General features: G+C 42.4%; 1 protein-coding gene across 1 annotated transcript; it reads right to left on the bottom strand.

Moving 5' to 3' along the window:
* Positions 1-43,384: 43,384 nt before the first annotated feature.
* On the bottom strand, positions 43,385-96,925 carry LOC124594474 (trypsin-1-like). The gene is made up of 7 exons (XM_047132850.1): positions 96,862-96,925; positions 75,535-75,620; positions 73,274-73,386; positions 65,057-65,207; positions 59,865-59,978; positions 54,219-54,383; positions 43,385-43,570 (listed from the first exon to the last, which is right to left on the bottom strand). Exons 1-7 carry the CDS (start codon positions 96,923-96,925, stop codon positions 43,385-43,387), a joined length of 879 nt encoding a protein of 292 aa, XP_046988806.1.
* Positions 96,926-120,301: the final 23,376 nt, after the last annotated feature.

Raw genomic sequence — 120,301 nt, 5'->3', positions numbered from 1 at the left:
TATGACCCATCTCACACTCCTAGTGACATTCACAGGTTCGGGTGCCGATATGCACGGTAAGGCAATGATAGAATTAACCTCATGGGGTACGAATATTCACTTCAAACATTTAAGTGTTGTTAAATCAAAAGTTCTGTGCTATGATTTATCAATTCAACAGATAGATTGTGTACTATAAATTTGTCCAAAATTTGCGCACAACAGTGTAAATATGCAAGTCTAGCAATGCATCTATGCCTGTATTATTCATGTACCACAGTGCTAAGTGTTGGCCTATAACTATAAAATCAGTGGAGGATGAATTTATTGAAGGAATGCCCATGTATGTCCTTGTGACTATAGGGCTGAACACGAGTCAGGCCGAATTCAAAGTAAATAGTAAATAATTATTTGGACAGTATTTTAAAACTTAGTGATATATATATATATATATATATATATATATATATATATATATATATATATATATATAAACAGTAACAATACTTTTTTTAAATAGATTACTTATAGGCAGAATGATTTTACACTCCTGGAAATGGAAAAAAGAACACATTGACACCGGTGTGTCAGACCCACCATACTTGCTCCGGACACTGCGAGAGGGCTGTACAAGCAATGATCACACGCACGGCACAGCGGACACACCAGGAACCGCGGTGTTGGCCGTCGAATGGCGCTAGCTGCGCAGCATTTGTGCACCGCCGCCGTCAGTGTCAGCCAGTTTGCCGTGGCATACGGAGCTCCATCGCAGTCTTTAACACTGGTACCATGCCGCGACAGCGTGGACGTGAACCGTATGTGCAGTTGACGGACTTTGAGCGAGGGCGTATAGTGGGCATGCGGGAGGCCGGGTGGACGTACCGCCGAATAGCTCAACACGTGGGACGTGAGGTCTCCACAGTACATCGATGTTGTCGCCAGTGGTCGGCGGAAGGTGCACGTGCCCGTCGACCTGGGACCGGACCGCAGCGACGCATGGATGCACGGCAAGACCGTAGCATCCTACGCAGTGCCGTAGGGGACCGCACCGCCACTTCCCAGCAAATTAGGGACACTGTTGCTCCTGGGGTATCGGCGAGGACCATTCGCAACCGTCTCCATGAAGCTGGGCTACGGTCCCGCACACCGTTAGGCCGTCTTCCGCTCACGCCCCAACATCGTGCAGCCCGCCTCCAGTGGTGTCGCGACAGGCGTGAATGGAGGGACGAATGGAGACGTGTCGTCTTCAGCGATGAGAGTCGCTTCTGCCTTGGTGCCAATGATGGTCGTATGCGTGTTTGGCGCCGTGCAGGTGAGCGCCACAATCAGGACTGCATACGACCGAGGCACACAGGGCCAACACCCGGCATCATGGTGTGGGGAGCGATCTCCTACACTGGCCGTACACCACTGGTGATCGTCGAGGGGACACTGAATAGTGCACGGTACTTCCAAACCGTCATCGAACCCATCGTTCTACCATTCCTAGACCGGCAAGGGAACTTGCTGTTCCAACAGGACAATGCACGTCCGCATGTATCCCGTGCCACCCAACGTGCTCTAGAAGGTGTAAGTCAACTACCCTGGCCAGCAAGATCTCCGGATCTGTCCCCCATTGAGCATGTTTGGGACTGGATGAAGCGTCGTCTCACGCGGTCTGCACGTCCAGCACGAACGGTGGTCCAACTGAGGCGCCAGGTGGAAATGGCATGGCAAGCCGTTCCACAGGACTACATCCAGCATCTCTACGATCGTCTCCATGGGAGAATAGCAGCCTGCATTGCTGCGAAAGGTGGATATACACTGTACTAGTGCCGACATTGTGCATGCTCTGTTGCCTGTGTCTATGTGCCTGTGGTTCCGTCAGTGTGATCATGTGATGTATCTGACCCCAGGAATGTGTCAATAAAGTTTCCCCTTCCTGGGACAATGAATTCACGGTGTTCTTATTTCAATTTCCAGGAGTGTATATACATAACAGCAACTGACCAACTACTACTACGGAATTTTTTATACACAATGTTTATAGCATCACTCATTATAATGATTAGTAGACATACGTCGTACTAAGAGATGAGGAGAATGATTTTTATTCACACAACAGCAGCTGATCGACTACTAAGGGTTATACAGTATTTACAGTGCACAGGGACTAACAGCAACAGGCGAAGAACTGCACATATAGACACGTATGTACAAGCACACATGATGTACAAGGAAAAACGTGTGCACAGTGCACATGATAATGTAGAATAGTGTACAGTCGTACACAAACATACACACGACACTCCATCTGTGGTCCTGACCCCATCCGTACGGATAAAACGACTGTCTTCATCATACGACAGACAGGTTTTCAGTTGCACTGCAGTATGCACCTCAAGGTCGCACGACAAAAAAACTACTTGCTGTACCATACGAGGAACTTCATCATCACCTATTTTGGCACTCATTGCCTTCGATCATGAGAGCCTGTGAGGCCGCACAATGCCCAACCCTAGCCCTTCTCTGTCCAAATAGTTCAAATGGCTCTAAGCACTAGGGGACTTAACATCTGACGTCGTCAGTCCCCTAGAACTTAGAACTACATAAACCTAACTAACCTAAGGACATCACACACATCCATGCCCGAAGCAGGATTCGAACCTGGGACAGTAGCAGCAGTGCGGTTCCAAACTGAAGCGCCTAGAACCGCTCGGTCACAGCGGCCGGCCCCTTCTCTGTGTGGCACAGGTATCTGTGTGGTATATATACATCTTGGAACTGAGAACTACAGACCCCACAATCTGCGAGCCATTTGCCTCGTCTTACATAACCGCGCCACTAATCTTCTTGTTTTGAGGTTTTACGCGAAAGGATTATCGGCCGCTTATCCAGATGTGTCGAGTACTCAGGTTTTTACCTAACTAAACATAAAAAAAAAGAAATCCGCGAAGCAGTTATCCGAATGGGACGGAAATCGGTAGATGTGATGTATTGAATTAATTATTCAAGAGAACGCGCTTCACTGACTGAACAAGTCAATAACGCATTGGTCCATCTCTGGCCCTTACGCAAGAAGTTACTCGGCTTGGCACTGGATGTCATATTGGGGGATATCGTGCCGAATTCTGTTCGACTGGTGCGTCAGACTGTCAAAATCACGAACTGGTTAGAGGGCCCTGTCCAACATGGTCCAAAAATTCTCGATTTAGAAGAGATCTGGCGATCTTGCTGGGCAAGATAGCGTTTGGCAGTACGGAGGCAAGCAGTAGAAACTCTCGCCGTTCGCAGGCAGGCACTAAGTTACTGAAATGTAAGGAGTTTGTACTGTTTTTCTTTGTGCTGCAAAAATGCAATGGACTATTGTGTGGCATGTACGCATCTTACTATGCGACTGATGGTGGTTTCAGATGCCCACTCAGCCAGAAGTTTAAGAAATTATCACTCATAGCGGTGATAGATTGTTTAAAGTAGCATGGGGCGGTGAAGACTAGAGATACGGAGTACATACTGAATTCGAATCATCGCAGGACTTCCCTGCAAGCACTACAGCAGACGCTTTATTCTGCATGAGCGTCTCATAAACTAGTCATCACTAACATGAATTGTACAGCGTGTAGCATAAATGTAGAAGTATTACACAAGTATTACATTAAAGTGATTTTTCAAAGTCCGAAGATCATCGCAGACACACAACGGTTATGCAGTGTAATGAGTGTGGACAATATGTGTTTAAAGACAATTTTGACTATGCAAACCACGGGGACTATTATGCAATGACATGTGTAGATGTGATGTCTTCGCTATAAACGTTTGATCATAGAGACACCATAATTTACATCAAAGATCGTGAGAAGATCTCCTGGTTTCAAGAAATTCATAGAAGTATGTCTATTCAGAATCGGTAAACACAAAGATTTCCTACCCTCAAGCAGCTGAAGAAGATATATGGACAATGTGAGTTCATGGCCACCTCATAAAATGTTAGCTACCAGTAAATTGGTTTACCAATAAACAAACAGTTTCGTTTAAAAAGCTATGTACGGTACTTATTTATTCACTTACTGTTTTCTGCCTCCTCTCTTACAGTCTTCAGATAACATATGCTATCTCCGCTTCTCTAAAAGAACAGGAGAAATAATTTTCGAGACATTGCCTATACGACAGTGGAAGCGTCAGCTATCGATTTCTACTTTTAAGCAGTTTTCTCTTGCGAGCCTCTCTGTATGTGGTAAAATACCAGTCGTCCAATAAAAAGATGGTTCAGAGTGTGAACTCTCTTTATGGAATCCATGTCTGAGCAGATGCAGTGTAACCTTGGTAGGTAACCAGTAGACCTTGCAGACCAACCCGTTCTCAGATTGCTCCAGCAGCCGCGTTGTCACTGATAACCGAAGGAAACTTGCAGACTCTTCTGTTCTCAGGTTCCACTGCAGCCTTGCCATGTTGTCTCAATTTGTGTTTTACAATGCAGGTGACCACACTTCTGTAAAAGAAATGGATGGCTTATTTGCGGAATTAATGGAACATGAGAATACTGAACGAAAACAGCGGTTATTTTATGTCCTTGTGTCTAATTTTTTTTCTAGGTAGTTACCGGCTGTTATACCGTTTCTTAGATTTCATTGATAACATTTCGATGAGTTAGGGATCAGATGTCATTGATCCTGAACCCATCGCTCTTAATCCACCAACATAATTCTCAGAGTCATAGGGATGGCGTGTATATATATATAAGTGTGTGTGTGTGTGTGTAATTTCACATGGTATATGTGTGTTTCAGAATTACATGAGCACATGGTGTAGCCACTTTGCGAGATGTGTCCTTCGGCGGGTTAGCTGCCCTGGCCCATAACCGTCTTCTCATATAATTTTAGCGCGTATGATGTTCACTTTCTTGTTGGGAATGGGGGATTTTAGGCTCATGAATGATAAGATCAGTATCATACCTGACAATATAAAAAAATAAATTTTATTCTCCATGCAAATCACGCCAAATACAGTGCTCCTCTACCTGGATTCCTTACGACTCATACAGACATCTCTTCATAAACTTGCGGAGACAGTGCTTCGGGAGGGTATACGTATCACTCGAGCTGCATTTCCTGATGATGCAAAGTTTTAGCTTGTAACCTTGTAAAGAACATGGGGGGTCTACCTATATGAATATTTGTATTAGACGGAGAGACTCAACGAAACCACATTGCCCAAAATAATTGCATGCATCAGCAAATTCACAGACACTGTCATAACAGATGCGGAGTATAGACAAGTGGTATGTGTGTGACAGGAGTTTAGCATCTCTGATAGAATTGCATTCACCAGCAAATTCACAGACACTGTCACAACAGATGGCGGAGTATAGACTAGTGGTATGTGTGTGGCAGGAGTTCAGCATCTCTGATTTAGAGGGATATGCATAAAGCCTACATGGAGATAGATGCACGCTTATCTGCAGACAATTGTGTATGCGTGGGCATATGCAATCTGGATCCTGCCTTACACGACGCCAAGGCTTTCGTGGGTTCGGTATTAAAAAAGACACGTTTCAACGTCGACCTGTTGACTGATGTTGATATGTTCCTTTTTCGAACGCAGAATTGACGGGGGACTTTGTCTGTAAGGCCACAGATACGCCAAGGCAAATAAACCACGACCGAGTGAGGAGGAGTACAGATAACCTGATGATTTGAGTTACGTCCTTTTATTGGATGTAAACAATCTGTATAGGCATGAATTGCAACACACAACGACTTTCCGCTGTGTCCGGAGCGCCTACTCCTGCAAAATTGTTCTGTCCCCAAGATGATGGCTATGCTGGGGAATAAGGAAAGATACATTATTCACTATAGAAACCTCCAGCGTCTCTCAGGTTGAGGATGTAACTTCTTACGATCACCTGCGGCATCTCTTTCGACTAGCGTACCTGGTTGAATGAGTACATTGATGTTAATACTGAAAAGAGTTCTGTCGCGATGTGTGAGTTTGAAAAAGATGTTTACAAATTAATGAATAATTTAACTTTCGGCAAAAACAGGAAGAATGTTGCAAAACGTCTCGAAAGTCGTTTATTCTACCGTTGGAATGGACATCATGGCCAAGAAATTATGTTGCCAGGACAAATTTGAAGCGGTCCACAATCTTCTGTGCAGGATTATTCGCATAGATGGCTGAGTTTTCATTGGAGTTCACGAATCCTGTATATATCGGTAGGTGTGTTGTGGGTCTCTCCAAACTCCACAAGTGCTGATTTACAAAAGCAGACTCCGCTGATTTTACTTTATATGAATGGAATGCAGATAGTTTCATCTACTGGGTGAAAGGCTGCTGTCGATATGAAGTAAACTCTAAGAAAAAGAAGAAAAAGACACACCACGAAGCAATTATCTGAATGGCACGGAAATCTGTAGATGCGATTTACTTGTACAGACAAGCAAATGATTACAATTTCCGAAAAATTGAATTATTTATTCAAGAGAAAGAGTTTCACAAATTGAGTAAGCCTTCATCTGATAGAGTAATAGTATTTATCCACTACAGTTGTATGTTCTTCTATGTCTTATAGAATGTTCAAATGGTTCAAATGGCTCTGAGCACTATGTGACTTAACATCTGAGGTCAACAGTCCCCTAGAACTTGTTGTTGTTGTTGTGGTCTTCAGTCCTGAGACTGGTTTGATGCAGCTCTCCATGCTACTCTATCCTGTGCAAGCTTCTTCATCTCCCAGTACCTACTGCAGCCTACACCCTTCTGAATCTGCTTAGTGTATTCATCTCTTGGTCTCCCTCTACGATTTTTACCCTCCACGCTGCCCTCCAATACTAAATTGGTGATCCCTCGATGTCTCAGAACATGTCCTACCAACCGATCCCTTCTTCTAGTCAAGTTGTGCCACAAGCGCCTCTTCTCCCCAATTCTATTCAATATCTCCTCATTAGTTATGTGATCTACCCATCTAATCTTCAGCATTCTTCTGTAGCACCACATTTCGAAAGCTTCTATTCTCTTCTTGTCTAAACTATTTATCGCCCACGTTTCACTTCCATGCATGGCTACACTTCATACAAATACTTTCAGAAACGACTTCCTGACACTTAAATCTACACTCGATGTTAACAAATTTTTCTTCTTCAGAAACGCTTTCCTTGCCATTGCCAGTCTACATTTTATATCCTCTCTACTTCGACCATCATCAGTTATTTTGCTCCTCAAATAGCAAAACTCCTTTACTACTTTAAGTGTCTCATTTCCTAATCTAATTCCCTCAGCATCACCCGACTTAATTAGACTACATTCCATTATCCTCGTTTTGCTTTTGTTGATGTTCGTCTTATACCCTCCTTTCAAGACACTGTCCATTCCGTTCAACTGCTCTTCCAAGTCCTTTGCCGTCTCTGACAGAATTACAATGTCATCAGCGAACCTCAAAGTTTTTATTTCTTCTCCATGCATTTTAATTCCTACTCCGAACTTTTCTTTTGTTTCCTTTATTGCTTGCTCAATATACAGATTGAATAACATCGGGGATAGGCTACAACCCTGTCTCGCTCCCTTCCCAACCACTGCTTCCGTTTCATACCCCTCGACTCTTATAACTGCCATCTGCTTTCTGTACAAATTGTAAATAGCCTTTCGCTCCCTGTATTTTATCCCCGCCACCTTCAGAATTTGAAAGAGAGTATTCCAATCAACATTGTCAAAAGCTTTCTCTAAGTCTACAAATGTTAGAAACGTAGGTTTGCCTTTCCTTAATCTTTCTTCTAAGATAAGTCGTAGGGTCAGTATTGCCTCACGTGTTCCAACATTTCTACGGAATCCAAACTGATATTCCCCGAGGTCGGCTTCTATCAGTTTTTCCATTCGTCTGTAAAGAATTCGTGTTAGTATCTTGCAGCTGTGACTTATTAAACTGATAGTTCGGTAATTTTCACATCTGTCAACACCTGCTTTCTTTGGAATTGGAATTATTATATTCTTCTTGAAGTGTGAGGGTATTTCGCCTGTCTCGTACATCTTGCTCACCAGATGGTAGAGTTTTGTCAGGACTGGCTCTCCCAAGGCTGTCAGTAGTTCTACTGGAATGTTGTCTACTCCGGGGGCCGTGTTTCGACTCAGGTCTTTCAGTGCTCTGTCAAACTCTTCACGCAGTATCATATCTCCCATTTCACCTTCATCTGCATCCTCTTCCATTTCCATAATATTGTCCACAAGTACATCGCCCTTGTATAATCCCTCTATATACTCCTTCCACCTTTCTGCCTTCCCTTCTTTGCTTAGAACTGGCTTTCCATCTGAGCTCTTGATATTCATACAAGTGGTTCTCTTTTCTCCAAAGGTCTCTTTGATTTTCCTGTAGGCAGTATCTATCTTACCCCTAGTGAGATAAGCCTCTACATCCTTACATTTGTTCTTTAGCCATCCCTGCTTAGCCATTTTGCACTTCCTGTCGATCTCATTTTTGAGACGTTTGTATTCCTTTTTGCCTGCTTCATTTACTGCATTTTTATATTTTCTCCTTTCATCAATTAAATTCAATATTTCTTCTGTTACCCAAGGATTTCTACTAGCCCTCGTTTTTTTACCTATTTGATCCTGTGCTGCCTTCACTATTTTATCCCTCAAAGTTACCCAGTCTTCTTCTACTGTACTTCTTTCCCCCATTCCTGTCAGTTGTTCCCTTATGCTCTCCCTGAAACTCTGTACAACCTCTGGTTCTTTCAGTTTATCCAGGTCCCATCTCCTTAAATTCCCACCTTTTTGCAGTTTCTTCAGTTTCAATCTACAGTTCATAACCAATAGATTGTGGTCAGAGTCCACATCTGCCCCTGGAAATGTCTTGCAATTTAAAACCTGGTTCCTAAATCTCTGTCTTACTATTATATAATCTATCTGATACCTTTTAGTATCTCCAGGGTTCTTCCATGTAGACAGCCTTCTTTCATGATTCTTAGAACTACATAAACCTAACTAACCTAAGGACATCAGACACATCCATGCTCGAGGCAGGATTCGAACCTGCGACCGTAGCAGTCCCGCGGTTCAGGACTGAAGCGCCTAGAACCGCTCGGCCACCACGGCCGCCCTTATAGGAGTGTACTAGTTATCATCAGTAACACTTCTAAGTAGAATCAGCCCATGTTTAGCATTCGTAATAACACGTTTATTGTCTTCAGAGAAGCCTATTATCATTTTGAGCTGGGTACCCACTAAAGGAGTTAACTATCTACATGTCCATGAACCATCCAGCGTTTTGTAGCTCATTCAGACCCGATGTAGATACAGAGACGTATGTTTTGGGAGTCGGTGTGGTTTCTGGTGCAGGCGATTTCAGTGCCATTAAGTTAGTATCTTATTTCTTGAAATAGAAAGGCGAATGCATTATGGATAAGGTGCGATGTCATCACTGCTGCTGTTGCTACGGCTGCTGCTGCTGAAGTCCTCTTAGGAAGCTCTTGCTTGGAATTGTCAGACCATCTTGATGTTGAATAGTAGTTTGTATCTCATTATTATTATTAAAAGTTGCTGTGGCAAACGATTTGTAGAAAAAAACATTTTTTGAATAATGATATGCTCGTCATATTGAGCTGGAGCTGTTATATCGAGTGATTTCATTGTGAGGTTTCAGTCTATGGATTTAAGAAACTCGTAATTCTCACGTGTTGTCACATTCTGCTTTCACAAAAATGTGGTCTTCAAATCGCTGTGTGGGGCGGTATTTATACTTTATGCATATAATGCAGCTTCAAATGAAATTGTACAGTAATTTCCTCACTGCGAAAATCGGAGTGATTCGTGTTCTAACCTATGATATTCAGCTCGAGATGGTATTATGTCGGAACAGTCACTGTGAGATATGGCGCATTGCTGGCAACCTCTGCTAATTTCTTACCTAGACTCACTGTAGGAAAAAATCTGTGTATATTATGGATTAACCTGTTACTAAAGTACTAATTCATCATGATATCACACTCGGCATTTACTGTACTGACAAGCAGTATATCCACTTGGTGATCTGACTTGTAAATTTTATCAGTATTATTCTCCAGTTCTTAGACCTGGAGAAACCAAGTATCGATCGTATTAAAACCTTGTGGCTGAAGAACACCGCGTCTTCTATTGCTTTTATCTGTGTTTTTAATCTGTTAACGTACGCCCGTAACTAAAATCGATTTATATACCAATTATATCGTCGATGATGTAGGAGTCACGAGCTGCTGCCATAACTACCGCGTGTGCTAATGCTATTTATTGTATGTGTTGGTGACATAGCATGTTTGTAGGCCAGTCAGTGCAATATCCTACACCCCCTTGCTTAGACCTATGGAGGTAAGTAGTTCACTTTTAATGTAAACGACCGTTCCTTCAGAGTTAATGCGTTTGACATCATACCTGCATATCAACTAAAGCCCAGAAGTACATATAGTTTGTTTTTATGCCATTTCAGGAAAAACTTTAGACATAGGTGACCGCAGAGATATGAAGTGAAGTTTTGTCAACGTCTATAGTTGTGGAACACCTGGTTCGGTGAAGTGACGACACAATATTTTTGGTGCTCTTTCAAAGTACTCACACGTTTTGTGCTGGGACAAAGGTAAAAGAGCGCACTGCATGTGTAGTGAATAAATTCCTTGACTCTCTGTTTAGTTTTATCTGTGGTTGACTTGCTGGTCACTCTGTTGTACAGCGTTGGACATTCTTATTTGAGGCATAGTAGCGAGCAGTTGAGTTCTTCCGAGAAAGAGGTTTGTATTCGTAAATCTGGGGGAAACTATCTGGAATATTTTATTTCAGAGTGGAATACAGATACTTAATATGTTCTTGTTCATGGTATCGATGAAGATTTTGGAGAAATTGTAAAGGCAAGTTTGTAATTTTTATAATGAGAGAATTTTGTAATTGTTGGAGGCTTTTTATGTTGTGCTGCATTTTTCTCTATAACCAGAGATTGATTTCTTAAAAAGAGTTTTCTTTATAGTAAAACCTACCTCCGTGATTCATACTAAAGTTTTGAATTTTTATCGTGTGTGCATTGCACCTTGTGCCACACGAAGCAGCAGAGTGTTTTGACAAAAGAAATTTATGGAGATATTTATCTTTAGCTGTTGCATCTGCTGATCTGTATTTGCCTTCGAGAACATCAGTACTCTAGACACGAAACACCACGCTGAGCAAGAGGTAAGTGACTTCCGCGTCAGGGCGGGTCTCATCTTGCATTCACGTACGAACAGTGTGTACTCACGATTGTCAGGTGCCGCACTAGCAGGTACACAACTTTTCAGTGAACAGTTTTGATAATTTGAAACAGTTATTTTCTTCCGAGTAGAGAGTAATCTATTTTTGTGGATTTTTTAATCTAACATAGCACTTCATATTAAGCATTGTTCATAATGTGTTTCTGTACTGAGTTTTAATTATATAGTTTTCATTCAGCACACAACTGGTTTCTTTCGGAACTTAATTAGGTTCATTTTCTTTATTTCAAAATTTTGCATGTCTTGAAGTTGTAAGTTTTGTTTCACGACACTGCACAACACAGGGCCAATCAACACTCAGTTTTGCTCAGCAATTGAATACGTTATCTAAAGTACTTGTTTCATGAGTTTTCAAAATCGATGTATTCAGTTTCTCACGTACAGACGAAATTTGATAGAAAGCTTACACACGTCAACCGTTTTCGCCTAGGATAGTCCTCTGGTTTTTTCTGTGATTACACAGACTGCAATACAGGTTTTTGAAAGCCAATCAGTGCTATACGTGTATGTGCTAAGATTCGTATTTTTTCTTTCAGCTATTGTAATTTCATTGTCATATTTGTACGTGGTTTTATGTGACTTTTTCTTTTCTCCTTTTGCGAAAATTGAGAGTTAAGGTCTTTGTTGCATAGGCAGGCAAGGGTATAAAACGTGTGAAACATTCTAGTGTTACGTGGATTTTTCACAGATACTTCAGTTTCGTAAAAGAAATTATTACGTTCTGTTATTTAATGACAAACAGAAATTTTGTCTGGTATTTCCCATTATGGCTAGCAACCCTATTTCGCCGCTGTACTAGATCGCAATCACTTCACGCAGTAGTGGTGAAGCTATTAATGATACAGAAGAAGCACAACAGTCATTACACATAAATAATTTATTTGTGATTTCGGAGAATGCAAATAAGTGTTCAATATAGTTAAGTTCTTTATTAGATAATGCAACAGAACAGATTTCCAATAGAAATCAAGAAATTTCAGAAGACGAATCGGCAGGCTGCAATTCGCCTGAGATACACGAAATTTCGCAACAGCCACTTACTGAGAGAATCGGTTCGGGTTTGTTTCATTGCTTTTAATCAAACAGTACACAAGGCAATATCAGTTATAGACAATACACACTTAGTCGTCGCAAATCCAGTAAACAAGCATGCAGAAAGTAAAAATCCAACTTTGTTAGAGTTGCTACTGAAAATAGACAAAACGCTGGAACAAAACACAGAACAGTTTCAGAAAATAACATAAAGCACTTGAAAAAAAACGCGGAACAAAATGCAGAATCACAAGATATATTCGACAAGAGATTAGAAACGACTTGCAACCTATTATTACGAAGCTAGAGGCCAGGCAGCTTTGAAACTGAACAAAATAACTCAAAAACTACACAACAGAACGACAAAGAAAAATTTCTCGTAAAAATAAATACCACTGTAATGAGCGTAGTAGTCTAGCAGCTTACAAGATCTCATGACTACCTTATTATCACTATTGAAAGGAATTAAACTTTGATGAACAAAAAGAATAAATTTTCACGTTAACAAAGAGCACATTAGCCTATACGAGGTCGAACAGTGAAACAAATCCACGAAGTGACAAAGTAGGAAAAACTATCTAAAGAAAAGAATGTAATATCCTGTGTCATTATAACTCATGGAGAACAAGAAATCGAACATCTGGCTATCCCATCCTCTGAAGAACTCGAACAAACAGCCATCATTTCAAGTATCATATGCCAAAACTTAGATAACATTTCACTAGTTTGTTCTTCACGTATAAACAAACACGAAGTCTTGAAACAGTACACAGGCGGTCATATAAGAATAATGGAACAACAGCTTACACATAGTGAAAGATAATGCAAGTGCAATGATCTTGGTCATTAATACGTATTTTGGCATTTTTGGTATCTGTATGTATTCATGGCATTTAGGTAAGTTTTCGCGAGAACACAGTTTTTCTCACAGTCGAAACTGTGAACAGCCTTGGCGGCATACCAGCGAAGTTTTATTGATACATATACCTTGCAGTTACGACTACAAACATTTTCATACTGTCAACTTGGCGATTATTTTCTTGTACGAAAACGCGCTTACACACAAGACAGTGAACAGTCCATGCGCTATTGTACTGAGCTTTGGTGCAAAATAATTACTAAAAGAAATGACAGTCTGAATTCCATGTATTTTATTACGTTCAAATGTAGATAGGGGATCCATTATACTGTTTAGGTGACATAAATTGGCGTACGATGCCTGCCTGAGCTGGATATAAACCATTTTTCAGTTTCTTGGTACATTCGCCTTCTCTTACTATTCTTTTCAGTCGAAAAGTACTATCCTGATGTAAATATGTTGAAAGTAATTTTAGTGACGAAAAAGTACATTCCGATTTCCGATACAGTCAAAATGAAATCTGGGTACAAGCATTTTATGACAGTAACAAAATTTGACCCGGTTAAAGATATTTAAATGAGAAATTACTCGATTTCATAACTATTTGATCCCGTCAGCAATATATGTAGAGAAAAACAAGCTGCATTCTCATTGAAGTTCGACTGCGGCATATACATATCAATGCGCGACAGGAAAGTACTACGGAACGGCGATTTGCCAATTCCGGCAGTAAATAATGAGTCACATCACACAAAATATACTGCTGCTGCAGCACTAAACTTTGTTCACTGATAGAAATATCTGGGATATCTTACTCATCGTCCCAGACGCGACGTCGGACTGCCAACAATAAGAAAAGAAAGGAACTGGAATTGTGCTCTCAATAAACATTTTCCAATAAGAAATTTTAGGACGTGAAACACAGATTGGCGAAACGAAGTAAACAACTGAGTTTTGAACACCATGACGACAGTAGCAGTCGTGACTTATAAAATGGATGATTTAGTACCAATTGTGGTGAAACATACAGATTGTTGAAATCGTAGTTATATTGTCCAAATGGAAATTCGATTTTGCAAATAGTGTTGGTACCGATGAATTGCAAGCATATGAATGATTTTATACCAGTTCAAGGAATAATTACAGGTTGTGAAAGGTAAGACTGTGTTGTCTGAAGGAAATATTAAGTGTCTGAGGTAATACGCATTTTTGTGGAGATTTTCTTTTCATGATCAGTTGTGCAGTAATGAAGGTTTGTTTGCTCAATAGTGTTATTTATGAAGTGTGACTGTGGAGTATTTCTCGTGTAAGGATTGATCAATGAAACAGAGCAGGGAGTATTGACTGTTGATTATTTTCGAGATATGAGGATATTGTGAGGTTATTATGATGATGATACAGCAGAGATAAATATGTTGGAGGTATTAGTGATTATTGATGATGATGATGATTATGAGGATAATATGATAGAAAAAAGTTGTGGTTAGGAATATGTATTATGAGGAATGATAAGGTAATGGTTAGGGCATATGTTAGGGACCCTTTTTTTATTTTTTTGAAGTTCATTTCTCTTTGCATGGGTATATTTCGTTAGCTTGTATGTAGTAAAGGGAAGGTGATGAACAGTAATATAGTGAGTAGTACAACAGAGATCTGAAATGGTAAGTAACACCAGTGTGGTGAAAGGCAACACACTTACTTTTTTATGTGAAGGTTTTTGGGTCATGGGGTACAACTGGTATGGCATACGTTTCTGACATGTTCTTGATCTCTGTTTTCTGACCCCTTCTTATTGTATTTTGCTGCATATGACATACGAGAGCATTATCCTGTTGAAGTATGTACTTTTTTCTTTTGTGACTAATTAAGCACCTTTTTGTATTCAAGTCAGATTATGACAGATGTGTTGATATACATGTATACTGAAACGAATTTGGCTACTATGCATATATTCCAGATGTATAAAACACAACTGCACATTAGGTGAACTGTTAAATAAAAAGATTTTATGATGTCACTAGGCAGAGATGCAAAACATGAGATGCATTTTGTGGCAAACTGTATATTTTTACGGTACTAATCTGTCATGATGTTTCTTCCTTTTTGCATTTTGGCACTTATTAATTAATTTTATTGCCATGGCCTAGGTTAGCGTTATGAAAAGTGTATGCTTTTGTTGCATATTATGACTATTGGTTAACATAGTTTGTACCTCTTGTGAGCTCAACCATTACGCAGTCTCGGACGTGTGCCACGCTTCAGTTAGTGTGCGTATTCTGACGCTTAGAACGCCACTTGTTCGTTAAATTATAGTTAAATTTTTTTTCTTCCATGACAATTCCACTGTTCAAATTTGACGTCATTCTGAGAAGTGGTTCTCTTTCTACAGCGTTTTAAAACTGGAACTTTAACAATAAACATCCTGTATGTACACACATCAAAAAAAGCTTTGCATCACCCCAGTTCCCAGACTGTGGATATTGTATCACATACACAGTCCCTTGGACTGTTCAGAGATGTCACTAAATCCGCCCAAAGGAGTAAACAACGAAGCATGAGCAGCGCCTATTAGCCGGAGGGGGTGCGACAGCCGATCAGTCATTCCACCAGGAAAGAAAAAAAAATGGCTCTGAGCACTATGGGACTTAACATCTATGGTCATCAGTCCCCTAGAACCTAGAACTACTTAAACCTAACTAACCTAAGGACACCACACACATCCATGCCCGAGGCAGGATTCGAACCTGCGACCGCAGCAGTCGCGCGGTTCCGACTTAGCGCCTAGAACCGCGAGACCACCGCGGCCGGCACCAGCAAAGAGGTACACGGCTCATGTTGTCTTTAGTTCAACCATGCTTAGACGCTGAATGCCGCTGTTCGATCGCGTCTGCATTGTTACTTTGTGCCAGGGAGGCTCTCAGCAAGGAAAGTGTCCAGCCATCTCGGAGTGAACCAATGCAATGTTGTTCGGACATGGAGGAGACACAGAGAGACAGGAACTGTCGATGACATGCCTCATTCAGGCCGCCCAAGAGCTACTACTACAGTGGATGACCACTACTTAAGAATTATGGCTCAGAGGAACCCTGACGGCAACGCCAAAACATGTTGAATAATGCTTTTCGTGCAACAATAGGACGTCGTATTACGACTAAAACTGTGCGCGATAGACTGCATGATGCGCAACTTCACTCGCGACTTCCATGGCGATGTCCATCTTTGCAACAACGACACCATGCAGCGCGGTACAGATGGGCCCAAGAACATGCCGAATGGACCGCTCAGGATTGGCATCACGTTCTTTTCACCGATGAGTGTTGCATATGCCTTCAAGCAATCGTCGAGTTTGGAGGAAACCCGGTCAGGCTGAACGCCGTAGACTTACTGTCCAGCGAGTGCAGCAAGGTGGAGGTTCCCTGATGTTTTGGGTTGGCATTATGTGGGGCCGACGTACGCCACTGGTGGTCATGGCTGGGGCCGTAACGGCTATGCGATACGTGACTGCCGTCCTCCGACTGATAGTGCAACCATATTGGCGAGGCATTCGTGTTCATGGATGGAAATTCACGCCCCCATTATGCTCATCTTGTGAATGACTTCCTTAAGACTAACGACATCGCTCGAATAGAGTGACCAGCATGTTCTCCCGACATTAACCCTATCGAACATTCCTGGGCTGTTTATGGACGACGTGACCCACCAACCACTCTGAGGGATCTACGCCCAATCGCCGTTGAGGGGTGGGACAATCTGGACCAACAGTGCCTTGATGAACTTGCGGATAGTAGGCCACGACAAATACAGGCATGCATCAATGCAAGAGGACGTGCTACTCGGTATTAGAGGTAGCGATGTGTACAGCTATTTGGACCACCACCCTCGAAGGTCTCGCTGTATGGTGGTACAACATGCAATGTGTGGTTTTCATGAGCAATAAAAAGTGCGGAAAAATGTTTATGTCAATCTCTTCCAATTTTCTGTACAGGTTCCGGAACTCTCGAAACCGAGGTGACGCAAAACTTTTTTTGATGTGTGTATTTGGCAGCTCTCTCGGATGGAAACATATAACATACCTGAAGAAAACTGTGATCCTTTCAGAAATGAGACCGTTATCAATGCTATAGTTGATGTTACACGGTATTAGCGTGACGTCTTACGGTGAAAACTTATTTTTTGTCTGGTGCGCTATTTGTTTTTCTCTTTCTCATGGTATCTCACCTCCCACATCAGCTCACCTGCTTCCACCTCGCCACACACACCAAACCCTTGCTACTGCTCCCTGTTATGATGACGACGAACGAATCGTCGCCAATGTTGAATGACTCGTGGCCAATGCTGAATAGAAACATACAAATCTCTTCTTTGCGTATACAGCAGATTTGTCAGTGAAGTCGATAAGGAACTGGCTACATGGTTTGGGTCTGCAACGACTAAAGTAATTAGAAATCGTTGGTAAAAAATAACATATTGTACTTAACTCGTGGTACAGGAGTCTTCATAGTCAGGCTGAATATAATTACAAACAGAGAGCTATAGGGGCATCATACAGGCCACACTTTAACTAAGGGCCTTGTTAGAGATTGCTTCCTATCAACTAAAGGTTATACTATTTTCCTACTCGACGTCCCGAGCAAGAGTGGACGGGCGTTCGCTAGAGACTTGTTACAAGTTACGGAGCGGCGCTAATCGTGACTCGCGTGTGCAACGATACTAGTACGGACGGCGGTCGATAACTGCAACTCCTAACAAGTGTGGTATCGAACGGTGATAGCACACTCCCCTCTCCCCCCACCACAACCTACCACTGTGTTCCTCTAGTACAGTTGGTACCCCCATGTTTCACAATCACTTTGCAGACAGGGCTAAATATTATAATGGAAAAGAGAGGAAAAATAAGTGAAGTGCACAGACGTCTGCATTAGAATATTCAACGTAATTCTTAGCAAATGTTCAAATGTGTGTTAATTTCTGAGTGACCAAACTGCTTAGGTCATCGGTCCCTAGACTTACACACTACTTAAACTAACTTAAGCTAAGACCAACGCACCCTCCCATGCCAGAGGGATGACTCAAACCTCCGGCAGGAGGGGCAGCGCAGTCCGTGATAAGACGCCCGCGAGGCCACTCCGCGCGGGCCATTCTTAGCACCTAACAAGGAAAATGAAATAAAAAAATAATAAAACAAAATAAAAATATTTGTCACAAGCAGTCCCAATCATTGCGGTTGTAGGCTACGTAACAGCGTACAAACACAATGTTTGGGAGAACTTGTGAAAAATATCTGAAGGAAAGAGGTTAAGTTCTATAATTATGCACTACAGCGTTTAATATCTTTTGCTCTGCGTCAGAATAACGAAGCCGGTCCGTTATTATGTCTTCCTTTTAGCTGTAATATCAGTCGTCGTGAGGATCACTCAGTAGAGACGTATCGCGCTTTTATCATATCGCTCTTGATAATCGCTCCGGCCTTCTCGTGCAGCAGAGCATACTGTAGATGGATGTTGTTGTTAGGGACAGATCGGAGACGATGTAATTATAAATGTCAGCTAACTACTTTGTTGTGTAGAAAACGCTGCAGAGTTCTGAGCTATAAAGAAAAATGCAAAAAAATTTCAATTGTGTGTGAATTCCTAAGGGACCAAACTGTTGAGGTCATCGGTCCCTAGACTTACACACTACTTAAACTTACTTATACTAAGAACAACACACATTCACCCATGCCCGAGGCAGGACTCGAACCAGCGGTGGTAGGTGCCGCGCAATCCATGACATGGCCCCTCAAACCGCGCGGCCATTCCATGCGGCCAAATGCAAATGAGATTTGGACAAGGGTGGGGGAAAGAAATCTACCATGGTGGCCTTTGCTTGTAACAGGTCGACATTAACCAAGAATGCTTTACAGGGGAAAAAGAAACGTAATCAGATATCAGATGTGCTCTTCCAGAATACCAGTTTCTTCATTAGTCTCGACTGTTTAGAAAGCCTGCCAAATACATTATTTGATGTGTTAAACTCTCGCTAACCTTGAAATAACAGTCATAAGAGTATTTTTTGTCAGACGCATAAATGTATTTAGACGCTGTCATCAACGTTAAATTTTATTTTTGCTTCATTCTGAACTTCGTTGTAAACACAATATATATATATATTGTGTTTACAATGAAATTCAGAATATACACTCCTGGAAATTGAAATAAGAACACCGTGAATTCATTGTCCCAGGAAGGGGAAACTTTATTGACACATTCCTGGGGTCAGATGCATCACATGATCACACTGACAGAACCACAGGCACATAGACACAGGCAACAGAGCATGCACAATGTCGGCACTAGTACAGTGTATATCCACCTTTCGCAGCAATGCAGGCTGCTATTCTCCCATGGAGAAGATCGTAGAGATGCTGGATGTAGTCCTGTGGAACGGCTTGCCATGCCATTTCCACCTGGCGCCTCAGTTGGACCAGCGTTCGTGCTGGACGTGCAGACCGCGTGAGACGACGCTTCATCCAGTACCAAACATGCTCAATGGGGGACAGATCCGGAGATCTTGCTGGCCAGGGTAGTTGACTTACACCTTCTAGAGCACGTAGGGTGGCACGGGATACATGCGGACGTGCATTGTCCTGTTGGAACAGCAAGTTCCCTTGCCGGTCTAGGAATGGTAGAACGATGGGTTCGATGACGGTTTGGATGTACCGTGCACTATTCAGTGTCCCCTCGACGATCACCAGTGGTGTACGGCCAGTGTAGGAGATCGCTCCCCACACCATGATGCCGGGTGTTGGCCCTGTGTGCCTCGGTCGTATGCAGTCCTGATTGTGGCGCTCACCTGCACGGCGCCAAACACGCATACGACCATCATTGGCACCAAGGCAGAAGCGACTCTCATCGCTGAAGACGACACGTCTCCATTCGTCCCTCCATTCACGCCTGTCGCGACACCACTGGAGGCGGGCTGCACGATGTTGGGGCGTGAGCGGAGGACGGCCTAACGGTGTGCGGGACCGTAGCCCAGCTTCATGGAGACGGTTGCGAATGGTCCTCGCCGATACCCCAGGAGCAACAGTGTCCCTAATTTGCTGGGAAGTGGCGGTGCCGTCCCCTACGGCACTGCGTAGGATCCTACGGTCTTGGCGTGCATCCGTGCGTCGCTGCGGTCCGGTCCCAGGTCGACGGGCACGTGCACCTTCCGCCGACCACTGGCAACAACATCGATGTACTGTGGAGACCTCACGCCCCACGTGTTGAGCTATTCGGCGGTACGTCCACCCGGCCTCCCGCATGCCCACTATACGCCCTCGCTCAAAGTCCGTCAACTGCACATACGGTTCACGTCCACGCTGTCGCGGCATGCTACCAGTGTTAAAGACTGCGATGGAGCTCCGTATGCCACGGCAAACTGGCTGACACTGACGGCGGCGGTGCACAAATGCTGCGCAGCTAGCGCCATTCGACGGCCAACACCGCGGTTCCTGGTGTATCCGCTGTGCCGTGCGTGTGATCATTGCTTGTACAGCCCTCACGCAGTGTCCGGAGCAAGTATGGTGGGTCTGACACACCGGTGTCAATGTGTTCTTTTTTCCATTTCCAGGAGTGTATATATTATGACCATAGTTCTGCAATATTTTGGAAAGGAAAGTATGTTCTTCCTAATGCAAGATACATTATTCACCAGTCGCGAAGTGGACAACTGTCGTCGACTTTTCGTAACTCTGGTTTTTCTCGTATTGTCAAAACAGTCAAGCACTGAAAGAGATTTTCATGTCAAAGACAAAATTACATCAACCCTTCACAACGCTGCTTTGCACTTCTACAAAGCAGATGTTGAATTGGATTTTCTGCTCTGTCAGAGTTTAAAACTGGTGAGTGCTTTACTTACTAAAATTGAAATAGATCTAAGCGGATATTGGTAAATGTGACCACGTTCATACAGTGTCATAGATATGGAATGTTACAAACAGAATTAACTTTCAGAACATGAATGTGAACTTTTTTAAAAATATTTCTACTTAACTCCTTGAGCAACCGTGCACCCGAAAATGGTTATTAATGATAATTCATAAAATGTACGGAATGAAGGGTTAAGCCATGGCACGTTATCGACATTCGATATGATCTCGGAGTTCTCTCGAAAGCCCGCAAACAATGATTTGTCGTCTGCCCAAAAGCGATGATATATCCACTAAACTCTGGAAGTGCGACTGTACTGTAATGAATTTATTCAACTGATATGCGTCAAGCTACATGAGATTAAAAAGCCATTAACTGGTGATAAAGCACCTACAATGGCACATAATTTCACTGGAGATATCATAAAATGATCACACCGATGCAGATGTTGATTCGGAGTATTTTCCGTCCTCACTCATGAGAAGTGGTGAAAATCGAATACGAGGTTGAGAGAAATCGACATTTTTGTATCAAATTTTGTAAGAGTGGGCCACTGGTACTCACTAGCATCTACCACGTAGAAGTGTGTGGTCGATCAGACATGTTAAACATATCTAAGAAGTTAAGTTCAGAAAAGAGACACGGTAACTATTCTACAAGATAGGTTTTTCCAGTTATTCGTTACGACTCTAGAAGAGAAGTGAGAGGATTTGTTAATGTTACTCTCGTAACATAAAAGTCACTGGGATTCTCGTGAAGCCGGCCGAAGTGGCCAAGCGGTTGTAGGCGCTACAGTCTGGAACCGCGCGACCGCTACGGTCGCAGGTTCGAATCCTGCCTCGGGCATGGATGTGTGTGATGTCCTTAGGTTAGTTAGGTATAAGTAGTTCTAAGTTCTAGGGGACTGATGACCGCAGATGTTAAGTCGCATAGTGCTCAGAGCCATTCTCGTGAAATAGATAAAATAAGACGTTAAATATCTCTTGGTACGTAACACGCTACGCTAAAATGGTATCATCTAACACCACTTTTAATGATTTTAGGCTAGTATTCATTTCAGTAATAAACAGAGTGGGACACCAGTATAAGAGAATAAACACTGCAACCGCTCTGGCTCGATGCAGGCACTGATTTATTTGGGAAAAGTGTCATAAAAGCCGTTGAATCCTTCCTCAAACTTTCGAACACGGTTCATAGAGATATGTGCCATGCGAGGACAAGCGTTGTCCTGAAACTTCCTGGCAGATTAAAACTGTATGCCGGACTGAGACTCGAACTCGGGACCTTTCGCGGGCAAGTGATCTACCAACCGAACTACCCAAGCACGACTCACGCCCCATCCTCACAACTTTACCTGTGCCAGTATCTCGTCTCCTACCTTCCCAACTTTACAGAAGCTCTCAGATATTTCTCCGTTTGCACTACTGGTTCTTGTTACGTAGCTGCAAAGGCAGATTGACAAATTAACTTATCCTTCAGATCTCAAAATTTTGCAGGCAAAAATTCTAAAACTTTCTGGAATCAGGAAAATATCAGGAAATTCCACTTGGGGAGACTTGTGGCACCCCCGAAAACGTGATTCATCTGCTAAGGTGACCTGTCGCCGCTCACTGGACTTCTGCTTCTGGTACTAACGTGCAAATTCCAGCCTTTGTCGTCAATGAACAGCAGTCCCATGGGTGCATCAATCAGGCGCCTGCTGTGGAGGCCCATACGCAGCCGCGTTCGTTGAACGATCGTTGAGGAGATACGCGTGGTAGGAATTTCGTTCACATGGGGTCAGCTACTCACCAGTTGCGCGTTATTCGCCCATACACACGACCGCATTTGTCTTTCACCCCCGTCATCTATGGCCCAAGGTGCACCACAGCTACCTCGGCGGCGGTTATGGATGACCCCATTCCACCACACGCGGTATGCTGTGACCACGGCGACACCCAGGCAGTTTACAAATCTAGCCGTTTCGGAAATGCTTCCACCCTTGGCCCGAAACGTAATGATCGTACACGTTTGGACGGCAAATAAATTTCTCTGTTTCCGCGTTACGACACCGACTGCGCTGTTTTCCGCATCCTCCCGATACGTTTCATAAAACCTACACTACTATAGCGCACGAGTAACTAAGGAAGTGACAAGACACGCGGCTGGCTTTTGGCAGAAATAGGAAATTGATGACGTGACCTCCCTCACTCGCTACTTTTGAGTAGAGTGTTTGGGTTGTTTCCATGTTATAACTTGTGTGTTACGTATGACAGTATGACATTTCAAGATAACGATGCGTTGAAGATTTATCACGTACACCTCAATATAGGTACCATTTGTTATAATTAAATATCCGTTAATGACGCATTGGCTGTTAAAGCCCTACAGGGATATCAAGATGAACAGTAGTAATGTTCAAAATTGTATCTATTCGTGTGGTTATGTGGTTGTAAGTTCAAATCCTGGTATACGGTAACATTTATTTGCATTGGGGAAACATCTTGGGTTTTCTTATTCACCTAACGGAAATATGTTGTGCTGTGTTCGATGTAATGTACGTACAAGATCATGCTCTCTCAGTAATGAGTTTCTTTGATTTCGTGACTTCAGCCTGATTAAATAACGAAAGATGAAACTGCTGTGAGTGAAGCAACCAGCATTAACATTTATATTGTTTCTTGTAAAAAAAATTCGACCTTTCTCCGAATATGTCGCGATTTCCGATGATATGCTTAGTCAAGAACCTAAGCGTACAGTCTAAATTCCTGCGATTGAAACGAGCAGGAGTCGTATTTATAGGCTTGCTTGTCACCAGTGTTCAGCTGCGATCGAGTCCTTAACAACGCATTTGTAAATCTCGCTGTCAAGACAAAGATCGCAGCTGCGCGGAGTGGCCTTGCGGTTTGAGGCGCTATGTCATGGATTGCGCGGCCTCTCCCGCCGGAGGTTCGAGTCCTCCCTCGGGCATAGGTGTGTGTGTTGTTCTTAGCATAAGTTAGGAACCGATGACCTCAGCGGTTTGGTCCCTTAGGAATTCACACACATTTGAACAACAACAAAGCTCGCACCACGCAGCGCGTGAGATATGTCGCGTGACGAATTTCCGATTTTAGCCGAGCGCCAGTCACATGGTATGGTACTTCCCGGTTTTAGTAACTCTTGTGTAGCACATACTATGCTGACGATACGGCACCCTATAGTTTTGCTGAAAATATGCTCTCAGTTTTGAGTGACGACTCGATAAATGCCAAATAACTTTCACATTTCTGTGTGAAAAGTCCTATCTCACATCTCAACCGTTTAGAACGATATTTCATTTTCTCTTCAGAAGGCCTGGCATGCATTTCTCTAGCATATTTTGGGTAAACATCTTAGACGTTTCATTAATTCATAATTATTAACATCCCTCTTATTGTTGTATTTTAGTGTCACTTAAACGTTAATTTTATAAATGGGCGCAAATAACCATGATATTTTGCACCCTAACCCAAATCATAAACGAAAAGTTTTCATACTGATACCCTGGAGGTGAGGCAATCGCCTGGATTTATAGATGAACAGCGGAAGGCGATTAAGTCTGCCAGTACGTTTGGATATGGAAATAGTCTGAATAGGTAGGTAAAGGTAATTCATTCACTCTGTGCAAAAGTTATCTATCAGCAGATAGCGTTTACATAACTGCGAGTACGTGTCTTAAATATCATATAGCACTTATGTTCCGTGCCCGAAAGTCGAATTATCGACAGCGATGTGGCAATAATTTCAGTTTGCATCATGTGGCCACTTCAAGTGGTTTAATCGTGAATCGATAAGATGGTGCTATGGACAGAAATTAAATTACTTACTTCATAAGTAAGGGGGGGGGGGGGGGGGGACATTTATTGCGAAGGAATGGGAAAAATTTTTTACGAACTAAAACTCGAAATTATAGTAAAACTATGTTTATTAACCAATAAACTTACCGTACTGATATTATTAATACCTCAGCAGGTAATATTCAGATATATATGACTACGCCCATATTCACATTTTCTGTTGTTTTTTATTGACGTAACACGATAAAAAAAATTCTGGAATCCACAGCTACGGCATTTTCAGAAGAAGAGAGAATGGTGGTAAAACGAAACATTTTCCAGATTTCTCGACAAATGGCTCATGATACACTTGCTGCTAACCAGAGTGCATTACACGTTCTGATTTTCTTGAAACTGACACTAAACAGTTACATTTGCCTATGTGTGGGAAGGGTAGTAGATAGAGCGTGAGTCTGATTCGCTAGAATAACTTCTTTCTTTTTTTCAAGGAGAGGGGGCCAACGGCTTTCCACTGATGTCCGCTGGGTACTCTCTTGAAAACAAGTATGTTGGAGCATGCTTTGCGCAAATGTGTATTAAATCAGTTTACGGACTTAAAAAAAACAGTAAATACACAACCGGTAGAAAGAATAAAGCCAAAAACGGAAATTAAAAAAATACCATAGCTAATAAGAGCTCACTGTAAAGGTGGTTCAGTAGAGAGAGAGAGAGAGAGAGAGAGAGAGAGAGAGATAAGCAAACAGAAATAAAAGTTATAACAGGAAATTCATTCTGTTTTTGTAATTTTTACTCGTAAGAGTTTTGGATGCAGCTTTTCATACTAGCCTTTCCTCTGTAAGTCTCTTCCCTATACGTAAGGACAAGATCCCGCTGAAAAGTAATTTTCTTTAATTTTTCCAAGTCGCATTTATTTTCCTGAAGTATTCCATTCGTCAACGGCTTTGCATTTTTCCTTTAGGCGGTCTTGCCTTGCCACTTTGTACTTTCGGTCAGTTGTCATAAATTCTCATTACATGAATAATAATCAATGAAAAGACCATTGGTAGGTGTTATGCCGGAGCCAACGTAGTCCCTGAGGGCCGACAACCCATATTACATCACAGAGGACGAGGTTGTCTATGTCCAAGGCGTACCAAAAGTACCATGGTAAACACCGGCTATTTACATAAAAAATAATGGAAACAGACATTCCGAGCACTACTTCTTGCAGGGGGGGGGGGGGGGGGGGGGGCTCGAGCCATGGCCTGCAGGAAGTATCACTAGCCAAATCCTGATTGGCTGGAGGCAGCTATTTAGGGGCTAGAACCAGCCCCGAAGTCAGTTCATTCTGGATGCCGACCTGATGTACTTCGACCGCTGAAGATTACGTCTTCTTCTCTGAATCGGACTCTTACTAGTGTGTGTGTGTTACCACGAACCTTTGTGGAAAATTAGAAGTGAACTTTTGCTTGCCTCAATTAGGAGAGTGTAACTGGCATCGTTATTGTTACGTTTCGTTTGTTGTTCAGTCATCAACATTGTGAACTTACATCAATAAAAGTTGTGTTTGTGAAAAATTGCGAATTGTCAGTCGCAACAACAGGCACATCAGAAAATCACGCCCGTGTTGCGTACCCTTGTTTGCACTGACATCATCACTTCACACTAGGGGATGCAGCACCTGCTGCAGTGTTGTCTACTTGAAGGTACAGTGAGGTGAGAAAAGTCGTGGGGTACCTCCTTTTCCCCGACGTAGTGCAGCCCGTTGGATGTCATCTGCAAAAACATTGAGCAGTCAATAGTAGATCCATCCCCTTCACAAAAAGGTAGATGTTACTGATTTGAACAACTACCGTGGAATATCTCTTCTCCTGGTAACATACAAGATCCTCTCTAAGGCATTATTAACAAGGGCAGAAGATCAACTGGACAGTCAACTGTGAGAATATTGGTGAGGCTTCAGGAAGACCTGATCCTGTGCCTAACAGATCCTAAACCTTAAAACTGTACTGGCACACTCCAAGATGAGAAACGGCGAAGTGGTTGTCACCTTTGTTGATTTCAAGAAAGCCTACAACACTGTTGATAGAGAAACGCTTTACAAAATACTCCAGGAATTAGAATTAAACAACAAAACCCTCAGACTCAATCTAGAAACCTTGACAAACACCCATTCGAAGGTCAAATTTAGAGGTGAGATCTCAAAAAGCTTCGAGATAAAAACTAGAGTGAGACAAGGGGATGGACTCTCCCCTCTTCTCATCAACGGTGTCCTCGAAACGGTTGTGAGAGAATGGCGCAAAGAACTGACCAATTTTGGTGTCCAGAGTGGTGTCTACCTGGGCCGTAAGAACGAAGGACTGTTTGTAGATTGCCTGACTTTTGCAGACGACATGGCACTGATTGCTGATTCTCTTGAAATGGCAACAATGCAGGTAAACTGCCTCAGAAAACAGGCAGCCAAAGTGGGTCTCCAAGTGTCGCTGTACAAAACAGAGTTCTTCACCAACATGAAAGAAGCTAACAAAGAGATGTTACTAGACCAGGGAAAGATCAAAAGGACTGAGAAATTTAAGTATCTCGGCGATTGGATTGAACCCAACTTATCAGAATAAACGTCAGTATTCTTGAGAGTCAACAAGTTGGAACTAGCCTATCGACTGACCATGAACACCTACAAAAAGAAATGCCTGTCACGCTACCTGAAACTTAAGCACTACACACATCAGTCATACGACCAGAAGCCCTGTATGCCATGGAATGTCTTTCTATGAACCGGAGAGGTCTGATGGAGAAATTGGAAGTCAGAGGAGAATACTAAGGAAGATCCTAGACCCGGTAGAAGAAGCAGGGGAATTCAGAAGGCGGCATAACTCGGAGCTCTACGAACATATCGAGAGGCTCTCCGACTGTGCAAGAAAAAGAAGGATAGCTTTCTATAGCCATGTTGCAAGATTGCCTCCAAACAGATTGACCAACCGTCTGTTCACCTTCTGGCAAAACAAGAAGGTTTGAACCATTTGACTGACATAAACCGAGAAGGACATTACAGAACTAGGTATAACTGACCTCTCTGAAGGAAGTCCGAGGATTTGAGGAAAAGCCCCGAAGAAAAGGTACCCCCTGGACAGAAAGAAAGGAAGGAGTTACACCGACAGAGCATATAACAGTATTGGGCAAAGATCAAAGCCCAACAGTTGAGCAAGCGTGGTCCAAAGTAGGCCCATTCCAAACAAGAAGAAGAAGAAGAGGAAGAAGAAGAAGAAAAAGAAAAAGAGAAAGTGTTGCCAGTGTAGGATTTTGTGCACAAACTGACCTCTCAGTTAAGTCCCATAGATGTTCGATGGCATTCAAATTAGGCGATCTGGGTAGCCATATCATTTAGTCGAACTGTCGAGAATCTTCATCAAACCAGTCGCGAACAGCTGTGAACTGGTTACGTCGTGCACTGTCATGCATAAAAATTCCATCGTTGTTTGGGAACATGAAGTCCATGAATGGCTGTAAATGGTCTCCAAATAGCCGAACATCACCGTTTCCAGTCAATGATCGGTTCAGTTGGACCAGAGGACCCAGTCCATTCCATGTAAACACAGCCCACACCATTATGGAGCCACCACTAGCTTGCATAGCGTTTTGTTGACAACATGGGTCCATGGCTTCGTGGGGTCTCCGCCACACTCGAACTCTACCATTAACTCTTACCAACTGAAATCGGAACTTGTGTGAACAAGCCACGGTTTCCAGTCGTTTAGGGTCCAACCGATATGGTCATGAGCCCAGGAGAGGTGCTGTAGTTGATGTCGTGCTTTTAGGAAAGACACTCACGTCGGTCGTCTGCTGCCATGGCCCGTTAACACCAAAACTCGCCTCACTGTCCTAACGGATACTTTCGTCGTACGCCCCACATTGATTTCTGCGATTATTTCACGCAGTATTGCTTGTTTGTTAGGACTGACAACTATCCTCAAAAGCCGCCACTCTCGGTCGTTAAGTGAAGGCTATCAGCCTCTGCGTTGTCCATCGTGAGATGTAATGTCTCAAATCTGGTATTTTCAGCACACCCTTGACACTGTGGATCTCGGAATATTCAATTCCCTAACGATTTCCGAAATGGAATGTCTCATGTGTCTAGCTATAACTACCATTTTTTCAGTTATATGCTGGGTGCGTTCCAATCTCTGTCTTCCTCTTTTTACCCTCTATCGCTCCCTCTAGTATTATGGAAGTTATTCCCTGACGTATTAACGGGTATCTCATCATCCTCTCCTTTCCACTTTTCAGCGTTTTCAATACGTTCTTTCCTCACCGATTCTGCGAAGAACCTCTTCTTCTGTAAGACCACATCTCAAATACTTCCATTCTCTTCTGTTTCGGCTTCCTTGCAGTTCATGTCTCACAACCATATAATGTTGTGCTCCAAACGTACAACCTCAGGAATTTCTTTCTCAAATTAAGATCTATGTTTGATACTAGCAGACTTCTCTTGGCAAGGAATGCCCTTTTTGCCAGTGCTAGTCTGCTTTTATGTCCTCCTTGCTCCATCCGACACGAATTATTTGCTGCCCCGGTAGCAGAATTCCTTAACTTCATCTACTTCGTGATCTCCAATTCTGATGTTTAGTTTCTCGCTGCTCTGATTTGTGCTACTTCTTATTACTTTCTCTTTCTTCGATTTACTCTCAGTCCATTTTCTGTACTCATTGGACAGTTCATTACATCCTGTTATTCTACTTCACTTTCACTCAGGACAACAATGTCACCAGCGAATCTTATCACTGATATCTTTTCACACTGAATTTTAATCCCACTCTTGTACCTTTCTTTTATTTCCGTCTTTGCTTCTTCGATGAATAGATTGAACAGCAGGGGCGAAAGACTACATCCCTGTCTTACACTTTTTTTCATCCTAGCGCTTCGTTTTTGGTCTTCTAGTCTTATTTTTCCGTCTTGGCTGCTGTACGTATTTCCCTCTAGCCTACCCCTATCTTTCCCGTAATTTTGATGTTGCACCATTTTACGTCGTCGAATCTTTTTTCAGATCTACAAATCCAATGAACGTGTCTTGATTTTTCTTGTGTCTTGCTTCTGTTACCGACCGCACGCTCAGAACTGCCTCTCTGGTGCCTTTATCTTTCCTAAAGACAAACCGATTTTCATCTAATACGTTCTCAGTTTTTTTTCATTCTTCTGTTTATTATTCTTATCAGTAACATAAGCTATTAAGCTGCTTGGCCGATAATTCTCGCACTTGTCCGTTCTTACTATCTTCAGGATTTTAAGTCTTCCAAAACTCTTTTAAGTTCTTATTTTAATAGTGGATTCCTTATCTTATCTGCACCGACTCCTGCTCCTTCTTCTATCACATCATCGGACAAATCTCCCCCCTTATAGAGGTCTTGAGTGTACTCTTTTCATCCCTCCACTCTCTCCTCTGCTTTTAACAGTGGAATTCCCATCGCACTCTTAATGTTAATACCCTTACTTTTAATTTCACCGAATGTTTTCTCACTTTTCTATGTGCTGAGTCAGTTCTTCCTACAATCATTTCTTTTTCATCACATTTTCCATGCAGCCATTTGGCCTTGCTTTCCCTGAATTTTCTATTTATTTCATTCCTAAGTGACTTGTATTTCTCTATTCCTGAATTTACCTGCAACTTTTGTACTTCTTTCTTTCGTTGATCAACTAAAGTGTTTCCTCTGTTATCCATGGCTTCTTCTCAATTAAATCCTTTGTACTCGTACCTACGGCTTTCTTTCCAACTTTTGTGATTGCTCGTTTGAGAGATGTCCAGTCCTCTTCAGCTGAACTGTCTAATGAGCTCTTCCTTATCACATTATCCTTAGCCTCAGAAAACTTCAAGCGTGTCTCTTCATTCCCTAGCACTCCGACTTCTTTGCGCACTGTTTCTTCCTGACTAATCTCTTAAACTTCAGCTTACTCTTCATCATTACTAAATTGTGATCTGAGTGTATATCTCCTCATGGGTACGCCTTACAATTCAATATCTCATTTCGGAATCTCTTCCTGACCATGATGTAATGTAACTAAAATATTTCTGTATGTCCGGGCCTTTCCCAAATATCCACCCTCTTCTTGTGATACCTGAATACAGTATTCGGTATTCCTAATTGATATTTATTGCAGAACTTAATTACTCTTTCTCTTCTCTCGTTCCTATTAACAAGGTTAGTCCTGTTCTCCCGTAACCCTTTCTTCTACTGCCTCACCTACAACCGCAATCCAGTCCAACATGACTATTAGGCTTTCATCTCCCTTTACATGCTAAATTACCCGTTGAATATCTCATATACTTTCTCTGTCTCTTCATCCTCTGCTTGCGAAGTCGAGATGTATAGTTGAAGTATTGCTGCCGGTGTTGGTTTGCTATCGGTTCTGATGAGAACAATCCTATCACTGAACTGTTCACAGGAACTCACTCTCTGCCCTACCTTCCTATTCATAACGCATTCTACTCCTGTTATAGCATTTCCTGCTGCTGTTGGTATTACCCTCTACTCATCTGACCAGAAATCCTTGTATCTCATTCCATTTCATTTCATTTCAATGATCCCCACTACATCTAGATTGAGCCTCAGCATTTCCCTTTTCAGATTTCTAACTTCCCCATCACATTCAAACTTATGACATCCTAAACGCAGAAACGTAGAACGTTATCCTGTCGTTGATTATGCAATCTTTTTCTCATGGTCAAAGTCCTCTATTGGAGATCCGAATGGGGGACCATTGCGGAATCTCATGCTAATGGAGAGATTATCACGACATTTTCCTTTGGGCTGGTTCCTTGGAAAAGGCAAGGTCGAATTCCTTCCCCGTCCTTCTCTAATCCGATGATGTCGATGAGCTGGCTGTTTTGTGTCCTCCACCGAATCAACCAACCAATTATAGGCCACATGCCCTGTGGATACACATTATGTGTCTTTAATGTAGTGGTTTCCATTGCTGCTGCATGCTCATGTCGCTGACCGTTGCTGATTCTTCCGCCTTTAGAGGCAGTTTACCACCTCAAGGTTAAGAGTGTGGCTAGTACCCCTGTCGGCTGTTTCACCCTCTTTGACAAGGCCACTTGCAGAACGAGGGTGCTTTCTTGAGCCGGAAGTCATCGGTCACCATTGTTGGTGATTGATGTTCATAATTTAAGCAGTGGCGAGATTCGAACTCGAGACCGAGGACGTTTTGTTTACTAGTCAAAGTCGTTACCCAGAGATTCAGAAAAAATTGCTGCTTTTGGTGAGATTTAAAAAAAAATTATTTTTAATCTAAGCAGAATTAAATAAAAAAAGAAAAAGAGAAAGAGAAACTTGTTTCGCCAAGTGGACTCGAATCAACGACTATTTTTTCTTAAGGTGTGAAACTAATTACAGTTTTTCAAGACAAAGTGGGCAGGGAACAAACCCCACAATTCTTCCTCCCATCCATGCCTGAGCTGCACCATCACATGGTTCAGTGTTTGCTCTTTGCTCATATATACATTGAGAAAAGAAATTAAAACTAGTCATGCTACTCTTTGACGATTTTCAACAGATTGTATCAGTTTCATGATGTTATTTGATATTGGGTAATGTACTGTACTGTAACCCCAAATATAACGTTATCTCTCATGTTGTGTCCACCTTCCCCCCCCGTCTTCACCCCTTTCCTTTTTACAGAGGTTAGTCATCACCCGAGATTCCATAGGTTTTGTTAACATTTGTCGTTTAGACAACATTACGATGTCTTCAGCACTTTTCATGTTGATGATATTAGTATCATGACTTTGGTTTAATGGTTTCACATATTAACGGTTTATTTATTATTAGTGCTTTCTAACTCGGGAATTTGGTTACACGTGCTCAATCTGATGTGGATGCACTTTTGTCTGAATTCCGCCCCCCCCCCCCCTTGTTTAGTTCATCCACTGTTAAGCATTCATTCACATAAGGTGTTTCTATACCATGACTTCTGTCGATGGCTTATGTGACCGTTTTGTTTCTTTTAAGATTCATCTACTTGAAGCACTCGGGTTTGGTTTCCCAAGTATGATTGTAGACTAATGTAAACAGATTGCAAGTTTCAAATTTATGATCATTTTGTCCATTGATAATTGAAGCGGGGTTCTACTTTACATTTGCATTTGCCTGTATATTAGAACACATTAAGATAGTTTCCTGGTTATGACTCAATACTGACTGAAACGCTTTCATGTGTACTGTATATATGTGATACCACTCTGTGAGGGATACAAATTGTAGATTGTGATTGTCGCGCTTCTCGCTAACAATTTCGTGCAGTGGAAGTGTAGCTAAACTCGATATTGTTTTATTGGTATTCAACATGTACAGGAATTTTTCTTTACACGTATTTCTTACTTAGTTGGTAACATCATTTTTCTAAGCAGCACTATAATCCTGCAGTACCTATTCTGGAGACAGCATAGATGTTGTTAGTTTTTTGTATCTTTCTAGTTTTTTCGTAAGTCCTATATGGCGTAAGTTAACGTTACCCTGACCTACTTACTTGCTTACCTTCATTCTTCGACATGTAATCACGGTGGTTGGTGCGCTACATTTGTTGGCATTATGGTGTTAGTGTAGCGAGTTCTTCTCTCTTGTCATTGTTTTCATGGTACATGACGGGTGTTCGTTTTCAGGGGACTACAACTTTTATGAGTTGATAGGGGATTTTGTTCAGATTGCACAGCTGTACTTCTAATACTTTGATAATAGCCGGCACAGTGTTCTGGTATATTCCTTGACGTCGATAGTCTCAATTAACCATTTAAGGTACCAGTTGACATACTACACATTGTATAGTGTATCCTGACACATGTTTTCTGGTGGTTTTTCTGTGGTAGGTCATACCATCATTTGTATTCCGCTGCTGAAGAGCTACATGACATGTAGAGGTACATGTATTTGGTTGTTCTGATTGAAATGAGTGTCTTCCTGACATACTGCGTATTTATTGCGGTACTCTTCTTTGGACCTACTTCATAGGTTATGGTTTGGTATTTCACCCAGCCGCACGTGTGCTTATCTTTTTACATATATTTCAATACTTACTGCTTAGTAGGAAATCGTTACGGTATACTACGTTAGATTCATAGTTTGGTTCGTTAAAATGTTTTATTAAATAAGTGGCAACTTATGAATCTGTGATAGACTGCATTAATATAACTTTATATTCTTGTTTCATTAGTTATTATTAGTATATGGAACATGATGATAAAGATGGTTGTGGGATTGACCTCCATTAAGTGGTTTATGTTTCACTAGTATATGACAGTATGTAATGAAATGTTTTGCCTTCAATTTGTACTCATCAGTGTATGACTATAATTGTTTTGCTCAAGTTGTTTCACGGGTACTGATACTAGCATTAAACTGATATCCAAGTATAACATGCAATATGATGATATGACATATATATTTTGTTCCCTGGTTTATATCAATATAGCGTGCAACTCTCTCTCATATTATTCCTTAATTTATCTGTAACTTTGATGTTGCTCCCTGTACAGCTTGGTATTGTTATATGTTACCACAAATTACTACTTTTGCTATGTATTTCGTAGTGTTACCATTGTTGTCTGTACGCAGTGGCCTGAAAATAGTGTAATATATCGCCGAAACTGGTAGCCCAATGAAATAACACTCTGGAAATTTAGACGCTGAAAGGTGTTTAATTTGACGTTCTGAAATTAAAACCATTTGGAACCCTGAAAACCCCGCAAGGCGATAAAGCATGACCGGCAGACCGAGTCCAAGGAGTAGGCGTGCCAACTTAGTGGGGGCGTGGTAAAAACGCTGTTAAGACAGTTTGCAAAATACGTCCGACTATGGAAACAGTGCGCAATCTCCGTATGTCCAGTCTGCAAGTACTGCCCAAAATTGAGATCTTTAAGAAATTACAATTAAGCCTTATACTAACAGTTAAGAAACACTTACTGTTAATAGAACTACAACTTTATAACCTTCACTTTAGCAGCTGAAGATAACAAACACGAATAACGACCTGTCAATGTGAAAGTTCTGAATCACGTATAGAAACTAACCGGTCATGTCACGTGCTAGATCTACTCACGGGCAGACTTTGTTTACGTCACAAACAAGATGGCTTTCAGTATCGAGGCCCAGTATCTCTAGTCCGCCATGGGTTTGTGCAGGACGTGGTCGTTGTGTGGACACAACAGCCTGGAGGAGCAGTTTGTATCTTTCCCGGTGGAACAGACAGTGATGCTAGTGGAGGAGGAGTAAGGGGCATTTGACTGTCCAGAGGAACACTACCCACGGGTTTTTGCAGCCGTCGTTTGCGCACTGGTGGCTATACGATTGATACAGTGCTTTGTGTGGTATACGAGTGATGTATTCGGTGTATGTGCGAGCGATAACATTCTGCACTCACGTCTTTAGTGTCGGAGTGAGAGGTTGTGGTTGCTTATTGATGGAACACCGGAATCTGCGTATGTACACTGTGGGCAAGACAGCTCTACTTGCTGGCTACATGTTGTGAGTGTGATTAAATGCGTTAATCCTAAAGTGTTAGTTTAAACTATGCTGTGAGTTGACTTCTGAGAATTCATCTTTTTACTTACCCTATGTGAACAATCAATTGTTTTCATAATTGTATAAGAATTTAGTAACATATATACGCAGGTAATTTGATGGAGAGCTGCATGCGGCTTGTTTACGTAGCTAAGAGGTGACAGTAATAATAGTAGAGGAATGCGTAACTGTGTGGCCCTTGTTAAGTCTAAAAGTTGTTTTGCCATTTTGTGTTTCCCAAGCATTGTAAATTGTTAATGTTGTTGTCCAGTTATGCACATTACAGTCAAATTCTGGATTTTAATTCTTTCACTTAATGGAAGGCAGTTTTGTATTGATTTTGTGGAGCCCTGCTTAAGGATATTTATAAGCTACAGGAATATCTTATTTAATTGGAAGTGTATCTCTAGTATGTTATCAGAAGTATTTTGATGTTTAATAAAAAGAACTGTTAAACTGAGTCTCACGTCTTCATACCCCTAGCCCAACCCCTTTCCACCTAAATTCTAAGCTATCACAGAGAGAAAAAGGAGGAAATACATTTTCAATTTCACTTGTGATGTCGTTATTATAAAAAATGTGTTGCACACCATGAAACCACATATGTTGAGAGAGGCTGTACTTAGTTATTACGCAGAATCGGACTCTTTGGATTTTGATTGAGCCGTAAATAAATTCTCCCGCCCACCCCCTCCCCACACTGAGACCACCCCCTTCCATTTTGGTCAAATCACTCTGCTACCTCCAGGATAATCGGTACTCACCTGTACCACTGATTCCCAGCTGATGTTCCTGTCGCACTTGTCGAAGAGATGTATTTTCGGTCAAGAAGTAGACAATGGTTTGATCAGAAAAAGGTCTAAGCTGCGAATCAAAATAACTAAACTAGTCTTGTTAAGTCATGTATATGATCAACTATCGTCGACTGTTAAGAACTGATGACCTTCAGTTGCTTGACATTGCCCCACTAGTTGCACACAAAATACAAAGGCTAGTCTTATGTATGTAAAAGTTTCGTTGCTACTGAAGCATAATGTGTGCACTAACACTTCCCATCCATTGTATGGCGTTACTTTTCACGGTGGCGAACATTTCAAATACACATTGAGGTGGCAAGTCATGGGATACTCCCTAATATCTTTGTCGGACGTCCTTTTTCCTTGCCTAGTGCAGCAACTCGGTTGGCATGATCTCAAGAGATTGTTGGAAGTTCCCAACAGAAATACTGAGCTACGCTGCCTCTACAGGGTGTTACAAAAAGGTACGGCCAAACTTTCAGGAAACATTCCTCACACACAAAGAAAGAAAATATGTTATGTGGACATGTGTCTGGAAACGCTTATTTTCCATGTTAGAGCTCATTTTATTACTTCTCTTCAAGCCACGTTAATCATGGAATGGAAACACACAGCAACAGAACGTACCAATGTGACTTCAAACACTTTGTTACAAGAAATGTTCAAAATGTCCTCCGTTAGCGAGGATACATGCATCCACCCTCCGTCGCGTGGAATCCCTGATGCGCTGATGCAGCCCTGGAGAATGGCGTATTGTATCACAGCCGTCCACAATACGAGCACGAAGAGTCTCTACATTTGGTACCGGGGTTGCGTAGACAAGAGCTTTCAAATGCCCCAGAAATGAAAGTCAAGAGGGCTGAGGTCAGGAGAGCGTGGAGGCCATGGTATTGGTCCGCCTCTACCAATCCATCGGTCACCGAATCTGTTGTTGAGAAGCGTACGAACACTTCGACTGAAATGTGCAGGAGCTCCATCGTGCATGAACCACACGTTGAGTCGTACTTGTAAAGGCACATGTTCTAGCAGCACAGGTAGAGTATCCCGTAGGAAATCATGATAACGTGCTCCATTGAGTGTAGGTGGAAGAACATGGGGCCCAATCAAGACATCACCAACAATGCCTGCCCAAAGGTTCACAGAAAATTTGTATTGAGACGTGATTGCACAATTGCGTGCGGATTCTCGTCAGCCCACACATGTTGATTGTGAAAATTTACAATTTGATCGCTTTGGAATGAAGCCTCATCCGTAAAGAGAACGCACTGAAATCAGGATTGACACATTGTTGGATAACCATTCGCAGAAGTGTACCCGTGGAGGCCAATCAGCTGCTGATAGTGCCTGCACACGCTGTACATGGTACGGAAACAACTGGTTCTCCCGTAGCACTCTCCATACAGTGACGTGGTCAACGTTACCTTGTACAGCAGCAACTTTGTCTGACGCTGACATTAGGGTTATCGTCAACTGCACGAAGAATTGCCTCGTCCATTGCAGGTGTCCTCGTCGTTCTAGGTCTTCCCCAGTCGCGAGTTATAGGCTGGAATGTTCGTGCTCCCTAAGACGCAGATGAATTGCTTCGAGCGTCTTCCTGTCGGGACACCTTTGTTCTGGAAATCTGTCCCGATACAAACGTACCGCGCCACGGCTATTGCCCCGTGCTAATCCATACATCAAATGGGCATCTGCCAACTCCGCATTGTGGCCGAGCGGTTCTAGGCGCTTCAGTCTGGAACCGCGCGACCGCTACGGTCGCAGGTTCGAATCCTGCCTCGGGCATGGATGTGTGTGATGTCCTTAGGTTAGTTAGGTTTAAGTAGTTCTAAGTTCTAGGGGACTGATGACCTCAGAAGTTAAGTCCCATAGTGCTCCGAGCCATTTGAACCAACCAACTCCGCATTTGCAAACATTGCACTGACTGCAAAACCACGTTCGTGATGAACACTAACCTGTTGATGCTACGTACTGATGTGCTTGATGCTAGTACTGTAGAGCGATGAGTCGCATGGCAACACAAGCACCGAAGTCAACATTACCTTCCTTCAATTGGGCCAACTGGCGGTGAATCGAGGAAGTACAGTACATACTGACGAAACTAAAATGAGCTCTAACATGGAAATTAAGCGTTTCCGGACACATGTCCACATAACATCTTTTCTGTATATGTGTGTGAGGAATGTTTCCTGAAAGTTTGGCCGTACCTTTTTGTAACACCCTGTATAGACTTCCATAATTGCGAAAGTGTTGCCGGTGCAGGATTTTGTGCACGAAATGACGTCTAGATTATGTCCCATGAATGTTCAATGGGACCCATGTCGGACGATTCGGGTGGCAAAATCATTCGCTCGAATTATCCAGAATGTTCTTCAAACCAATCACAAACAATTGTGGCCCAGTGACCTGGCACATTGTCATCCATAAAAATTCCGTTGTTAGTTGGGAACGCGAAGTCCATGAAGGGCTGCAAATGGTCTCCAAGCAGTCGAACACAACCAGTCTTCTACGGTGCGACCGATATGGTCACGAGTTCAGGAAAGGCGCTGCAGGCAGTGTCGTGCTGCTGGGAAAGGCACTCACGTCGGTCTGCTGCCATAGCCTGTTAGCGACAAAATTCGCCGCACTGTCCTAACTGGTACGTTCGTCGTACGTCCCACATTGATTTCTGCGATTATTTCACGCAGTATTGCTTGTCTGTTAGCAGTGACAGCTCTTCCCAGAAGCCGCTGCTCTCGGTCGTTAAGTGAAGACCGTCGGACACTGCGTTGTCCCTGGTAAGAAGTAATGCCTTAAATTTGGCAGTCTCAGCGCTCTCCTGACACTGTGGATTTTTGAGTGTTGAATTCTGTGACGATGTCGGAAATGGAACTTCCCATGCATTTAGCTCCTACTACCATTCCGCGTTCAAAGTCCGTTAGTTCCCGTCGTGCTGCCATAATGACGTCTGGAACCTTTTCACATGGATCTCTTGAGTATAAACGATAGCTCTACCAATGAACTGCACTTTTATACCTTGTGTATATGATACCACAACCATCTGTATATTTGCATATCGCTATCCCATGACTTTTGTCATTTCACTGTACATCTTGCAGCATGAAGACGTGTAATTTAAGTCAACGTCAGGAGTGCAGAGTTATATGTATCCCTTCGTGGAAAGTAATTCAATCATTTCGTTTTGTTCACTTGTCACTATACACCTGCGAAACAAAAAAAAAAAAAAAATGCTATACCTTAACCGTTTAAGTTAACATATTCTGCGAGTACGGGGAGTCTTACATCGGACAAAAACTGCGCACTGTATAACAACACGAGAAGCAGCAGGAGAAGTTCTGTCAGCTCCGTTACGATGAAAAATCTGCTTCCGCTGGGCATGCTCTACAAAAGGATCACCGGGTCAACTATGAGGACGCCTCTGTCGTAGCTCTCACTAACGACTTCTAGGACAGTGTAATTAAAGAAGCCATTGAAATAAAAATCATTGAGAATATTCTTCATAAAGATGGCGGCTTACAGCTGAGTCTGGCATGGGATCTAGAGATCGCGAGGTTGAAGCGAGCGCACACAACAGGAAGATGATATATGCTCATATATGTCAGTACTGCGGGTACTAGTGACGTCACAGACGCCGTTTATAGTATTTAAGGGTGAACGAGCAACGCATTAGCCATCTTGCTACTTGAAAATGACAAATGAGTACTTGGTCGAAGTGTCGTGCCACTTTAACCAAACATTTCATTAAATGGTCTTGTGTTGAAACTCCTCATGTTAAAATAAATAACGCTGTAAGCGGCAAATTATACTCGAAGTGGCTGTTTGATGAATATAAACAAAGAAAAAGAGCCATATAGTGAACAAAAGCAGAAGCTGAACGATTATGAAATCTGTACCTGCCATTAGAGCATTAAGACCAATGGGAAACTAAATTCGATCACGATGCCAGGATGACATCAACCAATGAAAATCGAGTCAAATATAAATAAAACAACGCTGTGGTACAGGAAGAATACTCGAGGAGATTAAATGGATGTACACTCGTACGAAAAACTTAAGGACCAAACTAACTTTCGCATCATCTTTCACTGGCAAGTAACGTAGCTCGATGATACTTGGACCAAACATAGGAAGAACTACTGCAGTATAGTACAGTACAGAAGGAAACTGGAAGAAATACTCGGAGAGATGAACAGATATAATCACACTGAAGCCACCGCGATTGATGATGTGCCCTAGACATTACAAAAGGTGGGATATGGTTCTTCATAAAGTGTGTGATCACCACGGACGGTATTACATGCTCGGCAACGTGCTCCCATGCTGGCCACAAGTTTGATAAGTTCTTTTGGTAGGACGTTGCATTCCGCTACCAACACGATTGACTACTGACTGGTCGTCGGTGGATGCGGACGTCCTCCAATACGTCTTCCCAACGAATTCCATGAGACAGCGCGAGTTGTGATGTCCCTTGGACATTACATGAGCTCCTCCACCTGTGCTGTTCGATGCGGTCGCACATTGTGAAGAATGAAAATGAAGTCAGGGCCTAAGGCGTCACTGAAAAGATGGACATGAGGAAGGAGTACAGTATCAGAGTAACGTTATCGGTCAATGTACCGTGTTGAAAGATTTGGAGGTCAGAACGCCCATGAAACATTGTGCACCACACCATAACATCTGGACCACCAAAACGATCATATTCGACAATATCCCTGGTTGCATTAAGTGTTCCCACTTGTCACTTCATGAATTTACGTCCAGAATCACTACTCATACTGAATCTGCTCTCATCCAAGAAGAGCACGCGATGCCACTCCTCATTGGTCAGTCGCTATGCACTTGGTACCATCTAACATCATTGTGCTCTGTACACTCACAGGTCAAGATCATTATGACACTGCACTCCTCTCACATGTGCATCTTTTCAGTGGTGCAGTCGGCCCTGACGTCATTTTTATGGCTGACAATGCGCAACCACATCGACCAGCGCAGGTGGAGGAGCTGTTGGAATGGGAGGATATTCGGCAAAAGAGCTGGTCTGCCCATCGAGCACTTGTGGCGTGCACTGGGGAGACGTATAGCAGGACGTTCATATGCACCAACGACCATCGACCAGTTGTCAACCACGCTAGTGGAGAAGAACTCCTTACCAACCTTGGTACTAACATGGGAGCACGTTGAAGAGCACGCATTGCCATCAGTGGCGATCACACACCCTATTAAGAACTGTGTCACGTCTTTTGTAATGTCCAGGCGATAGTCATAAACCGCGGTAGTATAGAGTCCATAAATAAAAGTCTGCAATATACGTCTCCAAAGATGTTACTAAATTGGGCTATAGACCCATAAAATTGAACCCTAATGCATCCATGGATATGACATGGGATTTTTCTATCAATGATCGTAGCACATGCTACAGAAAAATTTTATAAAACCTTTGAAAGACATCATGTTTACACCAGTGACTGTTAAACTATTTATTTCCACTATTGCAATTTCGGCCTTAGGCCATTATCAAGTGCAGACATTTTGGCTTTAAGTCATGTCAACTTTATCCACGCTGACACATTTATATGTCATTGTCATTTGCTGTTATATAATTCGTAACGCTGCTAAGTAGTGCGGGCACATATATTGTAAAGACCGTATACCGTAAAGTTGACATGGCTTAAAGCCAAAACATCCGCACTTGATAATGGACTAAGGCCGAAATTGCAATAGTGGAAATAAATAGTTTTTGGGTTTGAGGTACGCCAGTTATGCAAAACACCGTTTTTCTCAGTACTCGAACATGTTTCGGCACCACTGCGCCATCATCAGTGGGTTTTCGTTTTTATTTATTCTGCAATGTGAACATTTTTGTTACATGATTATAAAATTATGTGCACTTTTAGTTCAATCAACAGATCGTTTCTTTTTGTAAATACCTTTACATTTGGTGAGCATTAATTTTCTGGACCACTTTTGTGTTAATTATTACAGGTAGCTTGTCATCTGCAACCAAACGATTTGATGAGAAAGCTACCTGTAATAATTAACACAAAAGTGGTCCAGAAAATTCATGCTCACCAAATGTAAAGGTATTTACAAAAAGAAACGATCTGTTGTTTGAACTAAAAATGCACATAATTTTATAATCATGTAACAAAAATATTCACGTTGCAGAATAAATAAAAACGAAAACCCACTGATGATGCACAGTGGTACCGAAACATGTTTGAGTACTGAGAAAAACGGTGTTTTGTGTAACTGGTGGACCTCAAATACAAAAAGTTTTAACTGCAAACACGGCCTACGAGGAGCTTCAAATCAAAAAGATGGATATGGAAATAAATAGTTTAACAGCCACTGGCGTAAACATGATGTCTTAAAAAAAATTACATGACTGTGAATCCCAGTTACGAAAAATTAAATATAATATCTTTGTTGGATTCTCTTGTCATGTCTAGTGTATTTGGTTTTTCGTTCTTATTAGTTTTTATTAGCGTTATTATTAAGAGAGATATCTTTAGGCTGTTCATGAGACCCTACTCATTATTCTTTGAACAGTATTATTTTCTCATTTCAATTTTCAAAAATGGTTCAAATGGCTCTGAGCACTATGGGACTTAACAGCTGTGGTCATCAGTCCCCTAGAACTTAGAACTACTTAAACCTAACTAACCTAAGGACAGCACACAACACCCATCCGTCACGAGGCAGAGAAAATCCCTGACCCCGCCGGGAATTCAATTTTCAGATAATCTTCTTGATTACCTACCGCAAATATTATTTTTTGAATTGTACTGCTCCTGTTGTTTTACGGAATATCAATGTAGTCTTTTGGATATGGTGATGTAGGCCTGTAAAGTCTATAAACAAACTGTCAATCATTTTTAAACTGTAAAAAATGTTTCTGGTGGATCCAAGACTTGAAAACTGAAATAGTTACAGTAGAAGATGTAAAACGAAATAAAACTATTTCTAGAAGTTTTAGTTAAAATATCAGTGATTTCCAGGAGAAGGAAAAAGAGAAAATATGCGGAAAGAACGAATGCGAGGAAGGAAGTGGAGGAAAAACAGTAAGGTGAGATTTGGGCTTTTTAGACGGCCCCATGTGGATAAAATGATAAGAAACAGAAAACAGACATTTAAACAATAAAAACTGGATTCATGTATATTTCATTAACAGTACTTTATTATGGATGGACAATTTGAATATTGTAAAGTTATAAGGTTAGCAAGAAAATTGGAGCTTAGAATGAGATGTGAATGGTGAATGCTGTAGGCAGCTACGGTTGCAGCCTCTTGAGAGATAATTCGGCGTAGCTGGCAGCGAGCGTGTCGGCGATCCAGTCAGCGTAGTAGGGGACACTGGTGTAGACCCCAGGGTAGCCGGGGATGCCACATATGTCGTGACCCCAGGACACCAGACCCGTCAGTATACCGCCACAAGCCATCGGCCCTCCGCTGTCTCCCTGCAGCAGAGTACACCAGTTCGCCACTTGCAACACAGTTTCTCTATTCCTCACTGATCATCTTAGCACTAGGAGTTCACCTGTTCCATACCTAACAGTACATCCACATGTACATTCAGTTAATATTTGTTATTAATTTAGGCGCTTCAGTCTGGAACCGCGTGACCGCGACGGTCGCAGGTTCGAATCCTGCCTCGGGCATGGATGGTGTGTGATGTCCTTAGGTTAGTTAGGTTTAAGTAGTTCTAAGTTCTAGGCGACTGATGACCACAGCTGTTAAGTCCCATAGTGCTCAGAGGCATTTGAACCATTTGTTATTAGTTTACAGTGACGAAAGTGGACAATATTATATCGTGAAGCACCACCCCAATATTTATCAAACTGCGAGCGGAGTTCAATAAGTAATGCCACACATTTGTTCTCGGTCAGTTTCGCTTGAAAAAGATCGGAAGTTACTGTGGGACATCGTGGAATATTCCCGCTTCAGCCCCTACAATTCCACGAAGTTTCGATTGGTGGCGGTCTGCTCGTAACCTTCAAAGATATTCATAGGCGCTTTCAGAATGACTACGGACACCTGGCAGTGAACAAAAGCACGGTGAGTTGTTGGGAGAGGTGTCTTTCATCGTCTCAACGCGGTCACGCAAACCTGCCCAATGTCCTGCGTGCAGACCTGCCGCGCACTGCAGTGACTCCTGCAATGTTGGAACTAGTGGACACTCATTCGAGGCGATCCACGGCTCCCAATCAAACACCTCGCTGCTCAGCTGGACATCTCTCTTGGTAGTGCTGACACACTCATCCACCTGCCGGAGTACTCTTAATGTTTGTGCCCGCTGGGTTCCACACCGCCCAACAGAAGACCATAAAGCAACGAAGGGCCTTTGTACGGAAGTGCTTGCCTGTTGCGCAGCTGATCGTGACAATTTATTCTCGAACATCGCCTCAGATACATGGCTTCATCATTTCGAACCGGAAACAAAACGGCAATTCATGAAGTGGCACCACACCACCTCTCCTCCGTAGGAAAAGTTCAAATCCGCACCCTTAGTCGATATAGTCATAGCGGCTTTGTTCTAGGCCTCTGAGAGGGTTATTCTGTTTGATGTCCTCCACTATGGCGCAATGATCAGATGTGAAGTGTGTTGTGCTATCCTCAGGAAACTGAAGAAACGATTATAACGTGTTCTTCGCCACAAAAACGCAAACGAACTTCTCCTTCTCCATGGCAAAATGCCTCACACAGTTGTGCGCACCCAAGAGAAGCTGCCGGCCCGAGTGACCGAGCGGTTCTAGGCGCTACAGTTCGGAACCGCGCGACCGCTGCGGTCGCAGGTTCGAATCCTGCCTCGGGCATGGATGTGTGTGATGTCCTTAGGTTAGTTAGGTTTAAGTACTTCTAAGTTCTATGGGACTGATGACCTCAGAAGTTAAGGAGCTCACGAAACTTCAATTGATTGTTCTTCCTCATCCACCCTACAGGCCGGATCTCGCACCTTCCGACTTCCATATATTTGGTCTCATGAAGGATGCACTCTGCGGGAAGCAGTACGTGGATGATGAGGAGGTTATTGATGCAGCAAGACGGTCGCTGCGACATCGACCCTTTGAATGGTACCATGCGTGCGTACAGGTCTTCCAAGTTAGGCGGCGTAAAGACATCGCATTGAACCGAAATTTTAGTGAAAAACAGGGTTTTGTAGCCTAAAGAATTGAAATAATATAGTGTACTGGAATCCCGAATAAAACCAACCTGCTTTCAGAAAAAAAAAATGTTGCATTACTTATTGAACAACCCGCGTGTGTGAAGATGTTCATCTCGTAACGGGAATTATGTGATCAGACATTCCGACCATTTGTAGCTGCTGCCTATCCTCAACATGAGCATGAGATGTGACCCTGACTGCCACAAATGTTCTTGTATTCGTTTGAATAAAAATCATCAGCAATGTTGGCCGAAGACTTCCAGGTTAAAAATTCACCATTATTCTGCCAATGGCCGTGTTGAAAGAGGGCGGACGTATGGAGAAAGGTTCAGGACACTCTCTTGCCCTTGTGGTGGAAAACTGCCCTTAAAGGCGGAAGAACCAACAATTGTCAACGGTATGAGGATGCAGAAGGCAATGGAAACCACTGCATTAAAGGCACATAACATGTGTCATCAGCACATGTGGCCTGTAATTGAAAAAGTGTCGTGATGATTGATCTCTCCACTGCCAGAAGCTTCCGGACTAATCCCCCATTCGGATCGAAAAAAACAAGGATTTCTAGTCAATTGTGTTTAGGGTAATATCAACAGCAGAAGAAAATCGTAAAACGGGAGTAGGTTTCGTTATGAGTAGGAAGGTAGGGAAGAAAGTAAGTTACTGTGAACAGTTCAGACATATGGTTGTTCTCATCAGAATCGACATGAAGCCAACACCGAGAACGATAGTTCAGTTATACATGCCGACGTCGCATGAAGATATAGAGAAAATATATGAGGATATTGAAAGGATAATTCAGTACGTACAGGAAGATGAAAATCTAATAGTCATGGGGGACTGGAATGCGGTTGTAGAGGGAGGAATAGGAAAATGGATTATGGGAGAATATGTACTTGGGACAAGGAATGAGAGAGAAGACAGACTACTTGAGTTCTGCAGTAAATTTCAGCTAGTAAAAACGAATACTATGTTCAAGAACCGCAATAGGACGTAGTATACTTGAAAAAGGCCAGGATATATGGGAAGATTTCAGTTATATTACATCATGGTCAGGCAGAGATTCGGAAATCAGATACTGGATTGTAAGGCGTTGGCAGGAGGAGATATAAACTCAGATCACAATTTAGTAGTGATGAAGGGAAGCCTGAAGCTTAAGAGACTAGTCAGGAAAAATGAATGCCCATAGAAGTGGAATACAGAGGTGCTAAGGAATGAGGAGATACGCTTGAAGTTCTTTGAATCTGTAGACACTGCCATAACGAATTGCTCAGTTGAAAAGGAATGGACATCTGTAAAAAGGGGAATCACATATGTCGGAAAGAAAAACATAGGTACAAAGAAGGTAAGTCTAAATAAACTGTGGATAACGCAAGAAATACTTCAGTTGATCGATGAGACAAGGAAGTAAAAAAATGCTTAGGGAAATTCTGGAATACAGGAACACGAGTTATTTAAGAATGAAATAAATAGGAAATGCAGAGAAGCTAAGGCGAAATGGCTTATGGAAAATTGTGAAGAAATCGAAAGACAATTGATCGTCGGAACGACATATTCAGTTTATAGAAAAGTCAAAATAACCTTCGGTGAAGGTAGAAATAAAGGTGGTAACACTAAGAGCGCAATGGGAATTCCACTGTTCAGTGCAGAGGAGAGAGGGAGGGAGAGAGTGGGAGAGCAGATAGGTGGAACGAGTAGACTGAAGGCCTCTATGAGGGGAAGACTTGTCTAATGACGTGATAAGAAAAGAAACAGGGGTTAATATACATAAAATAGGGGATCGAGTATTGAAATCAGAATTGAAAAGAGCTTTGGAAAACTTACGATCAAATAAGGCAGAAGGGACTGGTAACATTCCATCAGAATTTATAAAGCCATTGGGGGAAATGGCAGCAAAACGACTTTTCATGTTGGTGTGTAGAATGTATAAGTCTGGCAATATACCATAGACTTTCGGAGAAAAACATTATCCACACATGTCTGAAGAGTTGCAAGAGCCGACAAGTGCGAGAATTACCGCACAATAAGCTTAACAGTTTATGCATCCAAGTTGCTGACAGGAATAACAGACAGAAGAATGGAAAAGAACATTGAGGACGTGTTAGATGACGATCAGTTCGGTTTCAGGAAAGGTAAAGGCATCAGAGAGGCAATTCTGATGTGCAAAATGGATCTGTGATGTTTCGCCAACACCGAAAAAGGTGCGAATGTAACACATGAGTACAACAGTTGAAAGAACGATTTTTATAACAGCTTAATGTGGTTGTACGAGCGTTTCGTGCGTCATGAGAGGGAGACGATTAAAAGCACCATATTAACTTTTCTCCACTTTTAATTAATCCAGTCTCGAAACTTTTTGGACTGACAGCTTACTTCTTACCATCGAATCCTTGAAATGCTCTGCGGATGGCAAGCCAGGGGAATGGGTGGGTCAGTCAAGGATCTGTACCTACCTGGATGTTTTTGTAGCTAGATAATGTATTACCATCATAACAGGAGAAGATGTGAATAGTACAAGTTTCCTAAAGAGATTGAAACTATTTACTTCAGCTGAAATTGTATTATACGAATTTACGTAAATTAAATACAGTTCCTGAAATTTTCCCGTTTTAAATGATATCTCACTGGCTACAGCCAGATGACATCGACTTCTTGCCACTAAATTTCTTCTGATAACCATTCGGCCGTCTGCAAGTGAACGATTTGTAAAAAAAGAACCCCATTAAGATATTAACTGTTAATGTAATACCTAGAGCTGAAGTTGTGTTATGAAAATGTAAGACGCCGTTTGTTCATTTAGAAGAGATGCAGCTGTATTCGAAAATATTTCCATCATATGTTGACCTTAAATATGGCAGAGCTGTAATTTTAGTGTAAAAATGAAACATATACTGTTTACAAATGTAGAACAGACGCAGCTTTTGTACTGTGAGGAGAAAGTAAAAGTCTCCACAATCCATTGAGTGGAACAAAGCTGAATTTGTGTTGTGACAATGTAACATGCTGGTTGTACATTTGGCAGAAATGCAGTTGTATTGCAGTAACATTATCAGCTATATCTCTCAGTTTATATGTCTCTTGATTTCTCAAAGATCGGCCTATGCCTGCCAATATATGGAGAGTGAGAGAGAGAGGGAGAGAGAGAGAGAGTGTGAGTGAAGGATCTTGAGAATAACCCCCCCCCCCCTCTACCAACACACACACACACACACACACACACACACACACACACAGGCGTTGACACCCACGCGCGCCCGTGAACACTTTTCCTGTTCAAACCTGCATGCCAAGTAGTTTTTCGAAAAGAAATCAATCTATACGAACACATGCACACAAGTTAAAAGCATTACGAAGTTGTGTAGCAGGAGTTCTTTCCCTGGGTGACAGTGTGTGACACGGTGTTTAAGGACTCGGCTGTGCTTAAATACAAGTGAATGAACGGGAATTTTTTTTTCTCTCTTCCAACTTAGGTACGAAAAAATTCCTAGAAAATAATCAGTTCATAAGAATACGAGTAGGCAAAGAGAATATTTCATCTGATTCACGGCTGTGCACAGAGTTATTTACCGCGTAGGCCGTAAGTCAGTTGTCACTCGTAATCCTTAGACTTTATTTTGCCTAGCATTGTGGTTAGTCTGTTGTGTCTTTGGTTAGTGTGTAGTACCCATACGTCAGTTGAATACTAGCAGTTTGAGGTTATGTTGTTTGTTGCTGTTTGAGAAACAATGAATTGAAAGTTAACTACAGAACTGCGTGTATTTGTTTTGCAGACATTATGGAAACATGACTGTAATTACGGTGATGTTCGTGACTTATTTGTGGAACGTTTTGCAAACATCCAACTTCCATCTCGAAAAGGTAATCGAAAGTTAAATCTACGATTTGAAGAGACTGGAAGGGTAATGGAGCTACCCCATTTGGGAAGGCCAAAGTATGTTACTAAAGGAGAGAATGTTGACCTTGTTACGTAATGTTTTGTGCAATCACCGACTGAAATTCAAAAGAAAGTGTTCAAGGAATAGAGCATAGCAAGAACAAGCATACGAAGGCTCCAGAAAAAGCTGAAATAAGGACTACTTTTTTACTTCATGCCAAACCGGCATAAGGAATTCTGCGAGTTATACGCAGTCGGACAAACATCTGACCCAAGTCTTACATAAGCAGTCTTTGGAGCGATGAAGCGACTTTTAAAGTGAATGGCAGAGTGAACAGAAACAACTGTGGCTGAAAAACTATGTCTCTCTTTATGTGCAGTATGTACGCTTCAGTGTTGCTCTTTACCTACTATAATTTTATTTGTTTGGGGAAGCCAAAATGGCTATTGATTATGACTGAAACATCACATTTAATGGTGTGATATGTACAATACAATACGTTTCTACTCAGGTCTGAAGATGGTCATTACTGCCCAAAATTAATAACGTGATTACAAATAAACATTGTATCCTAGACTGGAGTTACAATAAAAAATGGTTCAAATGGCTCTGAGCACTAAGGGACTCAACTGCTGAGGTCATTAGTCCCCTAGAACTTAGAACTAGTTAAACCTAACTAACCTAAGGACATCACAAACATCCATGCCCGAGGCAGGATTCGAACCTGCGACCGTAGCGGTCTTGCGGTTCCAAACTGCAGCGCCTTTAACCGCACGGCCACTTCGGCCGGCTGGAGTTACAATAAAAGAAAGAGTTAAAATCACCTTGTTTGAGCGTTTAAGCAGGGTTTTTCCACAGTGCACTAATCGGGCCTTATTTTTATAACAGTACTCTAAATTATCTAGTTATGAATCAAGAAGTGTAGTTAAAATTGGAAAGTAACAATTAATGTGGGCATATTGGTTAAACACTTTGAACGTTGTGTAAGCTTTGTATTCATTACTTTGAATCGTATCACGTAACACATATTAACCAACAAAAGCATTTTAATAGATATGATAAAAATCAAAAGTCAAAGAGTAAACAGATTTTTCAGAGAATAAACGTTTCTTTCATAATTCACGTAATACTCTTCTAATCAATAAATATCCTGTATTACACACTTTCTAAACTAGCCTATTTTCTTCCTCAGGTTTCAAGCTATCTCCGTACAAAATTTAATAGAAATTGGTTGAGTGGGATAGTCGTGAAGATTTAATAGACAGTAAATTTCACATTTATAATATTAGTACGGGTATTTTGAGGAGTGGATTAGTGGAGGAGGTATTATTGAATGGTCATCACGATCATTAGATATAACACCCATGCAATTTTCTATCTGAGGTATACTACAAATTAACATTTATTCCATCAAATTTGGTGGTATTGAGCATTTGAAAGAACAGAATTTGAGAACATGCAGTCTTGGAAGATTTGTGACAAAATTTGTAAATGCTGTTGAAAAGATGCAATGTTTGCTTAGAACAGTACGTAAACCAGCTTGAGCATCTTTTGGAGTTTCACTGAACTCTTCATGTAATTCTGTGTTTACAACAAATTTATGTTTTCATTTGTTTAGTATTACTGCATCGAACGCATTTTTGACAGCTGACTTATGGCCCATCCTGTATATTACACAGCTGTTAGAGTACCATGCGTGCTGTGTTGTCGCGCACATCCCTGGGCGTCGCTGTACACACAGGAACGAATACGAGGTATGCACTTGACCAAATCGGCATGCCAAACAATTTGGGAAGTAATCAATCCATACGTACACCATTAACACTGGATGGGCATGTTTCTTGTGATTGTAGCTGTTCAGAATCAGTTTAAGAAGCTAATTCTATTATGTAAGTAACCTACAATATATCGGAATACACGTCACCGAACAATCTATTGATACCGGTAAAATTTTTTCAACAAGGTGTCGAAACTAAGAGCATGGTGAACTATAAATGAACGAATATTAAACACATTTCTTTTTTTTTTCTGTGTTATGATAATCCTGTTTCACCGTGGACAGAACGTATGTAACAAACATCTCGGTACCAAAGTCATTCTGGCTCTACCACCGTACATAGGAATAGCAATACAGGAAGCGTCTTTGTTACATTTTCTCTTAATGGATCTGATATCAGATATATTAAACGGAATGGTAACGACCGACGTAACGATGAGTTAGGTGAAATTCACGTACGTTTTGCAGTAACTTGGCAAAATGATTTAATTGTTACTGTTTAAGTGATTGGTATAAACTGTGGAGTAGGTCAGCATGAAAATGTGATTACAATTAAAACAGAATAAGAACACTACGCACGCTAAAAGTACAGTCTGTGCACACTTCGTTGGGTCTTTTGTGTCACTAGTCCTCAATTGGTAAAATAAAGACGACTTGGAGCAAACTAACACATCTGTGTCAACAGCTGCAAACCTTTGCAATCGGGTAACGCTTTCGGAAATGAGCAGTCACGGCGACAATGTAAAACATTCCTACTTTTAAATTCGGACTTTTGTGGAGACGGATATTTCTATTGTAACAATATCTTCCATTAAGCGTGTCATTTACTTATGAAGCAAATTCTGTTTCGTCCATACGAAAGATGTAACCCTTACTTTCCTATACATGCCACATGTTTTGCTGATAACGCTACACACCGGTGAGCCAAAACATTGTGACCACTTGTTTAATAGCGTGTCGTTCCACTTTTCAAACAGTACAACAGTACAACAGAGACTCTGCTTGGCATGAATTCCAGAAGTATATGGCACCAGATGTCTACCCACAGATCAAGCAATTCCTGTAAATTACGGGATGTTGGTTTACGGGCATGCAGCCGGCGCCCAATATGTGTCCGAATGGGTACAGATCAGGCACATTTTCTGACTAAAACATCAATGTGAGTTCACTATAATGCTCCTCAAATCGCTGTAGCACGATTCTGAATTTGCAACACAGATAGTTATCCTTGAAGGATGATGTCATCGCTGTAAGGGTAGACTTCAGGCATGAAGCGATACAGGTGATCAGCAATAATGTTCAAGTAGTTCATTGCTGTCATGATGCTTCGAATACCACCACAGATCCCATGGAAGCCCAATTCATGTACCCCACAGCATGATTCTGCCCTCACCGGCCTGCATCTGTGGCGCGGTGCATGTTTCTTGCAGCCATTCGTCAGGGTGACGGCGTGTAAGGGACCCAGCCATCTCTATTTCACCATCCTTCAACTACTTTCCACGGGTGCTCACAACAGTAGTACGCCAACAGGCGACCAGATTCGCAGTTGTAGAGATTCTCGTTTCAGCCGTAGTGCCACAACAGCGTCCCCTTTGTCAGACTGCTTATATCACCGGATCTCCGCATCTGAGGCCCGCGTCTTCGTTATAGTGGTTGCACGTTCGTCTCTCTTCCGCTAACATTCTTTCCTTACTGCGTCACCTGCCCGCAACACCCTATTCAGCCTCGTGGTGGGCAGTGCTCATTATGTTTTGGCTCAGCGGTGTATGATTAGCAAGGCAAAGTTGTCACAGCTCCCTGCGAAACACTAAAATTGATCATTAAAATGTACGTACACTGTGGATCGATTCAGTATGTGTGCAGTGAGGGTGAACGTATCCTACACAACTATGAGTTTGCAATCTATAGGGAACGTTATGCAAGCATGGTATGTTGTGTGCTGTATTTAGCAGCAGAAGTGTTACGACATTTTGGAAAAAACGACGTTTTGTCTACGGAGTGCGTGATTGATTATATTGAAAAATTTTTTTTTGTTTATTTATAGACGCAATCACATGTTTATGATACAGTCATAACCGGTTTCGGCCATACAGTGACCATCTTCAGATTCTAAAATAATGGAAAAGAAAATTTATATTAAAACCAGGCTTATTAGTAATCTAACTGAATTTATGCGAAATACATATAATTCATACCTAAAGGCGGGATACACTCAAGACAGGTTCATGCGTTGTCAAACACCGGTCTTATATAGATATAAAAATTTGTTAGATTTTGTTCTCCCTCTTTGCGCTAGATGCGAGCGTCCTCTAAAAGATAGTCTTAATTTTTCAAAATCCTAAAATATACAAATTTACCATTACTATTTAGGCCAAATGTACATAACATTTAAGATTACAGGACAGATCGTTAAATCAGTAAAATAACATTTCAGAACAAGGAGAAAACATTGCTGTAGATAAAAAAGTAGTAGCACTTGTAGAGAGTATTTCTGACGTCCAATGGCGCTGTATTTCGGGCTACTGCCTGTTTATGGCGTTGTCCCTTAGTACGGCAGGGACGACACGGGCAAGACGACGAGTGTAGCGCTCTGCTGCAGGTGGATGGCACGCTCCTCCGCCTTAGAGGTTGTGGACATCTGCTGCGGCCCTCAATAGACAGTGCAATACTCGACCGCCGGAAGGCTCCATCCTCAGCTGAAACACGCACGTAGTAAAAACGATTCGCTCAGATGAACAGATCGTCGTAAATGTTGAAGTATACGTCTGTTGCAAATTCATTCTGTTCATTGAGGAGTTTGTCAGGGTCTCTGCGTTTCGTAACATAAACCTCCAGTTGTTCTAAACTGTCTGATCGTTTACTTTTTGCAACTTCATGTAGAATTTGAAGCTGTTCGTCGATGTTACCAATACTACGACCCTCCTCTTGCATATGTAAGGCTAGCGCTGTCTTATTACTGGGATACGTGTGCTCTTTAATAAGTGTCATAAAGATGTGATTGCGTCTATAAATAAACAAAAACATTTTTACAGTGTTACGACATGTTTCTCAAATTATTCAGTGGTCCTGTCTAGTCTATACAGCTTGAGATTCTAGATTATGTCCGTTCTTTATAATGACGAGCCTTAATCATTTATGATTCCGAACCAGAACTCTTGGTTGTCTCATTCATCAGCGTCCATCATCCATCCGTACCTGAAATCTGAGTCACAGTGCGTGCGCTTATATCCGAGAAACCGTACGCTATTGACACAGTCCGATAAGCTTGTCACATATTCTGTCCGGCTACTCACGTTGCAGGAGTCCTTCCCTCCTTCCTCTAGTCCAGCGCAGATGTTGTCCTCTCGTACTTCGTTGTCTGGGTTATCGTAATCGACGTACATTTCAGCGCACTCCTTCGTCAGAATGAGCGGCAGATCTACGGCTTGTAGGATTGCGGGCAACACATGATACTCGTCCTGAAACACACAAAGAGCGATGAAGGATAAGTCGCCGTGAGTAGTGCGTCAGGAAAACAAATACGAGGGTTGGAACTTAAATAATAGAAACTATTTATTCACAACCGATACAAAAGAGTTACATGTTTGCACCTGTTACTGTCCTTCAAAGTAGTCGCCAGCGTTGTGTAGAACCCGTTGCCAGCGATGTGGAAGGCGTAGTATACCGTTAGCAGAGCCTGTTCTGTTGATGGTGCGAATGGAGCGGTGTACTGCCTGTCGAATCACTGGAACAGTTCCGAAGCGAACGCCACGAAGTGGTTCCTGCATCTTTGGAATCAAATCAAAGTCACAAGGACTTAAGTCCGGGGAGTATGATGGATGGTACAGTACTTCCAAGTCCCATCGACCGAATAGAGCAGCCACAGCTTGGGCTGTATGCTCCCTCGCATTGTCGTGTAAAATGATGGGTGTGTTGCGCAGAAAGTGTCGCCGCTTGTTTCGCAAAGCCGATCGCAGGTGATGCTCCAAAAACGAACAGTAATACTGTGCATTGACGGTCTGCCGTGGAGGAACGTAATGCGTTAGGATAACACCATCACAGTCTACACGAGGATTACCGGCATCATAACTTTCACCATACTGGCGCTCTGACGCATTTTCGACATTCGCGGTAGCCCATAACGACGCCTTTCATTGGATTGGCGTTTCAATTTTGGCTTCGTGGCATTCGCTTCAGGATTGTTCCAGAGATTCGACAGGCAGTAGATTGCTACATTCGCATCATCAACAGAACAGGCTCTGCTAACGCTATACTACAACTTCCACGTCGCTGGCAACGGATTCTACACCACGCTGGTGACTACATTGAAGGACAGGAACAGGTGCAAACATGTAACTCTTTTGTATCGGTTGTGAATAACTACTTGCCACTATTTAAGTTCCAAACCTCGTATATTGGCGTTGACGACGGTTGTCGTGCTGGAGAGATAACACGTTCATTGCCTCGATAAAAAGAATATTCTACAGGAGCAATAATTACAGTTCCAGTTTCAAACGGCTGTTGAAAGAGAACCATTGTTCAGAATGGCGTAAAATTTGAACAGTACATTATTTACGCAGAGAGGAACGTCACGGGAAAAAGCGGCGATTCCACAGTTTGCGTCCGGGATGCCGAACATGACTGTGTCCACGAAGAATCGCTCGGTGCTGGTGAAGCTCTTTTACAAGAATGACGACTCCGAGAGTGGCTTTGCAGTAGTTTCGGACGCTCAAGGGTAGGGTAGGTGGTGCGATGTCTGCTAAAGATCAGAAGAAAGTGATAATAGAATTCAAAAAGATACGTTCTTTTGAAGTGCATTTCGGCAGAGGGAGGTGAGCATGTGATCCGACGTCTGTCGAAGATGTGGCCACAGCACTTTCAGGAGGGATCGGGCGGTGGTGTTCAAACATGCAGTGCGCGGAGAATCGCCCGAACGTTTCACACGAGTTGTGGCACAGTGCATAAAATCCTACGAAGCATACTGAATTGTTATCTACACAAAATTGCCTATGTTCAGTAGTTGCTTCGTGCTAATCTTCCAGAAAGGCGAATGTTCGCTCTGCAATTTCTTGCTTGCTTATAAGAGGACAGTGAATGGCCACGGGACATTCTGTGGACCGACGAAGCCCTTTGCATTTCCAAGGACATGTGAGTACGGAGAATTCCAGAATATGGCCAACGGAAAATCGGAACTCGTATCAACCGGCACCACTTCATTCTTCAAAGGTGACGGTGTGGTGCGGGTTGAGCGTATCGTTCATCGTAGAAAAGTATTTTTTCGAGGAAGTGAGTCCTGTGATCCGGTTACCTGCACCGTCACCGGTAAACGCTACGAGAGCCCTTTGCGCACCGTCATTCCAACCCTTCAGCAGCGTGGATGTGTGGATAGGATCATTTTTATGCAAGATGGCGCTCCTCTGCACACTGCTTAGCCGGAGAAACGGCTTCTGTAGAGCTATTTCGGAAATGCTAGAATTATTTGTCACTCAGTCACCTTTTCCCTACAACATGGCCACCCAGCTCACCTGATACTAATCCGTGTGACTTAGGGCTGTGCAGTTATCTGAAAGATGTATTCAATGGTACAATTACGAACATAGCCGATCTGCAGGAGTGCATTGCGTAACGCATCCTCAACATGACCCCCGAGACACTCCGATCTGTTGTGGAACATACTGTTTTTCTATTCCATCTTCTGGCACAAAACTGCGGACAGCGTATAGAACTGGTCTTGCGTCAGACTCATGACAATTAGAAACCGATATCATTTTGCTTTTTATGTGATTTTTGCCTCCAGGACAACTAAAAACTAATTTCTACCATCCGATGTGGTACGAGCTTGCCGTCATGAATGGGGTTAGCTAACTAAGCAGAGGCACAACTGTTCACTGCCGAACTTGTGCAGTTGTGGACATTGAACAGTACTTTTGGTTTAATGTGCAATTCAAACCATAGCTGTCGTATTGCGATTCATATGTCATTTGTAGACGATCCCATTTACGTATCTAAGACGCTTAAAACGCCGTGTGTTAGTAAGATTTTCCTTAAATGTTTTTGTTCAATGACGCTTCCCCCTCCGTCAATAATGTGTTGCTCAAATTTGACGTCATTCTGAGCAATGATTCTCGTTTTGAAACTGTAACTTTACTTATGTACACCCTGTACATATACTACATACTGTGCAAACTACCTTGAACTTGTAAATTCCCTCTCATTTCTAGAAATATTAAATTTCATTGAATTAGAAGAAATTACATCTTTCGAAGGAAGAGAATGACACATTGTGCCTGCTGCCTTCAGGATTCCTGTAATTGTCTGCCGCACAAGACTGATAACTAGCGATGACAAGATGATGATGATGTTTGGTTTCTGGCGCGCTCAACTGCGCGATCATCAGGCCCCGTACAAAGTCCCAATTTTTAACAGTCCAATTTTTTCACAATCCAAACTATCCACTGTCACAAATGATGATGATGAAATGATGAGGACAACTCAAACATCCAGTCCCCAGGCAGAGAAAATCACAAGCCAGCCGGGAATCGAACCCAGGATCCCATGTCCAGAGGCAGCAACACTAGTCACTAGACCACGAGCTGTGGACTAGGTTTGACAAGAAACCTCTCCAATATGTAGATATAATTTGTAAGTACTCAAACAACGGAACAATCATCCATATCAATTTGCAATACCTGATCAAAAATATCTGGGCACCTACTTGTGGGCATTAATGTGGAGTGTATCCACCCTTCACCGTTATGACTGTGTGAACTCTGCTGGAGACACTTTCAATGAGGTTTCTGAATGTGTGTGGGGAATGGCAGCCCATCTTCATCAAGAACCGAATCCAGCTTCTGTAGTGATATTGGACGCTTGGATCTGGAGTGAATTCGACGTGCTACCTCATTCCCAAGATGTTGCATTGGTTCCAGGTCGGGACTCTGGACAGGCCACTTCTTTTCAGGAATGTTCACAAACCATTGCCTCACAGATAAAAACAGCCATCGTCTCCAAACTTTTTTCTCTACTGCACGCATTACACAATGCTATACAATCTGTTCATATCTAACCTTTAAGCGCAATTTTGGGACCTCCCCTTAACCACGGAAAACTCCTCCATATCTAACACCACCATATCTGTGCTTCAGGATGGCACTACGTTGGTGAGCTATGGGGTAAAATACTTTTCGGGTGTCAAGAAAGACTACACGTAGTTGACTGCCTCGATCGATGACTTTCATGACGCCAGTTGATAAGAGACCGAATTGGGTTTCGCATGACGGTTCTTTCAGGAATTCCTACTGGTTGGTATTGAGTAGGTTTTTTTGTTCAGAATATCACATTATGTGTCACCCCAGAACAGATAGACGCCAATGAATTTGTATGGCAGTTTTCTGGATCACGTTTGCTACCTCTCTTACAGAAGAATGTTCTGTAAAATTAGAAGCTGTGATCTGGTGAGACCTGTAATTGAGTGGCGTAATAAAATCCAACGCACGCTGGATAAGAAACGAAATATCTATACATCCGATAACAGACAGATCTTTGCGGATGCAGACTTTGGACACATTCACGTTCGAAGTGGTGCACACAATGGATTTGTCACAGATCACATTGACACGTGTTGAACACCGAGAGTGTTTAACACGATGGTTTCTTCTCTGAACCGCGCCGCTGTTCCTACTGGGCAGATATTCTCGTATAATGAGTGCATGGGAAGAATTTTGTATAGATTCGCTAGATGAGGTACTTATATGACCTCATTTACATGAAACGTATGTCTTACATTTTACTTTGGATGTACCCTGAGGTGACAAAAGTCATGGGATTCCTCCTAATATCGTGTCGGATCTCCTTTTGCCCAACATAGTGCAGCAGCTCGAATGGCAGGGACACCACAAGTAGTTGGAAATCCCTTGCAGAAATACTGACCCATGTTGCCTGTATAGCTGTCCATAATTGCGAAAGTGTTGTCGGTGCAGGAGTTTGTGCACAAACTGACCGCTCGGTTATGTCCCATATCGGACGATCTGGGTGGCCAAGTCATTCTCTCGAATTGTCCAGAATGTTATTCGAATTAATCGCGAAAAATTGTGGCTGCATGACGTGGCACATTATCATAAATAAAAATTCCATTTTTGTTTGATAACATGAAATCCACGAATGGCTGCAAAAGGTCTCCAGGTAGCCTAACATAACCACATGTAGTTCATGATCAGTTCAGTTGGACTCGAGAACCCAGTCAACTCCATGTCAACATAGATCACACCATTACGGAGCCATCAGCAGCTTTCACAGTGCCTTGGTGACAACTTGGATCCATGACGTCATAGGGTCTGCGCTCTTCCAACTGAAATCGGGTCACATCTGATCAGCCCAAAATTTTACGGTGGTCTAAGTTCCAACTGATATGGTCACAAGCCCAGGAGAGGCGCTTTAGCCGATGTCATGCTGTAACAAAGGCACTCGTGTCGGTGGTCTGCTGCCATAGCCCATTAACGCCAAATTTCGCCGCATGTCGTAACGGATACATTCGTCGTACGTCCTACATTGATTTCTGTGGTTATTTCGCACAGTGTTGCCTGTCTGTTAGCACTGACTACTCTACACAAAAGCGCTGCTATCGGTCGGTAAGTGAAGGTCCTCTGACACTGCGGCGCCCGAAATTTGGTATTCTCGGCACACTCTTGATGCTGTAGATCTCGGAGTATTGAATTTCCTAATGATTTCCAAGATGGAGTGTCACCTTCGGTCACCTTCTCACACGAATCATCTGAGTACAGATGACCACTGTGCCAATGCACTGCCCTTTTATACGTCGTATACGCGATCTACCGCCATTTCTATCCCATGACTTTTGTCACATCAGTGAGTAATTTCTATTACGTATCAACTGATTACAACAGATGAGAGTACATTTTTCATTCATAGTAAGTAGTATAGCTTCGCACAGCTGTACTCACCTGTTCGACGTACCCCCACCCGGTGATAGTGCAGATGCTGCCCGCAGGAGGCGTGTCATTCTGCAAGGCGATTGGCGCCACATACGTCCCGTCCAGGCTGAAGCTCCCCGCCACCTGTTCAACACATCACGATTCTTCTTTTATTAACGAAAAACGTGCATGACGTACGAATGGATGGTTTCACGGCGATATATAAGAACTAAATCTTCTCGGGCTTCCAGTAGAGTCAAGTAGTTAAATGTTGTCCTAGAGCCATTCACCGAATGAATTTTTATCCAATGAAATTTTATACACCTCTAGAGCTAATTATTTTCTCTACATTTTAAAACATATTTATGATAAACCGTTAACACGAACGTTTAATAAAACTGGTGCTGGTAGTTATTGTCTTTGGGTGTGTTGTGTGTGAGCTTTAAACGCCTATTAGCGCAGTAAGACTCACCGCTTCCCCAACGTCCCTCCCGTTCTCCTCTTACTCTTTGCTCTAAAAACAGACGCATCGCATCGCTCATGAGTCGCGGTACAACTGTCAATTCCCGTCACGTGGGTTGAATTATACCATTTTTGTCTCCTGCTACTGAAAGTGATAACATCTATTTGATCAAATTTCGCATTAAGGTATTTGGTATAGGAGTACTTCGTTTTGCCACGACTTCGTTCATCTGGAAAACAAAGAAATATTTGAACAACTAATAATCCAGTTTGAGAAATGCAGATTTATTTTATAAAGAAATATACTTTAGTCGGAATGTATTGTTCCATTTCAGATTAAACAACAAGCTGTGCTATAAACAAAGATCTGGAGGTTTGAAAAGAAAGCTGCAAAAAGACAAACTTTTTGAAATGTTATGAAACAATAGTTACAGGGCGCTCAGCCTCACGATATGTCAGAATCTACAACAGCCCCAGACAGCCGGCCTTCCTACTCTGTTGCTCAGCCAGTTCCAAACCAAAAAGATATAAAACGAATAACAAAAGAACAAGCTAATTGAAACAGAGGAAACAAAAAAAACGACTTTAATTCTCTTACTGTACGTCAAGAAAGTAATGAAAAACGTTCTAATCTAGCTTTTAGTATGGTTCCTGATTGTATTTTGGACGATCCTGGTACTTGGCTTCCAGTGATCAGTGATAAACTGCGACAGGAAAAGCACCATCTTACGCTAGGTTCTCAGCTTTTCAGAATAGATAAAAGCCTTTTTTCAATCGACCTTTCAGAATACGTTTCAGTGAGCCTACGTTGTGCATGAGAACAGCCAATACCAGAACGAGTAAACAATTTCGACGTAAATGGTTAATGTGGAGCAAGTCGTAAAACAGTATTCATGGCTTACCTTGCAGCATTTTAAAATGAAACCAGAGTTAACTTGCAGAAGAAGGGTTTACTCTACAAAAAGTACACTACAGAATACTTTATAGTTCGTTACCGATGCTTGAAAAAAGCTCTGAGCATCGAAAACACTATTTAGAATGGAAAACTCTTCAGACGTCATTGAAGGGACATGGTATCTGGACACAACTTTCTTCTTAAGCAGTTGATGTTTAGCTTTCCAAGAGGAAAATGCTGAGATTGGTGATCTTCACAACGGAAATTTTTAGGGAATTTTGGAACTGATTGGAAAATATGCCGAAGTATCTCAGAACATCTAGCCAAAGTGAAAGACAACCAACTGATGAACAAATGGATAATACGTCAAGCTCACTACCTATCATGGTACTCATTATGTCTACAGCGGACCTCCAACGACTTGATGAGTCCATGTCACGTCAAGTTTCTAAATTACGCCGGGAAAAAGAAAGTCCGACACGATATTGGGAGGTATGCGATGACTTTTGTCACCTGAGTGTGTATTTAACAACTTCTATGCATCACTTCCCTACTTTAAATGTTCAAGAATATAAAATTGTGCACTATCAATGAATTACAGTTACAAGCAGTCAGTTCTTACTAATTCCTGTGTGTAGTAATTTTGGAGGGGGAGGGGGGCAGGGGCTAGAAACGAAATGTTGATATGGACTCTGTAGTATGTAGAGTAGGGAGCAGGGGTGGTTAATTGGTAGGGTACAGGGAAAATTCAGTCTACTACAGAAGAGATCCGTTACAAAATGTTCGACAACGCATCCTAGAATATTGCTCAAGTGTCAAGTGTGTGGGGCCCCTACGAAATATAGCTAACCGGGCGTAATGAATGTATGTAAACAAAGAACGATAGCACGCGTGGTCACAGGACATGTTTCAGCCATGGGAGAGCGCCGAGCGATTGCTGAAAACCTACACTGGCAGACGCTTCAAAGTAAGCGCCAACTATCTCTTGAAAACCTATTACAGAGCATCCAGAACAAGTATTAAGTGAGATATGCAGGAATATACCACAGCCCACTAAGTATGGCAGAAGTGCGGACGCTGAAAACAAGATTACTCTAATTACAGCGGCCGATAGGCATTTAAACAACCACCCTCCTCACGCTACAGACGTAAATGGGACGGAAACAAGCCCTAATAACTGGTACAATAGGACACATTCTCTACTATGAACTTCAAAGTAGTTTGCAGAAAATGGATGTAGACGCAGAATAAAAAATCGATGCGCTCTTTCTGGATGTTACAGCTTTCACAGACATTAGTGTAGTCAAACTTCAAGATACATTGCCACATTCTTGAATGCGTTGCGAATACGATACCAAGATGTCACAAGCGCCAGATGTCTCCCATTGCAGAGGATGGCATTGATGGCCGGGAGTCCCCACCTGCGAAGGTTCGGCTGCCGAGTTGCAAGTCTTTTCAGCTGGGCCCACACTGGGCGATATGCGAGTCGATGATTATAAAATAATTATGAGACCAACACAACACACAGTCTCGGAGCGGAGAAAATCTCCGACCCGGGCCCACTCCATGTCAGTCAGACCCGCTGACCGCTCAGCTAAGGGGGCGAACATTGCAGAGTATGCGACTAACAGCAGAAAACTTAGAGTTTAAAGTCCCGTAGATGGAGTGGTCATCAGGGAATTGTGTTGGGACCAATCTTGAATTTTAATGATCTTACAGACAATGTTAATAGCAGGCGATGCTCTTATCTATAATGAAGTAACATCCTAGAAGAGCTGCACCAATATTCAGTTGGATATTGATAAGATTTCGAGGTGACACAAGAATATTAATTGTTTTAAATGTTAAAATGTGTAACATTATGCTATTCACAAAACGAAAACACATAGTATCCTATGATAACAATATCAGTGAGTCATAATAATGGAATTGACTATCTCGTACGAACACCTCGGTGTAAAAGTTTGCAGTGATTTTAAATTGAACTATCACGTCGGCTCAGTGACTGGAAAAGCGGGTTACAGGACGGTGGTGCGACCCTCCATAGAGCATTTCTCAAGTATATGGGACCCGTACCAAACAGAACTAACAGGGGATATTGAACCATACTATGAAAGGGCAACAGGAATGATCACGGAGATGCTGAAGGAACTGACAGGTGTTTGAAGCGGCCTACTTAACAAAGTTTCAAGAGTCACCTTTAACTGGTCAGTCTAGGAATACGACAGGGTACCCTAAGGAAACTGATTTAGTTATCGATTCACAAACCTTCAGTCCTCCTCTTTACCTCAGCAACTTCAGTAAAACGTTTTCTTTCACGGCTGTTTTCATTCTAGGAAACAAGAAAAACTCGCACGGGGCAGGTCGAGTGAGTATGTGGCTTAGGAACAGGGGCACCATTTTTTGTCAAGAATTGTGGTTCAGACAGGCTGTGTGGGTAAGGGCATTGTCATGATGGAAAAAACAGTCATCCGACTGCTACAAACCAAGCAGCTTCCGCCGCACACCATTGCGCCATGCTTCGAAAAGTTCAACGTAGAAAGCCTTGTTAACTGTCTGACCATGCGAAACAAACTCTGAATGAACAACTCCTCTCACATAAAAAAACAAAAAACAAATCAGTGTTGTTTTAATGGTTGATTTCAACTGACGAGTTTTCTTGGGACCGGGCGAATATGAAGCCTTCCACTGGTTTGATTGTTGCTCTGATTCAGGATCGTAAGGATAGTGCCAAGTATCGTCACCTGTGATAATGTATGAAACAAGGTTTGAAACATTTCGGGATTCTTCTTTCAAAGCGCAGCGTTCTTCCACGCGACCTTGTTTTTGTTTAGCAGCCAGTCGTGGCGCAAATTTGGCAGCCACCCATTTCATTCCCAAATCTTCTCTCACAATTCGCCGCTCTGAACTCCAAGTCACTCCCGATAGTCCCACAATTTCTTCAACGGTCCATCGTCGCCCTCTGTTGATGATTGCACGAATGTTTCCAACATTTTCATGTGTTAGGGCCTTGGAAGGACTACCAGAACGAGGTTTGTCATCAACTGACGTTTCAAAATCTTTGAAACGGAAAAGCCAATCAAACACTTGAGTTTTCCTCATAGTGTAGTCCTTGTACGCCATTTTTAACATTTCAAGAGTTTCTGTTGCACCTTTTCCGAGGAAAAAGCAGAATTTCACCGCCGCACGCTGTTGCAGAAACGAAAATCACGCAGACAGTTGTCACTATGAACTCTGCCGAAACTAGCCCTGTCCTTCTTCAGCGACGGCACTCGGCTTACTGACTCTGGAATGTTCTATCTATGCGCTCCTAGCCGCAAAACGGGATACTAAAAAAAGCTGTGGCCACCAAAAAATTTTTTCGGTTTCTGTTGGGTACCCGCTCGTGTGCTATAACTCCTCTGTATCGCTCCCGCAGGGACGCGAGGACAAGATTTAACTAACTGAAGTGCCCTCAGAGGCACTGAAGCAGTCATTCTTTACAAGATACATAGCTGAATTGAACGGGAAGAACCAAAAGGAAGCACCCTCTGACATGCATTTCATAGCGGTTCGTAGAGTGCAGAGAAGCTCGTATTGCTGAAGGATGAGGAAGGAAATATGGCGTTCCCTTTTAAAGGAATCATCCTGGCATCTGCCTTAAGTGATATATGGAAATCACGGAAACCTAAATATCGACGACCGAACGGGGATTTGAATCGCTATCCTTATGAAAATGAGTCCAGTGTCTCAACCACTATGCCACCTCCCTCGGTGATCGCTAAGCTCACCGCGTCCCAGGCGCCCATAAGGAACCATTACAGTGTAAGGCAAACTCGAAAGTAAGAGGTGGATGTACTGTGGCTAGTATTGTAGCACCACTGACCCTGAGGATTCCGATGTCGTAGGTGAGCTTATCGTTGTCGAAGCCGTCGTGGATGAATGCCGCCTCCGCTGCCTGGGTCTGGAGGTTCGGATCGTCGAAGTCCATGACGTTGGTCATGCCAGCTGACACTATCACTCGGCTCAGAGTTTGCCTGTAAAAAGTATAACAATATAAACAACCAGTGTATATATTTCCTGGCCAAAGAGCTGCATCTATTGTTGTTACAGTGGATCTTATCCTTTTTTATATAACAGGTTGTAACATTTCTTCCTTCGCTACCTCTGCATAATGATTACTTAATTAAGGTTGTCATTACAGATGGTTAACTACGAAGTAGACGGTACTTCTCATAACAAAACGGTAGAATGACCACCATACTGTCTAGATCCAATCTGGTGAGATATTTTAGTAATTAAAAGGAATGTTTAATATTTTTAGGCGGCCAAGTGAATAGTTCAGATGAGCGATCCAGAAGGCTGGAGCACTAGGTCTTTTTTCTGTCACTTACGGGTTCTTTCCACTGTAACAACATTCTGTTGATATGGAAATTGCTAAATTGCTTCGTGGTTCGAAATCCATGATGAAATGTAATTAGCCCTATTAATGGCTGGGTAAAATACATAAAAGGTCAGAGGAAGACAAAGGCATATCTCCCCAAATGCCTATGCCTAGTAAAGCAATGCGGAGTTAAACTAAACCTACAAGGTGAGAAAAACGATAGATCTGTTAAAAATTAATTGTCAAACAACAACTGCCATAAAGATAATTCAAATGGTTCCAAGCACTATGGGACTAAACATCTAAGGTCATCAGACTTAGAACTACTTAAACCTAACTAACCTAAGGACATCACACACATCCATGCCCGAGGCAGGATTCGAACCTGCGACCGTAGCAGCAGCGCGGTTCCGGACTGAAGCGGCTAGAACCGCTCGGTCACAGCGGCCGGCTGCCATAATGATAACGAGAACTTAGAACTTAATATTATTCTACATATTTATTTGTTTAGAAAATGTTGGCTGGAATGAAACTGATTAAGATCGGGAGTGGTCGATTCTTCGCAAATGAGGGATGCCTCCGGCATACATGATCCACTTAGCAGTAGTATAGGCGTATGTGCAATACGCAGAGTTGTGTAAATGTATCGTGTGTAATTAATATCAATTTCAATCAAATATATCAATGTTGACAGGCGCTTCTCATTTTTTATTATTGTTGTGGTGAGTACTGCAGTTAGATGTCAGTTTAGGCCACAGAATTGGAGTGGATATCAACAATAGTTTTAATGACTGGGGGCAAAGCTATAGTGACATCCTACAAAAAAAAAATTAATTAATAATTTCAGCGTTAGTTCCAATAACTGTTTCTCTGACTGTGTGACTGCGCACAAAAATGTTACAAAACAATGAAGCAGGCGCTGATCCACACACGTGCCCACCACCGGCTCTCTTACTCACACGTTTAATAGCTGTCGTTATACACTATGTGATCAAATGTATCCGGACACCCCCCAAAACATATGTTTTTCATATTAGGTGCATTGCGCTGCCACCTACTCCATATCAGCGACCTCAATAGTCATTACACATAGTGAGAGAGCAGACTGAGGCGCTACGCGGAGCTCACGAACTTCGAACGTGGTCAGGTGATTGGGCGTAACTTGTGTCATACGTCTGTACGCGAGATTTGCACACTCCTAAACATCCCTAGGTCCACAGTTCCCGATGTGATAGTGAAGTGAAAACGTGAAGGGAGAAGTATAGCACAAAAGAGTATAGGCCGACCTCGTCTGTTGACTAACAGAGACCGCCGACAGTTGAAGAGGGCCGTAATGTGTAATAGGCAGACATCTATCCAGTCCATCACAAAGGAATTCCAAACTGCATCAGGATCGACTGCAAGTACTATTAGAGTTAGGTGAGAGGTGAATAAACTTGGATTTCATGATCGAGCGGCTGCTCATAAGCGCCGGAAAATGCCAAACGACCCCTCGCTTGGTGTAAGGAGCGTAAACATTGGACGATTGAGCAGGGAAAAACGTTGTGTGGAGTGACGAATCACGGTACACAATGTGCCGATCCGGTGGCTGGGCGTGGGTATGGCGAATGACCGATGAACGTCACCTGCCAGCGTGTGTAGTGCCAACAGTAAATTTCAGAGTGGTGGTGTTATGGTGTGGTTGTGTTTTTTATGGAGGGGGCTTGCACCCCTTGTTGTTTTGCGTGACACTATCACAGCACAGGCCTACATTGATGTTTTATAGCACCTTCTTGCTTTCCACTGTTGATAGGAATTCGGGGTTGGTGATTGCATCTTTTAACATGATCGAGCACCTGTTCATAATGAACGGCCTGTGGCGGAGTGGTTACACGACAATAACATCCGTGTAATGGACTGGCCTGCACAGAGTCCTGGCTTGAAACGTATGGGATGTTTTCGAACGCGGACTTTGTGCCAGGCCTCACCGATCGATATCGATACCTTTCCTCAGTGCAGCACTCCGTGAAGAATGGGCTGCCATTCCCCAAGAAACCATCCAGCACCTGATTCAACGTATGGCTGCGAGAGTGCTGTCATCAAGGCTAAGGGTGAGCCAACACCATACTGAATTCCAGCATTACCGATGGAGGGTGCCACGAACTTGTAAGTCATTTTCAGCCAGGTGTCCAGATACTTTTGATAACATAGTGTACGTTTTTAACTGAAGCGAATAATTTGCAGAAACGATCAGTGAGGCCCACTTCTCCCTTAACTGTAAATTCGACAAATGCTTCTCTGTTTAACGTTCGAAGAAATGTTCCAGTTTGCTGTTAATTAAATTGTCAGGCAAACTTTGAAAACCACGTCTTTTATTGAGGGAGTTACTTCGAAGGTTTTTCATGGACAATGGACATGCAGAGTGCGAAGATTGGAAGAATATGAGAGATGAGAGCCAAAATTCCGAAAACTTGCTTGGAGACGAATTTTTAATATCACTGGACCATCAAAAGTTGATGTAAGGGAGGATCAGTTTACTTTTTGGCAAAATGTAGGAAGACACGACAGAGTACCGACCCTATGGCGTATCCTAAAAGACAGGCGAAAGAATGGAAAACATATGTTTATAGCATTTACAGAAAAGATTTCACATTGTTGACTAGAGTACACACTTTAAAACTGTGAATGTAGCAGGAATAAAGTGCAGGAGAGAAACGTTTGTTACGGCAGTAATCAGACTGTAGTTAAAAGGACACCATTTCGTCGTAGCAGAAGAGAAGGGAGTGATATCGGGTTGTGGCGTATCCACCATATTATTCGGCCTGTACATTGGGCAGTCAGTAAAGGAAATCAACAAGAAATTGTATTAGACATACACATTAAAATTCGGAAGAAGACACTAAACTTTTAAGGTTTGCTGATAACGTAGAAATTGATTCTGAACAATGGGGCGGCAAAGGACTTCGAAGATCATTTGAACAGAATAGGTACTAACTACAAAATAAGTTTTAACATGAACATAACAGAAGTAAAAGAACTGGAACATTGTCGAATTGAATCAGGCTGTGCAGGGGGTTTACATTAGGAAATGAGTTACTAAAATAGTGGAAGAGTTTTTTTTATTTTTTTATTTTTGACGATGGTCGAAACACAGACTGCCGATAGTAAGTAAAAGCGTTTCTGGAAAAGAGGAATTTCTTAACATTGAATAGTGTGTTAGGATACCCTTTCTCAAAGTAAGCACGCCGGACAAAAAATTAGTCACCCCTTTCAGAGAACACGCATGTCGCTTTGGAACGTTGTAGAGGGTGTAGAACTGATGCCTTGAAGTCACATGGCCGTCCAGCGCTAGCAGCAGCTATGTCAGAAAAGTGGTGCGAGCGTGCTTGCCTCTTGTGTGGTATCAGCGCTGTTTAATGAGTCAACATAGAAACGTGACACAGGGGCAGAAAGGAGCTGTGTCGGCACTAAGACTGTTGATATTTTTAAAAAAGTGTGGAATCTGATGTATCGATATTTAAAAACATATCATCGGATCAAGATATATCGATCAAAGTATCCATACATCGAGGAAGGAGTCATCGACGTACTGGCCTAAAAAATATCGGCTACAAAATGGTTCAAATGGCTCTGAGCACTATGGGACTTAACATCTGTGGTCATCAGTCCCCTAGAACTTAGAACTACTGAAACCTAACTAACCTAAGGACATCACACACATCCATGCCCGAGGCAGGATTCGAACCTGCGACCGTGGCAGTCACGCGGCTCCGGACTGAGCGCCTAGAACCGCGAGACTACCGCGGCCGGCATATCGGCTACACATTGTAAATATAATGCCAGTTCCAGAGCTGTATATGTAAGTATTGATTTATTATTAGATATTCTGTACATCAACAAGCTAGGAGCCTGCCTATTCTCCTTAGACAAAGAACTAAAAGGAAAATGACGCACGTTCACGCTTGGCGATAACCACTTTGATAAAAGTAGTGAGTGCATGTAAGTGGTGCTATAAAATGTGTCCGTTGTTCGGTTTCGTCACATATCGGGTTTCTCCGGAACACTTTATGACGATTTCCCTATTTTTTTTTATTTCTGCCAACGCAAGCGAGCTAGCAGCTATAGTGTCAAAATTGTGTGGTGAAGTTAAACGTTGCGATTACTGTTGGTAACTCACCGCAAAGACCAACTTGTCATTTATATTTTTGTTTCTCATTTTCAGCAACTGTTTTTGAAGAATGCTGATGTGAAGAAATAACACACTAATTGTTTTTTTTTTCTTAACGCAACGGTTGTGCTAATCTTGTTATTGTTATTCCATTCAGACACCGCCGCTTCCCCCCCCCCCCCCCCCCCCCTTCCCCCATGTAAACACTCATCGAAACGTCATGCCATTTCTTCTTTGTGCCACCTATACTTGTTTCACACAGTCAAAGAGAGAGACTGGACGTCATGAAAGTAAAGAAAAGTAGTAAGGCTCCTTCACACAGTGAAAGTAAAATTATGTTATACTATAATTTCAAATATTTACAGAAAATTGCCAAAAAAATATAAAAGTATCTGCGCTCGACACCACAATTTCGATGTGTCCTCAAAGAGATATCGTTGGTATACATCGATACTGTTTGGAAAAAATAACGATATACCTATATATCGATATTTTATCAACACCCCTAGTCTGGACGTGCCCATGACTACGGGGTGGCTGAAGCTGCACAATTTGTTGACTCACCGACGCGGATAGTGCAAAGTGTCTATAATGGACAGTATACTGTTTGCAGCCGCCGTGTAACACAGTGAAGAACAGTGGTCGTAAAAATGATCCTAACCAACAACCGATAGCAATTCATTTGTGTTAGTGTTGAAACCAACTTTTTTTTTATTTTATTTTTTTTAAAAAAGGCACGCTGCACTAACATATACCATTCTTTACAAGCACGTTCACCAGTACCATTTATCATGTTGTTGTCCACAAAAACCGTGATTTTTAAGAAATATATAGAAGCCACAGACTGGTAGTTTCGGGCTTCGCGCTGTACGATTAAGGTGGGGAATCAGGAACCAGCACTTACATATGTAGTTGAAAATACAGTTCATGCGTACATATGTTTCAGGATCTTGTTTCGGATAATGGATTCGAAGCAGTGGTAATGTGCTGCTTCAGATTTATTACCATAGAAGAGTGGCAGAAGCCTATAGAACTGTGTGAAGATGATTTGACTCACAACAGTTATATGCGCGGGGTATGAAGTCTACAGAGAAATAAAGCGATATTATTGAAAAACAGTGCCGTAGATGTCATAATCTGCGACCACTGATGAAAATCGCCAGTGAGTGGAGCAGATGATATGCGTAGATAGATGTGTCAGAATCCGTGAGCATGATACTCTGCCAGCTGTGATCTCAAGACCATAAGGAAGACAGTGGGACCCGTGATGTTTTGGAAACTGTGGCACCTCTGCAGTTGGCACTTAGTTTGAAGAGCAGTATTATGAACTGATGTCGTTGTCTATCATGGCGAGTTGAGATTTTGGAAACGTAACTGGAAAGGGAAGGGGGAGAAGGAGGAAGAACGGAAGGGACACTCATCGAAACGTCATATCATTTCAACGGATGCGGACTCACTCGGCTGGAAACTTCATTTAAGTTTAACATCAACTAAGGTGTCAGGGAATGAAATTTTTGCGTAACTCTGTGATTTGAAAAAGACGAGTCAATAGATGAAACGGCATCATACAACATCTCCAAAACCTAAGAAATTGTGAGCAAGCAATAAGAGCAGCAACTTTGTTAATTTATGCATGATAATGGTGGCGTAGCCTCATTGTGGATTAAGATACTTGACGAAATACAGCAATCAATCAGCTGCTTCTTCCTGTGGTGATCAGCGTATCATCGTCCTTGATTTTATGGACTGCAGTCGTACTGTCAGCGGCGTTAGGTTCATTGAGACGTTCAAGAACATTGTAGAAGCCATTCGGAGCAAGACGCATTTCTTGAATCTGAAAACGATGTCGAATCACAGTGATAATGACGACCGTAAATCATTTCGTGGCAAATCAAATGATGGGACAAATGGACTGAACAGTGAAACCCCATCCAACGTACGACATGGAGCTGGCGCCCTCTGAGCGCTGTTTGCTCCATACTAAACAGTTTCCGGGAACAACAACATAATGGCATAGACGACAAAGGCTATAAAGATTTTCATACGTCGGAACACATCCGCAAAAGGAGTCAGAGTTGGATTCACCAATGAAGCAAGTGCATCGCTTTTAATGATGAATAAATAGTAATTTTATATAGATAAAGAGTCTCTCCAGCAATATGTGGGAGAGAAGAGGTTCACTTCTAAACGTCGTAGAGATACAGCGAGATCCCTGCTGGATTGCATCATGGTGAGACAGAGATTTCGAAATCAGCGGATTATAAGGCATACCCAGGAACAGATATAGATTGCTATCACAGTTTAGTAAAATGAAGAATAGGCTGTAGTTTAAGAGAATCGCCCAGAAGAATGGATGTTGAAAGAAATGGGATAAAGAGCTCTGAAAAATGACGATGTGCGCTTGAAGCTCTCAGCGGATGTACATAGTTAGATAATGAATATCACAGTAAGCAGTTGAGTCGTAGGGAAATGGACATCTCAAAGAAGAGTAATCACAGTAGCTGGAGAGATAGGCACAAGGGAGACAGCTGCGAAAAAAACTCTGGGTAACAGAAGTAATTCTCCAATTAATCGACGAAAGAGGGAAGTACAGAAATGTTTATGGAAAGACAGGAAGTGTGAGAAGTATTGCACAATCAGCAGGCATCGAAGTCGCTGACAAGGATAATATAAAGAAGAATGGAAAAGAAAACTGAGGATGTGTTAGACAACAGTCAACTTTTTCTTACGAAAGGAAAAGCCACTGCGGAGGCAATTCTGACGTTGGGCCTGCTAATGGAAGTAAGAAACGTTTATATGAGTTGTAGACATAGAAAAACCGTTAGCCAATGTAAAATATCGCAACGCGTTCGAAATTCCCAGAAACATATGTGTAAAGCGAAATGACTGTAATGTACAGTTTGTACAGAAACCAAGAGGGAACAATATGAGTGGAAGACGAAGAACGAAGTAGGAATTGAAAATGTGTAGGACTTTCTCCCTTGCAGTGCAGTTTATACATAGAAGAAACAGTGAGCGAGTCGGATTAAAATTCGGGGTGAAGGTGAAGCAGTTCTGCTACATACAAAATAAAACATGACGGACGAAGCAAAGAGGACGTACAAATAAGCCTAGCACAGAAAAAAGGGGACATTCGTGGCCATAAGAAGCCTACTAGTATCAAACATCGCTCTTAATTTCAGGACGAAATTGCTGAGAGCGAGAATTGGGAGCACAGCAGTGTCTAGAAGCGAATCGTGGACTGGGGGAAAACCGGATAAGAAGAGACTCAGATCGTTTGAGATGTGGTGCTACAGAAGGATGTTTGAAATAATGTGGATTAATAAGATAATGAAAAGGTTATCCGCAGAATGGAGAAAACGAAATTTGCGCGTGGTATTATTGATCGGAAGTCCCATCAGCGATGTTAGGTCACCTGGTGCAAGTAATTTTATTTGACGCCAATTGCGCGTAATTGAGGACGAAGCGCTACTCTGAAAGATAGATGTTGGCAATGGCGAGTAAGTCGTGCCAATCATAAGACTGGTGACTCGAAAAAAGAAAGAAAGAAAGAAAGAAATTAGCAGACTTACCGGTACGGGTAGAGGCAGTGACCAGCGGTGAGCATGTGACGGGCGTCGATGATGGAGCCACCACAAAAGTGGCTGCCGCCGTTGCCGAGGATATACTTGCGTTGCAGCGACACCTGGAAGACAGACAACGAGCTGTCAGTATGGCTGGATGTAAACTACAGCTTCTGGTGGTGATAGACTGGAAGAAGTGAATGTGTATTAAGGTCTTGCGACGGGGGAGGTTTTTATAAGGAGGCTTGGTTTTGTCAGTCAGGTACATGATACACACAGAACAGAAGAAAGGATAACGAAAGAGAGCAGCTTTGGCAGTACGAATGAGAGGGAAGAAAGACTAATTGGGTCCTTCAATAAATTTCAGCTAGGATATCGAATACTCTGTTCAAGAAACAACAAGGGGAGGAGGTACACTTGGAAAAACCCAGGAGATAGGGAGATCCAGTTAGACTACATCATGGTGAGACAGAGATTACGAAAGCAGATACTGGATTGTAAGGGGTGACCAGGAGCAGACATAGATCCAGATCTCAATTTAGTAATGAAGAACAGCAGGTTGAAGTTTAAGAGACTGGTCAAGGAGAATCAATGCGCAAAGAAAAGGGATAAGGTAGTAACAAGGAATGAAGACATGCTTCAACTTCTCTTAGGCTATAGATACCATAATGAATACCCCTGTAGGCTGTTCAGTCGAAGAAGAATAAACATATCTAAAAAGGTCAATCACCAAAACATAGGTATGAGGAAGGAAACTACGAAAAAACCGTGGATAACAGAAGAAGTAATTCAGTTGATTGACGAAAGAGGAGAGTACAAAAACGTTCAAAAATTTAGCAACGCAGAATTAAAAGTCACTTAATAATAAAATAAATAGGAGTACACGGAAGCTAAGGCGAATTGGCTGCATGAAAAATGTGAAGAAATCGAATAAGAAACGACTCTCGAAGGACTGATTCAGTATATAACAAAGTCAAAACAATATTCTGTGAAACTGGAAGTTGGGCAGGAACAATGAGAGTGCAATGGTAATTCCACTGTTAAATAGAGGGAAATGAAGGGATAGGTGGAAAGAGTACACTGAAAGCCTCTGTAATGGGGAATACGTGTCTCACGACGTGACAGAAGAAGATACACGAGTCGGCAGGAAGAGAAAGGGAATACAGTATTAGAATCAGAATTTAAATAATTTGTTGGCAACTTAAGATCAAATAAGGCGGAAGGGGTAAACAACATTCCATTGGAATTTCTATAATCATTGGGGGAAGTGGGAGCTTAACGACTATTGACGTAGGTGTGTAGAATGTATGAGACTGGCGATATACCATGAGACTTTCGGGAAACTATCATCCTCACCTTTCGGAATATTGCAAGAGCCGACAAGAGCGAGAATTATCACACAATCAGCTTAACCGATCATGCATTCAGTTCGGTGAAAAGAATAATATACTGAGGATGTGTTACATGACGATCAGTCTTGCTTTAGGAAAGGAGGCAACGTTGCGATTGATAATGGAAGCAAGACTGAAGAAAAATCAAGACACTTTCATAGGATTTGTTGACCTGGAAAAAGCGTACCACAATGTAAAATGACGCAAGATGTTGGATATGCTGAAAAAATATAGGGTTTAGCTATAGGGAAAGACGGATAATATACAACATGTGCAACATCCAAGAGGAAACAGTAAGACTGGAAGACCAAGAACGAGGTGTTCGGATTAGAAAGGATGTAAGACGGGGTGTAGTCTTTCTCTCTTACTGTGTAGTATATACATCGAAGTAGCGGTGACCGAAATAAAATATAGAATAAGAACAGGATTAGCATTCAAGCTGAAACGATATCAGTGGTAATATTTGATGATGACATTGCTATCCTCAGTTAAAGTGAGGAAGAATTAAAGGATCTGCTGGGTGGAATGGATAGCCTAATGAACATAGAATATGGATTGAGAGTTAATCGAAGAAAGACGAAAGTAATGAGAAGTAGCAGAAATGAGAACAACGAGAAACTTATCGTCAGAACTGGGGATCACGAAGTGGCCGAAGTTAAGGAATTCTGCTACGGTGGAAGCAAAATAAGCCATGATGGACGGAGCAAGAAGGAAATAAAGAGCGCACTAGCACTGACAAAAAGGACACTCCTGTCCGAGAGAAGTCTACTAGTATCAAATATAGGCATTAAATTGAGGAAGGAGTTTCTGAGGAAAAAGGAAATCGCTGTGGAAACCCTCAGAACAAGCTCTAGCGGAAAACGAAGGAGTGTGACTTACCTGGTAGGGGAACTCCAGGATGGAGGCATTTCTTCCCCCTATGATGCGGCCGGCGAGGGTTTGGAAGCTACGGTTAAGTCCCCACCCTGCAACACAAGACAGCAGAATCACGGCACCAGTCCACCGAACCAAACAGGTAGCCAACACGTCGAAGAACGTCATCAACGTAGAACACGATATGACGGCTTGACGGCCGCACAGAGCTCACGGTTGTAGCTAGGAAGAATTGTCATTTACGAGGGTTGACCAGAAAGTAAGTTCCGATAGGTCGCGAAATGGACACCACAGTGAAAACCCGATGAAGCTTCGCGCAGATGTGTTGGGTCGTGTCTCTAGTATGACCGTCGATAGCATCAAGACGCTCTTTTCAGTTGTGAGCGCACTGTGAGCTAGTAAAGGTGCCTAGAACAACGATGTCTCCCGCCAAGTAGGAGGGCCCGCTGAGAGGCTTCGCCTTAATGAATGCAGCGCACCTAACACAACTGCCACGCACTTCCTTCTTCATGGCAATTCTCAGCCACACTCTGCAGGGGCAGTCAAGACGCTCCTGCAGCCTTTCCGATGGGAAGTGTTCGACCACCCACAACACAGCCCTAATTGACTCGTCCTGAGTGTCATCTGTGTTCACATGAAACGCTGCATACGAAGACAACACTTGGGCGCATGCCACGCGCTGCAGACCAGCGTAGAGAATTATCGGAAAGCACAGGCGGCTGCCTTCTATGACAATGGTGTTGGAAATTTGGTATGACGCTCCGACAAATGTCTAAGTCGGAGCGGCGACTATGTTCAGAAGTATCTGGAAAGTGTAGCTAACTCTCGCAATTAAAATGTTCCTGATTTTCGCTGTGGTTTCCATTTAGCGACCGATCGGAAGTTACTTTCTGGACAACCATCGTACTTTCCAGTTTATTTAGAGAAAAGTAGTTTCTCATGTATAATCGTTATCAATTATTTAAAATTTACGAGGACTATTAACAAAACAATTTCCGTATTCATACAGCACAGGAAGTAGTGGCGTTCAACGGAGCACTGACTACACTTCCTCAAGCAGCAGACCCTCGTCCTCAGAGTAGCAATAGCAAGAAAGCCTCGTTACTTCTAGTTCACATACACTAATCATTCAAAATGAGCATTTGAGAATTCCACCAAATGTGAAATCCATTCTGAAATAAGTTTCTAGTGGTAAAAAATCTCAAAGCTACTGTCACTCGTACTGAAATTTGTGCTATTTATGAATCGAATGTTAGGAATGAAGGTTTTATAGGCCAGTAGTATTGTTTGTTTAAAAGTGGAAGGTGGAATATTCACGATGATGAGAGAACTGGTCATTCATCCGTAGTCGTACTTTATCTGCTCAAAAGTACCCGGACATCAACCTGTAATGCAAAATCAACCACTTGATGTTACCAGAGGCGAACGCGCCAATGTAAAATGAGGTGGAATGTGTTGCCAGTAGAGAAGAAGAATCAGCAGAATGAGTCGATGAGGAGAACTCACTGACCTCGATCGTAGACTAGTCATCAGAAGTCAAGGGGCGTTTCAACACTTCCAAAGTTGTCGAAGGGACTGTTTGTGACTGTGAAGTGGAAACGCGAAGTAACAGGGCAGATGTCATGTAGACTTGCTGAAGGACGAGGACCATCGAGCATTACTGAGGCTGAACGCAAAGAAAAAAAAAGTAATCAATGTCAGTCGATGCTTCAGATAGTGTAAAGAGTGATCCCACTGGAAAATGGATGATTGGAAGCGAGTGATTAGAGTGATGAACCACGCTACACTCTGTGACCATCAGATGGAATGGTTTGGGTTTGGCGAATGCCTGGGGAACGTTACCTGCCGTCATCTGTAGTGCCAACAGTGAAGTACTGAGAAGGTAGCGTTACTCTGTAAGAATGTTTTTCTGGGTTAGCCGCAGTCCACTTATCGCGCTTAAGAAAACGCTAAGTGCTGGAGAATATGAACGCATTTTACAGAATTGCTACTGCGTGCAGTAGATGGTGACTGATTGTACCAGCGCGATGATGCACCGTCTCATAAAGCATTATCTGCGAGGCAGTGTTCTGTCGACAGTAACATTGCTAGAATGAACTGGCCTGTCCAGAGTTCCGGCTTCAACCAAATGGAGCACCTTCGGCATGAAACAGAGCGTGGATTTCACTCCAGACACCAGCGTCCACAAGAGCAATGATTATAGACGCTGGCGTCAGGAGCGAAATTACTCTTTAAGGTTTCGGCTTCTAAAGAAGAATGAGCTGCAATTCCTCCATAGACATTGAAGCATCCTCAACTCTCTTGTGGTTCCATTTTTAGGTACTCCACGTCGACGTCTGCTAGTAGATACGTATCGTCAGTAGGTTTTGGGGCTTTACTTCTCGACGTGACAGCGACGACTCGCCGATGAGGTGCGGGCCTTGTGTTTTGCTATTACTGCGAGTCTTATAAATGTCGCTTTTATTTAGTAATTTGCCCGGCTAAAACTCTCCCCTTTTATGATTAAGACGGCCTGGCCACGTTTCAGAGGGAGTGGGGACGTCAGAGAGTCACAAAAGATCATATTAAGCAGTCCGTAAAACACGTAAACGTTCACTTCAGTTAGCGTGTTAGTTAATGCCTACGCTTTCCGCTAGATGGTGCTGACTTACTGCTGAATAGCTTTGGTTCCGTAAAACCTTCACTGATTAGTACTAGGTAAATGAAATAAGTACAACACGTATTTCACTTTCACTCTATATTTAAGGATTGAGATGGTGATGGATGATGGTCTATTGAAAAGGTTCCTAGCCTGGAGGAATCTACATAGTCCGCAAATGCCGATATGCACGCGCTCTACGTCCAGATTCGCAAATAACGGCACACGACACTTTCAAAAGTCCACACGTTAATATCTGAATACCGGTACCTCTGAGTTCATTCGTATCAGCAGATAATTTGAGTTTCTGTCGTCTATATGTCCGTAAAGTACCAATCTAGCACTAAAGTCATAAAATCCCCTTAATACTCCGTTGCTACCAACAGTCAGAGATCGTACACTACATCACTTTTAATTTCCGTAATATTCTAACAGTTTATCGTGAACCTTAACACGATAAAGTCCAATCTAATTATTGTCTCGCTGACTGACACGGGTTCCCCGCCCTTTAACGAAACATTCAAGGGAAAAAGGCCGCAATAATGACGATCAGACCTTTTTATAGGTTTTTCATCACAAGAGTTTAACGTCACTGCCTTCTCCATGACGGAGCTTCCGTGGCTTTGCTGTACTTAGACGTTAAACTACTTGCTGATATACTATAATTTTGATCTGCAACTACCGAACTCTGATTCTACACTATTTTCCCCTCCAAAAATTATATTCTTAATTTTAAATTATGCTTTCTATAGCTTTTATCACTGTAAACTGAACCGAGGTGTTACAACACTCAGGACTTCACCGAAAGTGCCCCCAGCAGAGTTCAAGTATTCATAAAAGTGAACACACCCCGTATGAACACCCACTAATAAGTGTCCGGATGAGAAGTGATAGTTCCGTTAAGTCTAGTTACTCGGTAATTGCGATGAATGACTTGAAAATATGTGACACTGCCTGAAATCGGCCAATTTTACGTAATAAAGACAGCAATGGACAGATGGGAAATAAGTTTATTTGCTATAAATAGGGATCGCGAATAAAGCTCAGCCGACAAATATGTCCCGTTCTGATAAACAACACGTTGCTTCATCCTACGCATATCTCACTAAAAGTCCGCGAACGTAAAACTAGACAGGTTATAGCTCATACAGAAGCTTTCCAACAAATCATTCTTCCCGCACACAATCCGTTGTTGGAGCAGAATATGGCGTACGTGACAGCCGTACACAAAGTAACCTCCGACACACACCATAAGGTGGCTTGCCGCGTATAGATGTAGATGTATATCTGAACCACTTTTTCTTCATCGCAGAGTATCACTTGCAACCTACGTCCTCAATTATTTACACGGTGTATTCCAATCTCTGTTTACCACTACAGTTTTTACCCTTTACAGCTCCCTCTGGTACCACGGAAGTTATTTTCTGAATTCTCTAATATCTTAAGATGTGTTCTACCATCCTGTCCCTTCTTCTTGTCACTATTTTGCATATATTCTTGTCCTCGCCGATACTTCGAAGAATCTCCTCATTCGTTACCTTACCAGTCCAACTAATCTTCAGCATTCTTCTGTAACACCACCTTTAAAATACTTCCTTTTCCTTGTTTTCTGGTTTTCCCCAACTCGTATTTCACAACCACACAATACTGATATCCAAACGTACATTCTCAGAAATTTATTTCTCAAATTAAGGCCCATGTCTGATACTAGTACACTTCTCTTGGCCAGGAATGCTCTTTCTACCATCGCTAGTCTGCTTTTGATGCTTCGACCGTCACAGGTTATTTTGCTGCCTAGATAGAAGAATTCCTTAATTTCATCTACCCTGTGATTATCAAGCCTGATGTTAAGTTCCTCGCTGTTCTCATTTCTGCTGCTTCTCATTACTTTTGTTTTTCTTCGAATTACTCTCAATCCCCATTCTACACTTATTAGACTGTTCATTCCGTTCAACAGATCCTGTAATTCTTCTTCACTTCCACTGGAGGATAGCAATGTCGTCAGCTAATTCTTATCCTTGACGTCCTTCCACTTTGAATTTTTATTCCACTCTCGAACCTTTGTTTTATTTCTGTAACATCTTCTTCGACGTATAGATTGAACAGTAGGTGCAAAAGGCTACATCCCTTGCATCCTTTTTGTTCCGGGTACTTCGTTGTTAGTTTCCCTCTTATTGTTCCTTCTTGGTTAGTGTACATATTTTATACGAGGCCTGTTCAGAAAGTAAGCTCCGATTGATTGCCAAATTGAAACCATAGTGAACATCAGAAATGTTTTACTTGTAACAATTAGCTACACCTTTCAGCTACTTCTCTACGTAGTCGCCGTTCTGACTTAGACTTTTGTCATAGCGTTGTACCAACTTTTCAATAGCCTCATCATAGAAGGCAGCCGCCAGTGCTTTCCGCCAATTCTCCACGCTGGCCTACACCTCGTTGTCTGTGTCAAAATGTTGTCTTCAAAGACAGCGGTTCATGTGACCAGAGATGAAACTCAGGGGGAGACAATTGCGGACTGTATTGTGGGTAATCTCACATTTCCATTTGAAAACGATGCAGGAGCATCTTCATTGCCCCTGCAGAATGCGGCTGAGAATTGTCTTGAAGAAGAAACAGCACGACAGTTATGTAATGTTAGCTGCATAGCTTCAGGCGAAATTTCTCACCAGGCCCTCGTACTTGGCGGCAGACACTATTTTCTAGACATCTTTACGCACTCACTGCGAGCTAAGAAATGAGAAGAGCGACGTGATGCTAACTGGGGTTATACTAGAGACACTACCCAATACATCTGTGCAAAGCTTTATCGGATTTTCATAGTCGTTTCCATTTCGCGACCGATCGGAGCTTACTTTCTGAACGCCCCTCGTATTACCCGTCTTTTCCTGTAGCTTACGTCTATGTTTCTCAGAATTTCGAAAACCTTGTATCATTTTACAGTGTGTAACGTTTTCTCTAGATAGAAAAAACTTAAGAACGTGTCTTTATTTTACTTAAATCTCCCTTCTATTATTAACAGCAATCAAAGAATTATGTGATTTTACCTTTCCTAAAGCCAAACTGATCGTCATGTAACATCCTCAATTTTCTTATCAATTGTTCTATGTATATTCGTGTCTGTAACTTGGATGCACGATCTGTTAAGTTGATTGTGCGATAATTCTCACTCGTGTCGGCTGCTGCAATATTCGGAACAGTGTAGATGATACTTTTCCGAAAGTCAGAAGGTACATCCCCATTCTGCGCAATGAATATTCCTTTTGTTGCCATTTCATTCAATGATTTTAGAAATTCCAATGGAATATTACCTATCCCTTCTGCATTATTCGGTTGTAAGTCTTTTAAATTCTGATTCTAATTCTTGATCCCCTCTCTGTTTTATATCGACTCCTGTTTCTTCTCGTATCACATCAGACGAGTCTTCCCCCTTAAAGAGGTCTTCAATGTACTTTTTCGACCTAACTTGTCTCTCCCTTACAGTTAACAGTGGAATTCCTATTGTACCCTTAATGTTACCATTCTTGCTTTTAATTTCGCCGAAGTGTCTTTTGACTTTCTATATGTTGTCAGTTCTTCGAACAACATTTTCCTTTGCGATTTCTTCGTGTTTTTACAGGAACCATTTCGCCTTTGCTTCCCTGCTTTTCCTATTTATTTCATAGCTAAATGACTTGTGTTTCTGTATTTCTGAATTTCCCTTAACACTTTTGTACTTCTTTTTCTCATCGAACAACTGAAGTATTTCTTGTGTTACCCATGATTTCTTCGCAGTTATCTTCTCTGTACCTACGCTCTTCTTTCCCATTTCTGTTATCGCCCCTCTTAGAGAGCCCATTCCTCTTCAACTGTACTGCCTGCTGAGCTATTCCTTACCGCAGCATCTATAGCTTCAGAAAACTTCGAGTGTATCTCTTCATTCGTCTGTACTTTCGTATCGCACTTCTTTGCCAATTGATTTTTCCTGACTAACCTCTTAAACTTCATTACTACTAAATTGTGACCTGAGTCTATATCTGCTCCTGGGTACGCCTTCAAATATCACCCGGCTTTTTCCAAATATACCTCCTCCTCTTATTATTCCTGAATAGGTATTCGCTGTTACTAACTGAAATTTATTGCAGAACTGAGTGTCTTTCTCCTCTCTCATTCCCAGTACCAAGCCAATATACTCCTGTAACCTTTTCTTCTACTCCTTGCCCTACAACGGCATTCCAGTCCGCCACGAGTATTAGATTATCATCTCCCTTTACGTTCTGTATTACCCTTACAATATGCTCATATACGTTCTTTGTGTCTTCGTCATCCGCTTGCGACGTCGACATGTATACCTGAGCTATCATTATCGGTATTGGTTTGCTGTCGATTCTGATGAGAACAAGTCTACCTCTGAACTGTACACAGTAACTCACTCTTTACCTTTCCTTCCTATTTATAACGAATCCTACTCCCGTTATACCATTTGTTGCTGCTTTCGATCTTGTCCTATACTTATCTGACCAGAAATCGTTGTCTTGTTTCCATTCCGCTTCACTGATCTCCACGGTATTTAGTTTGAGCCTTTGAATTTCCCAGTTCAGATTTTCTAGTTTCCCTACAACGTTCAAACTTCTGCCATTCCACGCCCCGACTCGTAGAGCATTATAATTTCGTTAGTTATTCATTCTTTTTCCCATGGTCACCATCTCCTTGGCAGTCTCCTCCTGAATGGGGAACTATTTCGAAATATTTTGCCAATGAAGGCATCCTCAGGACTATTTTTTCAATTAAAGGTAACATGTCCTGTGGATACAAAGTGTGTGTCTTTTCGTCGGCGCAGCTGGGCAACGAAATGTTGAGTTTTCACAACGACATCCGCCGTATCACCCGAGAACCATTTTTACAATATGTGTCTTTAATGAAATGGTTTCCATTGTTTTCTGTGTACTCACGTCGTTGAACACAACTGATTCTTCCACCTTTAGGGGCAGTTTCCCATCTCATAGCAAGAGAGTGCCCTGAACCTCTGTCTGCTCCTCCGTCCTCTTTGACAAAGCCGTTGGCACAATGAGGGTACTTCTTACCCCGGAAGCCTTCGACCGCCATTACTGATGATTTTCTCAAAATTGAAGTTGTGGCGGAATTCGAACCAGGAACCGAGGATATTTTGATTATTAATTAAAGACGCTAGCTCTAGACCAACAGTTCTAAAAAAGCTTATCACGAGTAGTAGAGCGCAACAATCGTCGCTACAGTATCTTGAGACGAAGACAAAATACCTCGATTATGCAGTGATGTTCTGTGTTTTTGTCACGAATTCAGTTATTATTAGGCCTATGCAGAAAGTGCACCAGTAGTCTTCAGCTACAGTCGTCCTTGTCGATCTTGCCGCACCTCTTCTGTTTGACCGACCTTGGTCTTTAGTTTACCCTGCAAAGATGCGCTTGCGCGTTGACGCCAGAGTCAGGTGACCAGTCGCACTACGACGTGTTTCCGGCGGCTAAGAACTCAAATTTGCTACAGGTGCCTGGACAGTCGCTACACCTTGTATGCGTCAAGTAAACGGCGGCGCCTGCGGACATGATTTGTTGTGGCAACGTGAGTGGTGAGGCTTATCTTGGTGGTGGCCTATCAGCTTAATCAGGTGCAGCTGTGCTGATCAGCCGTCATTTTAGAATATAAATCAGAGCTCAGGTCTCACTTGTACTGTGTCGCGTTCTCAGCATTGTGACAAGCTAATGAGGGCAGTCGTGTCTGTCCTTCCTAGACCTGATCATCTGCCTCCACGATATTGCTTTAGTTAAAGTCAGAGGAAACTGTAATATTCATACCGTGTTCCAAAATATGCAGATCCTCGAAAAAGCGGTGAGAAATGGTTGTATATTGATAGACTTGGTTTTTAGCGCCCTGATTAAAGAGTGCTTATTCACGTAAAACCTCAGAAAAGTTCATTAAGTACTTAAATAACTAGCAGTGTTGCAAGTAGAGCTTAAGCTTACAGTGGCCTGGCTGCCGGTCACGTTATTTGTTACTCTAGTATTAACTAAACTCTTATGAACACAGAAGTACGGATAACTAAATATACCGTTTTAAACTTGTAAGTGATATACCTTGTCTGTTTTGTGTACAGTTAGCTGCTGGTAGTAATCGCTTGTTTGTGTTGGTTTCGCTCTTTTCAATATTTTGAAAATTCGGCCTGAGCTATAGGAAATGGCAGGCTCGCATGATGTTGGCCAATTTGACAGAGGATGACTCTTGTACTATTAATAGTTGAATACGACACCATCTACATGAGTTGAGTAATTTGTTGTTAACTTTATTCACTCTCTTTCGAGCTGTGTAACTTGTAATTACATAATTCTGCTCTGTAACTGTTTTCTGTTTGCAGCAACCTTGAGTCTTGATATCTTTAAGCATCAAGTTAGACTTCGAGAATTTGTTACAGAATGTGTAAGTTATTGCGAAATTCTCTCACAATATATCATTGACTTTTACGCCAAGTGTGGAAATATAAATTTGGTACAGTTAGGCAGCACGTTATTATATTATTACTAGTTTAGGCTTCTATCAAAAACTGTAAAATTTGGAAATATTACGTAACTACAGTTAGACTTAACTAAGATTGGGTTTATAGAAACATACTGAAGTTTTCAATGAATTTCTGGTTCTATTGATCGTTGACTAGTTCTCAATGCTGGGCCCTCTGCGGTTGGCCACATTATTTTTTTTTAAAATTTGCTTTCTTGCACTTAACTTACTACAGAATAGATTGTCAAAGATTTACCTTGTAAATAAAGTAATGTGAATATTCTGGTCAATGGTTTTGAACAGAGTCTTTGATCATTTTATGCAAATGTTTAAAGTTATCATCTTACCAGTTTTCATAATTTCTGTATTGTGTTTTGAAACTGATTGCAATAAAATCATTTTCAAAATGAATCATTTAATTTCGGCCCAGCACCGCACCACTCCCTGCCTGCTCCGTAGCCGGCCGCGGTGGCCGTGCGGTTCTAGACGCTTCAGTCCGGAAACGCGCTGCTGCTAGGGTCGCAGGTTCGAATCCTGCCTCGGGTATGGATGTGTGTGATGTCCTTAGGTTAGTTAGGTTTAAGTAGTTCTAAGTTCTAGGGGACTGATGACCTCAGAAGTTAAGTCCCATAGTGCTCAGAGCCATTTGATCCATTTTTGAGCCTGCTCCGTACTACTACATACAGTCAAATGTTTTGGTATTGAATGTCTGTTATAACCTGTTTATTGGACTCAAAACATTTTTCTGCGGCAAATTTCGATGTCTGAGAACACGTGCAAGTCAGACGATGACGGTTCTTGTCATCAGCGACATCCCTTAGTATTGTCATAGAGACATTCGTGGTCTGTCCTCTTGCACTGTTCATCATTAAGCAACCGTATGACTTTTCGTTAGCTGTTAGTCCATTGAAAAGAATGTTTCGGTATATTGTTGACATATCTTTCTGAAGTCGTAGTTTGGTGGAAAGAGATCGTTCCAGTACTCTGCGCTGTATACAAAGACTCACGATGTAGTTGATGAGAATTTTCAGAACTCCAGTGTCGAGTGTTCTGCGCTTCATACACGCCGAGAAAAGAAAATGTATTTCAGGACGAGCGTCTTCATCATGCATTTTCTGTAATAGCCAATTGCATTACTGGCGTCGAGCAACAGTGTATGAATTGATCACTCGAAGCTCTACCGTTAAACGCTTGGGTTAAAGCTTGCTCAAACTCCGTGTGCAGATGCTACTGGCATAGCAGCTGAACTGCTAAATGGTGCAACAATTTTTCCAGACCTCTTTCCCTGGTGCAGGGGTTAGCACACTGGACTCGCATTCGGGAGTACGACGGTTCAATCCCGAGTCCGGTCATCCTGATTTCCCTAAAGCGTTCCGGACAATTGCCGGGGTGGTTCCTTACGTGTTTGATGTCTTCCGCCAAAACCACCCAATCCAACCTCTTTCCGTTGCCGCTCATAAGTTGTCAATTCTAGCAGAAACAGGCACGCTACATGCCAAAGTTCAAGGAATAGAACTGAGATACGCGGAATTCTGAGAGTGCCTTCCACGGTACTTATTTCCTTGGAACGCTTATGCCGGTCGTAAGGTACTGTGTCATCGCGGAAACAAATGTTATTCAGACATGCTTCAATAACACGTATTGCCTCATCTTTTCATTTCTTTTGGAAATTACATCTAAGGTGGTATCCAGTTCCCATTAGGGTAACGTCATTTCCAGTCTCCTTCCGTACTTCCCAACAGTGAAAGCTATCACATCGGCCGGTCAGTGTGGCCGAGCGGTTCTAGGCGCTTCAGTCTGGAACAGCGCGACCGCTACGGTCGCAGGTTCGAATCCTGCCTCGGGCATGGATGTGTGTGATGTCCTTAGGTTAGTTAGGTTTAAGTAGTTCTAAGTTCTAGGGGACTGATGACCACAGATGTTAAGTCCCATAGTGCTCAGAGCCATTTTTTTGAACCTGCCTCGGGCATGGATGTGTGTTATGTCCTTATGTTAGTTAGGTTTAAGTAGTTCTAAGTTCTAGGGGACTTATGACCTCAGATGTTAAGTCCCATAGTGCTCAGAGCCATCTGAACTAACACATCGCTCGCACTTTCCCTTAGTTTAACATCGTAAATGTTAAGTAAAATCCCAGATCGCATAAATGACCCGATTTTCGTGCGTACAACATCAAGAAGACGAAATTATTGTTGAGCGCTCTTGGTATTTTACATTACTTCAGCATTCCAGGAGTATTGCCCAGGAGCCTCATTACCATTACGTTTGAAGACTACGCTCTAGTTCGCTGATTTAACCACCAGAGGATCTACATTTTCAGACATTTTAGATTTTCATAATATTCTGGATGATTTATACCTTCCAAAAGACCCATTACTCGCACCGAGTGGGACTGCGATACAGGATTTTGAATTCTTAAGAGGCACCATCTTCATTTTCAGTTTTATTTTCTCAGTTTTCCCACAAACGTCTCACACACGGAAGATAATGTTATTTTCATCAGATGGGTCAGGATTTAGGAGGAGCCTAAGTACTTACTTCCACGACTATGTTTCCACGACACGCTATCATTTGTTGTAGATACAGTCGAAAAATCACATACACATGCTCTCTTTCATGGTCAGTCTCTCACATTCTCATCCAAACACACACACACAAACACACACAAGGGCTTGTGTGCGTGTGTAATAACATCCCTCACATGCACACACCTTCAAGACATACAGCCACGCACATACAAAACTGCGCAACTGGCCGCTCTTACGCAGCAGGTATAATCAAACTGCGCGGAAACTTCAAATAGTATTTTAAATGGCATTATGATAGGCCAAGGAACCTTTACTGAATGCTGCAGTATTCTTCAAAGTGACACAGATGCTTGACACTGTTTTTCAACATGTATATAAACAATGATTGGTACATTCTACCAGTCGTACCGTTCCTCGACAACAAAGAGACTGCTCTTTGGTTACAGACCCGTTCGAGAACCGCAGTGAGAACGTCCTCATCGCCGTAAAATTTATGGTTGCTGGAAATCAATTCATGAGTTGCCTGGACAATGTCGTCTGTGGTCTATATAGAGACCTTATTTTCCGATCAGCTTTGCTCGTGTCTATTTGGCCTTGATCAAATTGTTGACCCCATTTTACAACGGATAGGCGCGACATTGAATTTGACCCGTACACTGCCAGCATCTAAAGGCGAGTATGTGTGCAATTTCCTGCGTACTTCAGATTTGTATTACATTTCCAGTTGCCGCGCCATTACACTCGCACGCTGTGGTGCTCCTGTTATTCGTACCTCAGCAGAACAGTGTCCGCAGGCAACCCAGAACATGGTCTCTCTTCTGACAATGCGTCACTTGTTTGGCAATGGTCGTAGCGTGGGACGACACGCGTAACTTACTTATTGAAGTGCCTTCATAGATGCCAGATACCACACAATTGCGGAAGGTAGCCACAGGCGTGTGCTAACCTGGCAGCTCCAACGCTCGCTAATCGGAAATGGAATGTCAGCAAAAGTCGAGTAAGGACGTAGCGACGGACTTGCTGAGGCCCTCCAACAACATTCCTACTCTCAGACTTGTCCAGACCACTGCAATGACAGAGTGATATTTTTTGAATTTCCCATCGATAGTGTTCGAGAACGAACAGCGTGAAATTCGGCTGTTGGTCAACTTATCCTCCGCAGCACTATCCAATAGCAGTTAGTATAGTACGTTCCGTGACAACATGCAGAGCGACGGGAAACTGTTCTCATGATCTACACATTATGACATAACGTTACATTTGCTTAGGTAGTTGCCTACAGCTCTAGCAGTTCACACAGCTCCATCAGTTAGTCGGTGTCCTTTTTTTTTGCAATACTACCCAGTTACTTTCTTCATTGAATTCTCCAGTCGATGTTCTGTTGTGCGTACCCTCTCGATGATGGTGACATCTTCTGCTTCGTTGTATATCATATCACTCACAAGTATTTAACCATTACACATTGGTAGCCATTTTACACCTTTTGTATAAGATTCTCACCTCAACATTCTCAGCTCTCTATTTCAGACTGGGACACTACCATGGCATGTCCAACACGAACTCCCATAACGCGTGTGAGAAGCATAATTAAATTAGGTAATTTACAGAGCATCGATCAGGCAATGGGACAAATACCGAGCAGATTTGCCAAAGGAGGATCGATCAACCTTGAGTTTGGTGATAAAGCCTTACTTCAGGTACCACACATTGATTATCGATTTTTTTTCATTCGTTCATAAATACTTTGGTATATACTGTAATGATAAGACTTTTCGCCGGGCTACATGAATCGGTATTATGACGTCGAAACCTTCGTCTCTGAAAACTGGCACTGTCATGGCGTCACACTGCAATGTTGAGGTACCAGACCCCGTAATATTTACAGCCATTTTTTAAAGTTATGCTTACTGGAACTCCTTTACATTAAACGTCTGCCAGCCGCGGTGGCGGAGCGGTTCAAGAAGCTTCAGTCCGAAACCGCGCGACTGCTGCGGTCACAGGTTCGAATCCTGCCTCGGGCATGGCTGTCTGTGATGTCCTTAGGTTAGTTAGGTTTAAGTAATTATAAGTTCTAGGGGACTGATGACCTCAGATGTTGAGGATGTGGCAGGATGTCATGATTCCCAGTATAGCTTTGGAGATAAAGAAGTGCTGGTGTAACGTCAGCGCAATATAACATGTGCAAATGTGTCAGCTGTAATATGACACCACAGATGAAAAATTGATGAAAGTTGCCGAGTCACAGTTTTTGGCCCGTATGCTCATTGCCCTACTATTCTCGTGGATGAGCAGAGAGAGTTGGGCTTTGTAAGACCGTTGTTAGCGGAATTCTACACAGCAGCTTTCCGCTCATCACGTGCTGTGGTCGCAAATGCTTGTTCCACCACATGGGCTTCTCTGTACGACTCTCTTCTATCCATGGGTCGTTGCAGTATATCTTGCACATCACGAAGTGTTATGGTATGACAAACAATTACTTTAACAGTGTCGTTTCGGCAGTTCGAACATGGATCTTTCCAGTCGGGGAGAGAGAGAGAGAGAGAGAGAAGAGAGAATTGCTGGGTCCGCGAATGCACAATCTCCCTGCAGTCTGATTACCGGAACACTGGCGAGTGCGTCATTGTAGATTGGATTCGTTCAGGATTTTATTTCTGTGTGTCGCAATTCCCGCAAACTTTAGTTTAGAATCCTCATAAAAGATTCTTCTGACTCATTTATCGGAACGGATTTAGTTGTCTTTGATTGCAGGCTACCTGCCTACTTTGGAATCTGATAAAGTCTAGCCATAACATGCAGTGAACGTCCACACTAGGCCCGCCGAAGCTCTCCTGTCGTTCCAGAGACGTGGGTGGGCAGCCACGCTGCCGTTATCAGTAGAGAGCCATTATCTCTATCAATCAGTGGCTTGAGTACACAACCGAGATTTCCGTTGCTCCATTTCCTGACGTGAACGACCTCCAAGCATTCACATCTGTTTACGACGTAGATGCTGTAACTTGCAGCTGTTGTATATTCTCCCATAAATGTATTACATATGAATACCGCAGCGCGAACGTATAATTGTGCATTGTTATCCAGTAAAAAAATTGGCGGAATACTAGCTTCTTTCGTAGGTGAGAGTGGGTCATAGTTTGGCTCAACGAACTTAGAGAGCTTGCACTGTGCATCACAGGAGCGCCTACTCTAAAATACTGATGGTGTATTGAGGTAACGATATTTCATAATAATAAATACACCTCTCGGTTAAAAAGCACGATACTGGAATTATAAAAATTTAAGATATTACCTAGGTGTCCCAAGAGTCGATCTTCTCATACAGTATCGTAGAGCAAATAACAAGAAAGGAATTGTTAGTGGCAGACTATGCACTCCTCATCAGTTACTTCATACTTTAGAGGAACAGAATTAGGTCTAAAAGTAGCTTCACTTACCTGATCTCTATACTTCACCTAGCTTCAAAATAGGACGATTGCGACAAAACGCGGGAGACGTTAACATTGTTATGAGGGCAGCAAATTTACACAGTAACAAATAGTAAATAAAACTGACTACTGCATCCACTTACAATTGTAATACGGAATAGAATTATCCGTAGTCAGCTGCCAGGATCCATTTTCAGATCTATAAAGAAACTTGAAAACCGCGTTAATATTCTGGTTGACCACGAAGACACTGGTGTTTAGGAATCATAAAGTTTTACTTTTATCGGTAATTGCAACATAATAAGTCGGTTGTAAGATTCTTCGTTATGCACGTCTCTCATTACTGGTAAACTGGACGACAAAATTTCAGACATTTGTCTGTCGCTGATCCTTAATTCATTTGTTTCCTAGATTGTAGTGTTGATCTAAACTTGTGTTTTCTATGTGTGAGAACTGCCAAGACTGAGGAGGTGCTCGGGAAAAGAGAAATTTAGAGGCAATAAGTATATTAGAGTGCATAATACCTTGTGTGAAACTGTTACATGTCACACATTGTGAGCATCAAATGCCGTACGTACTAAATTATATAACCAGCCAAGTTCGTAGAAAACTTCATTTTTATCCTGTACTTTAAAAATGTAGCAGTGATAACGTTAATACCCTAAATCAGAATTACACTCTTGCTGTTAACCATGTGTTGCTATGTATGCTATCTGATCTCGCTACCTAGCTTCTAAGAGCAAACATTGCGAAGGTGATATTTTTTATTTGAAAATCCTTTAAAACGAAAAGGAATTGTGATCAAGTGATTTTAAAATGTGTGACATCCCGTGCAACGATAACCAAATTATTTGGAAACAAAACTAGGATTGTGTGGGTCCTTAGATGCATTGCAAAAAGGCAGATATTCTGCAAGCATATTCCTCGGCACCATTGTGGCTTACTTTATACAACATAATTATTTGGAGTGCTATAGCAGGTGCGTATGGGTCTTCACTGAAGAGAACTGCTCAAAAAGTTGTGTCTGAAAGTAATGAATGTGAACCAACAATTATAATTGCACCCTTTGATGGTAGCTGGCAGACACGTGGACACATTTCCCTGCTTGGAATAATTTCAGCTACTTCCATTGATAGAGGAAAAGCGCTTGATGTGATAATTATGTCGAAATTCTATTTCATCGGCAATCAATATGCAGACGTTGAGTACGTTTCTCAGAAGAGCGAGGATTGGCTCTGAGGTGGAATGGAAGTGCCTGTCTTGTTAAATATTATCAAACGAACAGTTGAAGGCACAGGTTGTCTCTTACGTTGGTTACATAGAAGACGGCGAAAGGATTATCCCTAAAAGAGTTGTTGCTAAAAATGATTACGATTCCAGAAATTCTGTCTACAAGCTAGAATGTGTAACTCATGTGAAAAAAAGGCTGTAGACGGAGAAGTGAAAGAGAAAGCTGGAGAGAGGCTTAAAGATGAGAAGGTATAGAATGGCAAGGAGCACCTCACCACCTCAGAGACAGACAACATTCAGAATTTTTATGACTTAGGCGCAAGAAGAAATAGAAATACTCCAGAAGCCACGAAGTTAGCTGCCTGGACTGTACTTTTTCCACAAACTGCCAATAGATGAAAACCGTTATAATTATCCTGCTCTCTCCCCTTCCCAAGCACAACTAGCACTCATGGCTGGTGTCGGTAGCAACAAAAGTATGCATGTGGGATTAATGTATGAGCACAAACATTCATTAGCAACATATGTTATGAACAACATTAAGAAAATATTCAGCCAATGCCCACAGTTGATAAGGAAATTCCTTCATAAAACATTTCGAAACTTTAATACAGTGTAAATTCAGTTATATAGGTTGATAGCAACATTACAATAGCTACGTAGTGACCAGAAGCGTAGAAAAATAATAATTTTATAAACATCCACTCAGTGTCTAATTGTAGGTGTAGACATGATAGTGGGAATAGAAATACCGAAAAATTAAAAACATAAAAAATCTGTTTGATGAAAGTGCTGTGAATTATTATTTTGACATTCAGTATTAAATAGCAAGATGACGGACTATTCATAAATCAGTAACAAAGTGGTTTTCATATAATAACAGGGTATAATTAAATGTCCTTTACGGACTTTGAAGACAGGTTTCTCACACTAAAATGAGAAAAAAGTCTAGTAAACATGGTCTCTAAAATATATCAGTAAGAGCACTTGTTCATCTTCTATACTGTGAAACAAATCTCTTCTACTGAACTAGTGCTCATACCTTGTAAGGTATGCATTCTAGAGCCCATGTTTACTAGACTTTTTTCCTTTTTTTTAGCGTAAGGAACCTGTCCTCAAAGTCTGTAAGCAGAATTTAGTTACACTCTTCAATAACCTATTCGCCAACCGGGCGTTAAGACTTAATGTTGCTTCATTTCTTTTACGATAAGTTACCTTTGAATAGTAGTACTGTTGAAGTTAAATTAATTAGAAACCAGAGAAATAAAGAATATGAACTGCGTGACAAAAAAAAGTTAAGCATCCAGAAGGTAGGGAGGAAACTAAATGAAACTTCACAGGTTGAGAGGGTATGTGACACTATTTTAGTGATTAAAATACCGAGTCGGATTTACATATAGCTTGGCAATATGAGTCCACTTATCAGCATGATATCCCCTCAGGCCTGATTCGGCTGGGAAAGTTTTCATAATGCCTTTACATCCTCTCCTGAGGCAAACTTGTCTCCAGCTGTTGTAGCTGGGCCTTGATATACTGCATACTGCCTCCTGAGACAGAACTGACGTCCGAGCAGGTCCCTTACATGTACACATGTTCTACTGGGGACGGATCTGGGGATCTTGTTGGCCACGGCAGTACCTCAGCATCACACAGACGGATGACAGAGGCACTTACCATGGGTGGACGAACATTGTGTTGTTGGAAAATGGCATAACGATCCTGTTACGTGAGAGGTAACTTGTTAAGGCGCTGGATGTCAGTAAGGAATCGTTGTGCTAACCACCACCAGCCGACCCCTGAAGTCATAGCCTATGGCTCCCCACACTTTGACGCGAGCAGTAGCGCCTTCTTGCCACTCCAAAACATTGGACGAATGGGACCTTCCCGGGTCACCACCACACACTATGATCGTTCGTGGCAGTGCAGAACCGCGATTCATCGGATTCATCGCTGGGCACAATACCAAGCCATTCATCCCCATTCGATGCTTCACGGCTCGCCACCAATCCAAGCACAGCCATTCGTATTGTGGTGGTAACGGCAGCCTACGCATCGAACTGTAATTCACTAGTCTGGCTGCTGTTAGTCTCCGACAGTGGCGCAGTATGACCCAGAATGTGACAGGGATGGCAGACGCATATGTGAATGGGCTACGATGTGTTTGGTGGACAGTACGGCGATACTCTCGAGTGTTGCTCAGGCGTGCTCGATAGGAACATTGACAACAAATAGCTCTACCGATGCAGCCCAGAATCCGGCCATTTTCATATTCGAATGCCTTACAAATCGGCCAGCCGACCACGCGGAGACCCACAACGAGGTTTCTTTCAAACTCGGTGCTGATAACCTTGTCTCACACGAGTACGGGGTCCCTACCTATCCTTTGGTGAAATCAATCAATATGTGAGACTGCTAACACCCCTTATATGCTCTACCAGGCCTGGCAACGACACTAAACACGAACAACACTAATGTATTATGGTGATCGTTTTATCTGTCACAGAAAATTGCATCACTAACAATTACAAACCCACAGGTGGAGTATACGGGTTCGAAGTAACATTGTTATCCGACCTCGTCTTCTGGGTGCTTCACTTTGTTTGTCAGGCAGTGTAGTTAAGTATTATGGGAGAAGTAAAGGATTACGTCAACACGAACACAGGTCTGGTCAATTAATAGGAGTATGTTTCAGGAAAGTTAATGGTTAGCTGTCTCTAAAAATGACACCTCATATGTTGCAACAGACGAGTTATACAAATTTTAAAACAAGTCTTCAGTGAAGAAACTCTTCCAGTTCGGTGCCGACCGAACCTTTATTGTTCGCGAAGACGAGGTTGTAATAACTGCACCTCACCCAGAACCAGACGAGTGGTCTTCCATCAAATTCTCTGTCCGTCAGAAGGGAAGCAGAATACTTTCCATAATGAAAGATATCCATGCCAGGAATTTCATTTTGACCTGCAAGATGTTTCTGAAGATACGCTACATGTCTACTCATATTTGTCACTACTCTCAACTGGATTCTTAGTTAAGTAATGTAAATACGTTTAACAAATTGTCAGCAACTTAGTTGTAGTACGAATCAATCGGAGCGACATATCACATGTGAAATTTCCAGTAAGTACTTCATGTTAAATGCTACTTACAAGTTCCCATGACACACTATAACATTTTAATCTAATCACATCTGAGATGTTAGCCAAGGAAATTGGGACAAGTCAAGAAGGAGTTCAAATGGTTCAAATGGCTCTGAGCACTATGGGACTCAACTGCTGTGGTCATCAGTCCCCTAGAACTTAGAACTAATTAAACCTAACCAACCTAAGGACATCACACACATCCATGCCCGAGGCAGGATTCGAACCTGCGACCGTAGCAGCAGCGCGGCTCCGGACTGGAGCGCCTAGAACCGGACGACCACCGCGGCCTGCAAGGAGGAGTGCCAGATCGTAAGTCCACATTGACACAAAAGATTCAAGCCTGCTCTCATCAGTATGGAAGTATTTGCGAGACGCGTTGAAGTGTGTTTTTCGATCTTGTACTACGTTGTTACAGTGAGGTAACTTTGATGAAAATCGATCAACTTATTGTCCGTGAAGTACTGCAGATACGTCCTGATACTCTGCCGGAAAACAAAAACGGATGAGTTACTGTTCAGTATCGCGGAAAACAACACGAAGAAAATGTTTTGACCCATGGAAGGAACGAATATTGATATGTATGTATTGAAATGGTCATGATTTGTTGTCGAACACCACTAATTTGACATGTTTGGGAAGCACGCAAATTTGCAGCGTCCGTCAGTTTTATTTCGTCAGACCTCGTACACATTTTCCAACGGAGAGTAAGTACAAGTCTGAACTAAACTGCTCGTCCACTGCCAAAGGGATGGTACATTTTAGTGACTATTTTCACAGTTTTAGGAAACAGTTTACGCTCGAAAAAAGCATTGCCAAGAAATACGTTATTTGTTTTGAGGTAATGTATGTCTACTGTGTCTATTAGACGTCCTGGAAAAAAGGTCCTGCATAACAGACTGACGCAACTTTGGTGTAAGGGAAAGTTAGCTGCAGCCGTAGCCTGTGCGGAGGATGCCTGTAACACTGTTCACAACGACCAATCTGTGGAACATGTAATGGTACTTGAATTACGCAACCATTACGGCACCTCACCTGAACCTCTCGATACCAGTAATATTCTACTGTGTTTCTGTAAAGTAGTTAACGTATTTATGAGACAACATTCAGATTTGATTTCATTTTTGATACATCGATATGATATTATTCTTATGTGTATTACTTCTTTTGTCACTATGATCTTTTGACGTACTTGTAACTCTGATTTTTGGGTGCGTAAGCGATTATTAGTTAGCTGTTAAGTCGTTAGAGAGTCGGACCTTGGAAAAGTCAAGTCTTGGACGTCATGTTGGAAAAACGCGTATTGTAGTCCGCTTATAAAATGTGACTTTTAACAGTGACTGTGAGGAAGATGTTTTCAAGTATGTTTTGTATTGTGAAGTGATGTTTGTGTGTCACGTGATATTGCAATAAAAGCAATTAAAAGGAAGTGTAATTTAATTCGGAGTGCTGATTATTTTTTTTTACATCACCATTGTCCAGTAAAAGTGTAAGCTTCAAGAATGGTTTGTGAAGCGCATCTACAAAACTTTTGAATATAGCGGAATAAAACCTAGGCCTCTTTGCATCCGAGCTTGGAATCATAACCACCTAGATTTTCAACGATTGAGCCATGATTTTACGACGAGACCAGCGTGGGAAACGCAAAAAGATGAGTGCTTATTTTTTGGATTATTACATGAAATGACTTTATTAACTGTGCTCTAATGACACCTGCCACATAATATGACTGTTGTTGCCCGAAAATGCAGTATTTAGCAGCGTGAGCAACACCACAATCGTTATTAAATGCTGACCTTTGTTGTGGTTATATTACAGGTATGTTTCAATTATAGTCTGAAACAACTTATGACAGATTACGAACGGAGAGTACTCACCGCGGCCGACGCCCAGCCCACACAGGACCGTTACCGCCAACAGGACACGCGCCGCCACCGCCATGGTGTCTGAGGCAGATGCCCGGAGCTGTCCGTGTATAAAGCCAAACACTCTTATCAGAACTGCGATCGTCAGTAAAAGTGGTATTCTTTCTCCTGACGAAGCAGAAGATAACGCACGCTACAGTGATTGTCTCCATTTGTTTGGAGCCAAACGCTTTGTAAGCTGCCACAGATTTCGTAACTGTTCACACAAGATTACGAACACAGTTTATGCCCTGAAATATAGCTACAGGCAGTGAGTATTACCCTTTGCTAGCGCAATCTGCATTTTTAATAGTCATCAAGTGCAACAAAAAAGGGATAGAGGGGAGGAAGTCGCTCGGAAGTACAACAAGTGAATACTGAACATGTGCCTGAATGCAAAACACGTACAACTTCAAAGTATAATAAATTTCACCTTATACGTCAGGTTTTTGCAAGGACAAATTAAAAGTGCAAATGGAAACTGTTCTTAGTGGCAAATCTCACATTTGTCGGAAGAATCAAAAAACAATTTATCTCTTTTTATATAAAACTTATTTGGGGAATGGGAAGTTGTACTGACACCTCAGACATGCTACCCATTTAATCAGTGCCAAAAGTAACGCGAGAAATTAAGAAAATCAATAATTTGTTAAGACGTTCTAATAAGAGGAAGACCTCAGACAGGGCCAACCGATAGGGCTCGTATTTGACAGGTCTCTTGTATACAGAGTGAAATGAAAGACTTTTAGGTATTTAGACACAACACGCCTCCAGCTTTTGAGAAAACCGCCCCTGAAGTTCGTGGCGCGTAATAGACTCAAAACTGACGGGGTCGATAGATAACTGAAAACCGGGCATTTTTTCGTCATCATCGCCTACGAGGACCACAAACAAGGAAAGAAACTGCTGCAGCTGCCACTTATCTAACTACAAGGCAAAGACAGCTCAACGAAAGACCAAGGCATCTAGCTGAGATGCAGAGAACCAATGTTCGATTCCCAAACTCTTTTATTTGAAATTCTTTCCCGTACTGAAATCGTATTAATGGGAGGCTTCATAAGGTAATTAGTAACAGGCAAATAAATTTGTCAAACGATTTTGATTAGTAAAGATTTAAAATTTTAATCCTGGTTGCCTTACAATGGCTCTTTTACTTACTCTGTTACAAGTCCTCACTTTCCTTCGAACAACTGAGTGGACGATCCTTTTCATATACGCATTCGAAGCAAATATTCACTCCAAAAACATCTAATGAATGCACGTTCCTTCGCAAGATCTGGCGGAAAACAGACTTGGTTTATATTCAAAAATATTTATTTTTCGGGAATTAATTTTAATGTATATCACCTGTACGATAACAACGGCTGAAAAATAGGACCTTGTATGGTACGGTTGTTGTATCCGAGCGGTTGTGCAGTTCCCGGCGGGTTTCCAGAAGCACAATGTAATTTGGAATGTACCAAATAAGGTTCTATAACACCCCTCGCTGTAAACAAGCATCGCTCGGTCGGCGGTCTGCGGTCCCTCGTGACGAATTCGCAGCAGTATTGCTCGGAACTGCTTCCATGCAACGAGACTTAAAATTTTAATTTCTTGCTAATCCAAGTCGTTTGAGAAATTTATTTCCCTACCCCGTTATTATTCCTTATTGATTACCTTATTAACCCTCCTGTTCTTACCAGTTTCGATAAAAAGCACAATTTAATAAAAGCTCCAGATTGCATTTTGAGAATCGAACACAGGTTCTCTGCTCCCCAGTCAAATGCCTTGGTTGCTACGCCAGTGGCATTCTTATGAACAGAGTACCTTATGGATACGTAAGCGATAACCCACACATGATGATGAAAAATTGTCAATTTTGAATCAGCTGTCGATCCCATTCATTTTGAGTCGATTGCAGGGCTTGAAGTTTAAAACCGGGAAAGTGTTGAGCCAAAATACAGTGTGTATCAAAAATAATAATCCGATTTGGCACGTCTGTATTTCTGAAACTAATAAACATATACAATGATTTTTTTTTTTGAACGGTAAGGCCAGCCTTGTGGCCTAGCGGTTCTAGGCGCTCTAGTCTGGAACCGCGCGACCGCTACGGTCGCAGGTTCGAATCCTGCCTCGGGCATGGATGTGTGTGATGTCCATAGGTTAGTTAGGCCTAAGTAGTTCTAAGTTCTAGGGGACTGATGACCTGAGATGTTAAGTCCCATAGTGCTCAGAGCCATTTTTTAAGAACGGGAAACTCAAAAAGTTTTTTTTTCATAGGTGTCTATAAGCTTGCCCACCCCCGAGATTCACGGCATATGTCAATGCAGTATTCATATTGTCCTCACACTGCAGTCTTGAGTTACAGCTTCCACTGCTGCTGTTAGCGATGTCTTCGTTTATTCATTGTTGTTGGTAACGGAGGCAGATAAAATCTTTTATAAACCCCAACAAGAAATAATTACACAGAGTCAGATCCAGTGACCTTGGATACTAGCAATGTAAGACTGCATCATTTGGTCCACTACGGCCGAACCATCGTTCACTAATCAATTGATTTATAATTTCACGCACTTCTATATTTATTCTGTTGGTAAATGAAGTCGTTCGAATCAGTCTCCAACTGCGAGAAAAGGAAGTGCTCAAGCATATCGAGATATGTGCTTCCCGTAAGAGTGTTCTCGGCAAAGGAAAATGGAGCAAAGCACATTAAATTTTGGAGACTCCCTATGTTGTACAACTTCGTGTGGTTTTTCCGTACCCCATATTCTCACATTATGACGGTTCATCTCTCCATTGAAATGGAATGTCGCCCAGTCACTAAACATTAAGCGTTGAAGAAAACATCATCCTTCATCTTGCCAAGAACGAACTCCATGTGCTGTTGTTTGCCATCAGGACAGATGCACTACTTTGTATTTCCGATAATAGGAGCACAGAAATACAGCTGTAAAATGTTAGTTAGTAGAACTGTAGTCAGCAAAAGGTAATTCTAACATATTTTTAACTTTTGTTACACGAGAATAACAAAAAGTAATTCACGGAAAGAAATCTTGCAGTATTGATTTCTATTTCTTACTGATTCCATTCCTGGGGTCAGGCGTTGCAAGTCTACTGTAAAATTCGATGTGCTGTTGAGAAAGAAAGGGCAGCACCGTGAACAGGTCATTCTGTTTTGCAACTGATGGCTGATCTTCCAAATGAAGTACGACGTCACGAAAGTCATCTAGATTTCATGCATACAAAGGGGGCCAAGGGTAGCAACCACAATTGTATGTGATAGCTGAAAATTTCACTACAAGAAATATAAATACATCGTCGCGTATTATCTACAATTGATGTGAAATCAATGACACACTCCAGGTACAGTATAGGTATAGAGTTAAATGAATTTACTCCTGTCATGAAAGAGAGGTTAAGGATGAGATTTCGTCTCCTTAAACTACTCAAAAGCAGCTTGAGAGTGGCCTATAGGAGTTGGTTTATCGTTCTGTCATTCTGTATGGCCGTTCTCGGTGCTTTGCAGAATCCCAGCGGACCCACGCGACTAACGATGGAGACGGCAGACATACTGTTCGCGCAGCCAAGATACATTGTACAGCCTTGCGTGTACACTGAATGAGGAAATGAACCTGACTGCAGCAACACATTGTCCACACTGACAGTGCCACGACGCCAGGAGCACCACGGAATTTCACCACGGTGACTGTTGTTACGGTTTCCGCTGACGTGGCAGTTTTTTTTATACGCCAAGACAATTAATAATAATTGCTCTCATACACTCTAAATTTGTGTTTCTTGTAAATCTAGCCATCAGTGTTTACGCTCAGTTTTTATCATCATTTTAATTATGCTGACGCGCGACTGCTATGGTCGCAGGTTCGAATCCTGCCTCGGGCATGGATGTGTGTGATGTCCGTAGGTTAGTTAGGTTTAAGTAGTTCTAAGTTCTAGGGGACTGATGACCTCCAATGTTAAGTCCCATAGAGCTCAGAGCCATTTGAACCATTTGACTTATGCTGAACGAAGCGAAAATAAATGTAAGGAGAGCAATGAGAGAAGCCGTCAGTGACTTTGTGAGTAAACATTTTGCCAACCGATCCAAATAAAAACCCTAAGAGGTTTTGGTGTTATAGTAAGCTGATAAAAATCATCTCTTTAGCCACTCAGAGACCACAGTGGCGCCGAAACGGAAACTGACAGAGAGGGCCGAAATTCTCAATTCGGTGTTCCGAAATTGTTTCACAGTGGAAGATTGTAATGCAACCCCTATTTTTAATCATCGTAAGGTCATCGAAATTGAAGATACTGAAATAAGTGATCGCGAAACAGAATAACAGTTACATTCCCTTAGAAATGGAAAGGCATCAGACCAGTTGAGATACCTGCAAGGTTCTACAGAGTTTATTCGAAAGAACTGTTCCCCGCAGCAGTCCGTCTAGGTTGCCGGAGCAACGAATGGTACCCAGTGACTGGAAGAAAGTCAGATCATTCCCGTTTTCAAGAAGTATCGTAGGACGGACAACGTAATTATAGGCGGATATCGCTTACGTCAATATGTTCTCGAATTATAAAACATGTTTGATGTTCACGTACTATAACGAAAATCTCCACCGTAAAAATCAACGCGGAGTCCGCAAACAGAGATCTTGCGGAACTCGGCTCGATCTCTTCCTCCACCAGACCCACAGTGCTGCAGATATCAGCGCTCAGATTGATGCCATTTTCCTGTACTTCAGGAACGCATCGTACACTGTGCCGTTTGGTGAAAAGAAAAACCGAGCTTACCGAGCATCGGACCAGATTTGCATTTGAACAGAAGACATCTTTGCAGAGGGAACGCAACCCGTCGCTCTTAACGGAACAAAACTGACAGATGTATAGGCAATTTCAGGAGTATTCCAAGGAAGCGTGATAGGACCGTTACTGTTTACAATACATATTAATGATATAGAAGAAAATGTCGGAAGCTCAATAAAGCTATTCACAGATGATGCGGTTGTCCATGAGAAAGTAGAAATGTCAACAGTCTATAGCGATTTGCGAAAGGATATATAGGAGAAAAAATCCACTACTGTACTATTACACCACTGTTAACAAATTGCTGCAAAGTGTACTATCGAAAAATATCTCGGAGTAACAATCATTACATAAAAAAAATAGCAGGAAAAGCAGATACTAGATTGAGATTCGTAGGAAGAATCTTAAGGAAATGCAACTCATCCACGAAAGAAGTGTCTTCCAAACGCTTGTTCGACCGATTATAGAGTATTTTTCGCCGATGTGGGATCCTTCCCAGGTAAGGCTGATAGAGGAGATAGAGGAGATCCAACGAAGAGCGGCGCATTTATTTACGGAATCATTTGGTTCGGTGCGATAGCTTTGCGAGCGGTTCTAGGCGATTCAATCTGGAACCACGTGACCGCTACGGTCGCAGGTTCGAATCCTACATCGGGCATGGATGTGTGTGATGTCCTTAGGTTAGTTAGGTTTAAGTAGTTCTAAGTTCTAGAGGACTGGTGACCTCCAATGTTAAGTCCCATAGTGTTCAAAGCCATTTGAACCATTTGATATGTTTGCAGAGATGCTCAACAAACTCCAGTAGCAGACGCTACAAGAGAGGCGTTGTGCATCACAGAGAGGTATACTATTGAAATGCCGAGAGAGGACGTTCCCGGAAGTGTCGGACAATATACACTCCTGGAAATGGAAAAAAGAACACATTGACACCGGTGTGTCAGACCCACCATACTTGCTCCGGACACTGCGAGAGGGCTGCACAAGCAATGATCACACGCACGGCACAGCGGACACACCAGGAACCGCGGTGTTGGCCGTCGAATGGCGCTAGCTGCGCAGCATTTGTGCACCGCCGCCGTCAGTGTCAGCCAGTTTGCCGTGGCATACGGAGCTCCATCGCAGTCTTTAACACTGGTAGCATGCCGCGACAGCGTGGACGTGAACCGTATGTGCAGTTGACGGACTTTGAGCGAGGGCGTATAGTGGGCATGCGGGAGGCCGGGTGGACGTACCGCCGAATTGCTCAACACGTGGGGCGTGAGGTCTCCACAGTACATCGATGTTGTCGCCAGTGGTCGGCGGAAGGTGCACGTGCCCGTCGACCTGGGACCGGACCGCAGCGACGCACGGATGCTCGCCAAGACCGTAGGATCCTACGCAGTGCCGTAGGGGACCGCACCGCCACTTCCCAGCAAATTAGGGACACTGTTGCTCCTGGGGTATCGGCGAGGACCATTCGCAACCGTCTCCATGAAGCTGGGCTACGGTCCCGCACACCGTTAGGCCGTCTTCCGCTCACGCCCCAACATCGTGCAGCCCGCCTCCAGTGGTGTCGCGACAGGCGTGAATGGAGGGACGAATGGAGACGTGTCGTCTTCAGCGATGAGAGTCGCTTCTGCCTTCGTGCCAATGATGGTCGTATGCATGTTTGGCGCCGTGCAGGTGAGCGCCACAATCAGGACTGCATACGACCGAGGCACACAGGGCCAACACCCGGCATCATGGTGTGGGGAGCGATCTCCTACACTGGCCGTACACCACTGGTGATCGTCGAGGGGACACTGAATAGTGCACGGTACATCCAAACCGTCATCGAACCCATCGTTCTACCATTCCTAGACCGGCAAGGGAACTTGCTGTTCCAACAGGACAATGCACGTCCGCATGTATCCCGTGCCACCCAACGTGCTCTAGAAGGTGTAAGTCAACTACCCTGGCCAGCAAGATCTCCGGATCTGTCCCCCATTGAGCATGTTTGGGACTGGATGAAGCGTCGTCTCACGCGGTCTGCACGTCCAGCACGAACGCTGGTCCAACTGAGGCGCCAGGTGGAAATGGCATGGCAAGCCGTTCCAGAGGACTACATCCAGCATCTCTACGATCGTCTCCTTGGGAGAATAGCAGCCTGCATTGGTGCGAAAGGTGGATATAAACTGTACTAGTGCCGACATTGTGCATGCTCTGTTGCCTGTGTCTATGTGCCTGTGGTGCTGTCAGTGTGATCATGTGATGTATCTGACCCCAGGAATGTGTCAATAAAGTTTCCCCTTCCTGGGACAATGAATTCACGGTGTTCTTATTTCAATTTCCAGGAGTGTATTATTTCCTGTGGCGTGCGTCTCACGAAATGACAACAAGGAAATGCGAAAAGTTAGAGCTATTACAAAGGTTTACCGACAACCATTCTTCCCACGCTCCTGTCGCAAATTGAGGAGCAAAGGGATGATCGGATACTGGTACCGGAAGTACCCTCTACTACAAGCCGTCTGGTGGCTTGCGGAGTTTTGATGTAGATGCAGATGAATCGAACAAACGACAACACCAGATACAAGACGAATACCGCGTCGTCTTTAGACAAGCCCTGCGTATCTGTATATGGGAGGCTTGAAAAAAAGAAACGACTTGCTAGATTGCTCTCCTTATCGTCATGATAACTTCTGGTTCGCATATCATGAAAATTGTAGAGACGCATGACGTTTCTGACATGTGTGTTGTTTTTGAGGTGTCCGTGATACTATTTTCAACAACAATACACCGGGCAACACTGACCTACCTCTATCACAGGCTGTTCGAGTAATGGTCTCTCCAGATCGATCACTCTTCGAAAGCGTATGATCCTGGGCTTCCATAAGACTATTCGCCAACCACTACACTTGATAAACTCCGTCAGCTGGAGTAGCATGGACTGGTGTACCTGAATCTGCCATCCAAGCTCAGTTTGACTCCATGTCCATCCGAATTGGAACAAATGTTACTTACAGAAGTGGTAGCTCTGTGTACTAAATTTCGCGTCCTATACATCACATTTCAACCACAAATTTAATCATGTATTTTCCTACTATACGTCTATACAAAATCTCACCTGGACGGTAATTCTGGGTTGTCCATCTGAAACCGGTATTACGTCTGCGTATCATAAAACGCGCAAAGGACTAAGCAAAAGGACCGGACCTTAGGGCGGGGGGAGCATTCATTCTATTGTTTACAATATTTATTAAAGTCAATCAACAGATAACGATTGTCATAAACATCAAGAGAGAGAACATTTGTACATGAAACCCATCAGTTAGGTTTCGATACCAAAGCAAGTATAACAACTTTTCAAATGAGAAAGATAATACCATTATATATATATATATATATGTATATATATATATATATATATATATATATATATATATATATAAAACAATACACTGAACGCCTGAAGGGCTACAGTAAGTTCACTGACAGTTTTAAAACCTTGCTCAAATATATTCATTTAAAAGAAAGAGTAACCTTACACATGAACTGTGAATAACTGTATTTTGCATTAACAAATAGTGAAGGAATAATATTTATAACAATAAACGCCCAGTCAGGGAACGTTTATACATGAAGCCTATCAGTTGGCTTTAGTTATTAACAAATGTATAACAACTTTTCAAATGAGAAAGGTAATACCTTTTTACAGAAAATAGAAAACACTGCGCGCCAAAAGGGCCATCGTAAGTTCACTTGCAGATAGTTTTAAAACCTTGCCCAAATATGTTCATTCAAAAGAAAAAACAACCTTACATAAGGACGCCCAACTACGCAGGCAACAATCTACATCAGACACTTCTGTTGCAAATAGTTCCCAGCTCACTGCACCTGCCAAGTGCGGACATGAAAGTCCTGCGGAGCGGCCGACGCGGGCCACACCTGGTTGTGCCATTCGGGCCCGATTTATCGGCCTGTTTGGGGGGGGGGGGGGGGGGGCAGCGGGTACTAACGGAACGTTCAATTCCTTCAGATTCAAGAACAAGCGAGAACCCGAAGGTGTAGCCCAGACTCACCACCTAGGCACAGATGTAGAACAAATTGTCAACAATTATAGTCCAACAAATCGTGTGTGCTGACACAGCAACAACACGTTACAACTAAATGTATCAAACAGTGCTATAGTAATAAAACAAAAATCAACCACTTGAAAGAACTTCAAATAAAAAGGCATAGCAGCAGTAGCGCAAGAGTTAAAAAAATTACGACAGCTAAATTCAGCTTACAAGTAACAATTAAACACTCAGGTTTGAGATATTTTAAGTAACCGACTGAGCTCACTTCCACACATGATGCTCCCCAAGAAACACCAAATGATATTTTATCCTTAAGATAATCGAGCCCTTGGTGAATGCCGATATTCAAACCTCCACGCAAGTGTCTCACGGAGTTAGAGTACTTTGGTATATAATACAGTTCAAGATCCACCAGATTGTCTGGAACAAACTAAACACCCAGTTTTAAAACATTACACATAATAAGCCCCACGGCTGGGATGGTAAGGCACAACGCCGACGCTACTAAACAAAAAGCAACAAGAGTTCCATCAAAATGATGCAACAAATTGCGTAGGGTCCGACAACAACGTAGATTACTAACAGATTTTCTTAACTCAGTAGTCACTAATACACTACTGGCCATTAAAATTGCTACACCAAGAAGAAATGCAGATGATAAACGGATGTTCATTGGACAAATATATTATACTAGAACTGACATGTGATTACATTTTCACACAATTTGGGTGCATAGATCCTGAGAAATCAGTAGCCAGAACAACCACCTCTGGCCGTAATAACGGCCTTGATACGTCTGGGCATTGAGTCAAACAGAGCTCGGATGGCGTGTACAGGTTCAGCTGCCCATGCAGCTTCAACACGATACCACAGTTCATCAAGAGTAGTGACTGGCGTATTGTGAAGCGCCAGTTGCTCGCCCACCATTGACCCGACGTTTTCAGTTGGGGAGAGATCTGGAGAATGTGCTGGCCAGGGCAGCAGTCAAACATTTTCTGTATCCAGAAAGGCCCGCACAGGACCTGCAACATGCGGTCGTGCATTATCCTGCTGAAATGTAGGGTTTCGCAGGGATCGAATGAAGGGTAGAGCCACGGGTCGTAACACGTCTGAAATGTAACGTCCACTGTTCAAAGTGCCGTCAATGCGAACAAGAGGTGACCGACACGTGTAACCAATGGCACCCCATACGATCACGCCGGGTGATCATACACAAACAGCAGATGACCGGCGTTGCCTGGTGAAACGTTGTTGTCGTGCCTCGTGTATGGAGGAGAAATGCGTACGATCATGTTTCCGACTTTGATAAAGGTCGGATTGCAGCCTATCGCGATTGCGGTTTATCGTATCGCGACATTGCTCCTCGCGTTGGTCGACATCCAGTGACTGTTAGCAGAATATGGAATCGGTTGGTTCAGGAGGCTAATACGGAACGTCGTGCTGAATCCCAACGGCCTCGTATCACTAGCAGTCGAGATGACAGGCATCTTATCCGCATGGCTGTAACGAATCGTGCAGCCACGTCTCGATCCCTGAGTCAACAGATGGGGACGTTTGCAAGACAACAACCATCTGCACGAACAGTTCCACGACGTTTCCAGCAGCATGGAGTATCAGCTAGGAGACCACGGCTGCGGTTACCCTTGACGCTGCATCACAGACAGGAGCGCCTGCGATGGTGTACTCAACGACGAACCTGGATGCACGAATGGCAAAACGTCATTTTTTCGGATGATTCCAGATTCCGTTTACAGCATCATGATGGTCGCATCCGCGTTTGGCGACATCGCGGTGAACGCATTTTGGAAGCGTGTATTCGCCATCGCCATACTGGCGTTTTATCCGGCGTGATCGTATGGGGTGCTATTGGTTACACGTGTCGGTCAAATCTTGTTCGCATTGACGGCACTTTGAACAGTGGACGTTACATTTGAGATGAGTTACGACCCGTGGCTCTACCCTTCATTCGAGCCCTGCGAAACCCTACATTTCAGCAGGATAATGCACGACCGCATGTTGCAGGTCCTGTACGGGCCTTTCTGGATACAGCAAATGTTCGACTGCTGCCCTGGCCAGCACATTCTCCAGATCTCTCACCAACTGAAAACGTCTGGTCAATGGTGGCTGAGCAACTGGTTCGTCACAATACGCGAGTCACTACTCTTGATGAACTGTGGTATCGTGTTGAAGCTGCATGGGCAGCTGTACCTGTACACGCCATCCAAGCTCTGTTTGACTCAATGCCCAGGCGTATCAAGGCCGTTATTACGGCCAGAGGTGGTTGTTCTGGGTACTGATTTCTCAGGATCTATGCACCCAAATTGTGTGAAAATGTAATCACATGTCAGTTCTAGTATAATATACTTGTCCAATGAATATCCGTTTATCATCTGCATTTCTTCTTGGTGTAGCAATTTTAATGGCCAGTAGTGTATGATTACATTTGTGGCTGATTTGGGAAGTATAGGATGCAAAATTTATTACACAGAGCTGCTACGTCCGTAAGTAACATTTGCTCCAAACCACACGCTTCCAGTCATCCACTTTCCGTGGTGCAGCTTACTACAGCACCTGAAACGTTGCTTTGACTAGAGAAATTATCTAGGAGCTGCTGGACAATTGTACCACATTGTTTTTATCTCCGTACGCACTGTCATTGTGCTAAATGAATTTTTGGTAACAGTTTGGAACACACCAGTGATTATTTCAGACGATATCACGTGATCTTTTACAGCCACCCAACGCAGTGCCTGACAGTCCCTGTCAGTCACTACATGAGATCTGCATAGTCTTGGTTTAACTGTGGTTGTTCCTTCGCGTATCTATTTCACAATGACGTCACCAACGGTGTTCTTGGGTAGCTTTAGAAGGATTGAAATATCCCTTATGGATTTGTTACTCAGGTGACATCCAATGACTAGTCCACGTTCGTTGTAACTGAGCACTCCTGAACGACGGGATGTACTGTTACTGCTTCTCTGCTGCTTCCTTTTACACTTGCGGCTCCACCTTTAGCGACATCTGGTGGTCAATTTCGCATAGCATGGGGATGTTCGGATATTTGTGATCAGATAGTGTATACATAGTAATTAAAACTTCGATATTTGAGATAGTCTTAGATTGTTTGCAGATGATGCTGTCATTTACCGTCTTGTAAAGTCATCAGATGATCAAAATGACTTGAAAAATGATTTAGATAAGATATCTGTATGGTGCGAAAAGTGGCAATTGACCCTGGATAAGGAAAAGTGTGAAGTTATTCACATGAGTACTAAAAGAAATCAGCTAAATTTCTATTAAGCGATAAGTCACACAAATCTGAAGGCTGTAAATTCAGCTAAATACTTAGGATTACAATTACAAACAACCTAAACTGGAACGATCACATAGATAAAATTGTGGGTAGAGCAAACCAAAGACTGCGATTCATTGGCAGAACACTTAGAAGATGCAACATGTCTACTAAACGTGATGACTGGGTGATGTCCTTAGGTTAGTTGGGTTTAAGTAGTTCTACTTTCTAGGGGACTGATGACTATAGATGTTAAGTCCCATAGTGCTTAGAGCCATTTGAACCATTTTTTCTCTACTAAAGAGACTGCTTACACCACGCTTGTCCGCCCTATGCTGGAGTATTGCTGTGCGGTGTGGGATCCGCATCAGGTTTGTATTATCGCGAAATAGGGGAGATAGTGTCACAGACATGATACGTGAATTGGAGTGGCAATCATTAAAACAAAGGCGTTTTTCGTTGCAACGGGATCTTCTCGTGAAATTTCAATCACCAGTTTTCTCCTCCGATTGTGAAAACATTCTGTTGGCACCCACCTACATAGGGAGAAATGATCATCACGATAAAAAGAGAAATCAGGGCTCGCACAGTAAAATTTGAGTGCTCGTTTTTCCCGCGTGTCTTTCGAGAGTGGAACGGTAGAGAGACAGCTTGAAGGTGGTTCATTGAACCCCCTGCCAGGTACTTTATTGTGAATAGCAGAGTAATCACGTAGATGTACTACTTGGTCGCTAGCAAGTATATACTGAATATAGCTGTTGGTTGATTAGCGTGCTACATTTAACGATTGTTAAATAATAACTTGTATTTATAGTAGCGTAAACAGCTATTGGATGTGCTCGAACGTTTTTAGGCGGAAATCGGATACAGCATTAAAAAAAGTGTTCAAATGTGTGTGAATTCCTAAGGGACCAAACTGCTGAGATCATCTGTCCGTAGACTTACACACTACTTAATCTAACTTAAAACTATCTTATGCTAGGGAAAACACACACACACACACACACACACACACACACACACACACACACACACCCATGCCCGAAGAAGGACTCTAACCTCGGCTGGGAGAGCCGCGCAATCCGTGACATGCCCCCCTCCCCCCCCCCCCCCCCCCCTCCAGACCGGCCACTCCGCGCGGCAACACAGTATTAACAGAGAACGTGCCCTAGCAGCATATCACAATCTCTCGGACTTTGAAAAAGGTGTAATCATTGGCATCAGAGACATGGGACCAAAACACCAACATAACGCACAGAGAGTCTTGTGTAGTAGAATAACTGCCAAAGGAGTGGTGTCCTTCTAGAATGATTACGTTACGAGAAGATCGTAGCATTGTTAGATTGACGCTGACAAACAGACCCTTGGCAGTAGCTGAAATGCGGCTAGAAGTTACAGGCAGAATGTCACCACGATCCATCGCGAACAGATTGCTGAAAGACTGTTTGAGATATCGAGTTACCACACGACGTTTACCACTGACACGAAATGGGTTCCCAGATAAGTGAATGGTTCGAAGAGATGTTAAGTAAAAGAAACCATTATGTTGTCCACGACGGCGAGTATTCATCGTCAGGAGTGCCCCATAGAACTGTGGTAGGACCATTATTATTTTCTATATACATTAGTGATCTGGCGGACAAGGTGAGCAGCAATCTGTGGCTGTTTGCTGATGATGCTTTGGTGTACGGGAAGATGTCGTCCTTGAGTGGATATAAGATGACTCAGACAAAATTTGTAGTTAGTGTGATGAATACCAGGTCTCCCTAAATGTAGAAAATTGTATGTTAAGACAGATGAATAGAAAAATAATCGCGTATTGTCAGAATACAACATTAGTGCGTCACGTCAGTTAAATATCTAGGCGTAACACTTAAAGGTCTACTTGCTTTATTGGGAGAATTTTATGAAAGTGTGGTTCATCTATGAAGGGGAGCGCGTGTAGAACACTAGTGCGACCCATTCCTGAGTATTGTTCGAGTGTTTGGGTTCCGCACCAGGTCGGATTGAAGGGAGGCATCGAAGGAAATCAGAGACCAGCTGCTAGATTTGTTACCGGTAGGTTCGAACAACGTGCAGGAGTTACGGAGATGCTTCAGTAACTCAAATGGGAATCCCTGGAGAGAAGGTGACGTTCTTTTCGATGAACACTATTGAGAAAATTTAGAGAACTGGCATTTGAAGCTGACTGTAGAACGTTTCTGTTGTCGCCAATGTAAATATCGCGTAAGGACTACGAAGATAAGATACGAGAAATTAGGGCTCGTATGGAGGGATATAGATAGTCTTTTTTCCCTCGCTCTTTTTGCGAGTAGAACAGGAAAGAAAATGACAAATAGTGGTACAAGGTACGCACCATACGGTGGCTTCCAGAGTGTGGATGTAGATGTAGATACCATCTACATCTACATGATTTGCCAAGCACAAAGCTTGTCTCGGTTATGATGGGAAAATGCGAACTTTCACACCGACTACCAGCCAGCAATTTCCATGGACTGACACAGAGTACCATGTTTCGGGCATAGAGGCTGTTTTCTTCCATTTCACAACAGATACTAGAGAGTATCCGTGCTTGTGGGGGAGGGGGGGGGGCGACAGCTCACGCTAATTTTGATTATGCCTATCAAATCCGGAAGACTACAACTTTAACAATTTAGGACCTGTTATGCCTCGAGCACCTCCACGAACTTTTGGTAAATAACAGACGGGGGCTTTAAGGTTCAGTGCTTTCAATTTCTGTCAGTGTATTTTTGAACTACCGGTCACTTTGCTCTTCCATGTTTGACACCCACATTTGAAATGAGCTAACTACAAGAAGTAGTGCCATCAGCATAGAGGAACCACATATTTAAAGGCACCGTATGACGTGAACCCGACTTACGTCGAAATATTCCAATCCTCTTCGCTTTTGTTAATCTGGGTTCTCGAAATGCCTCATGGGATATTCTGACACCTCCTGCTATGTAGGCTCTTTTAAACCTATCTTGCAACTTTTGATGTTATTCGGTGATTACTGGAACATCCGGTAGAGCGAGACAATACAAAATATCGTGTAAAACTGTACTAGTAGCTCCACACGCATAAAGCCTCCATCAGCTCTATCCACGAATCCAGGATATTCAATACGTCGTAAACACCGCTGTTCCATATCTAACATAACCTGTAAAGTTGGTAGCATTACTTCTGTTGCGATATACACTATAAATTTGTGAAATAATTGTTCCAATCTATACTCAAAATTATCCCCCCGCTCCATCCTCCCTTATCTCTCTCTCTCTCTGTCTTTCTCCCTCCCCTCTTCTTCTCTCTGTCATTCTTTCTCTACCTATCTCTAACCTACGTCACTTTCCTTTTTCTCCTCTCTTTCGTCATCTCTCACGTAATAACTCCTCCCCCTCTCAGTCCACATCAGTACCCCATACTCTAAATCTTCCCTCGCCCCTTCCACTCTCTCTCTACATATTAGGAGCGAAATTCAAATATTTGCTCAATGGCGGTGGTTTCTGTTATTCGTGGTTTCCTTGAGTCAGCTGAGACGAATGGTGATACCACCAACGATTCCGTTGTTCACCATTTGCCTATCAGAGCTTGTACTCTCTTTCTCATTTTCTTGATGTCAACGGAAATTATAATTTTCTTTTGTTTTATCACTTTTTCTGATGTATCAACATGTAGTCACTTTTACTCCCATCGTACTCCATCTCAAACGATCATACTGATGACGAGACGTCAAATGATACCAAAATAAGAGGAGAAGAAAAATCATTTCCATAGACGTTTGCATTACAATGTTCAGTACTATTCTTAAAACAGAAACAAGCAAAGCAAAATCTTGACCAATTAAATACCAGCAAATTGGCGCCAGAACGTGTATTCGACATTTTAGGAAAATGTAGGAACTTTCTCAGTCGTACGTTGCAGCGTTTGATAGCTTTCGGATTGTGTCAGAATGAGGAAGCTGGTCAGACATTATCTTTTAGTTTCAACAACTTCACTCGATAGATATATATCGCACTCTTTTATCAAATAACCAATTGATAATTACTGTGGCCTACTCGTTCCGTTGAAAACGCACAAGAAAGATTTCTTGCCATCGGCAGGGCATGGGCGGTGTAGTTACTTGTATCAGCTAACTACTTTGTAATCAAGAAGGCGCTACACAGCTCTCTGATATAAAGAAAGAAGACTAGCTAATCGTGTCCTGCGCAATGCTTGTCTGTAAAGACGCAAGGTTAGGGTATGACATGTCTTTAGAGACAGATCAAAACATACCGAAATGTACGTACAATGAGATAGCAGAAACGAAACAAGTCATGAGGACTGAATGAAGATCTGAACATGATGCAGTCAAAAACTCAAAAGAATTTTGTGAAATGTGATTAATAGTGTTTGAACATCGGAAGAGGGGCCAGAAAGGGGCATGTAAATTTACAGACGTAAAGTGCTACGCCACTACAGCATCCGTCCATTTGACGATTCAATGTTCACGATGAAAACATCCGCTATATCTGTACAGTTATTTATTAAGTGAAGTGTTTACACCGCCAGGTTTCAGGGAGTCAGCCCTACCTTCAGGTGCATCTATAAATAGTAGAGCGAAGAGTCCATGTGAAAGCTAGCTTACAAGGCAACACATCTGCCGCACATGGCTCATGAGTTTGAATACCCAAATGTGCCCGCGCAACAAGCATCTTCAACATGTTACTGATCGTAAGTTACCCTTTGTTCTTTGAGGGGCCTGTATTTCTCGTGGGCCCCGTTGTTCATGTAGCGCTGCCACTGAAAGGCAACATACGGGTAAGCTGCAACAAAAACTCGTACAGAGCGCTAATTCATCCCGTCTGCTAATGGAAAGAGTCTGATGAGCCATGTACTGTAGATGTGTCGCCTTGCAAGTTAACTTCGACATGGACGTTCGACTACTGTTTGTAGATACCCCTGAAATCTAGTAGCTTACGAACTTAAGCCAATAAATAATTGTACAATTGTAGCCTATGTTTTAATAATGAACATTACGTGTAGCATTTGTGGATCATCCACCAGCAAACAGGGAATTCAGTTCCTAATGGTCTCAAAGGTGCCGCCTTTAATGACGCTGATACCTTTATGAGAACCAGTGCCGAAGATTCACCGAATTATAAAGAGATCAAGAAGAACTTTTGGTGTGAGGTCCTTAAACTTCATAAATCTTTTCATTAGATCTGTTGTAGTATGGAAATATCCATGAGATTTTAGAGTAACAGGCGTGGTGCCCAGTACAGTTAAAATACGATATGGAAGCCCCAAAACCAATTTTTATGACGAGAATGGCTTGTTATTTTGTCGGAGTTAGCGTCACGCCTAATACCTATGACTGAAAGAGACAGTTCGAGCTCCTGTACCACAAATAGTATTCTTATGTCTGTTCTTCGCTAGTGAGCTGCATTACTCATAATCTGTGAATCATGACATAACGTTTGGTCGAACTTGTAAAATTTACATGTCGCTACACGATCATGGGGAAGACATTTAAAAAGACCCCCTAGCACTGCCGTATTTAGAGGCTACTGCATTTACCTAAGTTGTGGAGGGGTATGATTGTAACATCCTACTCGATACCTGGGAAAAGGTCTATATTAAGAGTTACTAGCTAGTGTGAGTTCTGGAATTCAGACAGTTTCGTAATTACTATCAGTGGGGTTTCAGGAAATATATTTCTATTCTTGATAAGCTGAATCCTGTTGCAGGCAACCGGAAGTCAAGATTTCCTATTATAACGGTACCTAATAATGCCGTTTGATTTCATGCGTAATAACTTTGTGTAACTCCGTTGTTTGGGGTTCAGAGGATGACTAATTGTCTTTATACGAGCCTGTGTTCGCTACTCTGTGAGACCTCAAAAATCAAAAGTATGTGTGCGTTTGCGTGCGAGTGTGTGTTTCGACGTTGAACTGCGTTCTTAAACTGTGACAAGTTTCAACCCTCTCGATCAACTTAGTGGAAGTGGACAAGCTGATTACTGTAGACCTGTTCTTGCACTCTGCTGAAACATGTCTCCAACAAAAAAATCGAGACGGCTTCTGCAACTCTGTGTATTTCCCAGATATGTTAAATTAAAGGAAAGAAGTAAGATTGGGGTTTAACGGCCGGTGGACAAAGTTATTACGGAGAATTGACAAAAGTGCAAACAGGACTGGTCACATACACAAACTTACCATGCAATCGTCTGTTACACTCCTCCCGGTAACTACAAAGTTGTTTAGAAACCCCGCAGTAGGCTGTTTAGCGGCACTTACGACTGAAATAGACAGCACTCTTTCAGTATAAGGATGATAAATACAAGTTAACATTACCATACTGGTTTTTAATATCTGAAGTTAGCGCCAACGTCACATGGAAATACACGCTAATGGCAAACATTTTATAAACGAAAACCACAATATTATTTATTTTCTACGGATTTCTGTAAAACATAGACAGTATTGTATATCGGAATCAGTTAATTTCTGATCATTTTGGGTTAGTCTTGACCGTAACGGTTATGAATACATCATCTACAGATATTGTACGTGACATAAATACTTCTGAGATAGAAGCCTTTGGCCACTGAAAGACAGTGCCACGTATTGCCCACAAAACGTCATAGATACTAATCGTCCATGCTTTAATATTTAAAATAAATGCACCTAATGACGGAGGAACAATAAACGTGACTCGTTATAATGATTTGTAATTTGAAATGATATCCTAAAGGGTCTGTTCAGTGATACTATCTCACCACAATCGCAATCTCTGCATACCAAATGGATTAAGCATCTGCGATGCTGAAATACACGCAGAATTAAATGAGATGATGCAGATGAGAATATGTAATCTGGCTCTGAAATTTTTTTGCTACTGCGACTGTGGATACTTCAAACTATCCAGTGCTGGGGACGTACCAACAAATTTAGACCAAATAGGACTCCCTTCTGCATGAAAAAAGAATTTGGAAGCAGTTGTCGCTAAACAGCATACCAGGGCATATATTTATGAAAATATACACTGAGGTGACAAAAGTCATGGGATACCTCCTTATATCGTGTTGGACTCTCGTTTCCCGGCGTAGGCATGGCCTCAAGTCGTTTGAAGTTCCCTTCAGAAATATTGAGCCAAGTTGCCTCTATGACGATCCATTATTGAGAAAGTTCTCCAGGTGCAGGATTTTGTGTACGAGCTGACCTCTCGTTTACGTTCCACAAATGTTCGATGGGATTCATGTTGGGCGATCTGGGTGACAAAATCATTCCCTCGAACTGTCCAGAAAGTTCTTCAAACCAATCGCGAACAACTGTGGCCCAATGACGCGGCACATTGTTATTCATAAAAAATTCCATAGTTGTTTGGGAACGTGAAGTCCATGAGAGGCTGCAAATGGTGTCCATGTAGCCGAACGTAACCATTTCCAGTCTACGGCCGGCTCAGTTGGCCAGAGGACCCAACACTTTCCAAGTAAGCACAGCCCACTCCATTATGGAGCCACCACCAGCTTGCTGAGTGCCTTGTTGACAACCTGGGTCCATGGCTTCGTGGGGTCTGCGCCACACTGGAACCCCACCGTCAGCTCTTACCAACCTAAATAGGTACTAATCTGACCAGGCTACGGTTTTCCAGTGGTTTAGTATCCAACCGGTTTGCTCACGAACACAAGATTGGCATTGCAAGTGATGCCGTGCTGTTGCAAAGGCGTCGGTCTGCTGCCATAGCTCATTAACGCCAAAGCTCGCGACACTGTCCTAACGGATACGTTCGGCGTACGTCCCACACTGATTTCTGCGGTTATTTCACACACTGCTGCTTGTCTGTTAGCACTGACAACTCTGCGCAAACGCCGCTACATTCGGTTGTTAAGCGAAGGCAGTCGGCCACTGCGTTGACCGTGATGAGAGGTAATGCCTGAAATGTGGTATTCTAGGCACATTATTGCTGCTGTGGGTCTCGGAATATTGAATTCCATAACGATTTGCGAAATGTAACGTCCCGTGCGTCTAGGTACAACCACCATTCGGCGTTCAAAGTTTGTTAATTCCCATCGTGCGGCCACAGTCATGTCGGAAACATTTTCACATGGATGACCTGAGTGCTAATGACAGCTCCCGCCAATGCACTGCCCTTTTATATCTTGTTTATAGCCGGCCGGGGTGACCGAGCGGTTCTAGGCGCTACAGTCTGGAACCGCGCGACCACTACGGTCGCAGGTTCGAATTCTGCCTCGGCATGGATGTGTGTGTCGTCCGTAGGTTAGTTAGGTTTAAGTAGTTCTAAGTTCTAGGGGACTAATGACCTCAGAAGTTACGTCCCATAGTGCTCAGGGCCATTTGAACCATTTTGTTTATACGAGGGTTGGAACTTATTCACAACCGATACAAAAGTATTACATATTTGCACCTTTCACTGTCCTTCAAAGTAGTCGCCAGCGTTGTGTAGAATCCGTAACAGCGATGTGGAAGGCGTAGTATACCGTTAGCAGAGCCTGTTCTGTTGATGGTGCGAATGGAGCGGTCTACTGCCTGTTGAATCTCTGTAACAGTTCTAAAGCGAATGCCACGAAGTGGTTCCTTCATCTTCAGAATCAAATCAAAGTCACAAGGACTTAAGTTGCATTACTGTTTGTTTTTGGAGCATCGCCTGCGAACAGCTTTGCGAAAGAAGCGGCGACACTTTCTGCGCAACCCACCCATCATTTTGCACGACAATGCGCTGGCGCATACAGTGCAAGCTGTGGTTGCTCTGTTCGGTCGATGGGACTGGGAAGTACTGTACCATCCACCATACTCCCCGGACTTAAATCCTTGTGACTTTGATTTGATTCCGAAGTTGAAGGAACCACTTCGTGGCATTCGCTTCAGAACTGTTCCAGAGATTCGACAGGCAGTAGACTGCTCCATTCGCACCATCAACAGAACAGGCTCTGCTAACGGTATACTACGCCTTCCAAATCACTGTTCTACACAACGCTGGTGACTACTTCGAAGGACAGTAGTAGGTGCAAACATGTAACTCTTTTGTATCGTTTGTGAATAAATAGTTGCCACTATTTAAGTTCCAGACGTGCATACCGCTGCCCCCTGACTTCAGTCACCTCATTGCAGTAGACACTTCACCCAGTATGTCGTCATGATTCAAATTGCATCTCAATGAGCCATCTCCATACAAGCACTTGACGATATGGTTGAACGTACATATGGCAACGTGAGTGGTAAGAAGTAAGAAGTAACTGGATGTGTTCCAGTAGACAGCTATCTGGCCGACGATTTCCTGTTAGCGTTCTTTCGAACAACCCATTGGATTTGACACACAAATTGTTTCCCCACTGAAAGACTCGCCTGTGTGTATTAATATTCCACATTTTGGTGAATACGACGTTATATGCTGATGATAGGGGAGCGTACAGTTCAGCTTAAGGGCTTACACTTCAATTTGCCTATCGACCCGACAAATCCCAAATGAGATTTACATTTTTATGTTAAGTACCATTTAATTTCAATTGTATTCTATTTTCAGAAGTCTGGTATGTATTTCCACGGCACCTTTTGCACCATCCTTTACGGTACCTTAATTTATTTACAAATGGCAGTCTTCTGTTTAATGTTAATCCTTTTTGTCGCGTTTGTATGTTCGACTTTATAATTGAATTCCTTTTGAGCGCGTATAACAATGACGTTGTACCCCCTACTCCAAATAAAAAATGAATAGCCTGCCGCCTTGATTTGCAGTTTCAACACGAGAGAGCTATTAAATCTGCTAATACATTTTGATAAGAAAAGAGTTTGGATATTAGTTAATTCATTCATCAGATATCAGCAAACACCCTTTGCGCAACTAAGAGTCTTAAATATCACGCGATTATTATGTTCCTGGCCAAAGACTGGGATAATCAGCAACGTTACGGCAACATTTAAGCTTGCATCATCTGAGTCAAGTGACCAGCTGAAGTACTTTCACAATCATGAATTGACAAGTCCGGTGCTATCGGTAGTACATTATATATTTCGTAATGAGACTCGTCAAGGTCAAGAAGAATCTAAGTTTTGCTTTACCAACAGCCTACTTTTAGCTTATCTGCTGCATCTCTAATAGCACAATAAGAGACTTTGTTCATTTTGTTTCCATATTCATTTATAGGTCTACTTGAAACAACTTAAATTTATTACAAACGACTGGTTTCGCTGCAACACTTACGCCATCTTAAAGTCCACTGTCAACCAAAAAAGTACTTACATTCCTTAGTCCGTGTATCGTAGCGCCCTTATAGTAGTACTTGTCGTGTAGAGTGTACTCCCCTGATGTATGAAATCCACAAGAACTAGCATTATATGGGTTCTGCGATACACGGGCCAAAGAATGAAAGCACTCTTTTTGCTTAAAGCAGACCTGACAATGGCGTAAGTGTTGTGTCGAAATTATTAGTCTGAAATAAATTTATTTGATGATACGACTGTTGTGGTTCATTTTTCTCTCTCAAATAAATGTTCACAAATAACTATTCTACAATTGGTTTAGCACCTATGTCGCTGGTATAAAAATACATAGAAAAGAACGTGATCAATCAGATTCTCTCGAAGCAATTTCGCAAACTAATTATTTTGAAAATTTAATGAACATAATTCAAATATTCCTACTATAATAACCTATGACACAACTAATTAAGTGCTTATGATTTAGATTAAAACGGAAGAGGATAACTTATGAATTATTTGGGACATGTTATTTATGCATCAACATGAAGCTACAATTTGACACATACAGGAATACTGTGTTTAAAAAATACGATAAACCACCTAAAGTTGCTCATCTCTGCTAAAAACATGATCAAGTAAAATTTTTGGAGAAGATGTTTCTTCAAAGATTAAGCTCTGATTACACTAGCAAGATATCTGATATCAAGAACTCATTGAATACTTTTGTGCTCGAGAAATGAGCATTGTGTTCATGATAGACCACATGTTTCGTAAAGGGAATGATTCATAACGAAAAAACCACAAAAAATATTATTTTTATATACCTATGGAAAAGCACGTGCAGATGTCACAAGTTTTCTGTTCGGTATTTCACTAACGGAAAGGGAGGATAAAGTTATTCGTAGCTCTTGTTCACAGTGAGAGGTAAGGGACAGAAATGGGCGCAACAGAGCCCTATGATACTCTAAGGATGACCGCGTAGCTCTTCAAAAAAACTGAAATTCCATCCAGGGGTGGTTTAGACGTCATGACAAACATTTCTGAGAACAGATTAAATTTTCTGCGTCCAGCGTTCACAGGACAGCTTCCCAGAGACGTGACAGATT

This window comes from Schistocerca americana, chromosome 2 (assembly GCF_021461395.2).
Source record: "Schistocerca americana isolate TAMUIC-IGC-003095 chromosome 2, iqSchAmer2.1, whole genome shotgun sequence".
In the NCBI taxonomy this organism is placed as follows: domain Eukaryota; kingdom Metazoa; phylum Arthropoda; class Insecta; order Orthoptera; family Acrididae; genus Schistocerca; species Schistocerca americana.
The sequence above is the reverse complement of the archived record's forward strand: the minus strand, read 5'-3'. Positions and strand labels throughout refer to the sequence as shown.

What these genes read in the sequence shown, in the direction of transcription:
- LOC124594474 (XM_047132850.1), bottom strand. Translation starts at nt 96,925, where the DNA reads ATGGCGGTGGCGGCGCGTGTCCTGTTGGCGGTAACGGTCCTGTGTGGG. An exon ending in TGGGCTGGGCGTCGGCCGCG is followed by an intron (nt 75,621 to 96,861) that starts GTGAGTACTCTC and finishes CTTGTGTTGCAG; the next exon opens with GGTGGGGACTTAACCGTAGC. An exon ending in ACGACATCGGAATCCTCAGG is followed by an intron (nt 59,979 to 65,056) that starts GTCAGTGGTGCT and finishes TGTGTTGAACAG; the next exon opens with GTGGCGGGGAGCTTCAGCCT.